Source organism: Pagrus major, chromosome 24 (assembly GCF_040436345.1).
Source record: "Pagrus major chromosome 24, Pma_NU_1.0".
Lineage (NCBI taxonomy): Eukaryota > Metazoa > Chordata > Actinopteri > Spariformes > Sparidae > Pagrus > Pagrus major.
This window is the reverse complement of record NC_133238.1, coordinates 10250998-10395176: the sequence shown is the minus strand read 5'-3', so window position 1 is coordinate 10395176 and position 144179 is coordinate 10250998. Positions and strand designations below refer to the sequence as shown.

Below are 144179 nucleotides of genomic sequence, written 5' to 3'. Positions count from 1 at the left end.
GTTTAAAGAGTTGTGATGGATTCTGAGTTTCCTGAATAAATGAAAGCCCTGGTCTTTAGCTGATTGGAATTAGCTCGAACCAGTCGCCGTGCGTTCGTATCCACAATGGATTTGACACATTAACAAATCTCCATCTCTCATCAAGGAAATATTTCCCCCATGCTGTCCTGGCTTCACGGCCTTAAGGCAGAGAAGCAGAGACGTGATGAAATAGATTCTCCGCTCAGTCATGGTGCCAGATGTCTTTGGGGGGGAGAACACCATCAAAATGTTTAATTCAATTTCCTGAAAAGATTTAAACTAGCCCCGATTAGCCTAATCGAAATAGTGCAGGACAGAGGTAAGATAGAGGGTAGTCTCAACTGAAGGTGAACGATGACCTTCAGTGCTTTCTTCCAAATCCCACCTTCACCTGAAAGGATTTACTCCAAGAACCTGAAACACAGATCAGAGATTACAGCTGCAAGTTTTTTTAGGCAGAAAGCCGAGATGACTGAATAGCAGGGGGATCCAAATAAGAAAATACCCACAACCCAAACACTTGACGGAGGGATTATTGCTCTGGATTCTGAGAAAAAAGGCTAAATGAAATCTGGGTATTCTTAAGTACAGTTTTGCAACAAGGCCAAGGGTTTGTTCGCATGTCTGTGTAAAAGTCCTTGAGCTAGAGCTCTTTGCTTTCGTCTCAGAAGGACACCAATGATTACTCAAGCGATGTGTACATATTGAGTGCTTATACAACTGAAGCTCTGATATGGACTACAATGGTTCTGTGCCAAAGAAGACAGAGTAGGAGGAGTAGTTGCTTGCAAACGTATCCACCAAGTGGCACTACAGCCACCAGAACTACCTTTGCCACACAGGTGAGCCCTGAGTCCCATTTTAAACAAGAAAACAAATCACATCACTTTATGTCATTGTTTGTTTGTTTTTTCAGTGGGCCTAATTCAGGCTCTGGCGGACCGGAAAGATGATTCATATCAGTATCCGAAATCACATTTCCCAAAGATGCACTATCCAAGAATCTGAATCTTGGTATACTCGTCAGTTTGATTGGCAGTGAACACGGCCGGCTACATAAAGAGCCGTGCTTTCATTTCAGGTTGCGAAGGCTGTGCACTGTAGCATTAAATAGGCCACCGACACAAAACGGGGACCACATAAATCCCCCTGACATGTCTGCAGACGAAAATACAAATGTTTATTTTTCAGGGGGGAAAAAAACAAGCGGCAAATGGAAATCCTTATTTTTGTAGAGGAGAGTGGGCAGGCCTTACCTTGCATGGGGAATTTCTGGAGGCTCAAGTGAGTCGAGGACGGCTACAGATGCAGCAGCTTTAAAGGTTGCATCACTGGATTTCATGGTTAAACATGTTTCCTAGTAACTTATTCAATTAATTTAATACATCTAAACGCTTCACAAGATGTCGGGGTCAGGACCCAAATCATTGTTGCTTGCAGGCATGTGTAGTAGTTCCTGCTGCCTTATTAGAGAATATCCCGAATCATATGTGTCAGTACTCTATGAAATTGAACGTTTGTCACAATACCTGCACCTTATGCCCCTGAGGCAATTTGCTATCCATTTCCTATACTTGGCTAACGAAGTGATTGTGATTCAGAGTGGGCCTTGTGCTATCTTGTTTAAATGTTATATTAAGGCAGTGAAGAGGGAGACTGGGAAGCAGAAATACACAGTTCTAACATAAGATAAAATAATAGACTTTATCTATATACCACTACATTTACAAAGTGTTTTTATTGACAGTGAAGCGCAAATAAAATACTTGGTAATCGAGGATAAAAGCCACATACAGGCGAGCTGACTTAAAATGTGTAAGTTGGTCTAGTGAGCAAGTGGAGACTTTTCACCTGCCAAGCATTCAAAGCATCACGGTGTCAGCAGATACTTCAGTATTCAGCAACCTAAAGGCAACTGTAAGATCTGTGGTGCATCTTTCCTTTGTGAAAGACGTCAATATAAAAGCCTGTAGGATATTTATTTTCTCAAACACTGAGCCGTTAAGTCAAACAGTATAAAACTGAGTCAGCAGTGAAGCAGATGAAATATAGAAGCGAGTCTGTAATGAATAGAATCTAGATGTTCTGGTCTTTTATAATACAAGGCTACATTTTCTGAAGAAAATGTATTTGTGCTCACTGCTGAAATTTAGCAGCTGAAATAGTTGAAATACTGAAACAGTTCAGGTTGTGGTTGAAGTGGTAGGAGAAATACGAATACTGGAAGAAGTTTCATTAGTGGACAAAATGGACGTGCTGAAATAAGTTTTAGAATGAAGCTGAAGTGTCCGTTTAAAGCAAGATTATGTAGAAATTGGCATCTTGTGCGATTTAGCGCCCTCCAAAGTGTGAATACTTAGTTGCAAACCAGACGTGTCAGACAGTTTGTTACACAGAACCATCTGGAAAGTCACCCTCAGAAATTGTTTTAAAAAAGGCAGGCCCTTGGCCGGTGTCCATCACGGGTTAACTTCAACCAATCAGATCGATAAACCATTTGATGCAGTAGGAGAGCGCATAAGTGCTGTTCTTTTCCCTTTTTTCAATGAAATGCACCCCTTAGTTCTGCTATAACTAGTGCTAAAAGGAGCTACACTAACCTCCTCAGGAGCTGCTATTATTGTTCAAGCAGTGGTTTTTCTTGCTGTCGCCATACCTAAACTGCAGCTGTAGCTGCCAGTAGTTTCTCAAAGGACACTGATTGTAGCCTCTAGCCTCAAGCTAGGCTAATGGCGTGAAGCCTGGCATGTTGGATTTGCCATATCACATGTTCTCACTTCTCATGATGATGCTTAGGGCTGCACAATATATCTTTTCAGCCTCGACATCGCAATGTGCCCGTGCACAATAGTCAGTCGCAGTATATAGATTGTCAAGTAAGGTAAATTAACTCAGCTCTTTCACATTTTATGTTTTTTGTATTTTGCTGGGATTCAAGCTGCACATTTACGTAGCAGTACTTGTAGATAGTAACATAAGCACTCTGAAAGCAGTTGAAGTGAGTAAATTGTGTGATCGCAGTGGAGGTTGTCGGAATCAGAGTAGCTGAAAAAGGTTTTTTTGCGTTCAAAGATGAAGATCTGAGACCTGAAAGGGTTTTAAGTCTGATTTTAAGTCTAAGCACTGAAAGAAGTTGAAGTGCAAGTTGAAGAGAGTCAGTCAGACCTGAAAGGTTTGAGGTGTCAATTTAAGTGTAAGCACTGAAAGAAGTTGAAGTGTTTGTGGTGCATTTCAACTTTTTGTAGACCTAAACTTCAGCTTGTGTGTAAGAGGTGAAAGCAGTTGCATTATTGTTTGAAAAGTGAGACAGGAAAGCTGTAAAAATATCAGTTGAGGAGTGAGAGGTGAAGGAAGTTGAGATGTCAGCTGACGTGTAAGTGGTAGAAGTAGTCGAAATTTAAGCTTGGCCTGTGAATGAACTGAACATTTTGAATTAAACCCCTCAAAAAGTGTCATTGTCAGCGAGTACAGTAAATTATAGACCATGGCACAATATTATTGTCATGTTTCTGTAATATCCTTGACGGCTCTTTTTTAATTAGGGTCATTAGAGAGTCTTGAACCTGCAAGTCTTGGCATAAGACCCGCGCCAACGGCCGGGTTAATCCTTTCAAAAGACTGTCAGGATAAGAAAAGGAAGCACTGCTCTTATATCACGCTTTGTGTGAAAGCGCTGCCTTCAGTGCCATTGTAGTGTCAGATAATGAGAAACCCTAAGTGGTCTCAACATCAGTGGATTTCTTTCAATTAAAGCTCAGTAAGTGATGTTGACTCCATACACTGTTCAGCCATATGACTTGAACACTCACGCATGTTCACAATAATACCCAAGAGAGTCAGCGCCACTTAAGGACTCAGATCGCTCCAGTGGAGAGCCTGGAGGGGTAGTGTTGCTTTCAACAGTTACCAATGCATGAGCGCTGTTGGAAAAACTGTTTTTTTAATGTAAGACACAAAACAACATAAGAGAATCAGAAAGGTTGGTTACTAGCTGCTTGTTTACCGCTAATTAGCTCACTAACCACAGCACAAACACAGTGAAGTGTAAGCTTTTCAGGCTCCCAGCTATCTATCCAATTACTGAGCTAGAAAAGCCCGTCGTTGCCACAAGTATTCCCGCTGAGTGTTGGTTGTACTACAACACTGAAGACAATCTTTTTTTCATTCTCATTTCATTGTATGCAGGTTAGTTAGCAAATGAGAAAAAAAAAACAGGGAAGTCAGTGGTTTTGACACAATTGGCTGGATGAAAACAACAGTTTCATCAGCAGTCGTCCTCACAGTTGAATAAAACTGGGATTTATAAATTGATCTCGAAGCCAGAAAATCATCAGCATGCTTTGTCATGTCCCTGCAATTACAGAATACACAACATCTTTCTAAGCCTGCTACACTCGCTGTACACAATCACATTCCACTGTGCATCTAAATATTACTGCCTAACAGATACCTTGGGATTCGAGAAACCCTTTCAATTAAACTGTGCTTCAGAGTTCACGCTGTTGTGGCTTTCACTCCCCTTGCAGGACATTCTCTACTACTGTTTTTCGCAGGCATTTGAATTGTTCAAAGAGTTTACATGTTGCCGCTGCGCATTTTAGTCCACCTCAGATGATGATCCGTGTTCAATCTCTTTATATTTAGCGCGTTGCTTTTGCAGCCAGGCAAGGAATGCGTGGAGTTAACTGCAAGTGGTTATACACACCGACAAACACATCATGTTGGGAGGGAAACAACAGCAGACGCATTTTCTTAAAAATGTTTGTGATGGTGCCAGATGTCGCTGCTTGCAGCTGCTGCCGTTGGAAGAGTAGATGTTGCCAAGATTAATTATCCTTAACATAAGCAGATGAATTTCCAGCACATGTTTATATGTAAAATACAGATATTTCATTGTTTTAAAAGCTAAATGTTGCCTGGTGCCTAACCCTAACTATCCCTTACCCATACTTTATTTGTCATAAACAGGATCTCTTCCCCATCCTTTCCCATACCATAGTGGCCATGTGTAGAAATCTAAGAAATGTTGGAAAATGGGATATATTGACAAGTACTGATTGATGTTAAAAGCTGTCAGGCTGATTACAGCAAAATTCAAGTGTGGCAAATACTTCACATCAAACAGGCCGAACCTTCGCCAACCGACTGCTACTACTGAGTATCAGTTCATGTTAAATCAATAGACCCTTTTCACAGCAGACATTTTGACCTATTAAAGTAGGAAAAGAACAGGTGGAATTTATAACATTTATGATGGCTGCATTCCATTTAGGTGAGCTAGTTCCAAGTTAAAATATCTGCCGTGAAAAGGGTCTATTGGTGCCAAATTTAGGTATCTGAGAGCGCCATGTTTCTAATGCAAAATGCAAAGCTGCCCAGGGCAACACCTGGTCAGAATTAAAATATAAAAGCTGAAGAGCGAACCGTGTTTGACAGCCTGAAAGCCAGTTTTCCTCGCAGTAGGCACAGCTGATGTAAGCACACCTGCAGCTAGTGCCGCGTTCATTAATGGAGATCTTCATGAACAGCAAACCCCTAACTAAGGCATCAACACCTTCAAGTTAATAATAAGCTAGTTGGAGAAGTCGTTGCTGGAGATAACTGGGCTTTTTTTCACTGTCTTGGTTGAAGTTATCTTAGCATTTTTGTTAGCATTAGCCAAAATTTCTTCCCACCTGCTGTTTAAGTGTGAAACCTTAGTATGAAACCAATCTTGTACTACATGTGTACAAACCATGAGATTCATATACACTCTTACTGGCAGCAAACATGGCAATAAAAGATATGAAGTTTACAAAGTTTCTTTGAATTTACCCTCCTGTCACGGCCTTTAATTATCTTTTTTTCCCTTTGTTTTCTCAGAGTAGACGAGGTGATTCAGTTGAAAGGGTTTTTGCTATTCTGTCATCCCTTACTGACATTCTTCCAATCGTTTTGGAACAAATATGCATGAACTGGCTCTGTTGTTGATACGAAATATTCGGCACGCTCTGCTACACATGCTCAGAAGGTTAATGAAAATGAAACACTTTCCCATATTTGTATTAATGTATTATAATGCGAATATATTCCTTTGACAACCTGTGTAAAACAGACAGTTATATTCCCCAAATTAATTTAATGCACCATCTGATCTAGCGATTGTCATCAGGAATGCACAAGGTCAAATCCATCGCAGTGATGATTGTCATTGCAATCACTGAACCTTAAAATGATGTGAAAAACAGTCAGCTCAGACATGCTGGTTGCGTGCCTGGTCCTAAAACGACTGTTTGCTATCTGTTTTTATGTCTGGCCCTGTTCCTCTCCTCTCCATCTGACGTTTTTTTTTTTTGAGCAAGAGAGCTTCAGTTTAATCACTGCCAGATTTGTGAATCCTGCTATGCACTGGGCATCCTGCCGTAATCAGAGATCACAGTGTGTTTGGTGAACCTCAGAGCCTTTTGTAACTACATTCTCATGCAGTGTGTGTGTGATAAGAGGTAGTCGGTTTTGATTTTTATCAAGCAGAGACGCATGTCAGAAAATTATCAGAGACTTAAGCTCTCTCTACTGTCAAGCTAGATTCAGCTTGACCTTGAAGTATTTAATCTTATGTCTAGACTAATATAATTGATTTTACAGCAAGTAAAGCGACTTCATTAATAGGCCTGTTTCCTCATTTTGAGTAGCCGCAGTAATAGCAAAATGTTCCAGCCATCAAAACTGCCAAAATCAGAGCTAATTAGAGCTGAAGTTGTTGATAACTCCCTTCTGTGTAGTCGGTCTTCACGAAATGAAAGGAGTTTGAGCAGACTGTAGTTCCAGAGGAGTGTACTGAGAAAGAGAAGTTTAATTTAGTGTTTTACCCACACAGCTTTGGCCAACACCCCATTATTTTATAGCGCCTGCTGTAGAGGCTGCAAAAATGGTGACACTTTATTGGAAAGATACTGTTTATATCCACACAATTGTTTTTAATTGTCACAAAAAAACTTCTTCTATTGAGTCCTGTGTGATATTTACTGGAATTTAAGCATGAATGAGTCCTAAAACCCAGAAATAAGTTAGCATTTTTGCACTTCCTGTTCCCTCATCTTGAAGTCAGTTGTTTTTTTTAATGGGTTTTCAGTTAGATGCCAAGAATAAGGTCTGTTAATTCCCCACTTGTGAAATTTTGTGTCTTAAAAAAAGATAGTTGCTAACAATTGGATGAATGAGACTACAGGGCTTGTTGGGGACATTAAATGCTGAACAAGGAGACTCATCCACCCACTAGTCGGTCTTTACAGGTGGACTTTAGTTGCAAACTACAGGTATTCTAGCTCTAACTTTACAACTTATAAATTGTATAGTGTAGTAAGAAGCTTAGTGGTGGTGACATAGAAGTCATGCGAGTGCAATGTAGTTCATTTAAAGCCTAATGTTAGCTTTTCAGTGATATTGATTGCATTTATGCTTCAAAAATCATACAGCTGGTATTAATCTGTGAAGATTATCTTGCTGAACAAAACATCCCATAGGCTTTTTGTGAAGGGAACCAGGCAATGCCATTTCAGGGTTAGCCTACAAAAATACGTCATCCCTGCTTCTGTCTATTGCATAACATACTGCATGTTAGCTAGAATTAGTAGTGAAGAATAACCACTGTAAAAATGCTGTAAATGGAGTGACACCATGTTTTATTTCCTTATTTGATTAATATTTAGGATAAAACACTATACCTCAAGGGTTTTAAAGTCCCATAAAAAAATCCCATCTTCTCACTGATATTCAGAATGGGTCCAAATATTAGCAGTAGCAAGGCAAGGCAGGTTTATTTATAAAGCACCATTCAGAAATTTACAGAGACATAGAAATACATTAAAATAATACATTAAGACCTAAAGAAAATTGCATTTAAAAGACAATAAAAACAGCAAGAGGTAGAAAAAACATGACCAAATAAAACTTGCATAAATCACACTCATCTTTTAACAAGGACTTTATAACAAGGATTTTCTGATTACAAACAGTTTGTTTCACTTAGCTTGTCTGGTGAGCACATCTGGGTGTCATCAACATACAGTGAAATGTGAAAATTAATTAAGTGACTCAGGGGATGCATGCGTTGAGAATGATATTGGTGAGAAATGAATCTCGCCACACTGTCACTGACTGCAAATAGGCTGTTAATTGACATCAAGGGAAACAAGTCCTAGAAGCAGTATTAAGACACCATTGAAGTTAAGCAGCACCAAACACTGGATAAGTTGGCACAATGCTCCACAGGAACTAGTTTAGTAGTAGCTACGCTAGGACACTATGAACTGATCCACCTGTTCTTTATCATTGACCAATCATGCCAGTTTTTAGGTTGGATTAGTTTTGAGGTTTATACATTTTTTTTAAACCTTACAGATACACTTGGTTAGATTGAAGTCATGGGAGCTGGCCGTTATATTTCTGAAACTGTGTCTATTACTTCAGCCCAAACTGATTTTGAGTGTCGTTTTCATGGCAAATTTCATGGCAGTCCTTCAAATAGTTGTCGAGATGTGTGACTTCAAACCACAAAAGTCAAACTCATGGTGTTGCTAGAGGAAAAGTCAGTCGGTATGAGGGGACAATGACAATTTCATCAATAGTTATTGAGATATTTCAGTAGGGGACAAAATGGTGGACGAACTAACAAAACTAAATTAAGATGTGACTAAGTGCTGAATTTCAAATATTCTGTATGTGGTTATAGCCGTTAGGTGGTCACTCCTAATATTGACATCTTATATAAGTGATCTCTCGGACTGTTGTTATTGTCACACCTCTTTTGAGGCTGTGACATGCTGCTAATTGGCAGGCGGTGTAATATGAGACACCTATATTTGCAGTTACGCTGTTGACACCAAGGTTGAATCCTGATGTTTCAGGTTGTATTTCTGTTAGGTTCCCTTCCTCCGTATTAAATCCAATTCTGCTCTCAGCACTGTTCTGATTTATTTAAAGATACAGCAGGTGTTACTCACGAGCTCCATCTCCGTGGCCTCGAGCGAACGTCGCCCAGCTACAAACGAGCTCAACCAGCCCACAACTTGATTTAACCCTGACACTCAATTTCACTATCGTCTAATCTGAGGAGTCAGGTGATGATGGGGAGCTCAATCTTGTGAAGATACACACTTAATGGTACATTTGCCTGTCAGCGCTCTTGCTAGCAGGGGTGACCTCTGGGCAAGAGAGAAAGTGGTTAGAGAGGTCATGGAGAGGTTAAAATAGACAACACAGGCCAATAAAGGGCAAAGAAATAAAAGGCTCAGGTTGACGGCTTTGGACCTTCGTGTGTGAAACTTGTCAATTATGCAAGCTGCGGCTTAAGTGCCGAAATTAAAGAGACAAATGTACACAACCCAGCTGTGCATGCGTGTCACGCACTGGTTCAACAGTACAGCACAGCAGCAGACAGTTGTGTAGTTTCTCAGTATGGAGTCCTGTGCTCTGTCTCTTCCTGGTCCCACATAAACTTCCATCGCATGCATGTCGTGTTACTGTACCGAAGGCGGCTGCGTTGCGACAGCCACCTTTTTAAATATGTGGAATGCTTTCAATTAAAGCGTGCTTTAGAGCCGCCTAAGTGGGATTTGTGCTGCTGGGCTTCATCAGTGTGTGTATGCGCTCCGAGAAGGATTAAGGCCCATAGCACAGTTTTAATCTCTGATACAGATTATGACTCGGGGTTTCTACGAAAGGCATCACTACTGTCAGATACAGTATCAGTGGTAGCCTGTAGTCAGGATTCCATGTGCGTACCTTTAATTCATGGGCAGTGCTCTTAACATGCAAGATGTAGATTCTTTATCAAATTCATCTAAAGATCGCTCCTGGTTCTTTTCTTCTATCAGACACCTAGATGTGACAGGAGAGGAGTGAAAGAAGTGAGACACCGTCAACTTCGAATGTTATTTAACCTTTATTAACACATTCTTGTTAACAAGCTCTCAGAGCAGCCTTGGGGATGAGTTTTTCACACATTCACACGCTCACAGCTCGGAGCTGTGCACCATTACCAACCACTTGCCTCTAAAAGTTTGAACTGATTTCAACATTTTATCAACATTTTACTAGAGCTGGGTACCGACACTGAGGCTCCATGTCTGATTCAGTTTCCAATTTGTTTTGATTTGATTCAGTATCGATTCGGTTTGGGATATTTCAGTTACAATACGAATTTTGCTCTGAAATTAAAGATATTCTTAGAGAACAGTCTTTTCATCATTATTGTATTCTTTTCTATTCATACAATAAATATGAATAGATATAAATATGAATTCTCCTCTTTGCTGCCGGGCAGTTCTGTCAGTGTTTTGCCTTGCTCAAAGACACGTCAACAGTACTTGCTGAAGCCGCCGAGAGTGTTATTCATTCATTCCCTCCACCTGCCCAGGTTTCCCCTGCCACTCTGGGGCTTCAGACTGGCAATTGTCCTGTCACCAGCTCACTTTCCCAACCCTCAGGCTGCCAAGTCACGGTCTATTTCCTGACTGCTTATAGAGATTTGCTGGTTGGATGGAAGTGTACTCAACAGGCTTTCAGTGCAGCCTGACCTACTGGCTTCCATAGCATGTGCAGAGAGCTTAGCTAATGGTCTGTTTGCTAAGCCAAAGCTCAGATAGCATGTCCAGCAGTTGCCTAAACTACTGTATATTTTATTAGGTGTACTTTACATTTTAGTGCACTACTGTATCATGTAGTGTTTGATATTTTCTTTTTTTGGCCCCTCTTTCTTTTTAGTCACTAGGGATGGCAATATCTGTTGGCTGGTCAGTCGTACTATGATACAAGACAGGGTTGGACACTGATATGCAAGATGTAGTCTCTATGCTACACAAGAAAAAATATTTTTTATTGTGGAGTGTTGAGGAGGAAAGAAGCTGCTCTGAAGTCTGGTGGTACGGCATCGGATACTTCTGTATCTTTTGCCAGATGGCAGCAGGGTGAACAGACTGTGACGGGGGTGGGTGTTGTCTTTTAGTATCCTTTGGGCTCTGTGCAGACATCTCACTTCAACGCTATCACTGATGCTCGGTATTGTATGTACATCAATGAACAGACATTCGTGGTCCCCAGAGGATGAATACTACAGACTTTAGTGAGCCCCAAATTTTCTGTCCTGCGCCACTATGAGGTTCACATTTGCAGCTTTTAGTGAAACTGTCAACATTTATTGGATGGATTGCTATGAAATGCTCGCTCAGAGCATTTAAACAACACTTTGGCAGCTGTTCCAGGTATATGAGTGACATGGAAGAGCAAAGGAAACGAATCATGTAAACCATAAAATATATTTCACATTTTACATTTTGCATGTTACCATCAACCCAATTTTAGTTTACTTTCATCCACCATGTTTCAGCGTCATATGACATCAACTCAGCAGCTCCTGTGCAAAAGTTTTCTCTCACTTTCCTTTCCTTTGTTTTCCGTGCTAATTAGCAAATGTTAGCATGCTAAGATGCAAAACTGAAATTGTAAAAATGGTAAATGCTGTATTAGACCTGCTAAACATCTGCATGTTAATATTGTCATTGTGAGCATGTTAGCATATATAAGTTAGCGTTTAGCACAAAGCCTGACAGAGCTGCATGACAATAGACTGTTGTCGTGTTTTTGGTTTAATCAAATAAATCAAATTTGGTAACAGGTTTGGTCACATATACAGTAAGTAGAACTGCATGCATATATACAACACATTGTAATACAAACACAGACACTTCTTCACTCACTATACATTCTTTCTACACTGTATATGGACAGTTGTTTTATTCCACCCACTTCCCTCCACACACACATACACACACACACTCACTCACTCATAGCTTGTTTATCATCACAGTCAGTTTCATTTCAATCCATCAAGTGAATTTTTGTTCTGTTCAAAAGCGTTTAACCATCAAAAATGTTGTCAAATCACTGAAAATGAATTTTACCCCTCCCAGGTAGTCTCAGGCTACCCCCCATATCTGGAGCGTAGATGCACATGGTGGCTCGCTTCAGCCTAAATCTGTGTACATGAGTGCGCACGGCTAGTAATAATCTGTCGGCTGTCATCACCGTCAGCTATGCTGCTGTCGAATCCCTCTGAAATCACAAACACCCCCCCCACACACACACACACGCTCACAATTGTGCACGTACACTGAAAGGCACGAGAGATGAGCGACACAGCTGCTTGGGAGAGACAGGGAAATCAGGGGATTACTGAGGGTTACACACTGCTATTGCAGTATGAATGTGTGTATGAGTGTGTGTGTGTATTCTTTATGAAGGCCAAATGTCCTCACAAGATGAAGTCTGTTGATTTTACCAGCCCTGATACCGCTTTCTCTTTCTCTGCATTTGTGTGTGTGTGTATGCGTGTGTGTGTTTTATGTGTAAAAGACCTTGACCTGTTAGTGTAATGTGCATTCTCACCCACCCCACTGCTAACCATCCATCAATGATATTTACTGCACGGCCCTTCAGATCAAAACCTGATGAGATGAAATATTGATTTCCCTATCACACTCTCTCTCTCTCTCTCTCTCTCTCACACTCACACTCACACTCACACACACACACACACACCTACACACAGTGCCCTTCCACCTAATAAAACTCTCACCTCCCTGCCCATGTCATAGCTTCTGTGTACTTTGGAGTCATTGAGCGTGCAGTTAAAATGATTTGTGTGTGGTGAAAGCACTAATTCATCACTGGTTGATTTCTGTTTTACATTTTTCTCATAGGCAGACAGGTATAGATTCATCAGAGGATTAACTACAAGAAGAACAACTGAGAAACAGGTGGAGGTTTTCTATCTATGTTTACCATAAAACTTAACGAAGTGAATCAAGGGCTTTCAGTTTTTTGCCGATTTGGAAAAGGCTTGTGACCGGCGTGCTGCCCACTATATCCTGTGGGAGCACAGACTGCCAGGGTGACTGCTGCAAGCCATTTGGTCCCTCTCAGAAAGAGTTGTGTCTCCAAGGCAAAAAACATGTTGCCTTCAGCTTCTCTTCTCTTCTATCTGTAACATTCAAATGGTATAAGGGTGCAGCTGAGGTCTGGAGAAAGTCCAGTTCCCTGACATTAGGGTGTTATCTGCTCTTTGCCGATGACACCGTCCTTCTGGCTCCAACGAACCGTGATCACTCGTGTGCACTGGAGCAGTCAGTTTTGGCTGAATGTGATGTGGATCAGCACCTCCTAGGTCCGAGGTCCTGGTTTGCTGTCTGCTAACTGTGGCAGTAGTTCTAGTAGCTTGGGGTCTAACCCATATGATGGAGCAGCTGCAGTGACGTGGATGTTGGACTAGATTATGGTGGAGGCAGTTGAGATTATTTTAGTGCCTAGAAACTCCTCTTAAAGCTTTTCAAGTCTGGGCAAGGTTGGGTTGGTTGGTTAACTTGCCTGCAGAGACATTCGAGTGCAAAACTTAGGCTAGAGGGGTACATAGAGCGTCATAGTTTTTTCCCCAACGTCTTAGTTCAGTGTGATAGCATGCTAACATTTGCTCTTTAGAACTACACTTAAAAGTACAGTTGAGGCTGATGGGAATGTAATTAGTTTTGTAGGAATTAGGTCAAAATCCAAAGTACTGGACTTAGCTACAGGAAAAGTCAGAGGATCCCTAAAGACATTGATACGTTGTTTGGGGACCATGAATGTCTGTACAAAATTCCATGGCAAATCATTCAAAGATGTTAAGCTATCTTAAAAGCAATATTTGACTGAAAGACGAGCATTACAATCCATGAAGCCATGCAGTTAGAATGGCCAAAACATTTTGGGTTCTACAGCCAAGAATAATATTTGATGGCCAATGTGATGCCATTATTTATCTAAACAAGACCAGTGCTGGATGTTTCAATGTTGAACTTCTCTCTGTCCCCGTCTCTCTGAACGTTTAAAGCTAGGCAGAGAGTCAGTTGGTCGGTGGTGCTGCCTTGCGGTGGAAAATAATATAATTTTGGGTTTGATGTGATCAATATATTGGTACCTAGTGTAATAAGTTGGAAGTAGCATGAAGATATCACAATTCTCATTCAGCTCTCTGGCCTGAATCAGTCCTGCTGAAAATAACTCAACAGCACAGGTCTTACTAGTGTGAAAATTACCTATTCCTCTCCATTCTAACTACTGCGATTCACACCTGTTCTCAGATTAAGCAAACAACAGGCTGCACAAACTCAGACCTGTTTACCTTAATTGTTACCCTTTTAGCTTACCAGTGCTAGTCAGAGCGCTGCAAATTGTCTCGCACCTTAGAGACCCCACTGAGGTGTTAAGAGTTCATTTTCTCTACTTCCTTTAGAGAGTGTGAGTGTGTCACATGCTGGCTGCAAAATTAATTGCTGCAAACTCGATGTTCTCGGTTTGTGTGGGAAAATAACAAGTTGAACAAAGCCGCTGTTAGAGAAAAATACTCTTGTGGATTCATGTAGAGAAATAGTACACTGATGGGCAGCAGAGTGGTCTCATTTCCACTGAGGCGGACCACACTAAGAAGAAAGAAAATTTTGTAATCCGACAAATGTTATGGCACCCTGAGGTTTTTTCATAAGTGACTTGACTTAACGTTATTGTATCACAAAGCAGGATGTTTCCCTAAACCTAACTGAGTAGTTGTTGTGCCTCAACCCAACTGAGTAGTTGTTGTGCCTAAACCTAACTGAGTAGTTTTTGTGCCTAAATCCAACTGAATAGTTTTTGTGCCTAAACCTACCTGAGTAGTTGTTGTGCCTAACCCTAACTGAGTAGTTGTTGTGCCTAAACCTAGCAGTCCAAAACTCACAATAGATAATTATATCTAAAATGTTTCTGACCGCATGTTGCAGGTAGTTTTTGTTCCTAACTCGACCGCGGAGCCCTTCACTTGCAAAACTGACGTTCGAGGGTAAGGTGAGATAATTTGAAGCGTATGGGCACTTTAACAGTGATCAAATAAGCTCTTGATCAGACCACCTGCTTAGTCACCAGCTGTAAAAGACTTCTGTTGCCTACCAAATGCTCCCTGGATAGTTAAAGTTTAAATGAATGTATACTTTGCACACTTCAAGAAAAGAATGCTGTCTGGGGTGTGAGCTCTCCAAGGTGTAGCTGTGTGACACCAATAAGGCACACTGTCGCTCTATAATGAGCTGAGAAACTGCATCCTACTATTTGGTCCTCTGGAGTGTAACAGGCCTCATGCTATTTTTGACGAGAACTGAAAATACATGTCCATTCTGCTCAGGCAGGAAGAGGGAGGACAACTGGACTGTGTGTTCTCGCGGCTGGTGTGCTGATGAACTCAAAGCTCCGGCGAGTGTTTTCTCAGGAAACATTCCCTGTGAACATTTTATCTATTTCCACGCAGATTTTACGTGCATGACAAATACACTCGTCTGCTGATTACTGCCTCATGTTTTCAATAACGCGTTATTGTTTGGAGGGTTCAGCAGCACCTAGTCAATTATCTTCAAGTGGACCTGACAGCCTGCCTTTTTATTTATAGTATCGCAATAGTTTCAATACTATTATTACCTATGAAGAGAGGGTATACAACTATTTTAACAGCTCATATCCATTAAAAGTCTTCTGTGGAGTGGACAGAGGGACTTTTTGATAAACTGGTCACGTTCAATGTGTAACCTGGCTTCTATACCAAAGTAATTGTTTCCTGAATGTCAAATGGGATTTTTTTCCCCCCACTTATTTTCATTTTGGACATTTTGCCACTTGTTATTTATGGTTTGGCTTGCTTTCAGGGCATAATATGAGTTTCAGCTCTGTCTGCACAGCACTGACTTTCGAGAGAATTGTTCCAGCAGAGGCGAGGCGCTGCATGTAAGTCATGACTGCAATCTATCTTTTCGGGTCTTGTTCGCTGGCTACAGATCAGCTGCTCGTGGCGGCTGGTGGAATCTGGTGGGCGAACGAAATGCAACAGCTGATGTTTTCATGATGCAATCCCAGCATAAAGCGAGTAAGCACATCATCAGCAGCTCAACAGTCTCTTTTATTTTAGTTGTTATTTACACAGCAGTTCAGCCTGTGGGCGAGTGTGCATGACTCCACAGCACAGACGGGGGAACGCTGTACAAATGGGATCTCCAGGCGTTGTTGGCAGCTATAACCTGTCATCTCCTGTAGAGCAATAAAGTTTATAAACAGCTGAAAATAAGTGAATTTTTCTTTTTAGAAATGCTTGCTGATATTTTCTTTGTTAACATGTTTTCAGTGGTGGCTGTCACTGATAATTTGATTCTGTCTTTTGTTTTTTTTTTCATCCAAACAAACTGAAAATGTAAAATTAAACTTCCTCTAAGCTAGAAAAGACACTCACTGCAAAAGCTTTAATAACCTGGATACAAGAGACAATATTGTTGTTTTATATCTCAAAAATTCACATCAAAATGAAAAAGGTTTTCTGTTGATTATTGTGTTTACAACAAAAAAGGATCAAATGAAGTAATATGAAAGTGTTAGCTTATAGTGATGAATATAAAATTCATAAAATTATCAAGTCTTTGATTAAGTTTAAAACTAGGTGTGTTCCTGTGTCTTTACCCCAACCTTGCAAACTGGTTGCAAGGCCAACGCACAGCTTGAGCTGGGGTTGTATTGTGTTAAGCTTTAGCATCTTTCAGCTCCTTGTTTTGGTTTCCCAGACTGCAGCTTTACCGCTTTGTTTCCGTCTCGCAGCTCTCAGCAGCAGCATAAAAATTATTTTTGGTGAAAAATCTCTGATAGACGCACTGCTCAGCAAACTGACAAAGTCAGCAACTAGCTAGTGAACATAATGGTGAATTTAGCAGCAAATAGTTGGATATTTCCCCCAGGAGTTGGTAGAGACCTAAAACCGAGCTAAAAAAGAGTGAATATTGGATTTACATTAATGAGTTGGCCAAAAACATGACTCCAAATAAATGCTAATAAATACCAAAGTATACAAATGTTGCTCTATGTCTGGTGGATGTCTAAATAAGCATAAACATGTTAGCAAAAACATCTTCATAAGGAGATTGTATGTCAATATTGTACCTACAGCTTCACAAGATTATCATCTTAAGGATGTTTTTACCTCAGAATGGATGTTTTCCAATCAGACCTCGGTGTGTTAACACCACCAAATCCAATGTGGTGTTATTCTTTTTAAATATTCTGGGTCAGTCCTGCAAAGATACAAAACAAGCTTTAGCAAAGCGAGCACACGTACACCGGAAACTATATTAATTGGCATTTACTTTTCCCCCGAGCAGCAAAGCGGCGTATGACAGAAACAGGGAGTGCACCCAGTCACAGACCGTATTCCAAAGGTTTCCAAATGGCATTTTCATTTGCATGTTTCCTCCTGCCAACAACAATGAGCAATTAAGGCATGTTGCACTCAGGAAGACAGGCAGCGCTTGCAAAAAAATCACACACTGTAGCTCAACCCTCAGAAAAGACGCAATTAACACCTGCTCTTCTACCCTTACTCACCCCTCCTGGCTCCCAATAATTATTTTCAAAGCTTTCACTACACCATTAAATCTAAAAATACAATGATATGCATGTATGTGCTTTTTTTTCCTGCCTGCCTCTCTGACTCATTTTCTGGCAAATAAACACAAGCAGAATCACACACACAGGAACTGGGTGATGCAGGAAAACCCTTTTCTGCCCATGTTCTGACACAGAACATGTTACAGCTATATGTTCTGTTCTGAGTATTTATTCTGAGTATTTATTCATATTTAAAATCCTCCAGCTCTCACAGACACACAGACAGTGGAGGAAGACCTCTCAGCTATTCCTGCTTCTTCCATTACAGAACAGCAACACGGTGCATTTGCTGATGCACTACACTTAGTGGCAGAAGGGTAAACGCTCGCTCTGTTTCGAGAAGTTTGGTGAAGACATAGAGTCAGAGTTCACAGAATAGACCCGTGTCTGAAATGATGCCTTTCCCATTCTTGTTTGTAGGAACATTTGTAATTGAGAATTGAGTAATTTAGGCTGCTGGATGTAAATCTAAGTTTTAAGCTCACAAATTTGGAGATGGCAATTTTTGGACATACATTGATTTGCTTTTTTGGCACTGAGTTAGATGAGAAGATCTATGTATCTAACTATGAAGCTACAAGTAGGAGAAAGCAGAAAGACTTGATGTGGGGGAACCAGCTAGCCTAACGTGGTCGAAGTTTTTATATCCACGAGCAGCAGGTCTAAAGCTCAGAATTTACAATGTTGTTAGTGTTAAATGGTGTTTATTTAAAGGTCCGCTTTGTAAGGAAGTTGATTTTTGAGTCTCATTCCCAACTCGTCAAATACTGACACTTGGGGATTGTAGGTTGGGTTGGTCGCCATCCAAAAGTCATCTTCAGTCAACTTAAAACTGGTTTTACAAAGGTTTGTACCGCAATTACTTCCTTAAATCTTCTTACACAAGACTGTTAAAGTCTGGTCACACCAGCATTAAAAACAATAACAGCAAAGCTCAAGCATAATCAGTTAATTCCAGTTGAATCACTAATTGGATTTGCTCGTGGGGGTGAAGTAAATCCACACAAAATAGTTGTGTCCAGTTCAGCTTTGGTGAAATAGTTTGTTGACCAATAGCAAGACATTGCGACAGTGTTGACCTTTAACGGTACGAAGAGCTGGAGAATTCAAAATGGAGGAAGCTATCATAACTAATTAGCTGCGTTGCACCTTTTCCTTTTATAGTATTTGTATTCATTGCTAGCAAGCTCATTAGTTCTAATAGCCTTTTTTCCCCCTGACTTGTCCTGGCTGGCTGCTGGGTTGGTGGTTAGCTTTCCAGCAACATAAGTTATACAGACGTGTAGACAGGTATATGTATACAGGCAAACAATATAAAACTTGCTAGTTTTAGAGGTAGCTGTTTCCCCCTACATCCAGTCTTTAAGCTAAGTTAAGCTAACCGGCTGATGGCTGTAGCTTCATATCCAAATGACGGAGTGGTCCAATCTTCTCAACTTAAAGAAAGCAAATACGCATATTTCCAAAAATGTTGCTACTCCTCTAACATTTTTCATCTTGCTAAATTCTTCTAAGTTCTGCAGACTTGCAGCATTGTCAGACTCAAACATATCAAACAGTCTTTTGTGGATAACCGTCCTGAGAGCTGGTGCTTTGCAGTTGGTTAAACAACATCCTTCAACACAGCAGACTTAAGTGTTAGCTATGAAACTTTCATGGGGAAGATTAAACCTGTCCTTCAGCTATTAAGTTTGACATCAGTTAGCTGCCCACTCTACTAGCTTTGTTCCTGTGATGTCATGGGCAGCTTGTTTGCTGGCGCTTCGTTGAAGGATTCCCTTTTTTTTTCACCTCCGCTGGGAGAGTGAGCAGTGATGGCAAGAAGAGAGAGGGAGATGGACAGATGTTGAGCTACGATGACTGATTTATGTGGATGCAGATAAATACAGCTGATACATGGATATGGATAGAGAAACAGATAGAGGAAGAGGATAGCAGAGAGGTCTTCTTTTCTCTGCACAGCCAAAGCTTTGGTAATAGCGTCAAACCTTTCAGAGGAGACATGATTTATTTAAGCCAGTTTACATGAGGGAGCAACATCACGCAGTTCGCCACTCTTCAAATTCTTCCTCCTTTTTTTTCGAAGAAGGGATTCCTTTCCCCAAAAAACTGCTCAAAATAAAGATGTACAAGCCCTGCTTTTAGCCCTGAGTCCTGCGCTGCTTCTGCTGCAGCGTCACTCTGCTCCCCAGAAAATTAGTTCTGTTTCACTTGTCATGCATGGTCGAATTAAACCGGGCTACCAGGGGGAAGACAATCAAAACAAAAAGCAGGAAAACATGGAGGATGAATAGAAAATATCACACAAACACGGCAGGTGGACAGAAAGAGATGCAAGAAGAGATGGAACAAACATATATCATATAGTTGTCTGAGCAAGTTGCAGACAGATGAAGTTGTGGGTGACTCGAAAATGTTGAATATCACCCAATGTAGTTTGGAAAAATAACATGTTCAGGAGCAGATGTCAGCCTCAGACTTGGCAAATGTGCATCCATATGCTCATGAAGTTTGCTTCTTCACAATAAAATGGAGCTCAAGTGTCCAATTTTGTAGATATTAAACAACAAATCCTCCATTATTAAAGATAAGGACAAGAGAAGAAGATAGAAAGATACATTTACAGGTCATGGATAGTGCTACTATTTGGAGTCAAAACAGCATTAAGTTAGGCTTGAATGTTTCACAAATATTGAACAGACAACATTCTATACAAAAGAGTTTGCTTAGAAAAATGAGGGTGCTTAACAGGCAGGGAAGCTCTCATGACAGATGCTATTGAGTTGCATTATGGATCCAAGCGTGGCTCATACTTTGGCAAAAATACCTTTAAATATCTCAGATTTTGACCACTCGCTTTCAAATCTGCATCTTCAGTCCGTCCCCAGAAAAACGGCCGTTTTGCTCGTCATTGTAAGCAGCTTATTACAACCAATTTTTACATTTATTGTTAAGCGATTGACAAAGACTGGATCAGAGGGCCAAACTAAACAAGGCTTTTACTAAAAGAGGACGCTGCTGGTGTCATGTGTGAACCAAAAGTTAACGTTGAGCAATTTTAGATGATGTACCGTACTTAACTTATGTAAATAACGTAACTAAAGAAACGTTGATCTTTTCCTAAACCTCATAAGTAGTTTTAGTACCTAAACCTAGCCAAATGTGACCACAAACAGGTGACCGCTTTTGGTGTCCCATGTCAAACCAAGTTAACCTCGACTAATTTTAAATTTACATAACATACTTAACCCAAACATGATCTTTTCCTAAACCTAACCCCGTAGTTTTAGTGCCTAAACCTAACCAAACTGACCATTTCATGTTAACCAAGTGAAAACCAAGGTCCAGCACAATGTCGCTGGTAGGGTCCAATGGTCACGTGTCATTTTTGGAGACATTGACCCTTTTCAGTTGTTTTGGTAGGACGACATGTTGTCTCGCAATTCCCCCAACTTTATGGAAATATAATTCTAGATCGCTGGAGTACCTAAACTATTAACTGTTGGTGATAAACCTTGTTCTCCTGGTCTTTTTTGCTCTATTGTGGTGTAGTTTATTTCCAAACACAGCTAAAAACATCTGCAGTAAAAGTGTCAGGTTCGGGTGCCAGTCCTCGGAGCAGGTAGAGGTACCAATTTCTCTACTGTCAGCTTCAATTGACCAGAATGCACTGCACTTCACTGCACAGCCTTAAGAAGTGTGGAAGTTTCCATAAAGGCCTTGACTTGCACTTTTCCATACCAGAAACTCTCTGCTCTTGATGTTATTAATGCAGTTGCAATTGTAATCCCTCTCTCCGTGCACATGTAAAATTCATATCCCAAATAAGTTGGTGAGGTGTAAAAAAGAAGCAGGTAGATGACAACGCTTTCACAGAATACTCCTAGGAGTGCAACAAATATGACATACCGCTGATATGTGGTGGGCTGCGTTGTTGAGACACACTGTCCTCCCCTCGAACATGCCTACAAACAGCAGACAGACACACACGTAAACACACACAACAGGCTTTCCCAGTAATTATCCCCTTTTTTCTGTCAGTGCCACTTAGGAGCTAAGCCTGATTGCACCTCTGCATGATAAATGCTCCTGTCTAAACTGCTCGTCTCTTAACTGCTCCTGCCGCCTGAGCTCTGTTTCTATACGAGCTAGCGTAAACAAGAGTTGGGTTGTGCTTGTGGATGACGTTGTTTATCCTCAAACACCAATAGAGTGGTTAGTTAACTAGTTTAAAAGCTGCTATAATCAGTATTCTTTTATTAAAATGAAAGGTGATGAAGCCACAGAGAATTATCATCAGACGTAGATCCCCTTAAGCATTTTATTGTCTTTCAGCTCATTGTTTTGGTTTCTGGTCTGCAGCTTTATACATAACGCTCTTGTGTCAGTTTTGCACGGGTTAGCAAATATTATTATTAGCAGTAATGAATAAAGTTTGCTTAGACTTTCAAAATAAAACTAGCTTAGAAACATTTCACATAATGTGAGTTTTGGACTGTTGATGTTGTGAAATGGTTGCAGTTTGGTTAGGTTCAGGAACCAAAACTAATTGGTTGGTTGGGTTTAGGAGAAGATTATTTTTTTGGGTTACAAGAAACATGTTAGAACACTACCTGCGCAGCACCAAACAACAAGGTTAGCAACTTGCTGGTGAACAGACACAGGAACACACCAATGGTGATGTTGCTTCATATCTGCTGCATTAGCATAGGTATACCATATCAACTAAAGGTGTATTTCCATGTATTCCCAGCCTGTTTCTGCTGGGAATTCAGTACTTTATTTTGCCACTAACATCTACAGTACTTACTAAAAGAGTTGTTTGCTGGTTCCAGTGGTGAACCAATTAGCCTTCCACCACTTAACGGCAGAAAAAACCTAAAACATTAAAACCCCACAGTAAAGGTCTACCTTTCCCTGTCCCACAGGCAGTGAGTCAAATTGAATTTAAAAAGCAATTATAAAACATCTAGTGGAAAAGCACCTCTTTTCCTTCTGAGTGATTCAGCGCCGCGGTGTTATTTATTCCCTATTGTTTTTCTCAAACTTTTCTCGCTCCTTTCCACCCCAGCCGAGCGTAAAATTTATTTATTTTCATAAATTAGCATGTTTTGGTTTTTTGTAAATTTGTGAAATTGACTGCAAGTTTTTTTTTCATACACAATTTGAAACTTATTAGGCGTGTCTTCTCACATTTCTGTTATTTCAATTTATTCACAATAAGCATGAAAACAGATAGCTTTTTGGTGTCGCAGCTCGCGCTGGGTTAAAGGGGTAATTGAGACGGCTGAAGCACATTCATCAGTCGACGTCTTTGATGAACAGCTAAACGGGGATAACATCTTCTATCTTTTTACAGACTCGATGTGAAATTGCATGCAAAGCTGGCCCTGAAAGGCTTTTATTTCTTGCTGAAAAAGCAATGTATGGTTTGGGAAAAAGAAAAACCAGTGTTGGCACATTTTTTGTACCTTTTGCTGCTATGGCTACCTTTGTAGGGTATATGAGTTTCAGGCAGGGGAGTTGCTGTGCTTAGACGTGTTTTCCCCGAGCTATCCACATCAGCAGGCTGCCCCTGTTAACTGCCAGCCCTTATCTCTCCCTTTCTCTATCTCTCTCTGTCCTTCCTTCTCCATCTCCCCCTCCCTCCTCCTCTGTCTCTCCTTCCCTTATCTCCCGCTTAGACTTTTCTCCCTCCGCCATCGCCCTCGCAAGTCTCCTCGGTCCCTCGCTACCCTCTTCCACTCTATTTCGGTTCCCTAGCTCCCTCCTGTTTCCCATCGTCTCACTTTCACCCCAATCCCTTCATTTACCCTCGCATTTAACCCCCGCCACTTCTTCAACACACACCGAAACACGCACAAGTGTTTCCTCGTCGTGTCATCTGTCACTCATTTCTCCCACAGCGGGAAATGTTTGATCCGTCTCTCCACGATTCACACCAAAACTTTCTGACATCCAACATTCAATTATAGGGTAGGGATTCTCCGATTCTTGATAAATATAATAAAAGATCCTCATTTTTCATGCAAATGACTTGTATTTGAAGTAATTAATTACTGGAACGTCACGCTGCTTCCATCAATCAAAGGCGGAAAACGGCTTTAATTGTATTTTTGGAGTTTGAAATAGACTGTCAGGCTACAGATCTGTTTCTTATCTTATGTTTGAGGCAATTCTGCACGTTACACATTGCTCTTGGTTTACATCCCATCCAACATTCAGCGTTCAACATGTCACACAAAATATCTTAAAAATGTCTATAACTAGAATTAAAATGTGTGCTGCAAAGGAGGACGGAGGCCTCAACCTGCCAAGAGTGGACTGGTACCACTATGCATTTTCTCTTAATCAATTGGCCAAAATAAATATTACAGAGGACCAAGCTCCGGGTTGGGTCTTGATTGAAAAAGAACTTACTGAACCAATCCCATTACTGGCTTTTATCTCACAAAATGGGGGAGAAATTCCAACTCGGAATCCATTATTGTTGTTTGCAAGAGAAACCTGGCAAGCATCACATCGTCTTATTAGTCTAAACCCTTCTTTTACTAGAAGGACATCTCAGTGGCACAACAAGCTACTGAAAGTGGGTAAAAAAACTCTTTATTGGAAGTCGTGGTCGGAAGCAGGGATTATTTTTATTGGAGATGTTTTTGAGGGTGATAATTTTATGGGTTTTACACAAATGGTAACTAAATATGGAATCCCTAAACGAGACTTTTGGAAATATTTGCAATTAAGAAGCTGTATAATGTCTGGACAACGGAAACTCCCCCTGTTGCCTCAAACAGAGCTACAAAAACTAGTACAGGGAGATCAGGGGGCTAGAGGTGGAGCATCTAGATATTATAGTCTTATGAGACAATCTCACCCACCAAAACCAGAGGGTCTCAAGAGAGCATGGAAAGCAGATTTGCAGGGCGAGATAATAATGGAGAAGTGGAAGGAAATAATCGGATGCTGGTATAAGACATCTAGAGAGGTACAGACCCGCTTAATTACATATAAAATCATACATAGGATGTATTGGACTCCCTGTAAGATGGCAAGACTAAAGCTCTGTGAATCCGACATGTGCTGGAGATGTGGGAGGAGTAGAGGAACTCTTTTACACATGTTGTATGAGTGTGAAATGACACACAACCTATGGGAAAAAATAATATTACTCATCAACAAAGTATTCAGGACAGACTTATCCTAGAGCCCCGCTTTATGTATTTTGGGCATAATAACAGAGGGAGTAGAGTTGTCATCCCAGCAAACTCAATGGTGTAGGTTGGCCCTTACTACGGGATGTAGGATCGTTCTCAGACACTGGAAGTCAAAAAGTATTATCCCATTTAATGAATGGATGGGAGAAATGACTAAAATAGCCGGCTATGAACAACTGATTTTTAGGCTGAACAATAGGGAGGAGATATTTATGAAAACATGGGGTCCATACATGACTTTCATACTAGATGGTTGATTGGGGAAGCTATATTGATGGATTTTCATGTAAACAATTAACAGTAAACTATGTCTGGATTGTGACAAAAGCCTGAAAAGTGGTGGGGTGGAGAATGTGTATGTATGTATGTAACATATGTATTTATTTTGGTGTGCATATTAGTTTCATTTATGCAAGTGTCTCTGTATGAGTAATATTTGTTCTTTTTTTGTTTTTGTTTTGTTTTTGTTTTTTTTCGTTGAATTGTGTTGGTCTTAACATAAAGACTGTAAATGGGGAAACAGCTAGCCTGGCTCTGACAAAATCTACCTACTAGCACCTGCAAAGCTCACTAATTGACATGTAAACTCATTTTTATATGGACAAGCTACAGCAAGTAAATGTATTGCTAATGTCTAGCTAGCTAAGCTAACTAGCTGCCTGCCGGAGCCTGAAATTTTTCAACAAACAAGAGTGGTATCGATCTTCTTGTCTAATCTTGGCAGGAAAGCAAGTGAGCGTATTTCAAAGTATTCCTTCACAGGGCAAACTTCACCTTTCACATGATTTTAAAATCATTTCTGTTTTCCTACATCCTCCCCATGTAGGAACTAATCAGCCAAGCATTGTTTTTGGTTTCATATTCATTCAGGTTCATAGATTCTAGTCTGACCCAGTTGGAAGGCAGCTCCAATCGAAGTGCCTTGCTTTAGGACCTTGCGGCAGTATATTGGCTGGAGGACAGAAGAGTGCTGCTCATTCATCTTCTCTCTCTATTTTTTAAGGGATTTCCAAGTGCAGCCTTCCAGGCACAAGCCTGCTTCTGTAACCTCTGGGCTACTAGTGCCCCATTTTACACTGGTGGTTGAGAAAGCAGTTTTTTTTTCTCCTGCCTTCGCTGAAAATGAATAAATCAAAACTTAAAACACATTTGGATAGGCAGTATTGAGCTAACAACACCAGATGAGCCTCTGACACCTCACTGATGAACACAGGTTCACAGTATTGAGTGCCAGTAACACTGCAGGGTTCATAGGATTAACACTTTCACCTCTGTCTGCTTCAGTATAGATTATATCTACAAGTTCTAACCCATGTTGGTCATACAGCCAGAACTTTTTCTCAACTGAACAAACCCACTCTTCTCTGCTTGTTGTTTGGCATTCTGGGAAATCAAAAGATAACTGTTCTGAAGACAAAACATCAGAAATTGATCAAAAGTAACTGAGTGTAGGTTTTCTGTTTAGTTACTTTGGGGACAGAAGCTCATGTTGTCTGTATTGTCTACAGTTTGAAGTCACCTGTGAGTGAGAAAGGCCGTATCCCCGCGAGGATCCCATCTAACCGTAAAGAAATATCTTTTTCTAAAAGGCATCTCTTACCCAAGCCCTATTCATTCTCAGTAGTCAATTCTAATATCGACCAAGAAAAAATGAGACGAGAGTGAAGAGGAGGAGCACCATTGATGATTAAACTGCCATTCCTGTGAGGGTAATCAGCCCTCAATCTTTACAGCTCTCTCAGAGAGGTAAAGCTGCTGAGGCCTTGATGCAAAAGATAATGGGGCTGTACCAGCTCGATGTAGTCTGAATATTATATCCACTTTCAATACCCAGGTAGTTGAACATTCATAAAGAATGATCATTAGGTCCTGTAGGTGTGTGTGAGGCTGTTGCTCTGACAGGTGACAGGTTAATTTTTCAGTGAAAATACACCACTGATACATTCACATATGTATCAGTGGTTGCATAAATGAAGAAGTGCCAATATTTGATCCTGGCAACTGGGCTGAAAAGTTTCTCAGTGGCGCATGAGGCCAGAAAACGTTTTTTTTTTTTTTCCTGGGTATAAAATTACCTGGTTCTTCTGCAATACTCCCACATTGTGCAGCCCACAGTGTGTGCGCACTAGAGGATAAAATGAAACGTGGCTTTAGATTTTCCAAATGTCATGAGACCGAATTGTTCAAAAATTCTGGTTTTGGTTGTGACAGCTCATGTAAGCTCATGCGAGGAGTCTTTTTTTGGCCTGCGTGCATCACTTAACGTATTAATTACTTGGTTTGGCCATTATGTTGAATTGGCTTCAGAGCCCAGTGCACTTCAGGGGGCTTGATGCTGCCTACGTATGTGCTGAAGAATCCATTAATCCAATTGCACTAATAATGCAGATCCTTCTAGTGCAGTTAATATGCAAGCAAATGTGTAAACTGCAACAGAGAACTCTTAATCCTCTGAGAATGACAAAAATGTGAAATGAGAAAACCATTCTCCAACAATGGTTACATGTGTAATGGATCAGTATGTCGTCCGTCAAAGATGAATCCAAAGCCAGAATCAACAAAGACGTCTTCAGACACCCTCGTTAAAGTTAGATCCATCTTTACCAGTGTAACTAGGCCACTGTGCATCCTATATCCCGCTCCATCCATTATTGAACGGATGTAAATGTCATTTATCGCCTGTTGGAGAATTTTATATGCGAGCTCTGTCAGACCCCAAACCTCCTATAACACACACATACACACACCTGACATTACAAAGCCCCACAGACTGGTCCACATACTGTAACAGCACTCAGAACAGAATTACAGATCAAATGAATTATGGATTGAAGAGTCTAATGGGAACAAGGAAGGCTGTTGTTATTTTTGTTTGTTTACCAAAGGTTCAGCCAGGTTTGGTAGAGGTGAACGACTCACAGCAGGAGTCACACGGAAAGATCGAGGGGCACTATAAAACAGGATTGCTCTTGAATTGGCTTTACATTTTTGTCTGCTGTACAATAGTGGTACGGTATAAGGTTTGCTAACATTAACCACCATAACAAAAAATAAGTGGACTGACAATACGTTCTCACTCCCAGCTCGTCAAATACGGCAGCTTGGTCAGTGGCCTTCAGCTTCAAACTATGACGCTCTACCTAACCCTATAATGTCAGTTTATGCACATGAAGGACTCCACAGTCAAGTTAGCAATGATATGTAGGATGCAATGTCCAGTTACACTTTGCAAAGTAAGGCTTGCCGACAAGCAGTTCACATATTGTGTCATATTATGACTTTTAGACTCACTTAAGTTAGGTTCAGGCCCCAAAACTACTTGGTTGGGTTTAGTTAAAGATCTTTCTTAGTGTTAAATGAACCACATTCAGTCTCATAACATAAGTTACATCATATACGTATGTTAACTCAATTACGTAACATGAATTGAAGACAAATTACTCTTGACTCTTGGTCACAGATGGGACATGAACGCTGGTCCCTGGAGGAAAGTCCACGTACGACCCACCCTACTACTGACCACACTGCTGTCTTTGACACATTGGGAGTGACAGCAGACTACTGAGCAATAGTGTGTTTCATTACTTCTCAATCCAACTTTTGATTCGTAAGACGAAAAATGTGTTATTTGTTATCTTAAAAGTGACTTATTTAAGATAATGAAGTTAAGAAAGTTGATTGCTTCTGTTATAAAGAACATCAAGTACTGAAACTAATTCAAACTTAAATCTGTTTAAACGACTGAATATTTTGCAGACAAGTTGAAAAAAGAACATGAAAAGATCAACCAGTTCCACCGAGGAACATGTTCACGATTAGACGGAGATATTTTGCCAGCAGTCCTTCATGTTCCATCCAGAGCACTGCGGCAAACAGTTTAGCTCTGATAATTGAATGAAAACAGCTCAGCTACTCCCAGCAGGAAGCTTTGACCTTTGCCACATGTCATCTGTTTCATCTCCTGTCTTGTTTGCACCATCAGAAATGCAATGAGTGTTGAAATATTCAACGTTCAAGAAAAAGCGATATGTCTCCTGCGAGAAATCATTCAATCCATTTTGAATGTCAAGCAGATAAAAAGGGGATTCCTCGTCATTGTAATGTCTGTAATTTATTTTTAACCCCCACCACTGCACATTTTCATAGATTGCTGTTTGTCAGGTACAGCGCGAATTTAAGCCGGTGCTCTGTTTTCCTGCGTGTCCTCCTCTCAATATTCCTGTCTCATTCAATTTTAATTACAGCTCCTAGGATTTATACCAGACTCCATACCTCCGATCAGCCATAACCACCTTGTTTATGACCTCATTTTTACATATTCTCTGAAGACTGGGTGGAAATTACGAGCCAATTCATCGACAGCCTCCTGTCATGTCATTTGAAAGATTAACGGCAACAAAAAAGAACCGCCTTGCGCACAGCGAGGTGCGTCCGAGATGGTTAATCGCGAGGATTACGCAACTCGCGCACATTCCCCACAGGGCTGTCCACATTAAGTGAAACTCCCAAATCCGACCAAGACTCTCGAAAAAAACCAACTAAAATCGGAGTCTCTTCAGAAACGACATGCTAGATTCCCTCCCTGTAATTTCCCAGCCTTGCAACAGCTGTATTAACATGTAATGATGGGGCCATTAGCAACTACTGATGACAATGGTCAACTCTGATTCATGGCATGCACAATGTAAAACCCGCTTTCCACCCTGTCTAACACACACACACACGCTCTTTCTTTCTTCTGCGATCAATGAAGCAGCAGATCCAGGAACAGAAGCCACTCTGCAGCCCCCCACTTCCCTCCTGATATTTGTTATTTACGAGATCACAGATCTGAGCCGAACAGCTCTTCAGACGAGAGGCATGTTCCGTATAGCGCAGGTGCACACTCGGCCGGGCTCTTGCGACCCTAAAGCTCATCTTCACGGCTGAGTCATATGATGTACATGAAAGGAAGCATTGTTTTTGGTTTGAATGTGCTCAGGAGAGATCTTTTTCCCTTCATTTTTCCCCCTGATTAAGTCAAAATCCCCATTCGTACAGTACTGCCTTTCCAAATGTTACTCCAGTGAAATGTTTTCTTTTTTATGTTTGGACTCCAAAAGATAAACCAAACTTTACTCGCTGAGAACACTTAAGTCCTTCTGATGGTTTTCTGGCCGGGCAGAGCTTTTACCAACAGCCTGAGGCACTGGGCTCAGTTGTCCTGTACATTCTCTATTAGTGTTAAGCTGTGGTGTATAGACAAGTACATCCATAACCTGTGTGTGTGTGTGTGTGTGTGTGTGTGTGTGTGTATTAATCTAAAATACATGTTTCATGCTTTCATATCTTGTTAATAACAACACTAACAGTAGTTTAGAGACACAACTTACCTGCAAATCATCCCCCAGTTGTCTACCTGGAAGCCAAACTGTGGTCGTTAGCGTGAAGACACAGTGATTCTCTCTGTAACGAACCATCTGGTGTGTCAGGTTAGTTAAGGCAGTATAACCACAGGGTTTCTTGTTTTTGTCTTTTTTGTTTCTTTTTAATATTGATCACCGTTTCCACAATTTACTGCTAATAGGTTATTGGCAACTTTTTTTACGAGCCTAAAAAGTAATAAAAAACCTGCAGGTACAGGCAACTTTCACAAAGCTCCAGACTGTAATAACTTTTTTATTTTTGGCACGCTGAAAACACTCCTAATTTTTGAGCAGGCGGCACTATTTCCTGAATCGCTCATCTATCTTTTCACATACAGCAGTTTTTTTTTCTTCTATTCTTCCCTTCAAGGGCGTAAATTTCATTTCCTGCATTCTGGTGATTTTTATGCACCAATTTGCAGCAATTTAAAGTGTAAACGTCTTTAGGAAAACACACCTCAGGTAGAAATATCATGGTATATAATGCAGTAACGCTTTGAGGCAAGCGGTTCGTCAAAATAAAAGTCCTCTCCTACTTTTGTGGTTTTATGTGGACCTGTCCCCCTCAATCCCCCTGAAATCTACGCCCATGCTTCCCTTCCATTTAACACCGTTTAGTTTTGCCAATTTATATCAAAACACCAATATACTGTATGTACATATATCCTTGGGACACAGCCACCCACTTCTTCAGATGAAAGCAAGTGAGGCACGACTGCGTCTCCAGCCAATTTTCCCGAACACGTACAAACACAAACAGATCTAAGAATATTCAAACCCTGTTGTCGTCGTCGTCGTCGTCGTGTAGTTATTTCCACTACTAAGATCCACAGCAGCTTCGGGATGCGACTTGTCATTTCTGGCAAGATTTCACTAAAGGTGCGATTCTCACATCACGAATCAGACACACACACACCTGCATGTTCCAGTCACCTAGCACTGACAAAATAAATAGCAACAAGGCAGAGCAGCTCCCCGGGAAATGACATGCAACTAACAAGATTTCAGCTCAAAGTCTGCCATCTGGAGTTACAGATCTCCAGTTGACAACTGTGATTATCGAGCGAAGGAGCTGTAGAAAGGCACATGCTTGTACGTATGTGCACACACAGCTTTTTCATCTTTCGCGCGTCGCACATTTGTGTGTTTACAGTTAACAAAGAGACGAGTTTTTGATTACATTTTCTCTTTTAGGATTACCACCTGCTGCCACGTACAGGATACACATACACACGCGAGGCCGATGTGGAATCTCAACGTTGATGTGTTGATTTAGCAGCTTTAACAGAAGCAAGGGCAGAAACAGTGGAAAGAGGAGAAGAAAAGGCTGAATACCCGTCTGATTGGGTTATAAATACTCTCAATGGGGTCTCTGCCTCATAAAGATTATCTGTAGCACACAGAGCACAGAGGCAAACAGTGTATGTTTGTGGCATTGGAGGGGTGGCGAGGATGTTTGAGTGTGTGTGTGTGTGTGTGACGGAGATATAGAGAGACAGAGAAAAGAGTAAGGCAGAGTGTGCATTCAGAAAAATTCCATCCGGAGTGTCTTCAGCTCGCAGGGATGAAGCCTGAATATTTTATTTGACTCGAGCGAGCTCAAAAGAAGACACGCAAAAAAAAAAAAAAGAATAACAAAAAGAGACTCCAGCTCTTAAATGAGTCAGTGTGTTTAAAGGTTCTCCACTTCACATGATTGCACCCTTCACACTTCTTACATATGGGTTTTGTGGCACCAGTCCAATTATGCAATCACGCGCCTTGAACGGAGGCTTTAAAAGAGCACTCCAATCAACACGGTGGGCATTTCAGCCCAGATCCCCAATGTGGGTGTTCTGTGTCTCCAAGAACATTTAGCAAATAGTTAGCTTAAACAGATACATACAGCCCAAAGTACTTTTGAGTGTATTTGACGAATCTTGTAATGGAGATTTTAGCGATTTTACAGTGAACAGAAGGTATATGGGGCGGGTGTGTTGGATCTACTTGCGTCCATAATAGCTTGGTTTACTTCCTTTGGTTATCCACATGCTGAAGTGGTGTGCACTGGGCTGTAATTGGAGAGATGCTCCATAAAGAAAGAGCTTGAGCTTTTCATTTAGTATAACAAAACCAAAAACTCAAGGGAAAGACTGGAATGAACAAATAAAATGGTGCGTTTATCTGCAAACATTAGCATTAGCTAACTAGCTTACAACTTACAGTGTTAACCTAGCATTACTGTCACATCCGAGGAGCATATCATTAGCAAACTACAGTATCTGGTAGGATTAGCCTACAGGTTATGTAAAAACATATATCTAATCACAATTATGTAAGGAGGACTGGATCAGCGTCTGAGGCGGGGCCCAAAAAAGTTTGACTTCTGGGTATAAAATTACCAGTACACTTGAGACTTCCGCTGGCCGAGCCGCTAACTTCCAGTTTAGCCCTCCGCTAACGTGAATAGGAATGAAATAGACTTAACAATATGCGGTTGCGACACTCAAAAAAAATTACAGTACAGTTTTATTGCTTCTTTCTTAATGTAAACATGTGTATTTTTATTTTTTAGCCAGTGTGGCGCTGCAGTTACATAATTTAGCCACTATGTGAGCCTAGCCGTAGCCTCAGTCCATTAGCATTTTCTTTCAGCTATCGTGTCCATACATAACATTGGCTGCAAATTGAATGTATAGCCAACTAATGCAGTTAGCATCAGCTAATTAGCTAACACTAGCTAACTACAGCTGATAAAATGTCCTAGCAACTCCTGGTTGTCATTTTAGCCATTAAAGCTAATGGCTAGCTACAAATTAGCCTGCGTTTGTCAAAAACAATAGTAAGATTTTAGGAACGGTAACTTACAGTGGAGCAAAGCCTGCAAATGACCAATATATTTTATATATTTACCCCCTGTAGCCTCAAACTAGCATTAAGCTCTGTTAGCTACCATGCTACAACAGCAAGCTAACTGCCCTTCCATGTGTCTCCGTCTGCCATTGTCCCCATATTGTGAGCAGCTTGTCCCACTGGGAGTGTGATGATAAGTTCAGAATATCTGCCTCGTTCCGCATAGACCACCATTTTCCACTGAATGAGCTTTTCCCAGTGCATGCTGGAACTCTAAGCCCCCCCGTGACCCTGAAAATGACAAACTCAGAGGTGTTTCCACGGTTCGCTAAGGCCATTTTAAATTTCACAATCTCGAGGCTCTTTCAGTCAAATCAAAACCTGTGACCACATTCTGAAGCCTGAAAATAATACTTCTCTAAATTCCTGAAAACTTGACTGCTAATAAATGAAACCAGTCAAATGCAAGATTAAATACCACGTCCACAACATTCAGAAAGCATCTTAATATCGAGTCAAAAGGTGAGAATCCAACAAAATGCCACCCTCTGGCCCAGTTACCGCTGCTCTGAACATTGTACCTCTGCGCTCCGACAGTGTTTTGTCTCGGGCTTCTCCTCTGGCATCTGGCCTCGTCCTCTCCTGAATCCGGAGAGAGCACTCTGCAAGGCAGCAGCTGCCAGAAGATTGGTGTTGATTCTGCCTCGGGTTTGTTTTTCGCAGTTTATTTCAAATGCAAATAGAAAAACCTCGGCAGGATGAGACACATCACAGCGTCGATCGGCATTTTCACCTGACTGAGGTACGCTAAATTTCTGAAGGCTTTTAAAGCGAAAAAGCACGGCAGAGACGTGGGATGGCGCGTAGCAGAGGTTGTGCGGAAAAGACTGAAAACATTTTGTTTTTTCCGCCTCACATTGCTTATCCATTAAGAAACCCCCCGGACTAGCTCGCACTGTGTTTCTTTCAAGGTCTGTTGTGTGAATCAAATAAAAGCAAAACAACATGTGCACCGAAAAATCCTTTCAGTTCAGTCCCACAGAAAAACATGGAACGAGTGAATAGATAGCAAGTCAAACCAAAGTACGACCTTGATTGGCATTTTTTGGCTTAGTTGATTTTTAATCTGCCTTTTGAAGCCAATTGGGACATCTTGTTTTTAAATCCTGAAAGCCAATAGGATTGTGTTGTGATTATTCGACAAGATGGCTGCAATCCTGCCAATTTGGGCTTAAACTTAGAGCCAAAGGCGTGATAAGTATTATCTCGAAATCAAATTTGAAAAACCATCCAAAGTGGTAAAAACAAGGCTAAATTCTGAAGGAGTCTGATTGGATGCTGAGGCGCAGACACCGGCGGCGGTATCAAAAATATCACAACCTCAGGAGTGCACGCAACCCGGTGGTGACAGCTGGTGGACGTGATGACTTTGACTCGGGTTCCCCCCTCACAGGATCCAAAAGGCTGACAGAGCTGTCACAGATGTTTGGGCGACGGCTGCTCATTTCTCTTAATCACTCCCCTGTAATGACTGTGATGGTCAGAGGATTTCCCCTGAGCCGCCCCTTTTGTGTACACGATGAAACAGGAGATCTGTCCGAGGAAACGCCAGCGTGATGTGACGTTATCTATTCAGTAACCTTACAATGTCTCTGACTGTAGCAGTTTTTGTTTTATATCTGTGTCAGACCTTCAAAACCTTTATTTTTACAGGTCTGCAGATGTCATTGTCAGTAGGTGGTAATGAGCAAGTAACATATTTGGTAAATCTTTGAAATGAGCCCCCAGTTACCACAATAATTACCCAAAAATGTATCGAAGATGACTTCCTAATAATATTCTGCCATTTTCCAATAAGCAGTTAATAAATAGCTGGACATTTCTTTAATACATTGGCAGCAAACTTCCAGCTGGTCTCTGCTTGGCTTCTGCAGATCATGACATTTTAATTTCCAACTGGTGTCTGTCTTACTTCCTCTCAGCAGGCCGATAAATTGAAATGAGTAGTTAAAGCTTAATGTTCATCTAGTTTCTGTCTAACTTCCCCTGAGCAGGCCACTAAATTAAAGTGAGTTGTTGCAGCTTCATTTCTAACTAGCCCAACCTCTGCTGGTCAGCGAACGAAAGTCATTTTTTAAAACCTTTTACATTCTGACAGTTTCTATCACTTCAGCAGCTAAACTCTGAGACCATTTTCTTAAATGTCATTTTATTACAGTTAGCCAACAGTAATTGCTACTTACCAACAAAATCAGCGTCATAATCAAGAATCAAGTTACTAATTTCCCATTTTAATTACCTCCTCTGGGCTAATAACAATGTTTTCACACCACTCAAGTTAAATGTCACTCTTTTCATATTTTGAGACAACACATAAGCAAATAAATTAGTAATAGGAAAAAGGAAGTAAATGGTTTAAAGGAGTATACTTCAAGTGACTGACCTGTAAAAGTTGAATTATTACTGTTACTATCAATAAATCTCGAGGTAAATTTTGAGGACATTTCAAATATGTTGCTTGTAACTGCCACCTGCTTACCCTGACATTCTGGACCTGTAAGATGTAGTTACCTGATGTTACTCTTAATATATTTGCACTGTTGAAGTGTGTAATAGACCCGTCAATCCACTAGAAGTCAGCGTGTGATGGTGACGTCTGTCAGTTCAAGCAGAAATTGGGGATTATACCCGAAAAATGGACCCAAGAAAAATACGTAAAAACCTTATTACCGTTCTAAATATACTTGTCATGTCCGTCGTAGGGACAGCGGTGGGTTTGCAGATGATCCTGTCAGATTTCCCGTTCTGATCGGAAGATTTCCCCTCAGACAGATGAAGATATATCTCCATAACGCCAACACATGAAAACTCTTTTGGCCAGATTTCCCCAGAGCTCCTATTTGTTACTTTAGGCACCCAGACAGAAACAGGATGCATCTTTAATGAAGCCGTCAGTAGCGGGCATTGTGATGCACACTCCCGCCTCTCTCCTCTCTTTCTCTCGCTGCTGCTGCTGCTGCTGAGCTGTAAACATTTCTGCATATGGCTGAAAGTCAGACGAGCCCTAGCCAGCGAGCAGATTTCCCTCGAGTTTTCCATTAATGAAAACCTTCAGATGAGGCCCAAATGTTTAGCGGGTTGCGAGTTGTCGGAGATATGTTTGTGCATGCGGCACATGCCTGCATTCCACTATCCAATTTGCAGCTGTAATGAAAGCGACATGCTTGTTTTTTCATTTTTAAACTCTTGGAATATCAGATTGCTTTATTTAGACGGACAACTTTTCAAAATGCTGTCTTTCACACCGACTTCCACATTTCCCCTCTATTAGAAAGTTAAATATTCTCTGCCCAGTTCGAACTCGTCTTTGATGCAACGATTTTCTGTGTCTGTTGCCCTCAGGCGGTTGCCACCCAACCATCCAGCTTTGATTGTTTTTTTTTTTTTTAAGGACTATTTTTGCAGCAGACAGCGTAAATGATTCACAATAAGTAGGCCAGGTACCTGTGCCCATACGGAGAAGTCGGCTTCATAACTGATGCTGTCATCTGACTCCTTTTAAGGATGTTAACCCTACTCAAGCATCGTGCACTTCAAGTCGTTTGAAAACACAGAGATCGACTCTGAAAAGCCATTTGACGGATGTCAGGCCTCATATTGTTATAAAATTGCTGAGAAGTGTCTATTAACGCTGGCGGTTATAAAAAAAACAAAAAAGGGGGACGACAAAAACCATTCATTCGGCAAACTACGCAGACACACAGCAATTTACAGCATCAATTATGGATATAGATGAGTATATTGAAGAGCAGATGTTTTTCAGGAACATAAAGCGCTGAAATTGTTGTTTCATTATGTGTTGGAAATGCTTTATATCATTTTGTGTTTGTGTGGTGAAGCATCCCGGCAACTTGATGCCCTGACAAGGAAGCAGCTCGAATGAATATTTAAAGCAGGAGATGGATGCACTGCCAACTTTTTGGCCAGTAGCTTGTGAACTCTACCTTTCAAAAGTTTTGATCAGACGCCAAAATAAATCTATAAAGAAACGCTCCCTTATTTCGATTTGTCTTATTTTTATTAATTTAGTGAGCTTGTTTCAAAGCCTCCTCCGTACTAACCAGGGAACAAAAATCTAGTTAGCTCGTTGGTGCGAGAAACACTGAATCATTTATTAATTGGACTGAAAGTAGAAAAATATAAACAAATATCGTCTAAATAAGAGAAATCAGCCTGTGAAATAAAATAAGTATGTGCGTTAATTTGATTAATCGCACAGTATGTGACTTCTGCCACCAGAGATTTTCTGTCGTCATTGCTGATGGAAAACTATCTGAGAAATGTTAACCCGTTAGGTAATGTATTAAAGGTGCAATATGTAAGTTTTGGCCGGCTGTTGAAGTGGTACTCAAAACAAATAGGGGTCAGCATATTATCAGAGTAACAGCTAACTGTAGCTGACGTTAGCTAATTAGCTTGATTAGCGGTGCGTGTAGTGGTCCGCACGTGAGCTTTGGACCGTGACGAGCCAGGGCTAGCTGGTTAGCATACAGACTTCAGTCGCTATTTTAATGTTTATTTAATAAAAAATGTTACATCTCGCACCTTTAAGGTTTTATTAATGTTACATTTAATTACACTCGCCCACCTACTTCCTCTTTATAGGATAAAGATTTGGGATAGACAGACTCTTACTGTTTTATGGGGGCTCACTAAAGCAAATTCCTCTCTACTATGTCAAATTGCAATAAAGTATTAAGTCTTGAATCTGTTTACCTCTGCTTCAAGTCTTCATGCTAAGCTATGCTGGCATACCTGGCTCACAGACATCAGTGGTATCAATCTTCTTCTCTAAGTCTTAGAAAGAAACAGAATGACCGTTTATCCCGAAATGTCAAACTCTTCCTATACTGATGTCAAACTTATTACGAATCAGATATAATTTTGCAGGAATACAGTTTGTTCTTTTTATGCAGGCTACAGTCAGACTGAAGTCTTTCTGTTCTGCTGAGCAGGTCTTCTTGCAGCCTTTTTTCTTGTCGCAGCTGATGAATGAATATCTTTGCTGAATTCATTTGATACTGTCACCGATCAGAAGACTCAACCGCAATTCAGCGTCGAGTATCTGTAATGATTTACTCCTCCTAGATTCTGACAACACAGATTTGTCCCTATAACTGACCGGATGAAATTAACATCCCTGTAATCAGCACCATCTTAATTAAAGGAGCATTATGTATTTTTATGGGTAGACATTTTAACCAGAAGAGAAAGATCTTCATTTTTATGCCTAAATAAACAAACTCTCTTTGTTTTCATGACTGAATAAACAAACTGACCTTAAAGGACAACACAATTTGATACTGTTTTACTTTGTTTATATGTGGCGGACCCTGCCACCTTTCTAGATTCAAACAGTGTTCTGTGGACCTTATTTTCCTCTGAGAACAGCTTGTTTATTTAGTTATGGAGTTATGAGTTTGTATTATTACCTCATTAATATTGTAAATATTAAAATTCTGAGTTTGAATTTCTTCTCCAAAACTACATACTGCCCCTTTTAACATTCATTACATTTCCCCTCAGTGTTATCCTGCTGTTCCTGCTGCTGGGAAAGTGAAATCAGATGGTTTAGAGGGAGTGAAAACAGATAATGACCCCTGCCCAATTTTTTCCATTATCATGCGGGGGGATCATATCACCCCATCATGAATTTTGGGCAGCCAGCAGAGATTCGGCAGTGACATGCAGGAGTCCTATCTCACCCAATTTTTTACTGTTATCCCAATTTTTCGACCTCCTATCCGAAAATGATAAGAAACTAATGTGTCTTTAAATCAGAAACACTGTATTAACTTTATGACTTCGCACTTTCAAAAAAGGAGACGGAAAATATGGAAATAATTTAAGCACACATATCGAGTTTCCATTTTCCAAGTTTATACAGTATAATGATGAAATCCGGTTGAACCCTCAGAAAAGTCTGTGAAAGTGAAGTAAAGAAGAAAAATGAAAGCGTAGAGTCGACATCAGGCTGCTGGGAGATGGATAAATAATAATCATAAATGTCAGAAATGAGGTTTAATTTAGTAAAATATCAAGACTTAAGCCAACATGTGGTGGTTAAGCAGCTATGTAACAAGTTGTTGAATTTATTCTCCAACTGAATACACCATCCATGCAGACGATCTGTTTATGTAATCAAAGACAAGTTGCCTACCTTCTGCCTTTGTTTACACACTCCAATATCTTGGATTGACTTAATAGCGCCTGATTGGATCCATGTATCCGCATGTGATTGGCCCAGAGGTGTAATATCTCAACCCCCGTCTCAGAGAAATTACTTGAATGGAAAACTAATTTGCAACAGTAAATATGTTTTGAAAGAGATGTGTTGTTGCCTGGAATGAGGAGATGTAATTAATTGCGAGGGCGTAGATTTAAAATCAATCTAGAAGATAAATTATGATAAAACTGATTATAGTGCAATCCATAATACTGGTATGAAATGGTATGTAAACCCCTATATTGTAATAATAGATTAACCCTACTTAAAATAAGTTTTAGTTTTTTTTAATATTACTTATTAACAGATAATGAATTTCCATAGTTTAAAGCCTTTTGTGGCTCCAGAGGAATCTGAATGTAACCAGATGAATTGCCTTCAGTGATGTCACTCAGTGGCGATGTTGTGTTGGGACCTCATCCACATAATGCAAACAGAAGAGAAGCATGTAAGGAAAACCAGAAGCTGAACCTCCGGCAAAATGACCATGACATCACTCAGGGCTTAAAGGCCGCAGAGCCCCGCTGCCCGTCGCATTTCCAAGGTAACGCGATGCTGAGAAGAACACCGTAAGGGTGTGTACATTTTCTTTCGAAGGAGACAGAACCACCGAAGTCCGGTCCTTCAACCTGATCGATCCAGATGTTTTGCTTCCACTAATGATTGATGGATTTTCATGTAAACAATTAACAGTAAACCATGTCTGGATTGTGACAAAAGCCTGAAAAGTGGTGGGGTGGAGAATGTGTATGTATGTCTGTAACATATGTATTTATTTTGGTGTGCATATTAGTTTAATTTATGCAAGTGTCTCTGTATGAGTAATATTTGTTCTTTTTTTGTTGTTTTTTTCGTTGAATTGTGTTGGTCTGTTTTTGTCATTGTTCAGGTTCATGTATGTATGTTGGTCCTTTCGTTGCATTGTTGAAAAGCAATAAAAAGTGAGTTACAAAAAAAAGAAAATGATCAAATTTCTCTCAAAAACAGCGAAGAAATTCACCATGCCTCCTTTGAGACATGTGAGTCGAATGTTTAGGAATGCAATCAGCATTTCACAGACCGTATTTTCCCAAGACGGGACGCTGCCTGAGGAAGCATTACTACACCTGAAAGCCTTCTATTATCAAAGTGACTGTAACACTTCAGCTGAAACAGGTACTGAAATGCCACAAAAGACATAAAAAATTCCCAAAAGTGCGCGTGCTTTTCAACAAGACGATTCACAGATGGTTATACCAGGCAATAAAAAGCTTCATCTTCCATCTATTTGATAGTGTGATATTGATAGAAACTGATGTACCTAGACAGTGAAGTGTTGTAGTTTTCTGACAGTTGCTCTTTAAAATATTAGACAGTGGTAAAAAGTTAAAATGCTAGAGAAAGCACCACTTACACTATTGTTATATGCACATGTAAAAATATGGTGACAAATTAAGGATTTAATATGTAAGAATTAAGCGTGTAAATGTCTAAAAACTAGAACTTTGTTATATATTTTGTTGAGTTGTGTACTTATTCATTATATTTCCAAATCTGCGTTAACCCAAGGTAACAGTGCATTTCATTTGGTCGCATGTGGCTATAACTATCAGAACAGAGTGAAGAAGGATGTCTGGAAATGAGACTAAACATAATTAATTAAACATTAATTTACTGTATATTAGCTGTAAGCTAGCAAGCAACACGCACAAGGGTCTTTAGGTCAGCTGCCATTGAACTCAGCACTCACCAGAGACTCTGGTTCTCTCTCTTCTTTCCCCCGTATCCTCTCTGTAACATTACATTTATGACGTAAAGTACATTTCCCCTCCAGCGGCAGTAAACATTATAGTACATTAACACCCGATGATGTCGATCGCTGCTACAGTCGAAGATAAATCCACTTTTTTTAGTCCCAGAAGTTAAAAAGTAAGTAAGTAAACTGCTCCGATCAGAGCAGAATCCAATCCAATACGACTAGGTGTTTATTCCTCCAGAGCAAGCTCTGCCCGGCCCTCCCCACACAACACTTGCCAAACGTCTTTTGTTTTGTTTTTAATAGCGAGACCCCTAACGGCAGTAATTACATAATGTGCATTTAAGCAAAGCTAATTTTGCTATTTACAAATACACCGTTTAGTTTTTACAACAAACATTGGCAAGTGAAATCGTTCTATCAGCTCTGTCCAACACTGTTGTGTTTACAGCCTGTAATAGTGCCTCATCTTGCACAGGCACATGCAGAGATAATGAGAAAACTCACTGGACGTAGCCTCATCTTCTCTTCCACTGTCCAGTTCTGCTTTCAACTACCCCAAGTTTGTGTTCTCTAAATGCAAGGAAACATATTCCTGTTTGTCTGCAAACATTTCTGTCTAATATTATAGCCCCACTATTATTTTAACAGACCTAGTATCGTTTTAAATCTCCTTTCAAAATTGTTATGAAAAGTATAACCATTTTTGTCAGAACTTATCTGCTAAATGATATAAATGTATATAAGTCCAGCATATATACTATATCTACTACTATATCTATACATACTCCTCATCATCACTCACACTCCCTCCTGAACCGACCCTACGTCCTTACATGTGACCCCAATGTTGCTGGAGAAGATCATGGTACTGTAAGCAAAGGAGATTCTTAGAAATCCCCCCCCCCCACACACACACAAACAAACAAACGCATACAGTAACCGTACATACCTGTACACACTGATGACACAAGCGCACACATGCACCCACCCACACAAACGGAAAGCTTCTCGCCGAGGCAAACATGCGAACGCAAACTGTGTGAATGCGTGCACACATACACACAAATGCATTGATTGCCTACACACACAAAGCTGTCACTTTACGAGCACAAGTTCATGAGTTAAATCTACACACACACACTGACAGCTCAATTTTCTACTGCATAAGTGCTTCTCTCTCCACATCCACTGCGTTAGCGTGCCATCCTGCTTTTGCCTTGCGTAGGTGGCAGGAGCTTCTTCCAGTTTTTCGGCGGTGGCGGTGGGAGCTCCGCGCTTCCAACATCCACCCTTTGACTCCCATTTATTTGTCTCCCTCTCACTTGTTCATGTTCATGCCGCTCGCTTTTAAACTAGGTCAACAAACTCGGGGTAAGGCGGTGACGTGCTCATGCATCTGTCACTGGATATTAGTCGTATCATTGTCATCAGGGAGGCAGGCTGCCTGAGGACAATTGTAACTCATTTTATTGTACGTAGAGAGATTAATTTGTCGTGTTGCCCATCGGAACATTAAATTAGACGCATTATTTTGGACTAATGAAACCAATGCATGTGTAACGGCTAAATGTTGTGCTTGAATTTCATAATCGTTTGAAGATTACATATGATACCACCTGGGGTCGTATGAGAGGAAACGACTCGGATCATCTAACAGAGCACCAGTTTGGTAAACCTGTAATGCCCCTTTCAGTAATCACTATAATAACTGATAAACAGTCTCCTGTCTGTGAGGTGATTGCATTTAGTGTTACATGAAAAAAGTCTCCATCAAACAAAGAGAAATCTGCTAAAGTTAGCATGCTAACCAGCTAGCCCCAGCTTGTCCTGTCTCATAATACCACTTTGTGCCTCAAGAGGCGATAGTGAGTACATAGTGTAGCTCAGGTTCTGACAATGCTGATGCTGATTGTGCCCGACCTCCCTCCTGCTCCTTTCTTGCTTCATGCCGACCCCATTGTCAACCTTCCATCCCTCTCCGTCGCTCGCGGGATAAAAGGCGGCGCGCTGCCTGGTTGCGGACCCAGAAGCCCTCCTACCCAGACTTGGACCTATAAACCGATAAATAGTTGAGCATTACTAAATTTTTGAGCATTTCTTTTTTTAACCATTGCCTTTGTGGTACAAGCAGGAAACTCTCTGTCCTCCCTGTTTTAAATATAGTAGCTACAGTTAGCAGCAGTTACTGTAGCTGTGACATGCTGTCCCTGATGTGTTTTCTTACATATTGCACCCTTAATGTTAAATTGAACCATGACGGGTGTAAGGCGAGAGGGTGTTGCAAGCTCTAAAGATTGTAAATCTAGCTTCAGTGAGAGATACAAGTAGCTAACTGATGTGCACATGACAGAAATACCTAAAAATACCACTGCGATTATGGCAACATTGCAACAAAGCTAAAGTAAAACAGTGGCGGTATGAACAACAGCATGGAATTTGAGCGCTTGCAGCATCATCTGCTACCATTAGCCAGCACTTATTTCTCAGATTATCGTCTTAATCGTATCGTAAACACTGTTTGAATTTAAACAGCGGCTTTGAGAGAGAGAGTTTTGTTTGGTCACTGGTGGCAGGAGTCTCTATCAAATCCTGTTCAAATTGGTAATGACTCACAGGGATCAGAGCTAAGGAGGCACTGACACTGAAGTCTGAAAGGATATTACAAAGGATATCGATGGATACACTTGTGGACAGAAGTGTAAAACCCTAAATGATGGAATTTCCAGTGTAATAATAGTTTTGTTTCTCCTCCTCACGTCCCAGATACTTTTTTTTTTAAATCTCTTGCTTCATGCTTGAACCTGTAAACAGACCTTCACTCTCCCAGAAAAAGACTTCACAGTAGCACTTGACCAAAACGTTATTTATTAATATAAGCAATGTACCACGCACTAGAAAAAAGATACCTATTTTCACTCTAGATCCTGTTTTCATAAAATATTTCTCCCAGGAGTGCTGAACCAAGATCAGAGTGGCTTTCTTAGTACAGCCCCGCCCCCTCCGGAGACATCACTGTCAATCAAAACAAAATTGGTACGCAGGGTAAAGTAGGAGTAATACATGATTCTCCGACACCCTGACGATGCACCGCTTTTCATTGAAACTTTAATGGGGGTGATGAGGTCTCCGGAAGAGGCTCTTGAGCAAGTTCATTATGCTTGCCGGCTGATCCTGGGTTAGCACTCTGATTCCAAAGAGGCTTTATAAATACAGGTCCCAGTCAGTTGAAACACACAGGTGATTTTCATTAAGACGTAGAAAATAGTGATTTTGTTTTATTGAAGTATCTCAACGGACTAAGACACTTATAAAGTGTAGTAGAAATATCAGAGGTGAGGAGAGTTTACTGCGGTGTGGGCCAAGCTCTGCTCAGTTCAGTCAGTTCATGGAGAGATGGATCTTATGTCAGAATACTCAGGAAGTTTCACTGTCTCCTATGAGCTCATGTGTTAAATCAGCCCACAGAGGAACAAGCCCTCCTGCTCTTTCCCTAGCATCACTCCAGGCGATTTGGTTTGTGATTACAAACCTCTGGACAGGACACAAAAGTGTCTGGAGGCCTTATGAATATGTAGAGCTCCTAAATATAAACTCATTTAAGCTGCTTGGACTGACTGAACTGGAACCAGATTGACTCCGGCCTCGCTACTGGCCTAACTTACATTCCATATATAACTGTATGAAAATAGAAACATTAATTAGATACATCTTACATAAAAGCTTTTCTCTGAACATACAAATACCGGGGAAAAAGTGTCTGTGTGTGTGTGTGTGTGTGTGTTGGGGGAGAAGGAAGGAGGGGTTGATTGTTCTACAAAGCCAAACAACTGCAAAAAACACCATAGAACAGTAAAGAAAACCAGAATGTTTCAAACACCGTCCAACCTCCTGTTGTTTTTTTGCCTCCATATATGGCATCAATTTTACATGTTTGAGGAGGGGATGTGGGACTCCATCAAGAGTCATCAACAGCCATCTTGGATCATCCATTTTTCAACACTGCTCTTTGTACAGTATGTGAGTGTATGGAGTATCACAATATCTAGAACCTATTTTACAGTACCTGTGATCATTACCAGCTGGGCACAAGACGATGTGCTTGAGAGTCCTGCTTCTGGCAGGACGTCAGAAAAATCAAAGCTTTCATCAAGACTGCATTTTTCCATCCTCTGCGTCTAAAACTGGAAGGAGTGACTAATGCAAAGGAAACTGGCCACATACAGTAAGTGTTTGTATGTGCTTTATGCTTCCAGAGGTTTGTGTTCAAAGCTTATAATTAATTCTGCAGCTCATTTTGTGCCAATATACGTATATTCTGAACAAATGTCATGTCTAAACAATGATTTTGTGTTTCCCCAGAATTACATCATGCGCAGGTGAAACTCACCATTGAAAGCAATGCTGATGAAATGTCTTTGGGGTCAGAAGCTCCTTGGAACAGTTCAACATTTTGAGAAAGGTGCGTACTGGCTTTCTTGCCAAGAGTCAGATGAAATAATAAAATAAGCTTTATTTATACAGCACTTTTCAAAATGAAGTTAAAGTGCTTTACATAGCAATAGAAGGACCAGGATTAAAACATTTACCACTCTCATGTCTGTACACTGAATATACAGCTCAGCCAGAAGCCAGCTAATTTAGCTTAGCACAAGGGCTGGAAACAAAGCGACAGCTAGCTTGTCCCTGTTCATAAGAAACAGCAGCGTCTCTAAATTCCAGGGTTTAAAGAGGCCATATGTAAGAATTTACTTTACATTTCGCTAACTTGGGGGTTGCAGAGCTGATTCTTGGCCAATGCCAAGCTGCAACCTCAAGAGCAGAGTAACTGCTAACTGCTGCTAACTCTAGCTGCTGTTGCTAGTTAGCTCAGTTAGTGCAGCAAGCGGTTTAAAACAGGAGCTTGGGGATCAGGGGAGTGTTAGTGTTGATTTTTGGACCAGGATGGGCTGGAGGTTTGTTGCTAAATGTAGTTAGTTTTTATAGGTTTTTCAACTAAAATTCTTACATATAGCCCCTTTTAAAGCAGAAAAACATGTATGCAGCTCGGTCCAAAATGTTCTTTGTCCGTAAAGGTAATTTCATCGCTCATGACAGCTTCATTCAGCCCCCCTCAGCTCCACAGAGACTACGTCAGTTCTATAAGACTAAACCTAGCTGAAGTTACTGCTCCGCCACAAACAACCCCCCATGAAACGATGAAACTTCAGAAGTCCTAGTAAGTGGATTTTTCTGCCTTTGGACAGAGCCTGGCAGGTTTTCCTCCTCTGTTTCTAGTCTTTGTGCTAAGCTAAGTTGACCATGCCAGTGATAGCTTCACAATCAGTGTAAAGACATGAGTCAATCTACTCAACTAACTTTCAGCAAGAAAGTGAATACTGTCACTGACCACGTCAAATAGTAGAGGCTAGATAAATAACAATGAATTAAATTACCTGTAGCTCCTGCAGCAGCTTGCTTGGTAAATTTAGTATATTATACATTTTTCCACAACACTAATTCCATCAGTACAACTGCTCTGAGTTTCTCTTTAACAGAAAATAGTTTTCATACGCCCGAAACATACACTCAGCACTTTTCTATATGTATACTAAAAACCTTCCTATAAAAGGAAGCCTACAAGACTTTAATGTGAAAATGGACTTTTTGCTGACTTCATAAAGACAAAAGGTGAACGTGGCGTTTACATTTCACATTTTATCCCAAACTGTTGAACTTTTCCTTTAAAGCCAAGGTAATCAAAGACCCTGTTAATGATAAAACCAAATTATAAATGAATAAGAATAAAGTGTTTAAAATAAAATGTGAAACTGTTTTCATATAGCTGTTGTCAGGAAGAAACCAGCAGTGCTCTAACCTAATCTGTTTATTCATGTAGTGTAACACACATAATATGCCTGGGGATGAGATTAGCATGTTTAGTATTAGATTGGTATGTATTTATGCAGTTCTTGTACATTTTGTGTGGCAGATTCAGCATAAACATCCAAATCTTCTTGGCATTTACTGTAAACTGCATCGCCTGGTCATAAAGCATCATGAACAAAAGCTCAGTGACTTCAGAAAGATATTACCAGACAACCACCGGCCCCGACACTGACTCATACTCAACAATTATCAACTGATGTGTGAACTGGTTGAACTGCTGTGAAAATACAACTTATTCTCATCATAATAATAATAATAATACTAATAATAAGAAGAAGTAAATGTTACTATATTAGAAAGCAGAACTAATACTAGGGTACAACTAAAACTAATGTGCTACAAAATGAATGGTAAATGTTAGTTTTAAATATCTCCTGTGGTGGTGTTCCAGGTCTGTTTCATCAAAGAATAAACAGCTCAGCATGCGGCGGTGTGGTGGATGAGGTAATACAGATAATGGAGGGAACTCTGAAGCTGCGTCTCTCTGTGCCGCACCCTTTCTAAAGAAGGCACTATGGGTGCTTCGCCATCTCGACGACCAAGATTCAGCAATGCAACCCCCGTCCCAGAACGTCTCTGAAGTCATAGCTGTCTGCTGTTTGGTATCTGAGTCATCAAAGGGACCAATCCATTCAAGGTAATGCTGGCGGCTTGTTGTTCTACTGCTGAGCGTTTTATTCTCCTTGGAGTGCCCCTGCTCAAAGTATCATGGCCTTTACATTGTGCACCACAGTGCACATGTAGTCATACCACTCCAGAGGCAGCACATCTTCCACAATTCCCAAAGAGCGGGTCCACCTCATTTCCTCCTCCACGCTTAGTTTTGACCTTAAATCACGAGCCGCGGTGCAAAGTGGCTGGGACCGTGGCTCACAGCCCGACTAGAGGTAGAGGTAGCTGACCCAGTAGACTATGTTGAAGAGCAAGAAGGAGGTGGGGAAGAAAACCCGGGAGTAGGAATCCAGCTCGCGGATGTTGACGTGGATGCGTCCTTTCTTCCAGCCGCCTTCTTTACACTCCTCGTAGCAGCAGAAGAAGCTTGTGCAGTCTTTCCCGTCCAGGCACTCGTACAGGCAGTTGTCTTCGTAGTCCTGCCAGAACAGGGAGTTGCCCATTGGCATCATGGGCCGAGGGGTGTGAGCCATGTTGAAAGATGAGTAGGCCTGTGTGGGTAGACAGAGAGAGAGAGTTATGGTTTGCTAACTGTAACTTTATCTGAGCAGCCCTGCCGAGCTTTGACTTTCTTTGTGTTGAAGCAGTGTGCATGGAGCGAGAGTCATCATTTAAACAGTTTGGAGGGTTACGTCTTTTTCTAACTGTCCAAAGCCTAAAAGAAACGCACAAAACTGTGTGTTTTTCTGCTCTAACATAGCAATTGTTAGCATGTCAGGCTAACTAGCTTACTACTGTATCTAAAGCAGAAACAGTTACTTCCCAGGCCAAGAAGCACATCATTAACCAACTATATTAATTTGGTTTAAGCCATCAAGTGGATTTTTAAGGCCCCTCTTTCAGGGTTTCTTGTTTGAAAATGAGTCCGTGCTAATCAATGGAGCTAACATTAGGTAATTTAGCTAGCTCCCACTGATTTAATCTGCCCATGACAGTTGTCTTTTCAGCTGGTGAAATTGAGGGTGGCTTGAAGTGTGCTTTTTGTCTTCGTACATCAAAATCAAGGACCCACTGTTTCAAAATATACCAAGGATTCAGAGCGATAAATCTGCATATGTGCACCTTACAGGTGTAGCAACCATTACTAGTGAATATTATCAGGGATGACTGCTGTGCAGAAGTTGTTCTGTTGAGGATTACTCATACAAAAGAACCGTTACTCTTTGAAACCGATGTAGCTATACGGAAGTAAAGAGTCAAAAGCAAGAAAAGTTTCTGGATGTTCAGCAGTGTGTCAGCACGCCTTTCTTAAAATGCTAAATGCCTTTTTGCTTCTTTTATTCTGGTCCAATGGAGCTGTAGTGGAGACACTGTGCCACTTCAAGTGGATTACACTCTACGTAATTGATCACTGGTGCAAAGTTGTCCTAGACACAATGTATTTATTGATGTTTTATTCTTCAAACTCCACTATTGATTTACTCTCTGCATTTGTTCAGTTATAAGTTGGAATACCAAAATACACTACCAAACAACAGAATATGCCCAGTGATGTGAAAAGCATTCATGAATCGATTTTGAACAGCATGTCTGTTTTTTTTTTTAAAAAAAGTTCTTAGATTTTTGGATTAAATGATCTTCAGTACTCGTGTTTGCACATATTTCATTCAAAGTAAAAGTAGATATAACAAAACGTACAAACATAATAACAAGAAACATTGTTATTTTCAACCTCTTTATAGCCATATAATGCAGCTACATCCTAAATTATTTTAGACTTGAATGCTGAAGAAGTACCTCCTGAGAAAATTCATTATGTGACTTCCTCCCTGATGTTTATAAAATCGTGTGGGACAACCTAATTGGGGTAAAAATCACACATTCTTCCAGTCCTCTACTCCGCTCTGAAAGGAAGAGTGGGAGGCAAGAGGGGGAGAGAAAGAGAGTTAGATGTGCCTTGTGGAGTAAGAGAATTGACTGAGTGGGTGGCACAAAGGGGCCACATGGATGGGGGGGATATGAGGCTTCCCTGCAGACAGACGAGGCCAAAATACAGCAGAGAGCAAGAAATGCAGAGGAGGGGACTGAATGTAACACAACTTAATTGTTCAGCCCAAGATGACGGTCCTTTTTCGCCCTGAGACACATTCAGCAGAACTCATCTACACTGGGAGGAAATAATGAAGAGGGAGGGGATCTGGAGAGTGGGAAATGACAGCAGCGGTGGCTGACTCAGTCTTAGTACATGTGCGCTGCCGCCATTAAAGTGTTCGCGGCAGGTGCAGCCTTGAGAACGCCCACACAGAGCATTAGGCTCTCGCACCGGAGCGATTGCTAGAAAAGAAATGTTTTCAGCTGCATATATGCCCATATAGACACACATGTCAGGCCCTTGGGAAGACATTGTGCATTGTGTATATACAGGCTGGCTCCCTATGGATTCAATCTATATGAGTTTCTGAAGGCTGATATTATTAGACTGAAGGCACCAATAACCAACGTTCAAACACTTTTTTCTGCGTTATTTCATCTTCACAGCAAACAATAAGAACATCATATGACACCAAGACTTTCAACTTAAACCATGAGGAGATTCTCAGGTACAAACAGAAAAGTGTTCATCAGGTGGCACAAGATTGGGGGTCTTAAGGTCCCCAACATTGCTATGGCACCCCTGAACCTAGTGTCCTTCAGCTAAAGAGATATTTTTTCTACAAGGTATTTTTTATTTTGCTTGACCCTATTTTACATGCCAATTTCAAATCATCATCTGTACAGCTGCATGGATGGATTATATGATAATGGTTCTCTGACATAAAAAGGGCCCACAAGCCCTCTTGCACAGGAGCAAGACATGTCGACTGAAAGACTACTTGTTGATTTGAGTCTCTCTGTGGTCGTTTTGAGTCTCTATGTGGTCGTTTTGAGTCTCTACGTGGTCGTTTTGAGTCTCTATGTGTCAAAACATCATCTGTACAGCTGCATGGATGGATTATATGATAATGGTTCTCTGACATAAAAAGGGCCCACAAGCCCTCTTGCAGAAGAGCAAGACATGTCGACTGAAAGACTACTTGTTGATTTGAGTCTCTGCGGTCATTTTTAATCTCTGTGTGGTCGATTTGAGTTTCTATGTGGCTGCTTTGAGTGTCTTTGTGGCTGCTTTGAGTTTCTATGTGGCTGCTTTGAGTGTCTTTGTGGCTGCTTTGAGTCTCTGTGTGTCTGTTTTGAGTCTCTGTGTGTCTGTTTTGAATCTCTATGTGGTCGTTTTGAGTCTATGTGCTTGTTTTGAGTCTCTTTGTGGCTGCTTTGAGTCTCTATGTGGCTGTTTTGAGTCTCTATGTGGCTGTTTTGAGTCTATGTTTTGAGTCTCGCTGTGGTTGTTTTTGTGTCTGGTGTCCTTTTGTGCTCTCTTTGTAATCGGTTGATTACATTTCTACATTCAATGTTAACATTCACTTCAAACAGAGACCCAATCAGTAATCTATTCATGTTGATGCCCTACTTAGAGTATTATATAAACAATACAGATGAAAAATGCACACTTTACAGGCTTTGGTTTGTGCAGCTGTGCTCAAAGAAAAACCTTTGTTGAAGTGGATGTTAACTTATAGAAACAGATAAATGCAGAGCTTAAACACAGCACCTGCCTATTACTCACACATTCACCACAGGCTTACCATTCTCCGCGTCTTGGGAGGAGGTCTGCGTACACTGTAGGAGTAGTAGTTGAGCATGGCATACTCAATCATGGCAGCGAAGACGAATAGAAAGCAGACGGTGACAAACAGGTCCATGGCCGTCACGTAGGACACTCTAGGTAGCGAGTTCCTGGCCACTGTGCTCAGGGTGGTCATGGTCAACACTGTGGTGATACCTGGGAAGGTAATGCAAGTGTGAGGAAGGCTACAGCAACACTTTGCAAAGAGAATTCACTGTGACAGTGTGATGAATAGCTGGTTGGCATTGGGGTGACCCATGTGGAAGTCAGTGATTATATAACATGTGGGCAGAGGTTTATTAGTCACCATTAATAATGCATATGGGGTATTCTGGGTAGATGTCCCCAATCTTGCATCAAGCCTGTCTTCTGCTGCAGTGGAGATTTGTTTTGAGTGCGGTGAAGCAGAACAGTTAATGATCATAAAATGATTAAATAATTCCGATTTTTGGTTCCCTTCATTTCTTTTCCTCTCAATCTCAAATGTGATAACATTATATGTCAGAACCCAAGGTTAGGAACCTCTATAATACAATGGAGCCACATCAGAATTATGAGGCTAATCCTGACACGTCCTCATGACTCGAACATGACATGTCTCTGAAGTGGCTCGATCAGTGCAGTTATAATTCAGCAAGCATGGGGTTGAAAGCTGGCCTTATATTCCTGTATATCTGTGATGGCCATGATTCAGTGAAATTGAACTATCTCAGCCACAGTGGAAACTTTTGACGTAGATCTAAATTAGACTTTATAAAAAATGTATAAGTGAAATCATTATTTTCTGGTAATATTGTTAGTCTTGTAATAAGTCAACAAGCATGAGGAAGAGGTGCTAGGCTGTTGTGGCTGTGTATGGTTCTTCCACACACTACCGAGGCTCCTGTTTGTTAAATTATTAAATTGTTAAATTGCCAATATGTCTTGTTTCTTCAGACTTCAATCATCCAATCCACCAAACAACACCAAACAAGAGTCATATAGCAGAATAAGCCGTTTGGCAGAGAAGATTTGGCAAATTTTTCATGGGCGCAACTTCACATACTCAGCTCTGCTGCTCATCCCACAAATACATGTTCCTTACAAGTGTGGCACCATTTAAAAGGGAAATAAACAGTCTTTCCAACAGTATAAGATTTATTGCCAAGAAGCATTGTTACAACAAAGAGATAATCTACCAAACACAAATTTCCTTACTTTTTGTGCTATGTTTATATGTGACTTCAACTAATAAATTGAAGGCAGCCATTTCTCATCCAGTAACCTTAGTCTTACTGTTTTGTTTTTTTCCAGTATAAAATCACCTTCAAGGAATGATCCCATATAATTTCTTCAAACATATAAGAAAAAAGTTGTGTGACTGTTATTATCATTATTAGGGTTGGGCGATGTCTGCCGAATTGGCATATGACGATGTCTACAGTGAAACATCGTGATGGACGATGACAGTGTTGTTTATGAATTTGAGGCATCGTGTCCCCTCAGCGTTGTCGTAAGGCAGCAGTTGCGTATTAGCTCACCACTGTAGCCGCCGCTGTTTCCCACCGTTGCTCTGACATGAATCTCCAGCTGTCTCACCCTGCAGAGGAAACTATCTCCCATTACCACCAACATACATCCCTGTGCTAGGTTTAAAAGCGTCCTCGTCTCCGCACCACATGTACGTAATTTAGCTTTGTTCAGCCTTATATGCATAAAACAACGTTGGCCGACTAGCCAAGGAAGCTTAGCTAAGAAAACTGTGTTTAAGAATGGCATGACAGAGAAACAGCAGCCTGCAAGAAAAGACATACTGCCGCCACAAATTTAACCGAGTGTCTTGGGTTCGCCAAACTGAGCTGGTTTAAGAAGCAACATGGAGATGTAATATTAGTGCACTGAGCAGCAATCTACTTCTTTCTATTTCCTCTCCTCACATATCACAAACAACAACAACTCTGAGGGGACACGCCACTTAATTGTGCTCTCTGGTTAGGGACATAGAGGGAATGCTGAAAAATCTGGTTAAACTTCACTAGCGTCAGTGTGGACAATGCTCTTTGCCACAAATGCAACAAATCTTTTTCATGAAACGACGGAGACACAATCTTTTTACATTTCGCAAAAGTTCATATCTTGTTCCCCAGTCCACCTCAGGTGTTTTATGTATGCTAGCAGCCAACATGGAGTTAACTAAATACAAATATGGGTTAATTTTTAGACGTACCCATTAGCCAGCTCATTGTTTAGTTATACAGTAAATATGGGTGCACTAGTAAATCAATCTGAAATGGTCAGAGCATCATCAGAACTCATAGAGAGGATTGTTAGCTAACATTACCGGCTATCAACAACAAGCAGCATAGCTGATAATTGTTGATTTTATTTAGTCTTTAGTGATTGATTTAATTGTTTTTCATTTTTTGTCCTTTACCTGCAGGGAAAAACCAGAGCACCCAGAGGAAATCCACGCAGACAAGAAAGGATGGACGGATAGACCTTTTTCTTCTATATGTACTGTGGGACAAACCAGAGCACCTGGAGGAAACCCACACAGACAAGGAGGGAAGGATGGATGGACGGCTACAGACAACTACGGACGGACGCAGACGGCATGACAGATGGACCTTTTTCTTCTATATGTACTGTAGGACGAACCAGAGCACCTGGAGGAAACCCACACAGACAAGGATGGAAGGACAGACGGATGGCTACGGGCGGACGGCATGACAGTTGGACTTTTTTCTTCTATATACTGTGGGACAAACCAGAGCACCTGGAGGAAACCCAAGCAGACAAGAAAGGATGGACGGATAGACCTTTTTCTTCAATATGTACTGTGGGACAAACCAAAGCACCTGGAGGAAACCCACACAGACAAGGAGGGAAGGATGAAGGCCGGATGGACGGCCAGACAGCTACAGACGACTATGGATGGACGCGGACAGCATGACAGATGGACTTTTTTCTTCTATATGTACTGTAGGACGAACCAGAGCACCTGGAGGAAACCCACACAGACACGGGTGGAAGGACGGACAGACGGCTACAGACGACTACGGACGGACGCGGACGGCATGACAGTTGGACTTTTTTCTTCTATATACTGTGGGACAAACCAGAGCACCTGGAGGAAACCCAAGCAGACAAGAAAGAATGGACGGATAGACTTTTTCTTCTATATGTACTGTGGGACAAACCAGAACACCTGGAGGAAACCCAAGCAGACAAGGAGGGAAGGATGAAGGACGGACGGACAGGCGGCTACAGACAACTACGGATGGACAGACAACTACGGGCGGATGGCATGACAGATGGACTTTTTTCTTCTATATGTACTGTAGGACAAACCAGAGCACCTGGAGGAAACCCACGCACACAAGAAAGGATGGACGGATAGACTTTTTCTTCTATATGTACTGTGGGACAAACCAGAGCACCTGGAGGAAACCCACACAGACAAGGAGGGAAGGATGAAGGATGGACAGACGGCTACAGACGACTACAGACGGACTTTTTTCTTCTATTTGTACTGTGGGACGAACCAGAGCTCCTGGAGGAAACCCATGCAGACAAGGATGGACGGACGGACGGACGGACGGACGGACGTGGACGGCATGACAGATGGACTTTATTTCTTCTATATGTACTGTGGGACAAACCAGAGCACCTGGAGGAAACCCATGCAGACAAGGAAGGAAGGAAGGACAGACGGACGGCTACAGAATGACGGCACGACAGACAGACTGATTGCATGACAGACAGACTTCTCTCTTCATTTTTGTGCTATGGGACAAAACCAGAGCAGACGGTGAACAGCTGGACAGAGAACGGACGGACAGCTGGACAGATGGAAGGATGGCTAGCTGAATCAAGTCATGAGTAAAGTGGAGTCCTTCCTCCTGAACAACCAGAATCTCCTTTTTTTTTTCTCCAACACTTCCTTTCTCATGGGCTCGAGTTCAATCAGCTCCTCTTCTTTCTTCTGTGGAGTCGTGTCGTTGGCCTCAGCGAGCTTGAGATACGGACTTTCCGTTAGCCTCTTAATGTCCTCAGACAGGTGGAGGTATGAATTTTCCTTTATATTGGCCTCAGCGAGCTTGAGATACGGACTTTCCATTAGCCTCTTGATGTCCTCAGACAGGTGGAGGTATGAATTTTCCTTTATATTGGCCTCCATCCAAGCCTTAGCTTCAGCAGTTGTGTCTTTTAACAAACTTTGAGTTGGACACAGGTCGATCTTATTTAACTTTTGCTCATCAGTTTCCATTTTGCAACGACACACGTTTAGCTCGGCCTGGAACACTTTCAGTTCGTCCTGGAACACTTTTTGCTCAGCCTCGGAGACTTTCAGCTCGTCCTGGGAGACTTTCACCCTGTCCTGGATCCTTTTTAGCTTGGCTTGGATCCCTTGTAGCTTGGTCTGGCATAATTCCAGCTCGTCCTGGGACAGTTTTAGCTTGGTCTGGGATAATTTCTGGTCGTCCTGGGACAATTTAAGCCTGTCCTGAGACACTTTCAGCTCGCCCTGGGAGACTTTCAGTTCATCCTGGGACACCTCTAGCTTAGTCTGGCATAATTTCAACTCATCATTGGACACTTTCAGTTTGGTCTGGCATAATTCCAGCTCGTCCCGACACATTTTTAGCTTGGTCTGGGATAATTTTGACTCGTCCTGGAACCCTTTTAGCTGGGCTTTGAGTTCAAAGATCTCCTTTGTCAGATCAGTACAGTCTTTCCCCTTATTGTGTTTCAAATTTGACTCGTCCTGGGACACTTGCTGCTCAGTACTGTCTCTCCTCTGCTTGCTGTTACTTCTGTCAGTAACCATCATTGTGTTCCTGGTGTTCTGGTTCCCCATGTGTCTTCTCTTTGGTTGGACAACAACAATCTGTTTTTATCTGGCCTCTCTTCTGGCTAAAAAATATCCAGTGAATTTATTGTAAATGTATTTAGGCTCTTCTAAAGAGCATTCTATAACATATTTATTTGATGTCATAGAATGTGATGCATCAAAGGAAATATTCTATGACATCATAGAATGATGTCATAGAATGCTCTTTAGAGGAGCCTATTTAAATGTTTTTTGTTTTGTTTTTTCAAAACGAAACAAACATAACATATGAAAAAAATAACAAAATGCTCCAGAGGACTGTGACTTAACAGTCAAATTCATGCACAATAGAGGCTGTAAACATGACATACTTAAGTCTACTGTCCTGTAACTCTACTGCTTCTCTAAATGATCAATAAAAAGGCCAACTCTAACAGATAACTGCACTGAGAAAGTTACAAAAGCAGCGATGAAATGAATAGACACGCATTTATTCATCAGTGACAAGTTCAGCACCAAAATAGTTTCTCTTGACAACAATATCAACTAATTTAAAGTTCCCATATTATACTGTTTTTCATCAATTTCACACAGCTGTCAGAGGTCCAACAACACTGTATTCGAAATGTACTGACCCAAACCCATCCGTGGTCCTGAATTTCAGCTGTCTAAAAGTCACTCAAGTGAGCTCTACTGAGAGCAGGCTGTTTCTGTGCCTGCACCTTTAATGCTAATGAGCTCCATCTGTCAGCGCCTGCCTTGCCTGCTACACGCCCCTCTCAGGGAGAGGATGCCGCTTACGCTAGCGGTAGCATGCGCTAATGTTTACGTGGATGTATCGCTATGGCTCGCCGAGATGCTGTCGTTCAACCATACCAGTTTGACCCAGAATCGGACCCAGAAGGAGAGGCTCAGAAAAATACAGACTTGTTGTTAAAAATGAAACGCAACCACTGTCTCTTCTGTTCATCTGTAGCTGGGACAGAATATAGGCACTGATGTTGATTTTTACAACCAACAACAGAGCAATTTGCCCGTCTAGCTCTGAGCGATGACATTGCGAAACACTGCTAGCTAACCACTGGACACACCGAACTTCACCTCGGGGATGAACGCCCCCCTCTCGGATATCTCCGGGGAGAGTGGGGAGTGTTTTCGCGCAGAGGAGGCCGGCCTATGCAAATCACTCCTGTCGTTACGTAACGAAAGGAGCTGAATCTGAACAGCCTGTAGGAGCCCCGTTTTACCAGCGGGTGGGCTGCAGAGACCATGCAGGACTCGTTTGCTTTCCTCATTCTAGGAGTTGGTATGCTCAGGGAGGACCAGTTTATATATGTAGAGACCAGAGAAAACGTGTTTTTCATAATATGGGACCTTTAAAAGAGAAAACGGGAATGTTTCTGGAAAAATAAGTGATAGACTAAGAATGTGTCCAAATTGTGACAAACTTTTTCAGATTTTATGACATAAAAAAGGAAAATAGTTGGTTGTACAATGAAATGCAATTAAATGTAATCCCTTTATGCTAGACGAGAACAAATATGAAACTTGGTAAATGGCTGCTCCATGAGCATTTGCATATATATATATATATATATATATATATATATATATATATATATATATATATATATATATATATATATATCGTGCAACTTTTCATCGTTTTTCTTTCCTAGCAGTTGCCCTCGATTTGAGTGCGTGATGGACACTTTTTGTAGACTTCTCAGGTTATGTCCTGACCCATGTCTGGTCATTAGTCAGCCTCTGCAGTGGTAAAGCCCTTATCAGTGCACTTGTCTTTAATTGACAGTGATAAATGAGGCTTTTGCACAATAGTGAAAACTCACATTTAAATGAAAATGTCTAATAGCCAGGTTGAGAGAGTACTGCCAATCACTTGTCAGCTACTTGTAAATGATTGCTGCTAATGGTGAGTTAGTCGCTTTAAGAGGTAACTGACCTTTTCTAAAATAGTTGTCAAATTGTGAAAGCACTAATGAATACCTGTCACACTGGTAAATAACTATTCTAATTGGAAATAACTTTTAAATGTGTCTCATTGTGTCATCAGTGCCATTGTTTGAGAAATTACTCCCCACGGCTTCTTAAAGAAGAATATTGTGTTCGCCTGGTGAAATGAAATCAATTCTTTCAAAGAGAGATGAACCCAGTGACATTAATGCCCACTGGGGGCATCGATATCTACTGCTGTGACACACACATCATTCTCGTAAGCTCGCCGTCTCCCCCTCTCATCCTTCCCTCTTTCTCCTCATGCCGCGTCTCACCCCTCCTCTCCATCCCTTTCTCTCCCCCTCTCTCTTCTCCGTCTCTTTCATCCTCATCTCCCACATGTCTTTCATGGCAGAGTGTGCCACTGTTTTCGCCTGTGGTTTCCATAGAGACGAGTTGCTCCCATCTATTTCAAGCTACCTCCTCTGGTCTAGTGCTCGTCTAGACTTTCTCTTTTCTCCCGCTCATTAGATTTAAGCGCTAAACTAGGTAAATGAACAACTCTCCGCTTCTAATACCTTAAACCGAAGTATCTGTTCAGATCCCAGTGCACTGTATACTGTGTGATCTGTATAAAACAGCAAGCGCAGGGACACTACTGTTTTTCTTTGTTGTTTTTTTTATCACAAGCTACCCACCGGCTGCTCACAGTTTGGGCTGCTATTTCAAATCAAGGTCACGAGTTTTCTTTGTACACTTTAATTCATTCTGAGGGAATTGTTGCTACATGATGCCATAGCAACCGGGTGATTCCTGTCTGTGCAGGCGATCTCAACAACACCAAGTCTCACATCTACAGAAAACAAGCCTTCACATAGAAGTGAGAGAAGCTCCAGTACATATGCCTGCGTAAAGCAAATATGCTTTGACATTCTCAGTGTGTGACATAATGTTGATGGTGTGATCACAGCAAGAAGAAAGAACCGACTCTTTGTTTTTTAAATGCAAGTAAACTCACAAAATATTATAGGGTCATACATGTGTAGTGGTGATGGGGTTTTTCCACAGCATGTTAACAAATATCAGATGGTGACTTTTGTTGTGTGTCCAGAGGTAAAACCAGGTGGAACAGCCCACAGCTCGTGCGCATACAGCGTCTATAAATAGTACTGAGGAGTACCAGTTAAGGATCAGTGGCCGGGTCACACGACTGCATGGGTTTTATAATGACGATAGATTTAATCCGTAAAGACCAGTGTTTTTTATATCAGCTGATAAGATAGGACACTGAATATTTGGTTAGTCAATAGTTAAGCTGCAATTTGTAACTTTAATGGATGAAGCAGTCTTTTTCCCACATAAATAGCCTGGCTACCTGGCTCAAACTGAAATTATTAATAAATTATGTTTAGGTTTAGTAAATTCATCTTCTGCAAAAATTCTCAAAGGAGAATATTTGCTGTTTTCCTCTATAACATTTTTGGATTACACCGGAGACATGCTTGCTTTTTAACCACACGTTTAAGTAGACAATGTGCATCTTGCGGACACACAGCGTTAAAGGTTGAAAGGTTTTGTTGAGCTTCACAAACATTTCTGGAGCTCCACAGAAAAAAGCTGTATGGAGACAGTTTATGCCTTTTTCTCTGTTGTTATTTTACATTTTTAGTCTACTTTAAATCTACTTCAGTTGTTTAGGAGAATGCTGAAACACTGTTTTGCTGTAAAAATGTTTTGTGGACTACAAGTTATGTAAGGTTCTGTGAAGAGTTTCAGCATGATTTGCTTAAGTCTGTTTTAAAGTTCATTTTGATTTGGCTGAAAAATTAAGTGATTTCCACAGATCCTTCAATATGTCTGTTTGACCTAAATGCAATTTAATATTTAAATCTGCTGTATTGAGTTTACAAAAAGTTTACAAAAATACTGAAGTATATCAGATTTGCTGAATAAATGACTAGGGAACTGCCACTTTTATAGAAATATCTTATTTTAATGTATTTTCAGATTGTCTTTTAAGGGCGAGATGCACACCCCGGATCCTAACATTTTGTGTGGAAAAAGAGCCAATTAACAAACCAAATGGCGCACAGAGCCTGAAGAAGAAAGCCTGAGTTAACAGAGCAAGTTGATAACCACCGTCATGATACCCGTCATCTCTAACTGAGTTAGGTAGAGCCAGCTCACGCAAAGAAAGGCTGGCTATGTCGAGCTTGCATCGTAGTACAATGTACCAAATAACATTTCTTAATAGTGTCTGTATCTACATTCTATGCAATTTTTAATTTAACCATGCAAACAGCAAACATGGATAAAATAGTGATGTTGCATAAAAGATAAATGAATTTTAGCTTTGAGACCTTCCGTCCCATTAACCCAGAGTGCCATCAGTGATCACAGCAGCTCCCAAAATAACAGTGAATATACTGTACATGTTCTGACAAAGTAGGCTAATGTGTAGTTGAAATTATGCAGCGAGAACAGTTGAAGTGGAATAAAAGTGTGTATTATTTGCAAAAGCGAAGGCGCTGTTGTTTTGAGCTGCAGATTTTCCACCACGTCAACACAAACTAAAACGCAGTGTACAAGCGAGCTGACAGTCTCCTCCGCGAAAGCTTGTTTGTTTATGGTAATTATGCTGATGTTTTCCAATTAATGTGCGAATGATTGAGGTTAAAATGCTACACATGGCAACTTCAATCTAATCTGATTAAAGGTGCTTCATGCACAATGTAGAGGCCGTGACCTAAAGCCACATCTCCCATGCATGTAATCAGTCAGAAGGCTCTACTCGAGTCTCGTATGCAACCAGCCTGCTCTCCCCTATTAAGTCAGCCATGTATTATCTGACTGTCTGCTTGATATCTATAGATCATGATGGAGCAACAAACCTCCTTGTTTTGATGCTGCAATTACACTCTATGTACTCACTGATTGCATGGACACATCCATGGCCTTGTGTGGAAGTAGTGACCACTCCCATTTGACCCTATCTGGTGTAAAAAAAAAAAAAAATACAATCTACTGTTCATATAGTGAGTGAACACAGCATCCAATTTAAATCCCTCCATCGCCTCGCAGCACAGTTTGAAGGACTGATGTCTCTCTACTATCACCTATCTTTAACTCTCCGCCTTCTTTGTAGAGTTCCCAGGAGGAACGTTGTCAGCTCTTACACCAAAGCTGACATATCACAATTGACAAGCGTTTGTGTGAATGACGGCTCTCGCAGGGAAACCTCGGGTGTTTGAATTTTGCCTCTTTTTTCCCCCACCACACCCCTACCAGGAGAAATAAGCTTCTTTTGTTGCCAGTGCTCGCTGCTAGCCAGGGCCCAATATTTGAGAGGAATAAATACTCAGCAAACAGGGTGTTGTTTGGGGATTGGAGCATTTTCTCTGGTTTAAAATAGTTCCAGTACAAACTGACTGCCCTCCCAAGAAAAACAACAAAAAGGTTTGTTTCCGCAAATGCCCCAAAAAACAATTTTATGTTCAAGCAGCCCTGTGCTGTTTTAAGTTGGCTGTAAAAATAAATTAGTGTGACGTCCAGCAGCCAAAATGTCTGCATAGGGTAAAGTGGAGGGCAATTACAAATGACTGCTTGTTTTGCTCATGATATGCCTTGTATCGTATAAACGAGCTGCGATCTGATTGGACCGAGCTGGAGATACTGTCTGACTGCAGTAACACGACTGCTTTCTTGCAGGGATAGCTGAGTCTTTCCTTCTCTACATACCTAAATTCCATTTTTTTAAGATTGCATAACGTAGAAAATGAGAGTTAAATATTTGTTCGACAACTAGCAGCTGTTTTTAGAAGGTCATCCCAAAAAACTCTGAAAAGCTTACTATGATGCATTAGGATGTCACTCATTACTGCCAAAATCTCAGATGAACAATTAATCTACAACGATGCAGTGTCAACTAATGATTTTGATGGATGATTATTTGGTGAAAGATCTGTGAGATATCACCCTCTTTTCTTCCACACATTTGTCTTCCTTGTCGCAGAGATGATGAGCTCCTCAAACCCAAACAACGCTGTCTGAGTGATGTCACAGGAGGTTATTTATCACCTCAAAAATATCAGCATTGCTAAATTTAGATGAACTGGTCCTTTAAGTGAACTTGTGTGACTCCAATATTTGACTAACTGCAGTGCAACGATCCCCTTTTACCCTCTCCAGCTCTACATTCTCGACTTGTGCCTTCGGGTGGGTTTAATTCCCATCAACAGCCCCCCGTATCTCTGTCAAGATCCATCAGTGTTACGAGATCGAGGTCTAAAGGGAACCAACCTGAGCTCAGCTCTCTCACTTCAACCTTGCTGCTTTTCCAAACATCCTGCTACTGAAAGAGTAGTGGGTGAGTGACAGCTCTTTGGAAATACCACCTGGAACATGTTAGCAGCTTGTCAAGGCTCGAGGGGTGAGGTGGGGTGGGGGGCAGTGGCATCACCTGCCTTTTTCTTGGACTTCAACCTCACGGCGATCTGACTGATCCTCCTCCCTCCTCCTGACATTTCTGCGTGCCAGAGGCCTTCACTTTGCTTTACACTCCCTCTCTTGTGCCCAGTTTTTCTTCCTCTTATCTCTCCTCACCCCTTTCAGCCCTGGGATCAAGTTTCAGGCTGCGCTGAAAACAGGGGCGATGCACTGGAGAAGAAAGGCTAAATGACTTTCTATTATTGAGCCGGATGTGGATGTTTATCAGGACAGGGACAGCTTGCTTCTCTGCGCTACCTGTTGTCTGAGGATGATCACAAGCCTTTCACTGCCTTTGGTAATGTATCACACCGCCACCCACATACTGTAAGCCTTGACTGCCTTTGGTTGCTGTCTGCGCCAGGCAGACAGACAGGTTGACGGAGTGATGGAGAGACAGATGGGCACACACACACATTGGGAGCAGTGTGATAACACATTAAATAACAGCCACAGTAGGAAGGTGAAAGCTGGGAGAGATAGCAGCGGCTATAACTGTGATGTAATGAGCGTAAATATTTCCTAGTGTTAAAAAAGAAAATCTGTTACAGCCCAGCCATATTAATACGAAGTAAACCCTCTCCAATATATCTTCATCCACTAGCTACGAGGTGTTTGGTAGATAAAAAAAATCTAACTGATCAGCTTTAGGTAGAGAGCATGAAAGCAGTAGTCTTTCAGCACAAATCTGCAGCTTCTACAAAACACGTTTCTTAACACACTCTGAAAATAAACCTTTGTGTTCTCGTCTCTCTTGATCTCATCTGCTTCACAACGCTCTGATGTTCCACCGTCGCAGCGTCAACTTTCATCAACCTAACAACAAAACGTACACCGTGCAGAATGCACACTCAACACAATGTCTTAGTATGATTAGCTTTCATTAACAGCACAAGTGGAAAGACTCTATTTGGCCCAGCACATGCTAGAGTAAGAACACTAGCTTATTGAATTCGATATAACATGAGACGGACTTTATTGTTCACTATCAGTGCAGTTTTTTCTTCGGGCTTGATAAGGAATAGGGACGGAAAGAGCTCCACTATAACTTCTTTATTACCACAGAGACGCTCCAGATGACCTTCTGTGATATTGGCTGACTGGCAGGCTGATGAAGGGCAGGAGGGACTGAGTGGAATTAAAGTACTTCACAGCTGTGAGTGCTGCCTCGATGCAAGTGACATCGGGGGTTGAAGGTGGCTGGAGGTTGGGTTCTTGGGTCAAGTGAAGAAATTTCAGCTGTGGAAGATAATTACAAACCAAACTGCCAGCGAGCAAGGCACTAAAGCACAGCTGCTCTGGTGAAGTTAAACCAGCAATAGACAGTTAACTTATCATCTTAAAGTAAATACTGATTGCACAGTATTGTGTAATGGCTGTGGAAAAATGGCACCATCCACATATATATTGGTTCCCTATAAGTCTAGCTTCTACCAAAAGGTTGGATCTTCCCCCCCAAAAAAGGACCCGCTGATGGAGGGACGGGCATTGACTCGATAGAGAACGCCTAGATCAGTACGTAACAAATCCTGCCAACTTATTAATGCAACCAGGTCTTTTACGCTGCCTTTTCATAGCACATAGTTGTACAGTGGCTGTTAGTGGCAGCCATCTTTGTGTCAGCGGAACCAACACAAGGAAACACAGAGTGGGAATAGTTGAAAAGTTGTCCATTTCCACTTCAACAGTTCAATCAGTAATCAAAGGCACCCTGGGTTAAATGGATGATTATGTGGTTTGCTCTGTTTTTGAAATCGGTGGAAAGTTTTAACTTGTATTTATGTCAATCTATTAAAGTCCAGCTGAGCTGTTGAAACAGAGCACATATTCAGCTGATTTTCGAGAGGGAAAGGAAATAGAGCGGGATGCTGCTATATACACTAAAACACAAATTAAAAAGATGACCCAAGGTATGGAAGAAAGGTTTATTGATTGAGCTTTTCTTTGGGTCACAGTCAGTGTGAGTTAAGATTCTCAGTCCAGTCACCAAGCCAGTGATTGTTCAAGACTGTGTTTCAGCATTTCTGAGATTTTAGTTTTAGTTTTTTAGGGTTTTTTTGACAACCGCGGTGTTTTAACAGTTGTAAACGCAACAATACTGGATATGTTTAAGGAAACCTCGGGACAATTTTCACACCGTTTGTGGCAACAAAAACCAGGTATCTTTGACAGCAAGTGGGGACATCTCTATCTGCGTTTGTGGTGACAAAACCAGGTGTTTTAAAGCAAAACATTACTTTTTTCTAAGCCTAACTGAAGAAATGTAAAGGAGTAAATATATATGGCCAACATTTGTTTGTTGAGGGTCCATATGGGACGGTTATTTTTTCAGGAACTAGAATGTTCTTAGCTGATGTGTTTTTGATGGTTTGGAGCTGTGTCAGAGTTTATTGCCTCCTCAGCAACCTTCTCATTTACTCCCCTAACAATCTATTTAATCATTCTATACAGTATTTCATCATGGACATGAAATCGTGAGACACTTACCTTGAATTCCACCTTAAATAGGACCATCAGCACAACATCATCATCCACAGGAAAGCAAATGAGCTAATGGTGGGCATGCAGTGGGGGAGGAAAATAATTCAAAAGAATTGTCAACTCATGCAAAGAAAAACAAGATCAACGCTGCAATAAAGGATGAAAAGGAAACAAGCAACACTGATGGGACATAAATTTCAAAGATGGCTTAATGCTCAGCTGAAGTTACGGTGAAACATGCTGACACACAGTGTGACACATGCACACGCACCGAGATAAACAAAAGCTTTTTCTTCATTTGTTGCCTTCTTTCACTCCACAACAATGTTGAGGGATGTGCAAGCATTGCTGTAATATGATTGCTTTTGCCAGTAATAACTACTGCACAAAGACTGAGTAATAATATTGCAGTTACCAATCTAAAAAGAGATTATTGCTTTTGCTATCAAGCTGTCAAAATCTCAGATTGATCGGGAATGATCAAAAAGCCTTTAAATCCTGCCACATCATCCGAATCATTTCCCTCATGTTAGACACACACAGCGGCAGGGTTTATATTATCTGGTGAAAGTATTCCCATCACCTCGATTAAAGCAAATGGACAACAATATATTGGACATCAGCATTGGACATTCTGCTGATCATTCATGAGAGAGATAGGGGTTATCTGCCAATTTGGTGGGTGTAACAGAAAAGCAGTATTAAAAAAAAAAAGTACAGAAACAATTTACTGTTCCCAAGAAGGATTAAGTTATAAAAGCCTTTTTGAAATGAAGTAATGTTCCCTGCAGAGCTATGTGTGGTGCAGGTTTGTACCTAGGGCCGTCCTTGCAGGTGTGGCATCGCTTTTGATCCAGAAGGAGACCCAGGAGAGGACCACAGTCAGGATACAGGGGATGTAGGTCTGGATGGTGAAGTAGCCCATCCGTCTGCTGAGGTCAAAGTAGACAGTCATCACCACGTAGTCACCTGTTGAGAGAGAAAATGGAGAATAGAAACTGTCACTAAAAAGGCAAAACGTATGTACATAAATTAGAATGCAATAAAGTGATATCCCTACATTAAATACTAAATTAAATGTGTAAGAATTTTAGTTTAAAACATTCAAAAATGTACTCAAATTAGCCACAGAATGTGAAGAAATAAAAGTTTTTAAGATATGTCAAAGACGTCGATGTATTGCATTGAAGAGATACCTACCTAAGTTAGCATGCTAACCAGCTAGCCCCGGGCCTAAAAACCATTTTCAAAGCTCCTGTGCTAGCGGTGTAAACACCAACACTCCCTGGGTATTCCGGCTAGCTTCACAGCTAACTGAGCTAGCAAGCTAACAGTAGCTACAGTCATGGATGTATAAAAAGAATACAGTTAGCAGCACGGTTTCTCTGGTGATATGTTGCCCTATCTGCTGGGAGTATGAATTCAAAGTGACCACCATGTACTGCACCTTTAATCAGCAAATATTAGCATACTCACACACTTAACCTAAGATACACCAGCTGATTATCACCATGTTAGCACTGTCTTTCAGAGCATCTTATCATGCTGACATGAGCATTTAGCTACAAATACAGCCTCACAAAGCTGCAGACTATTATATAAGTCGCTCTGCTTGAGATAACCTTCTTGTAGCTTAGAATAATGCTGTATTATTAAGTTGCATCATATTGCAAGGTCACCCTGCTAATTTGTAAGTTAAACTTTTCTATCCACCCATAAACAACAGACCATCATCCCCGAGGATCTGAAGCAGCACACTGGCTCATGAGTAATTAAAAAGGTCTGATATGTAGCTGGAGGCTACATCACGCTGTGCTCTTAACTTGGTCATCAAAACAAAGGCTAGAACCAAATTGTACTGCAACAGTGTTAGATTAGGCTGCACTTCAGTCTGTAGAGTTTACAAGAAGGCAGATCTGCGTACAATGTTTGGGACAGAATGTAGGTATAGCTATGGTGGCTGTAATGGACCATTTCAAGGTAGACCGTGGTATGACAACTGTTGATTATCATATCATGTGCATTTGATTATATACCGTATTGAATTCTACTGTAAAAAAAAAAACAGTTTTTATTAAGTTTTATGTCCATCAGGGCATTAATCTTTGTTAAACTACTATTACGTTTGTTAAATCAAAAATAATCCCATTAAGGGTGATTGTAACTGATCATAATAGTAATAATAATTGTGTAATTCTATATACAGTGTGAAAATCTCATGCCTTTGCAACCCTACATGTAGCACTTCAAAACAGCCAGGGGCTGGGTAATGACCCCTGGGTGAACGCCACACAAAAAATGAGCTATTTTCTGTCTGTGAAAATAGTTTGACTGAAACCATCATACATAGACTTCAGTCCAGTTTTCTAATGTGATTGTCAGAAGTGTCTAAAGCTGTGCTTACATCAGGTCTTCAGTGACTTTAATTAAGACACTTTCTGTGCTGTGAAGAGCCGATAAACTTCAGTGAAACTTGTCAAAGTTGTTATTATTGGTCCTATTGGACATCAGAAGTCTTCAGTTCCCTCCCTGATAGTTTAGAATTGGCTCTATAATTGCTTAAAGTATGATAATCCAGATCAAATGGGAAAGCTGACAGACGGAGAGGGAAAAGACAAGGGCAGAGGGAGACAGGAAAGGGAGGAGATAGCTGGAAAATAGTGAGGTGAATAAAATGTATAGAGAGCAAAAGAGAAACTGCAAGGGAAGAAAAACTTAATGGAGCCATGAAAACAGAGGAAGGAACTTTCCTCTTACTTGAGCAACTTTACAATGGCACTGTCAGTGTGAGGACAAGAAAAATGAAGAGCGTGACAGAAGTTATTCTTCTGCCTCTTTAATGGTCCAAATACAGTAGGATGCTTGTTATTGCGAGCAGTAATGAAAGCAGTAGGTAGACATTGAGCTACAACGCTCTGTGAACAAAAGCTATTGTGCTGTAACCTTGACAAAGTTCTACGCCTCAGAAGAGCATTACTTTTAAACATTACTGATGAATGCCGTTTGATAAGTGCTGCCACACTTCCATGAAAAGGATGTCAGATTGAATAAAACATCTGTTGAAAAGGACCTTCTGTCCTCCGCTCGCAGCTGAATCTCACCTCATACTCCACATAGAACTGAAATAATCATTTAAATCACCAGGTGCAGTGAATAAAGAGCATGGTGACTTGGTGACACTGGTGCAGAGGAGTGTTTATCTCAGTTGCAAATGTGTACAAGAGCAGATCATGTAACAATTATCTGCACAGGTTTTTTTTTTTTTTTTTGATTCAGGTCCATTTTTCTCTGTAGTTTGATTTTTTTTTTGCCTAATTTGTTTCAGAGAACTTCTCTGCTTTTAAAAGTCTGTTGCAGTCACGTCAACGGCAGTCATTCAACCGCTCACCCTACACTCACAACTGGGGCCAGATGTTTCAACGAAGTGTAAACACAAAAACCAAGCAAATGCCTTTTAACACACATTCACTGGTATTATAAAGGAAATATGTGAGGTGAATTCAGACCAGGTGTATACATGTTTTTCTAGAGACAACTCCGGCTGAGATGATGAGGACATGACATATAAGGAGAGACATAACCTGAGAGTAAAGCTTTGGATGATTGACTGTTTGCCAATATCACTGATTGTGTTATTACTTTGCAGTCTTCATGCTGTTCAGTTAAAATGTCAGGCAGAGATAAATTTATGAAGTTGATTTTAAATTACTGATGATAATAATAATTTTATCATTCTCTTTTACATTAGTGATATTTTCATCTAATCCTGAATTGCAAAGCACTTTGCAAAGTATGTTTCATTATGAGCTCTATAGATGAATCATTGATTTAATGATTGAGATATAACCGCCGCGATGGTTTACAGGTACATGTGTGGGTGCTAAATATATATATACATATATATGACGGCTGTTCTGATGCTGATCAAACACAGTTGGTTGATTACACTTTTTTTTCTGTTCTTCTAGGTCTAATAAGTGGTAGAGCAGGCACAAGTATCTTTTCTTCATCCATTTATGCATAATTGTGTAAATGAAGCTTGTGCAAGTGCGTCACAACGAAGGAGAGTTATAGAATCAGGCGTACGTAGAGCTTTAAAATCCGATGAAAAGGACGCTCTACAGAGTTTTATGCATCTGGCCCCTGATTCTGAGAGGAGAAAGCAGGCAGGTACTGCTTCTTTTGTGACCCCACAGTTTACTCACTTATCAAATGAATCATGTATATGGGGGAAATGCATAACCAGCTCACTTTTGTTCAACGTGAATGTTCATAACTGGAGTACCGTGAATGTATGTGCACAGGTGCCTCCTCAACCTAAGCATTCGCCAATCTGCAGGATCAACATCGCAATGTTTGCCTAGGGAACGGCAGCTGTAAAAAGAAAAGGCCCCACTGTGCCCCATTAAAACGCTGACCACAGAGCACTGTAAGCGAGTGAACTGCAGGGGCCACGAAATATACAAACAGCAGCCAGCAGCTTCACTTGAAATCCCACAGAAAGTGAGTGATGCAAGCAGAGCTGATTTAAGACATTTTGCAGGTGAAGGATAACGCTTACTTATAGAGCAGATCCACGCTGACATCCTCTCACAATTAGCAGAGACACTAAGGCACTAAGGAAGGCTTTGAGGCAGCTTATCTTGTTATCTTAATGCAGAGCTAAAAGGATACATAGTGCAATTAATCACATTTCACTCATATAAAGTCAGGTCTGTAAATCCTTTGGCTGCCAAAACAAAAATGCAATTAAAAACGAGCAAAAAGGGAATTTATAACTATGGCCCATAAATAAAGGATGTCTATGTAATCAGATCATGTACTAAAAAGAATATGTTGACTGTATTTCACAAGGACTATTGCAGATAACCTTGTTAATTTTCTCCAAAGCAGCTTTACAATAAAGTAAGACTTAATCACATCACAGTAGGCTCATAAAAGCAGAGTATTTTGCTATTTCATCAAGATTAAACTGTCTAATTTTATGAACTCGTTTATGTCTGAGATAGAAGGCTTCCACAAGCAATGCATTTGGTCAAATAAAAGAAACAAAAAACAACTCAATTTTATATACCAATAGGGGTAAATAAAGCAATTCATTGCAGTTTGAATTATTCTCTACTTCCGCCCCTCTCAGTAAAACACTGCACAGTTGTAGATGAAGCCACAGATAGACACAGTTCACATCCACTCTTCTGCTGACAGTTTAATGCACGGAAGATACGCGTCATTTTGCAAACTTATTCTTGCAAATGTTGCAGGATTATACTGTTTAGCTTGCATTAATGACTGTATTGAGGCAGCAGAAACGTACATTCCCAGATGGACTATCTACAGCTTTGTGCATACACACACAGCGTGGTGACTTCTGTGCACTGTAGCAAACATCCCCTCTGTTTACATTCTGTTAGGACAGTAAAAAGCCCTCTTGTTTACACACTCCTGCAGAATACTTATTAGCCCGAGTTGCCCGCTCTACACTCGTCTACTGACTCTGTCATGACATACCGTCAGGTCTGCTCTGTGTTTGGAAGCTGTAAGGAAAATCCTCGGAAAAGCTGTTTTATGAGTGAGCTCAAGACGACTCAGCTGAAATGTTGTTATTGTGGCTTCTTCACTAAACTGACACACAATTGCAGTGATGCACGGAGAATAACACGCATATGAGTGCCTTACTTTTCCTCTACAAAGTTTGGAAATCTTTCCACACTTTTTTATGCATCATTTTGTGAACTAATTTATCCATTTGGGAGGGTTATTTATGGGTATTAATGTCAGACGGCTCAACCTCAGTTCGTGACATATTCGAGAAATTTAATGTGGATTTAGATGATTTGTGTACAGGGGCATGAACTTTCCACACTCAGTGCAACTGTCAAAAGGAAAATTGGTTTAAATATATAGAAATCCTTAATATTAAATTTCATGACTTTTTCACAAACTGATTTTTTATTTCTTTCCCTACCCCAAACCATAGTGAATCCTACAGATTACATTTTTTGACTGCAGTGATAATGTTTCGTCATGTGACTGCAGCACATGTGTTTGTTACATTATGTTTGTTACTTTAAAGGGACAATTCACCATCGATTAAACACATTTTTCCTCTTACCTGTAGTGCTATTTATCCGTCGTTGATCGTTTTGGTGTGAGTTGCTGTGTTTTGGAGATGTAGGTCGCAGAGATGTAGGACCTCCCTCGATATAATGGAACTAGATTGTACTTGGGTTGTGGTGCTCAAAGTGCCAAAAAAAATACATTTGAAGAACTCTTTCCAGGAATCATGACCTGATTACTGAAGATGATCCACAGTCCTTGTCCAACTATTTTATTTCTACCGAACTATACCTGCCAACCGTATCAATACACGGAAGAAAGCTCGCACTTTAATCACCACAACCAAGTGCCATCTAGTTCCATTATATTTGAGAATATGGACGATATCTCCAAAACTCAAGGCAAAATCTAGATCAAAATCTAGATGGATTAATAGCACTACAGGCAAGAGTATATGTGTATGTCAGTTGAATACTACAAACCCAGTTCGGGGTTTAAAGCTCTTGCTCAAGCGCACCTAAGTAATGATAATGAGGGAGGAGGAAGTGCTTCTCTTTTACTTTCCTCACCACTGTCCTGTTCAATGGTGGAATTTAAAGTACCGTCACTTGATGCTTTTTCAGTGACTGCATGTGTGGTCCATGTCTCTTCCACATGCAATGATACTTTCATCTCATGCTTTCCAGCTGTGACTTTAATATGATCTGCGGTCGTCTGTGGGTTAGTGAGCACAGTCAAAGGACGTGTGAAGGCTCTCATAACATCAAGCAGAGAAGAAAACATCAAATGGAATATCAGTATTGTTATCCATGGTGCAATGAGAGGACAAGGCATGGCACTGTCAGCAATTTCATGACCGTTTCTTCACAAATAAAAAGGCATTTGAAACAATTCTAGGGTGGACATGTAAAAAAGGGAAGATCGTCAGCAATTCTGCGATGTAACCACAGAAAAAAAAGGCATAATAGAAGCTTTTGGGGGAATTTGTGTGGGATAGCAGAACAAAGCACTGAAGTGTTTGGGATTCCGCATTGGGGCCTTTTGAAGAGGACGCTGCTGAATTGATAACGACGGTGGATTTGCGGCGGAGGTCCCCGGTGGCGCTGTGGCCGGGGATCTGTCCACTCTGTCCTCATTAAAACAGCCCCATACCTCATGTGTTTATGAGGGATGAAGGATAAAGCGGAGAGAGGGACCCAGAGAGAAAGAGAGAGAGGAAGAGGAAGAGAAACGCAGCACTTTCGAAGTTTGTCATGATGTAAATTAATGATAGGTATTTTTAGCCGGGGATCTAATCATCATGCGTGTGGAGATGGAGCTCCGGCAAGTGAAACAGGAAAAAAGAAAACGAGGTAATAAATGGGAAAACGGCTAATTTTCTTGAACAGCATGAGGTAGATGTGTAGGTTTGCCGTTGTCTTTTGAGCATCTCAGCAGAAAATTAGTTTGGCTGTGTTTTGACGCTACAGCGGGAGTCCAGGAAAACATATAATTTATAAAGCCATCAATGTGTCTCGGGATGAGAGAGCTCATCAGTCACCTGGTTTTTTTTGTGATCAGAACAAGCACACAATGGCAGCTTCTCATCAGATATAAACAGGATGCTTGATCAGTATTCCTAACGGGTGCTACAGTTTAACAGACGATAGAATTTGTTAACATCTTCAGTTTAAAAGGAGGGATATATTTGATTTAGCTATGTGAGAACCCTCCAGACATGTTTTAAGAGGTATATAAACACTGTACTTTGACTATTAATGTCTCTCTGATATGTTTTATTCCCACATAAAAGTACTATTATCTTGCTAAAATCCTTAAAATTACATCTAGTCTTCATTGCTCATTTAAAAAAGATCCTGAATCTATGATTTTGCAAATATTGTCATTTCAGGAGTTTAACTACTTCACTATTGATGTTTCCTACTTGCCTGAAAAGCCCAATCTCAGTGTTTTTAACATTTTATTGTGGCGACTGGGCTGAGTATATGTTCGTGTGATGTGGAAACTTAAAGCCTCTAATTTTGCAAAGCACAGATGTGTTCAAATTTGTACATTTCCAACATGTCAGCAACATTTCAACAATGCCTTTCATAACACACAAACATTACATGATGGATATTTTTTATAAAATTCAGTCTCTTTCTCCTCAGCCCTATGCAGATGGAAAGTCAGGTGAAGTTTTGTAGTCAACAAAACATTTCTGGAGCTTCACAGCTTAACAGCGTTGCAACATTCTCTAAAGGAGATGGACTTACAGTACAGCTTGTCTCCATGCAAGCTGCATGTAATTAGATGAAGTACCTCTAGTTATGTCACTCAGTGACTAAGCTGCATTGTGGGTAATGTAGGCGGCAGGTTTTGAAAAGGAAGAAGAATGTGTGGTATAAAAAAGGCGATATCTCTGGTTCTGATGTATCAACTTTGATCCTTTATTATTAAACTGTCCATAATGAGTCCAGCAGTGTGATAGGACTGCAATGCTGGACCAGTGAACTGCTTTTCAAAGCCTGGCACCTACATTACCAACAATACAACTTAGCCAATGAGTGACATCACTGGAGGCTATCTATCAGATTACATGCAGCTTCCTCTGGAGCCACAAAAGACTTGATACTACTTTTTTTTTTTACATGTACATTAGTACTCCCCAAGACCGGTAAACACACTTTAATGTGTAACATTGGTGGAGTTGTCCTTTAATTTGATGCCACCCCGTGATCCCTCTCCTAATCACGCCAAGTACTCCTATTCCTCGGCTATTCATAAACGGTGGTTCAGCTCTTAGAAAGCTGAATGAGGTCATTATGCAGACCTGTGCATGTTTTTCCAAAGACAAAAGACCATATGGCACAAATATGCAGTCATAAACAAGGTTAAACAGGGCTAACAATCATTGCCTGATGCTCTCTCTTCGTCTCCCTCATTTGTGATTCTTCGCTTATTAAGCCATTAAAATCTGTCTTTATCTTCAGAGGTCACGTGAAAGCATTAAAAATGTATTAGGAGCTTGTCCACCCCGCGCAGCCAGTTGTGGGTATAATTACTGGCACCTGTTGGAGCGACAATATTTCTCCAGCTGCCTCGCAAACAACAAACTTAAATTAAATCATCAAGGAAGACAAGGCCTAATAACCACGCTGAGAGCATGGGAAGAGAGAAGGAAAAGGAGTGAATAATTAAACTTCCTTTTTAATCTTTAATCTTGGTGATTAATGTCAGTGGAAAAACCTATTTGCCCCTTACACCCGAGGGGAATACTTATGAGGTTTGAGCTTGTAGTTATATGATTACATTTATGGGCGTGGTGCTAATGTTAACCTGTGCAAAGCTCTTGGGCGCAGATATACTCAAGATTTATTTTGAACCCCGCCGAACAGCAAGAAAGACCCCCTGCCAGTTCAAGCTGCTAGTCTGCAGCCAAAAACCAACCTCTGACCTGCACTGAGGGCAGGGTGAAGTTTCTCTGTGGAGATCAATTTTATATTATCATCAGTCGTAACAGCATGAAATGCACCCTTTCGCCATGTTTTTCATGACTGAACTGCCAGAGTTGACCTTTTCCTCGACCTTCCTTCTTACCTGCTGTCGTCGTGAGCACGTCTGTGGTGTTCCTGAGCCCCATGAAATCAAACTGGTAAAGCCTCCAGTATTTCTGGTCTGAAGTCGCCACGGAGTTGTAGGCCCACTTGTACACGATCTCGTCTCGTGGGTAGCCGTCTAGAAACCGCACAGAGAGTGAGTTTAGTGTGCGAAAGGATGAGGAAGAGAGAGAAGACGGAGATAAAAGTTGAAGGCATAGAATACAGGAAGGATTAATGCAGCAATGCAGTTTTTATTGTATGCATGATTTATACCTGATTTATACAAATTTATACAGGGAGTTTTCATTGCCAATTCAGTGGACTGCAGACCAACTGAGCAATTACTGTTAACTTGTTTGCTTGGAATCTGCTGTAGTGCACCCATGTTGATGAAATACCCACTCTCCCATGTAATTCAATGTATTATTTCATTTTAAAATCTTAATTTCAGTGGAATAATTTCACCTCTAGTCAATTGGTCTCAAGCACACTCCAAGCAAATGAAACTGTAATGGTCTGTCTGCTTTATTGCAGGGTATTGTGAACTGGGGGAGCGAGGGCAAGTCTTCTTTAGAGAGTAAATGGCTTGACTTTCTCATATGAATCAGAACAGAATCAAAATTTAAATAGAGAAAGATAATGTGACAAGGGTAATTAAAATGGATGTACTTCATAGTGTCTTCCATATAGATAATGTATTGTAAGCTATTTAAAACATTTGTGTTTTACAACACTGAACATTTAGGAGTACCTCTCATGCCTTAGAGTTTCTATTCCACTTGATAAAATGGAAACTACCCAACTAGGGCATATTAGCTGACTAGTTTAAATGCGGAAAGAAGAAGCTAGTTAGCCTATCTTGCTAATGTTAGTGCTGATTCCCACTCGATGTTACTTTAACTTCATGTTATCTCAACTCCTGTTGTTGTGTTTGTGACATATTATAGAAACGAGGGGTCCCAGCGGCAACCTCTGGGGCTGAAAAATGAAGCCAACGCTGAAGTGCAAAAAAACGGCAGTTCCTTGAATGGCCACTTGAGGCTGGCGCCAAAAGCAAGTCGATCCCCACAGAGCACCATGTTAAAATCCTTAACTTAACAGCAGAAATAAACCAGATTTATACCAATTTATAAACGTATTGGCTATTCAAAGGACTGGAGACTTATAACTTGCTTGAAATCTGCTGTAGTGCACCCATGTTGATGAAATAGCCACTCTCCCATGTAATTCAATGTATTATTCAGTTTTTTAAATCCTAATTATGGTGGAATTATTTCACCTGTTTCTACAAGTGCAAGTCAATTCGCCTCAAGTACGCTCTTGAATCAAATAAAATTGTAATGGTCTGCTTTATTGCAAGGTATTGTGATCTTGGGTGAGAAAAGGCAAGTCTTCTTTAAAGAAAAGTGGCTCGACTTTGTCATCTAAAGGGATATACTTTATAGTGTAAAATTATAGGCTATGCATCCTCCATATACTTCTGTGACAAGCCTATTCTTAAACATCTGACGTGTGAAAGTACTTTCCACGGAGGAGCCAAGTGATGCTTACGAGCAGAATGATAGTGTTCTGATCCTGGACATGTTTGGCATTAAATCTGGAGGATTTCACGTCTGGATTCTGTCTGGGGTGAAGCAGTGATACACAAGCCCGAGAAAGCACCCGAGATGTTGGGTTTCTATGAAAGCTAATACATGTACATCAACAACAACGTCTCCATGTAAGAAAAAAAAGAAGAAGCTGAGCTAATTTGATGAGTTGAAGCAATCTTTTAGAAAAATGAGTGACAGAAATAATGAGCAAGTGGGGAGCCTTGTTGTGCCCTGTAGTGGGAACCAGACTAATTATGTAAATAGTCTCATTTAGAGGATAGCCATCTATAACCAAGAAGAGCAATCACCATAATGCAAGAGAGGTGTTTTTTCCTCGCACTAATATAGATGGCAAACATTATTGCCATCATATTTCTCTTGGTGTGTTTGTACAATTATCTTTACTGCAAACACTATTACCATTGTGTTACCAGTGTAACTTCATAGCTACAAAGTGTTTGTCATATTTCATGCCTTAAAAGCCCCCTGAAGCAACATGTTCTTACACAGTGTTATAAATTACACTCTTCTGCTGCCTTGGCTTTAATATCCTCCCTGTCTATCCTCCAAGAAAAGGAGACGTGGGATGTCTGCTTCTGCCGTATTACTGTAAACAAAGTCCAGAGTGATGCGAGGAATATCTGCCGGTAAAAACAGTATCATGTGAGTAGAGAAAAGAGGCATTTCAAGCCAATTTTACATGTAGATTCACCTCGCTGTTTGTGTAAGAAAGTAGGCCTATAAACTATGACAGCAGTAATGAGTCCTTACACCCTGAAATAAATTAGTATTTTTGTGCCTCTTGTTTTCTAATCCGAAGTCAATGTTTTTCTTTGAATGGGTTTTTGTTTGGTTGCCTGAAATATTACGAGATTGTCATGTTTTTGTATTACAACATAAAATACTGCAGTATAAACCCAACTTGTGAGTTTTAGAGCGAGACTACAGAGGTTTATCTGCTCAGCAGTCTGACTTTAGCTGCAAACTATTCTACCTCTAATTATCCAAGTTGTAGACTGATCAATTTATAGTAGAGTATAGCGTAGCGGAAGTTTAGCGATGGTGACAAGGCCATGTGACCGCGATGCAGTTTGTTTATAGCCCAACATTAGCTTTTTACTTTACGATTGCATTGCAAGATTCAAAAATCATTAAAGATGTGATTATTTGTGAAATTTATCTTGCTACAGTATCGTAAACTAGAGTTTGCCACAGTGAATATTTTCTGCAATAATCCAAAATCCAATTGATTTTGAAAATCCAAAAATGTAGAAACAATTTTAATCTATCTACAGTGTGCATCCATATGGGTGCAACAAGACTTGTGTTTAATGGTGCAATTCTGCTTCTTGTCTGAAATACAGTACAGTATGCTTTGTAAAGATAACCCATCATAAGGTGAGAGGATAGAAACCAGCCGACTCAAAGCGCTCTCTTTTTTCCACCGATTGCAAAGCAGCGACTCTTTTGAACAGCTCTACCTGTACAGAAGGTCAGCAACAGTTTATTTCCAGCGTCAGCTGCTGTGGGAATATGTTTAAACTAGAAGCGTTCAGCATTATTTCCCTTGTTCTGAACACTCACACCCAGAAGTTTAACACAAGTCCATTTTTAGATGAGGTTTTCAAAATCAACTTCGGATGATTGACCATTCAAGGACCCCTGTGGTGGCATTTCAAATAATGCAGCGAGCCCTGTGGCAGTCGTGATGGAGGTCCTCCGCTCTTTTGGGCAGCAGTGACTGGGAGCTGCTGATTACATCTTTAAATGTATGATAGCCTGTTTCAACAGCACTGAGATTTAGAAATTTCTGCATTCTTAAAAAAGGAAAGTAATCATTTTGCAAGGCGTGTAACTAAGCCATTTTGGGTTTAAATGAATGGCAGCAAATAATAGTATCAGGTCTGCTTAAATTATAGGCTTTTAAACACATTTGATTGGGCTTGCATATTATGCATTTTAAGATATGTAGTCACGCTGGGATTTAGGGATGGAAATGTCATTCAGCTGGTTGGCCCTCCAGACTGAAGAAGCTCTACAACTACTGATGTTGAAATTTTATACATTCATGTTCCCAAAAGGATAAATCCTACTGACTTTGGTCATCCCATGACTTTTCCTCGAGGGTCACAATGAGGTTGATATGGCTTTGAGTGACATATCCCAGCAAATATTGGATGCCCCCTCAGGATGAATTATAAAAACATTGGAGATCTCTTTGCTTTCCATCTAGTGCCCAGTGTTTTCCAACTATTTTAAATGGAAAGTAGCTAGATCCTGTAGCTGAAATGTTATGAGGACTCAGACACTGGAATGACTCCACTCTTGTAAACTGGGGATCAGCAGTTGGTTGATTGTAAGCATTTTCAGTTTAATGGCCAGGGGTTTTATCCAAAAGTTAAAATTTTAGGTTTTTGCAGACCACAAATACATTAAATTTATATGATTCTGACGTATCTGTCAACATTTCTACATAACGTGTCATATAACGTTCAGATTACATGTGGCGTGACACTTAGGCAAGATGGCTGCCGTGCAAGAGACCACTGTTCAGCTGACACAACGAGGATATTTTAGCGACTGTCAGGACATTTTGCAACCGTCTCTGTGGCAAAAAAACCAAAACATTTATAACAACACAGTGGGTCATTTTCAAGCTGTGATAGTAAGACAAACCCAAATAGGTTATTTTAAATCAAAACATGATCTTTTCCTAACCCTAACCAAGTGGTTTCTGTGCCTGAAGCTGACCTAACATTAAGCACAGCGTTGACACAACATGAAACTGTAATTAGAAACGTAAAGAAATGTAATGACGTGTCGGCTGGGTTGTGATTTTTCGTTCTATATTTGTCCAGAGAACAAAGACATGTAATTTTCTGAGTTTTGACAAAGACAAGAAACAAATGCAAATGCCAATTACCATCTGACCCTCAATCATGGTTAGCCTTTAGTGACGCAAAAGGCATTGCTCATACACAATGGTATTTGCAGTAGAAATGTAAATGCCCTACAATAAAGCAGCACAGAGTGTTCTTAAGGATGTGATTGCAGCTATGCCTGTGATTTGGATAACTGCACGAGTCCAAAGTGCCTGTAATCATAGATAAGGCTCTTTATGTCTTCTGTACTGAGCTCACCAGTTATCAGAGAGGTTTTTCGTATTATACAGTGAATAAAAAATAAAAATAAAAAAGACAGCTACAGTAGCTTAAAAGCTCCGGTGTCACAAGAGCCAGGACACAAATTCAAAACATGTTTGGTGTTATTGCATAATGTCTGTCAGTAATATGTCTGCTTTCAAGGAAAAATCAGAAGTGCATTCATCATGTTTATACGGTTCTATCCCAACGAATTACATTGATTGCAGCCATAACGGCGAAGCTTCTAATTGGATTCATGATGAAGAGACAGAACATTTTAAAAGTGTTGTTCATTAGGCTTCTACGGTACCATAATGCATTAACGGCCCAGCGCCTTGAGTGGTGAGAGAGGTTGATAGCAGGGGATGTTGCAGCACACGAGAGAGGATTTCGTTGAAGAACAGCGAGGGCAAAATGTGACTTCATTATCAGATATCCTGATGTACAATGACGGCTGGCAAAAAAGAGAGACATGACCCTGAAAGAAACACTTCCCTCAGTTATTTAACAAGATTCTTTGGTTTGCTGTGATATGAAGATTGATGGTAAAGGTTTCTTTAGAACTTCTAAATGGATGATTAGCTCAGGAGAGTCGTACAGAGATCTGAGGAGCGGCTTTACGTTTTCCCAAAAGCGTCGAGTCAGAATTGGATGTCTTCTGCCGTCTCCAAAAATAAGACATGTTCATAACAAAAAACGCTCTGGATAAAAACAGACGCAGACCAGATGTCATGAAGGTATTGTTATTTCTATCAAGAGGCCTCTGTTCTGCTCAGAGTGCTAATTAAACCTCTTTAACTTGTCCAATTTTCAACTCGCTTTCTGTAACATCTCCAAATATTGTTCCTTAATTATCGAGGGATGTTGCTCTGACCAGAAAATCCTGAATAAAGCAGTTATTCGAGTTTTAAATGGGGGATTTAGCAGATGCACTTTAAATGTATTCCACAGACAGTCTCATTTGGCAAAACGGACATTTGCTGCTTGCATTTGTATTCATTAGCAATGAATAATACCATTACTTTTGCTGAGAAGCTGAATCTAAAACAAACACCGTGAAATTATGCAGCGATTTTTATTAATATATGTCCTGACATACATGAAACTTTAAGGCTTTAATTCTGTGTTTGTGAAGACCTGAGCTGCTAATCTGTTGCAGCTACAGACAGGGAAAATGTCCATTCACATGGTCATGAACAGAGAGAAAAAAGGGTTATTACTGCAAATCCTTTCACTGAGAGCTGAGACATAATGGAAACCCATTTGCAGTCAATAGCTTTTTCACTATGTGCACTACTATGACATCCAGTCTCATCGCACTACGAACAAATTGTACATGTGCTCGAAAATAGTCAATTGATTATCTGGACTCGATGCTGCGACGAGGTTTAATAATGGCCTGTGGCACATAATGACCTTTCATACTAAATCAAATGTGATTTGGTGCCTTTTAGGTGGCCAGTAACTTCATAAAGAACTGGTTAATGGAATAATAAACACTTTGAGGACTCATGCCAGCATGAAGCCCATTGGGAGTGTTACTGCAGCCATCACATCATTTTCTTCCAATTTTTCATTGTTATTTTCAAACACATGAGGGATTCAGTCAGACCTGACAATCCTCCTGATTATCTCGATAGACTCCTGTTTTACGTTAATCTCCGGTGGCTACAAATCGCTCGTATTTCTCCCGATTTGCGACACATTTTCACACCTTTTTCTCAATTCAGTTATCACAGCCCATTTCTGGCACTCTACAGCGTGTAGTCTGCTGTATTGTTGCACCTCATCCTCCTCAGTGAGGGAGAGATGGACAGATAAATGCAGAAGAGAAACAAAAACTCAAGCATGAAGAATTTCCGTTTTGTATGGACAGTTTTAAAAGGAAAGTGTTTGAAATCTACTGTGTTGATTTTTCTGTCGATCACAAGGGTCAATCACCATTTAAAGGCTGACAAACAGAAGGGCAGTGACGAAACAGACTCTTTAATTGGCAGGGGGAACAAATGAATGTATAAAAACTAATTCATGCAATTATTTCTGCATTCTTTCCTGAGAACTGATACTAAAATATTATTACAGTATTTAATATTTAACATAACAATTCTGTTGCAGCGTACTTATTTTGTTATTTTCTTTCTAAAAAATGAGTGTTTACAGTTTGATTCTCGTAGAAAATGTTGCCGATTTCAGGCGTACTATTGATTTGAACAAGTAAGAGAAACCAAGCTGTGTTTCTGAACATACTTAAAGCCAACACTGTTGGTATCTTGTGTTATCTGCGTTTCGTCAGTGATCTAGAGTCTTAGTAGTCGCCAGTTTGTGGGAAAAAAAGGTAGAATGAGTTCTATAGTACTTGCCCAGCTTACTATTAACTATTAACTGAAGTTTAATTAACTATACATTTACCATTTATTAATGATGCTTATTATAAGGTGTTACTTCATTTTAAAACATCCTGGGCTCCTTCTCTTCCTCTGTTAAAGCCTCAGTCAGTCCGAGGCCCTGACTCTGGACCAGCGTGAGAAGTTTTGATTAAATGTAGGCGGCTGTTGTGTCTCCAGCTGAGATGGCTGATTATTATTTACACTTTTATTTGACTCTTGTCACGACTTCTTCATGTGTATTTGCATAAAGCTTCTGGACCAAATGGTCCAAAATCCTGCTGCTGAGCTTCCAGCTTTTATCCAGGTCTTCAAAGAGGTCTCCTGTGACACCACTCCCGGCACCTTCCGACATTAAAGACCCACTTCAGCCCCATCTCTGTTTTTAAAGTCTGTGGACACTTTGGCCTTTCTTTAGTTTTACTTATTATTCATTCTCATCTCTATTTTATTCATTATTTCTCTTTTATGTCTCTATTTCATGCCCTCATTGTGAAGCACTTGGTGACGTCTAATCCAGAAAGGTGCTATAAAAATACATTTTCTCACTCGCTCACCTAAAAACCATTAGAACTAAACAGCCTGTGTGGCCATGAATCATGGAAACACTCTCAGCTAAGCCTCATCATTAGAGTCAGGAGTGGCTCTACTGGTGCTGCGGTCCCCACTGTGGCCCAATGCATTAAGTTCATCCTCTCCATCTTCCCCGTTTGATTCCTCTTCTGAATCTGATGAGCCACTGGGAGGCAGAGCTATAATCTGACCGCTCTCCTCCATCTAACATAGGAGATGTTGTGAAAAAAAAAATTCTGTTAGATTCAGACGCTGATAAAAACCAACTGATCTATTATTTGTAGTTTAATGTAAGATCTGATTACATGTATCATTTAAGAGAATTATAAATTAAACAATGTTTCAGCTTCAGCTTCTATTTCAAGTCCGCTCAGTCCTTGTTTGAATGTAAATCCTTGTCCGTGCTTGAATTAGATTCAAAATCTTTTCATGCAAGCATACATATTGCTCTAAAAAGCAACAGTAACACTATAAAATCTCTTCAAGACTGTCGACTTAAAACAGCGGATACATAATATTTATTTATTAAAGCCCTAAGCTCCTGGCTAAGCAGCCAAAATGTGTTTTTCCTTATTTACTAAAGAACCACAGCAACGTTCAGCTCCAGAAAAATGGAAGACAAGTGTTACAGCTATGTGAAGAGGGAAAGGGGATGTATACATAATACCTGCTGCAGCTGATTACAGCAGACTAAAATGTGTCCTAAATTAAATGTCTGCGAAATGCAGGTGTAAATCTGCAGCACTGTTTTATCGGACACATGGAGGGTAAGGGACTATTGACTATGGAGGGGGAGAAAGAGAGCGAAACACTAATTAAACGACACGTTACAAGTTACTTTATTGGAGCACCTCAGCACAAGGAGCCAGCAGTGTGTAATTTTTAAATGATTCGGCTTTCTGTTTCCTGCAGGTCCCTCCTGCCTACTTACCCTCACTGTTAATGGCTCATAGCAGCTCAGTCCAGTGTAATATGATTAAGGAAGCAAATAATAGTTCTATGTTTGCAGAAATAATCTATTCAAAAGGTGTTTAAAAAGAAAAATCTCCCACTGATTTTTAATAACATCTTATGATATAATATGTAACATTTCTGCATTAAAATGTCTACAAACGAACGACAAAAACTGAGGACAGCAACTCCCATGATCCCACGCTAAGTAAATCTTTTGTTTTGTTTTGATTAAAAAAAACCCGTCGCAGCAGATATTACACACTGCATGTTTATAGCGCCAACATCCGCAGCCAGATGTGTACGCACAAAAAACACGCGTATGCCTTTTCCCACACATTAAATGCTGTTTATGAAGGAAGAATGTGCTGGGACAATGTGCAACGGCTCACAGGTACATGCTCGCGCATAATGTTCTGATACTGTTGGAAAACCTCAGCCCATCAGTTATTTTTCATCTTTGGCCTTCTGTTATTCTTACTGTTGGTTATAGTTGAAGTGTTTTATTGTAAAGGACGAGTTTCATTGTCAGGGAAACTCGTTTCCTTAACTGCTAAAGTTAAAGAAAGTATAGATATACAAACAATGTTTAAGGGTTTTTCTTCATATAGTTATGGATAATTGTGGAGTGGAAGTGGAAATGAAGCTTGTTTCCACAATAGTTGTGATTTACAGTATAAAACACAACCAGGCACAAACAGCTTTTATAAATCTTTACAAAGAGTACATATGGTAAAATTTATTTTTTGTGTCTATTATAGCTGCCATTACACCTGTACAGGGACTGCAGTTTTTTAAAATAAATTACCCAGTAACCAAGTTTGTGCTCCTGACAATAATTCGCAACAGTCTTAGTTTGCAGCATCTTAGCACATATCCCACTTTTATAGGCAGTTCAATCCCCTCATTCCAATTATTCCCGCAGATAGTGAAACGCCACAATCACGGGCATCCTAACAGCCTTTCAAATGTCTCCTAGGATATAAAAAACATTTTAGGACTGAGGGCTGAGCTTCAGTTGAGGTGATTTTGTGTTCATCAGGTAGCACGATTTGGTTTTGGTACTCGTTTGGCAGAACATTGTGCTTTCATTTCCACCTGCTCAGACCACCTCTTGGTGCAAAACCAAAGAACATCTTTTCTCTCTTTATCTCTGTCAAAAGTGATCATTATGTTGTTGGATTTGTTTTGTTGCATTCACCTCTGCCTGGAAAGGACTTTTAAGGCACTGCTATGCATGTAAATATCTGTCTGTCTGTGTGAATTTGCGTGCATGTGTGTATATGTGTGCCAATACTCACAGCTGGAGAAGACGAGAGGACAGGAGTGTTCGTCCATTGGGAAATTATGGAGCTGCAGCTGGCATTCTGCGTTGATGGTCATCCTGCAGAGGGAGAGACAGACACACTAAGACAAAGACGTTCAAGGCACTAAAAACGCTTCAGATCCTTCATTTCTCGCTCCATCAATCTCATAGTGTGAGTGCACAGTATTCATCACTGCTTATATCACATCATTCACTTTTTGCACCACAGTATATGAAGCGCTGGCTTCGGACCAGATGGTGCAGGATCACACTCGGTTGCTCGGTTGATGTGTGAAATCCCTCAAAATGACAGAATTGTTTAATCAGCGGTGTCGGACATGTTTTTTTGTAAAGACGGCATGAACTTATAGGTCAGGCCCCAGAGGCATGTAAGCTTCTAAAAACAGGAGCACTTAGCTCTGATCACTGGACAAGTCAATACACCAGATGTTTGGGAAGCTATGCTGATCACAAAGACACGGGGGATTAGTTCAACATGGAGAATGGAAAACTGAATCTGACTCAGTTAATATTCTCTGCGCGTTGTTTCAATATATCATCCTGAAATTAATTTTCAGCGCGTATGATAATGGCTGCAAAAATGACACCATCATGAAAATGGGCCTTTTCTTTCGCTTGTTCTGTGTTGTTGTGTCTTTGTCCTCGCCAGTTTCTCATTAATTGACTGACTTCGAGCACAAAAGAGGAGCCTCATTCAAAGCAGGAAGAGGGCTGCCTCTCTCGTCTCGCTCGTAGGTGAACAAGTGCAGATGATGTGCTCTCCCAATTTGCATACACGCTCGCAGCCGTCCTTGTCGAGAGACAGGAAATCCAAATTTGGTCAAGGGTGTCGAGCACGAGGTGAGGGGAGAGCTTGTGGAGACGTGAGCGCGAGAGATGTATCAGTCAATGCAAATACGCCCCCAAACATACGCCTCTTTAAGACTTAATATCCTTTTAATGAAACAATAATTTTCAAATTCATCACACAGACACGCATTAGCAGAAGTGAAATTAGCTATTAAACGCCAAACATTTTGTGGGAAGTTTGTGGTTGTGAAGAGGAATTTCTAGAAGCCGAGCCACTTTGCTTCCCTCTGAATATATGCACACAACACGAGGAATCATTGAAGGATTATTTCAGCGCTGGAAAGACGGTACCTGCATATAACTGGGCTGTTTATGTCATAAAAAGGCACGGATATTTTTGAAATTGGTATTATATGACCAGAGAAAGCAGAGAACTTTCTATATTGCACCTAAACAGTATGTTTGAATATATTTCTGAAAACATCTCAGGTGAAAAGCAAAGCACCTGCTTATCAGAAACACAATGAATTCTTATTCTTTCACTCTGGCATGCCCTCATTGGATCGACTGGACTCCTCATGACAGGGTCTGAACCATCTTGATGCTGCAGTGAGCTGTGCGTCAGCCCCTCCAAAGGGGTTGAAAAAAAAACACTCATGGTGGTGTTTGCTGTTTGACCAAGGTCTCGTTCGAAATCCTGGATACGCAGGTGAAATTGGATCCTCGACACAGAACGGGCTCATGTCAGAGCTTGAGGGTTCATAAACTCAGATGCCACTCAAATGTAAAAAGAACCTGTCCACTCAAATCCTGAGTGTTTTTTGTTTTTATAGACACAGACGCAGTGAGGGACACACACACACACACACACACACACACACACACACACACACACACACACACACACACACACACACACACACACACACACACACACACACAAACTCTGTTTGTCGGAGCAGAGCAAAATAAGAAAAAAAAAAAACCTTGACATGTTGAAAAAGAAGTTTCTATTCCTGTGTGTCAGAGGTTAAGATATTGAAATTTCATACTGAACAATATGCAGGAGAAAAAAATAAAATCAATTGTACTGAAGTAGAAGCTACGATAAACCAGCACAACGCACTTGAAAATGAAATGAATGTAACAGCCTCAGCTGGATCAAACAAGGGAAGCTGCATTAGCTGGTACGCATCTGAAGCACTCCACTCGGCTACACGTGCATGCATGCTGTCGCATATAAGGTTTTACACATGTTTTATGTTGGAAGAAATCCCCTGTATGATCACCATATGCCAACAAATATTTCCTTTCTTGACACTTTGTGAGTTTATTTCGTGTGGTAGTGAACGCCGCTTTTACAGCTTACATCGGACTATCAGAGTGCCATGGAGCTACCTGCCATCGATTCAGTGTGTGTGCTTCTTTGTTGGAGCTCTACACAGTATTGTGTTTCTTCTATCACACTGGTCTGTGTGTTTTCATGTGTTCTGCAGGCTTTTACCTCAGTGTGTAAAGTACTGTCCCATTGTTCCTGATCCGGAGCAGCTGATTGGGCGTCGTTATCCAGTGAGAGTCGGCATTCTTGGAATTCCTAAAGATGGTGTCGGGCAGCCAGATCAAACCGACCATATTGCTGATTGAATGAGAGACAAAGACACACAGAATGTAAGAAATGATTGCTGTTGAATTCCTTCAGATTTCTCTCAAATGCAAGAGGCAGATCCACTTCCCAATAAGAGGATAATAAAACTGCCGGGCGACACGGGGAAAACAAAGCACATCAATCAATTTGTTCCATTAATTACAGGCCTCTTCCCGAGAGAGAGGAGAATATTGTTCTCAAATGAGATATTCACAGTATGAAAACACTGAAGCACAATAGTAGCTACCCAGGAAAGAAGGAACGACTCGCAGCAGGATGTTGGAGTTACAGTTCATTAAAAAAACATGGTTAAATATAACATTCTGTAATTATCAATGTATGGGTATCAACGCTACCGCGGTCTGTATAATTGCAGTACATCCTCAGTAAATCCAGTATACCTGTTGAGGGTTAGAGTCGGCATGCTGCTGCTGCTGTTATACCGCAGACGGGTGTCCACCCAGGTCTGGGCGAAGATAATATCGATCTGGTACTCCTGGAGAGAGAAAAGTAGAGTCAATATACTGATCTGACACCCTGTTTTTTTAAAGCAGCAGAGAGACAGAAAGAGATATGCTGGATGGAGTGTGTTTGTGAGCCGAACAGCCTCTGTCTGGTCCTTCTGGAGGAGCTGATAATGTGTTTGTTTGAACACAAATGTGTCCACATCAAAGAAAACACTGAAGCAGCGCAACGCTCACTGGAAACACTAAAATACGCATTGTGCGTTTGATATGGAAATTAACATACACCATCTCCAAATGTGTGTACTTCAGCGCTTTTTTTTTTTTTATGTCACCTCAGCAATGACCCACCTTCTAATTGTGGGAAGTTTTAGCATTTCTGATAAAAGAAAGTTGAATCATAATTTCCTTCTTCAAAAGGTAAGATAAGTCTTAGTATTTCTCTAGTTAGACGATGAAATATTATCATTATTTCCTCTTTTTCATTGTACAGACATTGAATCCTTGAAAAAGTATATTTGAATATACTTTAATTCACTACAGTGTCAAAGCTGAGTACATTTTCCTCATTCACCGGCCAGGGTAGATGGTGAATAGAGCAATATCTGAAAAGAAAAACACTCAAATGCTGTGGAGAGGGAGCTTTGTTTGCCTGGAGGTTTTTCTAGTTACACGGCAGTTGAGTAGCAAGTTATTAACCACCCATCTCAGAGAAGTTGTGGCCCAAATGTTAAATCGACCACGACGACTAGAGCCTGCACGTTCCTCTGGAGAACTTCCAAATAATGGCTAAAAATAACCTGGCAAAATATAGCTGAAAAAGACTGTCACTCATTGATCTTTACTATCTTTGAGCCTTTAATTAGTAGCATTTCTCTTGAATTGCATAGGTGTGGGTTGTGCTGACAGCCAGCTACACAGCTGTCTTCAATCACCCAGATCTCAGAGAGCACTCCAAATAGCACACTGCTGTTGCTGTATCACAAAGATGAGACTTTTGTGATTAACATGTCAGTATTGTGGTTGTGGTTGAACCTAAAAGACTTGACTGTAGCCGTGCCCTAATAATGCCTACTGAAGATGTATGAAAACAGAGTTGGAACCATCTCCAAAAGCTGGAGAATACACATCCTGTAACGGGGGTGGGACCCTCTTTTTGGTCAACTTTGTTGGTTGGGTTAGTTTGGCCATAACTCAAAAGTCAAGCTGTATTATAAGTAGCTCTGGGTGTCCGTGTTTTTCTTTCTCTTAAGATACTGTAGGTATTAATGCAGTGGGGGACGTTTTAATAAAGAGATGCTGCTGGTTTTATAAGCCCCACATCCACCCCAGCATCCACCAATAGGCTCTGAGTCTATGTTCCCCTGTGAGGTGTAGTTGTCATTGTAACTTCCCACCCCCTGTCCTCACTTCCTTGAGGGGAGTGACAGAGTGAGGAGTGAAGATGATAAATGACAAATCCAAGCCTAGATTCACTACTGACTGTCACTCCCCACACTGAAGAGAGGACAGGGAGTGGAGACTGATAAGGTCATCACCTACACACCAAATATCAATGCTCTACATTATATATTATTTGAAAATAAAGATACATTATAATACTCTTGAGTCATACAGTAGAGAAACATGACAAGGTAATCACACCTTCACTTTTCTTAGAAGCTGAGGACCTCCAACGTGGCTGGCAGAAGGTCAGAGCCTCTGTTGGAAGTCCTCTTTAGAATCTAATGAATGCCCACTGATACTTCAATGATAAGGTCAGACTGTGAGATCTCTTTGGAAGATATTCACAACTCCTTTGTTGATATGAAATGTAGGAAAAGAAAAATATTCCAGGGACTTTTCTGTGAGACGGTCTCGGGGTGATCTTGATGTGGGTTTGTGCAAAGTTAGGAGAATTTTCTCCAGAGGACAGAGTTTCTTTTATAACTTTTCTCATATTTGTTTTGAGATAAAGTTTGTAAGGTGACCCAACAGAAGATACATCACAGATTTTGGCATCCTGTGCCTTTCAATCGCAGTGTATACATGTTTAAAGTAGAGTAAGTGAAGTACACATGCACAAAATCACTACTTCATACACAGTTTCACTCACTTCGTGACTTTTCTGACCTTTTCCGTAAACAGACAGACGAGACGTGACCTTCCTAATACATCTGTCACCAGAATCCCCATTGTTACCGTCGGCCTGGCTGACCTTTGGAGAATAATGATAGGGAGACACACGCAGACAGTGACGCGCCCATAATTCAGACCGCAAAGTGTTACACGTTACGCCTGCCGCAGATGAACTCTCACCACAATGCCCAAATGGGATTTTCTGCTTCCACTGGGCCCTTTTGGGGACTACACCTACAAGACAAGGCACTGAAGCAGGTCCATTATTCATGGGAATTATGCAAAACAATGAAGCCGAGTGTCGGGAGATATCTGACTGAAATTAACTACGGAGGCTCGCATTATTCCCCTGGGGATCCATTTCAAAGTCAGAAAACGAGGGTGTTAAGGAGGGAGTCCATTACTCATGGCCACTGACAAAAAACAATGAAGACCTGTAGGTGAGATAATCACGGACGACTTGTATTGTATATTCTCAGCTGGGAAAAATCCAGCACAGAAAGTCAGAGACTGGGAGTTGCAAGTTCACTATTTAGGGTATAAATATTTTATTTTAGGTCTTAAAATATTCACAATGTGATAAACTATTTCCCTCCTGTCCCTGACTAAGTTTCTCACAGCGGGGGATAAGGTACAGGAAGTGCAAGGCAACCCTCACATGATCAAAAATGTATCATGTCTTGTGTGTGTTGTGAATCTGATTCATTATCATGTTAAAAGTGGAAGTGCAGAAGGAAATTCTCCATGTTTAGAGTGAAAAACATGCAAAATAACATCATTTCACATGCAAAAAAAAAAAGTGTGTTCACTTACAATATATTTTGCCATATTAAATGTAAGATGTCATTTTTCTTCAGCACACCGGATATCAGCAAATTTACTGGTTGGTGAAAATCAACAAATGTGGCCGTGCTGTGTTTGGAAAAGCAAATACCAATCAGAATCTGATAATATGAAATCCATTATTAAAGCTGAAGGATGTTGACAGTGAAGCATGTCCGACCAAAATTAATTAGCCTGACTCGAACGGCGTCAGAACAAATAGAGTTCTCCTTATCCAGCCTCATCGTTTTTGCACGGAGGAGGACCAATTACAGACGTCGCTCAGCCACATTTTCCACATCCATGCACCAAAACATGTCTCCCAAGAGGGCAGATATAGTGTCTTTATAACTCTGTGTTAAGACAACATCTTGAAATCTTTAAACTCGCTGAGTCAGAAATGTTGCTCTTGCCTGAGTGAAGAAGTTTCCTGCAGAACTATCGATGATTAACATGAGTCACCCCTTGTTTACAGCTGAATCTGCAGTTTATTACCTGAAGAGGAGTCCAGTCGTGAACAAATAACAATGGAAGAAAAAGCAGAAAGCTATTTTAATAAGGCACGCATGTATGTCAGAGTGTGAATGTAACTATATACTCAAGTGTTGTACGAGACAGTCATGTTTGCATTCTATACATTAGAGTCGTTTTCTTCGTCCACATATATTTGACGCGTGTTTCCTGTTACTTTGCTTATTAATATTTTATAAACAAAACATAGAATTATCCATAAATACAAAGAATTCCAACAGTAACATGGCTGTATTGAGCGAAAAGGTTTTGACACAAGGCTCCCCTATAACAAAGAATAGGCAATAATGCATAAGCCATCTTGGCTTATCATTTTTTAAGTCTGGCCAAACATTTAAGTAAAAAGTAGTTCCAGTTAGGTCCTTGATTAACTATGATATTTAAAGAAATGCTTTTTTTATTTCCCTTTTAGGTCAAAGTTGGCCCGTTGTAAGTTTCGTTTTTTTGTGGTGTAAAAATGCTCTTTAAATATTTATGATCCCCAACTATTCATTATTTTACATAGTCATTAGTTCAGGGGATTTGGGATCCTAGTGGCATTTTGCTTCTGAACAATACAGTATAATTTGTGTTGGCCTATGGCCCGCCATTAAGTTTCAGTTTTGGCCTTCAAAGGGAAAAACTGTGGGCACCCCAGTCAACAACTGACATGCTAGACACAGTCAAACAAGCTCCTAGAGCCTCTTTCTGTTTTCTCTCTATGGTGCAGTTTACTCACACCCGACAATTTGTTGCACATCATTTCATTTAACAGTTTTATTGAAGACAGAAGACAATTCTCAGTACTAACTAGTTGCTATATGCGAGTAAGTTACTGTGACTGTAAGTTAGCAAACTTGTTAGCTGGAATGCTAATGGGACAATAAGTTAACACAGTTTATAAAAAAGATGTTCTCGGTACCATCAGTCTAATAATTCCTCTTAACACAGTGAACAAGCTATGATAGGTTCCTCCATTTTAAATTCTCCGGCTATCTGTTACTTCAAAAGTAAGCAATCTCTTGACAGCTGTTATTGGTCACTCCGTCGATGTTTTTGTCCCGAGTACTTTTACTTTGGATACCTTAAATACATTTTGCAGATAGTAGCACTTTTTCTTGTAGTGGGGGGTGACATGCTCTCTTCGGTTTGCTGGTTTTCTTACTCAACTAACCAAAAATGTCAGTTCAGCCTGTCTTGGATATTTCACCATTACAACTCACTCCTAATAGACTGGACTCTACTTCACTGCTGATCAAATAGAATACAGTGAGCTCAAAAATACACTTTATTATATTATATTTTGCAGTGAAGGGAATCTCAAAACTTAAGCAAGGATCACTGACTAATGCATTTCTTCAGGCAAAACTGATGCTGCATAGTTGGTATAAATATTTATAAGTGAAATATTTATATCTTCCAGACCTTGGGAAATTGGTCGCTGGACTACATTTTCAATCCCTGAAGAGGAAGGAAAAAGATAAACATGGGGAGTGTTTGATTTCTCTGAGTCATGTGTCCATTTCTGTGCTGCTTCTTGTAGTACTTAATCATCATGAACGATATTTAAATATGCAGTTATTTTCTCAGAACCGTCACATCCAAGCCGCCGCTACCCCCTGTGCCCAAATAAACACATTCACCCAGAATGCATCGCTGTCGCTCTGTCCCGGAGGCAGCCTCACAGTGATGCACTTTGTGTGTGACGGGCCGAAGTAACGGTAAACACGACCATTCAGCCAACGCTTTGGGGTGGCGATGAACTTCTGTCGCATGTGTAATAAACAAAACTGTGCGCTACCTACGGATATGACTGGCATTTTCAAAGATTGCTTTTGTGTGTGTGCGTGGAGCTAATTTCATAAACAGGCTTTTGTCTTGTTCGTCCCAAAGAATCAAATGAAAGACCTTTGAAAGAGAAAATGAAATGATTTGCATAGATGCCTGTTTACTTGAAGTCTGTTTGGGAGAAAGGAAGCAATATCAAATGAAAAACGACGCAAACTGTCAGCTGTGCTTCACTGAGCATCTGGCTCGGGGTACAATCGACACCTGTGTGTTTCTTTGTCTTACTCCAAGACAAATGATTTACTCATGTCTGCACTGATAAAGCAGTACTCAGCATAGTAGAGACAGCAGTACTGTCCATTTATCTGCCAAAAGTGCTGCAGGAGTAACGAAAGAAGGAAAAGGCCGACTAGTAGGTGTAGCATTGACATATATTTGGGTTTTGCAGCCTCAAGTTTGGCATTATGGATGTTGCCATCGTGGTTTTTTGGAGGTGGAAGTGACCGTACTTGGACAAGAGGGTGAAGCCAGGGAAGGTACTGATTGAATCTGACTGAGAACCCAAGGACACACTGTGGTAGCGACTTGTCAGTCACAAGGTAGCACCTTCCGAAAGCATACCCTGCTCCCAAGTCTATTCACTCCATAATTTACAAAATGAACATCATGCTGTAGAAGACTTGATAATAGAGATTGAGACCATAAAATAATTATGAGATTTTTTACCAAGGTAATAATCAAGTGAGAAGTAAGGTCATTTTCTCATACGCCTACATAGAATCAGACCTCTTTTTGAAACCAGGTGAATCGCCCTATTTAAATGATCAATGATTTGGGTACAAACTGTTCTGATGAAGAGCTAAAAAAAAAGCCTCAAATACCTCAATTATTGATCCCTTAACGCTCAGACTGTACTTATCATTGGCTGCACTGCTGTGAGTCTGCGAGATAATTAAATGGTGAATTTGAAGCTTTTGACATTTGACTCAAAGATTTGCCAATTTAAAAGGATTTCATCAGTTGATTTTATATTTATATTTCAGGTGTTACCCAACATGTTTTAAATGCTGAAACATTTTAAAAAACTGCAAACCAACTTTATTCTTGTTGGTGAAAATAAGACAGAGACCTAAAGTGTAAGTTCAGTGCAGTTATTCTGTAATCTGTAACTTATGCAGCCTTAATATCAATTTTCAGCCTTAATGAAATATAACATGAGCTCAGCAGAAGTGCAACTTCGACAGCTATAACTATTATTTATACATCTTTTATTGATTAATTGGTATAATAGTAATGTATATATACTGTAAGTAGCGTGGGATCATGGGAGCTGTTATCTTCATTGTTAAACAACCATCACTGCTGTGGAAAATGTATCTGATGTGACTCAGGCAGAAATGTTAATGCATTGTATTATTCGAGTTATTCTTCCTCGCTCTCTGACTCGCTCTCAGATGTTAAAGCGACAGGAGACTGAATGAAATGCACCGATACCTTGAAAAAAATTAGGATTTCTCTGGGTTTAATCATTACAACACAGATGCTGGATCATGTAAGACACTTTAATGCAGTAAAACATATTATATCTTTACATTAAACAGTGAAGTCTTAGTAGTTCGTAAATCAAAAGAAAAGAAAAGGGTTAGTGTGATATGATTTTTATGAAATGCAGTATCTAAACCGAACCTATACACCCTTGAATAATACATCTAACACGGTGATAATACTACTATCAGAAGCAGTAGCAGAGGTAGTAGAAGTCCTTTACTTTGAGGCACACCGTTTTTGGTTTATCTCAAACAAGCAGCATGCCCTTAAACATGTTTTGATACCTCAAGTTTTCTTTCAGTGTCTTTGAACAGGTGATCTTTTTTTCTCGGCTTTAGGAAAAGTCCATCAAAAGCATTCCGCTCATAATTCATTTAGATGCCGAGTTTCACTTCAAACACTAAATTTCTGTATACATTGATTCTGAGTGAAAAACAAGCGGAGGAGGAGAAGGCAAAAGAAGAGGAATTAGATCAGAGAGGAAACAGTATCTGGAATCTAATAAGGGGAAAGCGAGGAAAGTGATGAGTGGCCGTAACCGCTATCCAAAGGTTCACGAGGAAAGAAGAATGTGCTGTCGAGGGAAGCGCAAACAAAATCTTGTCGTTAGTGCCTTGTCAGCTAATCAATATCGGCTGACTCTCAAAAATCATATTCAGTCAAGTCACCAATCAGATTTAATGGAGACAGTAAGGCGGTGTCATGCTTATATAACACTGCAGCTGCTTTGTGCTTTGTTCCACCTGCCACATGCTCTATCCTGGCGTTGATGATTGATATCTACCTCCAGCACCCAGCTCCACCTGTTCCTCTTACATATTCCCATATACGGCGATGGCGTCTCTTGCCTTGTTGCATATTGTGCATCTTCATCTGTTCTGTTCTGTTCTGTTCAGCCCTGGAGGGTTTTATTGCTTTCGTGGCTCACTCCTCTTGGGTTTTATTGGGAAGGATCCTCAAGCATACACCTAGTCCAAAAGTGTATCAGCAGACAAAAACTTCCATACTCGACACTGGATGATTCTGCAAAACCTTTATTTATTTATTTTTTTTCCGGAAAACACCCTAAAACTGTTGGGTTAGGTTAGGATTGCTGGTCTGTGACAGGAAGCTATACATCGTTCCACCACCTGACTACATAAATGCTAAACTGCTCTCTATTTTTTACAACCCATATTTCAGCTTCTTGTAAGACAGCGTCCTCTGGTGGTCAAATTAATTATATGGGGAACATGGGAGGAAGTCAGGTGACGCAGTATGAAGAGCAACAAAGGCTGCATATAGGAGGTTGGGGTGGATGGATGGTTCAAACACACCCAGAATTTCACTCAGCAGGCAGTTGTGTGAAACCAAAAGTCAACGTTGAGTGATTTTTAATTACATAACATACTTACATTACATCAGGTACATAACTTAACTTAAGTTTCTGTACGAATTTAACTCAAGCTATGATCTTTGCCTAAACCTAACCAAACTGAGGCCGTTTCATGTTAATCATGTGACAACAAATGGCTAAAGAGATCCCTACTTCCAGTTAAAAATGTCAGATTTTTGTCAACACAAATAGTTGTTGATTGTTGATGTTGAAATGCAGTAATGTAAATGTGACATGAAACTTTTTATAGAAATCTTAATATAGTATGTAGCCTATGACACAAATGTGTACAAATGTGAATGTATCAGTGGTTTGCAGAAACGTTATCTGCCAACATATTATCTCGGCCCTTGAGCTGCTCCACAGGCTCTAAATTAAGCGACACATGCCAAATCTGAGTTTAACACCATCAGGTTAACATACAGGCTGCAGCAGCACAAGTTTAACATGCAGATAGATAGAGAGCACTGGGCATCTTGCTGTGCCTTCCAGTGTCAGTGTAATTAAACTTATCTCAATCATCTCTCATACATACGTATAAGAAGCTATTTTAAGTTGCTGAAGAGATTCTTCTTGAACCAGATCAGTATTTAAACACAATCCCCTTGTGGTAAAACCAGCGCGAAAGAGGCTGACAAGCCCTTAAACTAACATAATAATAATCTGACTCTTTATTAACATTTATATAATTCTCTTTATATTTTCAATTTCCCTTCCAACTGTATGGATAAAATCAACGTCCTGAGCTCTCAGCTTTAAAACAATTACGAAGTCCCAACTTATACAGATAGATGAAGACAGGAATGTGAAGTACTCCACGTCTGAAAAGGGCTCAACTTAAACATATGTGAATAATGTCTATCATGATCTGAAGAACATTTATTTGAGATTAGACTTTAGTTCATGCGTTTCCACAATCAGACACTATGATTTTACAAAAAACTATCAAACAGGATAAGGAGATATTCATTTTATATCTCAAGGGTATATTTTACAAGCACAAGATAGACGGGGGCCAACCTTCACCAGTGTTGCTCGTCTTGTTACACTGCTGAGTGCCCTCTACTTCCAACAGGTGTCACCTGTTTTAAAAAAGGTCACATATGACAGTTATGTAATGGGGAAAAAAAAAATCGTTATTAATTTTATTACCCCGTTGCCAGGACACAGGTTTCACATCCAGCTGGGAGAATGTGATTAAGCATAGTGAATACCATTTCATTTTTCTGAATTAACTCATGAGGCCGTCCTTATGCTGTCTTGCTGCAAGAGGCGACCTTCTCCACTGCAATCAGATAACCTTTTCTTATGTTTCTTTCAGCCTCTCTCTCCCAGCACCTACGTGAGTCACATCATTGAAGGTCAAGCATGGAAAAGCCACAAAAAAAACCCCACAGACTGGCTCACACACGCACTTTCACCTGCGCGCCCACGCACTAAGGCCACATTAAAAGGCACTTTAAAGCGATGTTTGACATCTGGAGAAAGCACAAAATCTTCTGCTACACAGGACTTTTCCAGGGAATCCTACAAATGGCAGGTTTACCACTGCTCACGCTGTTGTCACCTACACTGAGAAATCCAGTCAACACTGAATGGAGACAGTATGGCAGCCGTCGTCTTTTCTGGTTAACCTAGTGTACAAAACGTATATTTAAACTCGAAGATGCCAAAATCTTCTAACTCTTCTAAGAGTTACGATTGCGAGCAGATAATTGAAGGACACTCGCAGTGAGCTCCAAGTGCATCATATTATAGTTGTTGAGAGTGTGGAGTACCATCTGAGAAATACACCAACATCTTACCCACCTCGAGATGTGTTGTGTGTCCTGAATGGATTTTTCCACTCTCAGTGACGTTAAAAGGATCTTGAGGCAGATTGATCAAAAAAACTGTTTGTGCTTTGTTTAGCTTGCTCAGAGCCATCCCTTCTTGAAGTGATGTTTCTCACTCGGCATGGATCTGCTATTGAATTAGAGTGAAGTTATAAGCTTCTGAAGCCGTTTATGCATTGATCGTACATAGTCAGACCTCGGCCTCATAATGTTCAATTCAACTATTTTTGTAACAAGCTCTACTAAAATCCTTTGGCTGTGAATTTGAATACACCTACCCTACAAATGGTAATTTGATTTTTTGCTCCTTCATGCAAGGTTTTCTATTTTTTTTTTAGATATGGAGTTATGTAACAGGCCACTATATCCACACTCTTAGAGCAACATTTGTTCTTGTATGTATTCCAGGTGTCAGTGAGCTCGAAGAGACGGATGCATCTACAAAAATCTCTTTAAAGCGGATATAACAAACTTGTTAGCTAACAGTTGCTATTTTTACACATCCAGCAGACACATAGCAGCTTTAACATTAATTTGGAGTCACCTTTCTGGCCAACTTATGAATGTTAGCCCAATACTCACTCCCGTTAGCTCCATTTTTGGTCTCCTCTGCTGTTAAAGGCTCTACTATGTTCACGAGTCAGTCCCTAACTTTGTCTGCATTGGTGCTGTGCAGTTAGTTGGTATATAAGTGGTTGTTCTTTGCTGCCTGCCATGCCAAAAAGGATGCTAATGAGAGAGGTGAGCATGCAAATATCTGAATTAGTGTTCGAAAAATCGATAAATATCAATACTCATTTTTTGCAGTATTGATACTCCAATACTGGCTGTGTTTTTTCGCCCTCCTCTCCGAAAAGCAAGTCGATGCCCCGCTGCAGTGCCTCTGTAGTCCCACCTCCTCCAGATGTAAATAAACTTAGATGCTGTTGTTATTAACACACACTACACAAGCCTTGTTTATTTATCTTATATTAAAAATCTGAAATTGTATGCCCCCAAAGCTGTGCCAATTTATCCCTGTGGTATCAAAGTTATTCAAATATTTGTGTTGAAGTTAGAAATTCCAGTGTGGTTATGTCACTGCTTATATTACTACTGGAAATGTGACAGTTCCTTAAATGAAAATCATAAAAAATAACTGAAGGTCAAATCAAATAGCAGTGATATAAAAAAATATATATATCTGCACCCTGGAATCAAACTGATTCTACAGACATTGCAAAGTAATTCATAAGAGAGTTTCAGCCATTATCGACGGTCCATAAAGCAAAAATGAAGCGAAGAATATTGAATTGAAATGAAAGGACGAGCAGAGGGAGGGAAACACAATGTTCCCTTTCAAGCCTCTTTAAGAAGAGCCTCTTCTTAAAAGGGTCAGAGCCTTTGATGCATGTTCCCTGCATCATGTATGTGGGCATGTGTGTGTATTCACAATCATAGATAGACAGACAGACGGACAGATAGATGTCTCGGTGACAGTGAGTCCTTGTATTTTTGTTTGTGTACCTTTTAAGTTAAAATAGCCGCAAAAAATAGCTTCATGTGTCTTTTCAGAGTGGAAGTTCAGGGTGTCCTTCAATCTCTGTGGACTCAATTATTCAGTGAGTCCTTCCCCTGTTGCTGTTGTACCGAGGGTGCACGCTTTCATTCATTCTGTCGAGGTTTAAGTGCATGTACAAGTTCAGTCGGTTTGTTGACAGGCCAAACTATAGTGGATGAATAAAACAAGTAAACATCCCCTTGAGTCCCTGATTCGAGAGTCCAGCTCACCATGTTCTGATTTTGTTCCTTCTACCTGTTCATGTTTACACCCAAGGTGCACAGAGGAAGCCAGATCTTCGAATGTATTACCGTTTGCATGCATTGAGAGCGTATGAAATTTACTTCAAAGCAGAATTAAGGAGGCTTTTATGCAAAAGCACACCTGTTTTATCAACCTCAATAACATAAGTGGAGCTGCAGGATATAGAGGATCCCATCACTGCTGATTGAGATGCCAGGAAATCAACCTGTCCGTCAAAATTAGATTCAAGGAGCGTCTCCATTTAGAGGAAGTGAAGAGATGAAACTTAAGATAGGAACATGATGAAATAAATTAATAAACAGCTGCTTTGTTCTCGGGTCAAAAAAGAAAAGATCAAAGTGTTTTTATAATCACATTACTTTGCACTTTGATACACTTCAGCTTTAACAGGTCGACAACAGGATTCTTTTTTTTCAGGCCAGGATGTGAATTTCACCTGTCAGTCCCTTGTTCATTCAAACCACAACAAAGAAACAACCTTTGTAAGATTAAATATACACTTTTTTATTGTATTTTCAAATTAGTGCGAGCAAACAAGCTTCAATTTGCAGGACTGTAATTATTAAATTACAAACACTCTGGAATTTTGTTGGCGCCGCTGCTGCAAAGACAAGGCGTAATGTTTTTCCTTGTTCACCACTTTAGTGTAGCATGTAAGCATGTAGCATTCATCCTGAGATGGACATGGCTTTTGATTCTAAGGTCATGATTTGATTCTCGATTATTGCCATAACAACTGACATTTTCGTTTTCAATTTTCAAAATTATTTCAAAAAGATGAGGGCATTTTTCAGCAGCAGCTTGCCTTGACCCTGGTGGCTTTTTTGCTGGTTAAGGTCTGACAATTTCAAATAATATAAAAAATAATACCTTCCTTAGAAATAAAATGATAAAATCAGTTTCTTACAAAGTTTGGTTTCTAAAATGCGACCTGAGTAAACCTCTTTCCAAACAAATCAATACAAAATCTCTGGCAGTGCTTTCAGCTCACCTCAGTCCAGTTCTTCCCCCACCAGTAAACCGTCTTTTGAATCGATAAAGGATCTCTGATAAAGAGCCTACTGGTGGGTAAGATAGCTTTGTCATCTTTGAAGTGTATTGCTGATAGTGCCTATGAATTTGATTATCGAAATTGAAAGCTAATTTCGATAAAATTTTAATTTTCGAGTCAAGATCTTAAAGGGCCTCCTTAAAATCACAAAAATCTAGGTCATGGTGGCACCAAAGGAAAGGTCAGGAGATCACCAAAGTAGTTGGGGATACATCCATTCGTCCTGTAAACAAATTTCAGTAGCTGTGGACCAACAGACTGACTTTGCCATCTATGGAAATATACTGCTAGCATGGCCTAAAAAAAGACCACATCTTGTGATTACTGAGAGAAAAAAAGGCTACATTTTGCAGCATTACGAAAACGGATTAAAAACAGCCAGTTCCCGTGCTGCTGTTGATCCAATCCACCACAATAGCCACAATACAGACCCTCCAAATAATTACAGAGTTGATTGCTCCCTCTCAAGGTTTGGAAAAAACTCCAAACAACATGAATTGACAGCACTCGAGTACAGCAAATTGAAAGGACGGCCGTGCTGTATTGACATGACCTGCCTCATGTTTTGGGTCAGTGATAACATCTTTGAAATGTGTGTGCTGACTAATAGATGGAGGATCTCTGTGCCAAGGAGACCGAGGACTGCGCGAGATTGATGGCGCACCAATGAGAATAATAATCCGTCCTCTCCATCTCTGAGTCACTGTCCCTCTTTTTGTCTCTCTTTTTCTTTTAATTACAGAATAATAAATGTGTTCGTCGTCACTCTGTCTGCCAGTCAAGTGTCGGCTAATCTGGTGAGCTCGTCGTTGCAGAGGACGACCTTGATTTCTAACCGGAATCGAGTGAAAAACAATAAATGACAATGAAGTGTGCTGGATGTCTACAGCAGCCGAGCCTCAATAAACAGCACGAAAAGAAAAGCAGAACTGAAAATATATAAATAAAGGATCTCAATAAGCAGACGTGATCAAAGAGGAGGGGAAAGAAGCAGAAAGAAATGTCTGGACTCACTCACACAGAACTTGTACTTCAGCGGATTTATCAGCCCAAACAGTAAAAAGCACAAAGGAAAGCTGTTCACGTTCACACGAATGCACAGAGACAGAGTCTGCAGACTGCTTCTTTATCTCGGACTTAGTGTACGGAGAGAAACACACACACAGACGCACAAACACATACAAACGCACACACACACACTGTACATGCACACACAGACGCTTTGTAATATTGCATCTGTCAAGCGAGAGCATTATTTCTCTTGGCTGGGGTTGACATCTCTTCAAAGATTATTCATGTAAACACATTTGTCTGGACTAATGTAGATGGCTGTCTGTAGTGGATGTATCAATCCCTTTCCACTCTCCAGAGACAACTTCAGACTGACATGTGTGGCGAGAGACAAAAGAAAGACGCTTTTGACAGATCCAGAAATAAAGTATGGGTACTATCAGCGTAAACTTGTGTGGAAGATCTTGAAAGCTACAAGATTTACAAAGAAGAATACACATTTTATTGAAAATAAGGCTTGATAATTTCCTTTTGTTGACCGCTGTTTTGTTGTCTTTACCAGAAGAGGGTACATAGCTACTGTGACAAAAACACATGGAAAAGCCTTTTGAGAGGAAGGATGAGCTAAAAGTCAAGCCAGCCAGGGCAGACAGGCTAGCGTTAGCTCTGACAAGCGACTGCTCCTCGTTAACTTTGTCTTGTTGTTGTTTTCTCACATTTTAAAACAAGTCCCCAGCTACTTCAGTTGTTTAGGAGAATGTCCCTACGCTGTTTTGCTGTGAAGCTCCAGAAATGTTTTGTGGACTACGAAACTTCACCCGACTTTCCATCGATAGATTTTGATCTGAAACCTGTGATGCTTGTGTTGGTGTCAGATCACAGAACAAATTAAACATGGGCCTGTGGCACAAGATCAATACTTTTATTTACTTCTTCACCCAAAAAGATTCTGATCTATATGTGTGAGGCTGAGCATACATCATGGTTTGTAATGGCATTATACTGAATCATATCCAAGTACATGAACTGCCATGTACGTGCACAAAATGTTCCTGGTGACTTTGAGTTGTTTTGAAATTAAAATTCTCTCATTGACCTCCATTACACTCATTTACAATTCAAACACTGTATTGAAAAGAACCTATCCAGCAAACCCACTGCACAACATGACACTATATTATGCACAATTACAGTGGTTGTCCCCTTGCATTTAGATGAGCTTTTATACTTGTGTGTGTCCACGCATACTGTCTGCTACTTTCCAAAGCCGCCTCTCTATGTACTAAATGAACTGTGGCATTAATAGTCAGGCATTTCACCTCCGAGAAGAGGGTCACAGCACATCTTTACATCATTAATTAATTTGCTGCTGGAGTGAACGTCTGAACGGAGCAATCGACATGGGATCTAAATCAGATGATGACCAATCAGGCCTTGAGCGATTTCCAGTAAAATCATTTCCTTTAAAACAGATATAGTACGTTTTCACTGTGAATGTGATAATAAATCTGAGCTGTGTCACAACTGTCGCACGACCGCAAATAGCAGCCCGACAGTTCCACATAGGTGAAAATTATCTGTTTTGACACTTCAGTCAGATGTGAGCAGTGAGGAGTCTACGCTGATGTTTAAAGGGAGTATTTTCTCTCTGGCCGAAGGCAACAAGGGAAGCTAATGCTGCAGATGTGCCTATTCCAGTACAGCCCTGTCTCCTAAAATTACATTCATATCAAAATAGCAATAAAACTTGCAACAGCAAACATATTTTGTAAGACAGGTAATGTTTTTCTCAACATGACAAGGAAACTAAGGCTTTGGTGGGTTTTACAGATGTGTTTGGACATCTCTGCACTTGTTTGAAGGATAACTCTGATGTTAATATATATTATTGTTTATTGTCAACAATTTCTCTGATACAAAGAACAACAAGTGCCATTTTTACCTTTTCTTCTTAATCAGTGTGCCATATCAACCTTAACATTAAGTTTAATTATGACAAGACTTCACTAATTTTATTTTACCAATATAGGCAACATGCAGAGCAACATTTTCAAACATCATTCTCTCCCATAGGACATTGTAATTATATAGAAGAGCAGTAAACAGGCTGCCATCCTTACTAACACATCCACATCAACGTGAAGTCATTAACCCCACCAACCTTCTGTCAATCCTGTTATATAGCAGTTAAAAAAAAAATTAATATTCATTTATTTATTAATTATTATCTTAGTTAGTATTACTCCACCTGTTTAAAATACTCTCAGCTGGGCATTGTAGTTTTTAGCAAATGTGGAGGACTAAATAGGGAATGTGTTGAGGACTATTTCCATCTGTGTATTAATACACATTTGATGCTCTAGTGAGTACGAGGACGGTGGACTGAGTCATAAATAACTTACTGTTACTGTTACACACTGTTTGTGTGTTCATATAAGGAAGGAACAGTATGGCCATTGTTGTGCCTAAAACTGGGCGATATGGCCTTTAAAAAATATTGGGTAACACATTATAATAACCATCATTACTGAATGGTAAATTTATAGTTAATTATACTTCAGAAAATAGTTCTTTCACTGTTAAACAATGAAATGCTTTATAAACCATTTATTTATGATGGTTATTATAAAAATGTGGCCTAATATTGCAATATTTTTAAGCTATATCTGACCACAATGGAGCTCTGTGTCACAGAGGAATAAGATATCAGGCTCTGTTTATACACACAATACTTATCCTGTAGCCATGGCATTTGTTGACAATAAGAAGAGAATATTACCTGATTGATCCCTAAAGGTTAGAAAGAGCTCATCTGTTGCATCACAGATATAATTTGGTTGAAAAGGAAAACATCAAAACCATCGTGGCTGTGGCCACCATTAAGTGCGTCTCCATCGACCTGTTTTCACGCTCATTTGCCATCAGAACGTCAGATCTGTGTGGAGCAAAGAGGCGTCTAACACATTAACACATGAAACAAACAGAAATGCCATTTTCTTAGTGTGAAGATGGAATGGTGCTCTTTTAATTATGTCTGTTACGCCTGTTTATCTCCATGAACCCACTCATAATGTTCACATAACAATAGTACAATAACAATTTACAACCTTTACTTCTTCTACTCAGCCCCGATTAAGGTAGCCTATACTGCCATCCTCTGTTTTGTTTGCTTCGAATTCACTTGACTATTAGACAATTAGATGGAAACACAGCTTTTGTGAATATCATTGGTTTCCCTCAACTAACAGCTCGCAACACAGACACCTTGGGCAACTGTTGTGGATATTTTTCACTGTTTTCTGACATTATAGACAAAGCGAATGATTAATCAAATAAGTGATGGAGTAATTACTCAGAATAATTATTAGTCGAAGCTCTAGAAATTACACCCAGTTGTCTTTAGGGCTGATTCTAAGTTTGGGTTTCAACTTCTTAAATTTGACAGTATTTAGGGAAAAACATGTTTCCATTCACCAGCTTTATATTTGTGGCAGTCAGCAGAAAGCTTTTCCTTTTCCATCTTTTCCATATCAGTCTTGTCTAAAGTCTTGAACATCTTTCACGTGCCTCAGGTGGGTTAATATCGATGGTCACTGAGTCATGGCTTTCACTTGGTTTGACGTGATCGGTAAATTTCATGGACAGAACAGGTGGCCCTAATAATTTCTACGCCTGGTTGATCACTGGCAGGCTCAATAGTAAAGCGGCAAATTCAAGGCACCACCCACTCACTGGCTCGAGCGCAGACGACAAGAACAGAGTGTCGATGTCAGAGTGCGTCCATCTTTGTCCGTCAATTCACCGGCTGCGTTATCTGACTCTCCCAGCACCGGCTATAAAAGCCCCGCACTTTCGCTTGACTTTAATGCCGCTAATGCCGTTTAATCACTCAACCATTCATCACAGTATGTCCTAAATTACTATCAGCTTCATTTGGCGTTGCATCATCCCAGCCAGTGCCCATTACCGTCGTGGCAAATGAGGAAAGATAATGTGTTTTGTTCAAAGGCAGATGAGAAGCTTCCTGGAGTTTGGTCGCTGACTTTGTTGAGACAGTCATTGTGTGTGTGTGTGTGTGTGTGTGTGTGTGTGTGTGTGTGTGTGTGAGATCAATACGGATCATGCATCTTAAAGACCCTTGGGATTTGACCTGGTTTTTCATGTGGAAGCTACACTAACACACTTGGGGATACACACCCGTGAAGTTCAGAGGGAGCAAACAGGCTAAATGGAGGTCTCAGGCCAAATGATGGGTTGCACTCAAGCAAAAGGAAACGTGCAGTACAGTGTGAATGTGGAGCTTTCGAAAAAAAACTAAAGAAACAAGGCCAAGCTGAGCCACACTGAAGAAATCAGTTGTTTTCTCTGTGACACTGTAACACTTCCACAGGGAAATGGATAAAAGGGGAAGAAACACAGGCGGACAGAGAGAGAAATAAAAGTCTTTGCACTAATTCCAGTCCAGTCAGCCCCCGGGGCGGCCGGGGATTCGCATCCCACTGACCAGCGTCCATCGGCTCTGACAGGGTGAAACCAATAAGCGCTTACACAGGAGGAAAATCACTGGAACGTCACAGCGGGATCCTGTTCTCCACTGAAACAAAGTTTGGGCTCCCACAGCGAGCTGAAACCGGCCATGCCTCACTGACCTACTACAGGCTGCAGGAGTTTTTCATTCACAACAACTCTATTACTCCTGATTGTGTGTGTGTGTGTGCAGTTGTTGTATGCTGTAGAAGCTGCACTCTCTTCTTCTCAAATTGTACTTAATTAAACAATTTCAACGAGTCCAGGTGATTTGTAAAGATGGACACCTGCATGTACAGTTATAAGATTTTCTCACTTAAAATAAATGCAAGAATAAACATAATTCGCTAGTTCCTGTGATAAAACACATATATCCTGAAGTAGCTCTACTCTGCCAAGAGTTTAGACATAGGGATTTGCATTTTCTGAGTTATTTCCACACCTACTTTACGGTTGTTGTAGCACATGCCTCTGTTGAGCCTTGTTTTCACAAGTGCAGCAGGAATATGTCTGGCTTAGCAACAGGGAAAGATCTTCCTTGTTGCTAAGGTAGAGAAAAGGGTATTAAAACTACGGTAGAAACATTTCAAACTAAATCATTTTGTAAATTTAGCATCCTCCTCACCAACATGACTGAGTACCTCAGCTTGGTGCGCCTGCCACTTTTCTGGTTTTTCTTGATAGCAATGAAGAGAATTCAAAGCAACTATAAAAGTTAAGTCTGCCTCATCGGGTGGGTGTGGTTCGCTCTGGTTTAAATGTGTCACAATTACCCACCAACTTTAATCAGACTTTGATTCAGAGGTGCATAGAAGTATGTGATGTCACCTTTTTTCCAACTGGGCCCTGCTCAATTCAAGCCCGCGAGAGGAAAACACCCAAAAACTCAAATACGGAGGTTTCTGAAGTGAAATCACCAAAGCTGTATTGAACTTTGCAGGAAATGTTGTGCTAATGTCGCATGCAATCAGTTATAGTCAGAGGATGGTTGAGAAAATGTGATTCAGGGCTTTTAAGTTGCTGAAGGAAGAAATTCGAATTCAGCCCCAGCCCATGAGGCCCATGACTCAGTGTTCGGAAGCCTATTCTCGACGTATATGCTTTCTTTGGGTCCGATATTCGAATGTCACGTACATTGCTTCGTCACCGGTACAAAAACCGTACCTTCACATCCACCTACCTCCTCTGTCACTCATCAACTGCCTCCACTCAAACTTTGTAGAGGGCTCTCAGGTTTTAGAGTCACAATCTTAGCTGTAACAATTAAGAGCGCTGTTGGTGGAAGGATGATGCTCCGTCTGCCCCACTTCTACAGTCTGCCACCTGGGCGTTTTTGATTGCAGCCTTTCATTACAGCTGCAGTTCAATGCCCACAATATAGTGACTCTATGGCACTTGATTACAAGTATTACACAGCTTTGTTGAACTCTCAGTTCTGATTGGCCAGTAAAAGGCAATCTTAGGTCTGCTCAGACTTTACATCTAGCCATGGGCGTCTGGGCTGTTCTGTTGGTTTCTCCTCGTATCACTTCTGCCAGAAAGCTGTTGCTCGCTGGTGCAGGCAGTCCTGCTCGTCGATGTAAGCTTGCCAGTGGCTTTAGTTTGTAATAAAAGCATTTTATCGGTTTACCTGGAGGGTCGATTGATGTCTCTTTGTAAGCAGCCATATAATGAGCATGATCCTGCAGGAATTAAGCCTCAAGAGACTTCTATTTATTTGCTGAATCACCATGCAGGGGCTGACCAGTTTGCTATATAGTATCCTTTTATTGGGTAGATCACATCATTCATGGAGTGGATACATAAAAAGAAACATCTTAACAATAATAATAATAAAATAGCCATAAAACACAATTTGTCTTTGTCAAGATTATCTTTAGGAACATATTAGTGTGTACATTTGGCTTTTTCCTCTTGCTTTTAGACTTTTTGGCTATTGTATGTAATGACTAAGGTATGACAAAATTCTGTTTTCTCATTTAATACACATTCTTAAGATTGTAGACAGCTAAAACTGGAGCTACATGACTGGTCAGTGGTCCTCACAGACGCTGTCGCAGCAGTAATTATTCTCTTTTCAGAGCTCTGTGTCAGTGTTTCATTATCAAATCCATTCAACTTGCTTTTTCAGAGAATGCCCAAATCAATACACTGCTACGATGCACCCAGGCAGATTCTCAATGGCATACACACACACACACATACACAAGCTAACATTAGCTAGTCAACTAATTGAGACACCTCTTTAATTTTTTAGCGTTATGGTAAACAGGTTGAGTTGCTCTTCTCTTGCATTTAACTACGTCCACAATTCTTCAATTTATTGTTAAACGGCACATCATTTCATTCAAACAGCCCAATATCACAAATTGACTCCAAGGGGCTGTACAGCATACAGCATCCTCTATCCTTACCTGGATTTTGATAAGGACAAACTCAGACAGACATGTAATAGAGGTCACAGTTTGGTTATCTTGCTGCCCCCCCTCCGTTTCTCTCTCTCCCTCTCTCAGGTAAACAGATTAATGATAAATTAGGAAAATACAACCAATTACACCGTCTACAGTGACTATACAGTTTACAGTATTTCACAAAGGGCATGTCCTGTTGGCTCCTCAGAGTCCAGAGCACAAAAACAACTGCATACCAAATTGAATTTACCCAGCTGAACCCAACATGTCCTCTGCTAAATGAGTGCATACTGGCATAAAATTAATAGGGTTAATTTGGGACAGCTGTGTGATGCCGCACTCATTTAAAATGTATTCCTCTATGCTAAACATTTATCTGAATAATATGACGATAACAGGCTAGCATTGTTAGTTTGCAGCAGATACAAACTTGCATCATCCTAAAGAAAATGAAAGGTGCAATATGTAAGAAATTTAAGTTTAAAACTATAAAAAAAAAAAAAATCAATAACTATGATTATCAAATGAAGATGAAGAAAGAACAGTTTTGACATTATGTTACAGCGTCGCTCTTAGTCCAGACCTGTCCTGGATAGCTAAAGGCAGCTACAGTCAGCAGCCGTTGGAGGTTACTCTGATGGTATGCTGCCCTCTATTTGTTTGCTGTAGGAATTCAACAGGTGCCCAATTCTTACATATTGCACCTTTAAATCAATTTCTGGCAAATAGCAGTAATAATAACATTAAATGCCAAAGACAGCAGTGCATTGTTAATAATTTACAGTAATGACATCCGATGCAGCAAATGAATTTATTATTCTTTTAAATTAATTCTGATTGAGCCAGTTAAAGTTAAAAGCAATTAAGCCTTTTTTACTGTCAGCACTATCCTGCAAATCTGGATATATTTAATGTTGCCAGGCAACAGTCACAACTCAACATCTGGTGGTAAGTTCAGAGATAAAATGCTTTCATTATCACGTCTCACTCATTTAATATTTGCAAAGTAATACATTTCTCATGTTTTGAGAGAGGATTTTCAAGCAGAAAAATTAATATCACATTTGAGTGTATTGACGGCAGCTGAATGTTTGCATTATACATAATGAAATGCTGCATCCATTTAGGCTGCCGCACTTCAGTCAAGGCCAAACAACAGCCTGCTTATGCCTTCGGTTGTCTGAAAAGAAGCTATTTGCTCATTACAGCTCATCAAGCTTTCAGTTTCAGCATTTTATATGTTTTATGGCATCTGATCAGGCTTTCCATAATGAAATATGCATCGATCCATGTCCTGGAGTTTTTCCAGAATCATTTTTTCCTTCGAGTCAAACTTTGCTCTGGGAATTACCACGCTGGTGCAAAAGATCCAGTTGCTAAATAAAGCCAAAAAGCAGAAACACTGGAAGAAAATAACTCTTTGTTATGCCCGAGCCTGAGAGGACGTCTTCTTCCCTCCACAGAGACACTGCTGTCTAACTCGATTGCTTTCATAGCAGGATTCCATCATTCTTCTGGGTTTTTTAAACTCACTCATTTGCTTAATCCAAGCTGATCCACAGGATGTGAACAAAGCATCGGCACCTGTCGTTTCTGGCTTTTTCCTAGCACAGACACAGCGGCCGTGGCCCACATGACCTCCAAATACCAGCGTGAGTAATGGCAGCGTTCGTGTACCATGATGCTTATGACGGACAATGGACAAATGTGTGTGTTTGTGTCACTGGAGTAGAGAGAAAGAGAGCGAATGCTTTCACTCACCATATCGATGGATGACACAGGCCCGATGCTGTTGACATATATGCCCACATCGATGACAGTTGGTTTCACTGCAAGAGCCAGAAGGAAGAACAGTGAGTGATTATAGCTGCACATATTGTAGGTGGGACACGTGTGAGATTTATACATGCAATCATTCTGTTTTATTTGTCATTTGTCAGTGTTTTCATCCTGCTGTCGTGTGTGACTGAACCTGCACGTGTGTCCGTGGCCTAAAATCATATCAATAATCAAGTTTAGAACGAGGCTCATCATCATTCAGTGTCACCTTGACAACTCAAACCAGTCTATTTCCTCTTTCGATGAAGGCAGAGCCATTCATCCATCCAGAGAGGAAAGATTTACCTTTGAAATTTAGAAAAAGCTGCGCCGTGCTTCCTGGAGCAGTTACTGTGTTACCATGGCAATTAATAGCATTTCCAGTCAGTATGTAGGATCTTGGCAACAACATTCGGGTCGGTTCTAGGAAGCAGAAATTGGAGCGGCAGCTACGTGGAACAGTACCAGACATAAATGCTGCAACGAAGACAGTCTTATTTGGTTTGTTTCATTGCTGTAGAACAGAAAAAAAAAGAGTTTTCTCACTGCAGCATCTAAATCTAAGTAACACACCCACACACAGACACAGACACACACTCAAACCTGTTAGGTGGTGTTATACATGACGCGGGGCCTTCGACATTACTTGTGATCATTTTTAGCCACACGAGCAACATGGCTCCATGGGTGGTATTGTCATTATGACGGTCTGTGTGGATACACTTTGGTTCAGACCGAAAGATCTTAAAGATAATTGTAAACACTGGCCGCTGACTTTTAATGATCTTCTGATTTTTTTCACTAGCGCCACCACGAGCTCGACATTGGTAGTTTTTGTGGAACACCATCAAAGTAATACTGAAAAAAGTTGTTTTGGCTCCAGAGGAAGATTTACACAATCTGATAAATTGCCTCAAGTGATGTCACTTAAGTCAGTGTTGTGGGGTTGAAGACTACAAGTTTGAAAATGAAAGCATCCCGTGGTGTTGAGAATACCAGACCTCGGTAGCTTTCTCTTCATCTATGCGTGAGACTAGCGGCTCTTTCTGAACTAATGACTTTCCCATCAGTCTCAGCTATAATTTGTGTTTACTACAAATGAGCAAATTTTAGCATACTAGCATTGTGATTTTGAGCATATCAGAATGCAGACATTAGCATGTAGCTCAAAAGGAACACTGTGCTAATGTACAGCCTCGCAAAGGTTTATGCCTGGCTGTCAAGTCTTGGGCTCAATCCCAGTGTCCACACTCACAGACTTTGAGGCGCGTTCCCTGTAAGTCTTTGAGGGCTTAGTGCTGTCCCACTGTCAAACCATCAAATGCATGAGAGCCTTCTCACAGACATTATGAGCCCTTTATGGCCACTTTCTGCATTTCTGCAGATTTACAGAAAGTGGCCATTAATGGGACTGAAGTAAGTTGCCAGAGGAAGCCTTAAACTTTTATAAAACGATAATAATCCAGATAATGCAGTTTTGAATACCTGATTAATTTCACTATCCCATACGCAACTTTTTTAGGGTTATTCACAAAGATTTTTCTAAAATATGGAGCTTATTTCCCTGAAATTTTCAACTATTTGCGTGTATGTGTATTCCTGTTCTTTTGTTTTTATTTGTATATATTTCAAAATGGAAACATAAAGTCCCAAACCCACAAGGTAAAGTGAAATGTCACTTAGTGCTGTCCCATGCCTCTTCTTTACCATTTCAAGCCCCTGCAGCCTGTCTTATTAAACACTTACCAGGTGGCACCAACTAAGTCCATGAAGGTTCAGGGTTTAGGGATTTAGGGGGGACACTGGGATTGGGCCTTAGTCAGAGGGAAAGTAGGCCCTCAGGAGCAGAAGTGTGCTCATAATTATGCTACGCTCGGACAGAAAGATCAGTGACTGGGCGCTCATCGTCAGAAGGTCATCAAAGGGATGGTGGTGAAAACTTTGAGTTGCTATCTTGCTACAGCAGCCAAAGACAAACCTTGTGATAAAAGACACTGACAATGCTTCTCATCATCTAGGGTCCAGAAAAGGTCAGTAAAGAGAGGCTTGCAGAAATGGGTTTAAAATGGGTTTAAAATGGGTTTAAACTATTGAATGCCAAACAAGGGTTAATCCATTTCAGTGTAATCATTAGATCCCATTGAAACAAGCTTGAAAATATTTCCCATGCACCATTTCTCCCTCACACTCTTTACACCATGGGGCACAGTAGCCTAAGTGCAGCGCTACACTTCTGTGATAGCACAAAGACGAGACACACATTCTGTCTCACACACAAACACAATTTCCTCCCTTTAGAGTGCTCCTGTACACAACGACTGCAGAGCCTCTTTCAGACAATCGTGTAAATGCAGGTTGAGCTGTTTTGATTACAACATAAATTGAGGTTAAGCACAGTGCATGTGAGAGAGCTCTTGTGTGTCTACCCCTGCGAGATAGTGTTCTAGTTGGTTTGTATTATTTCTGTAGGAGTGTGACCGGCGGGTCCGACCTGTCTGGAATCTGCAGCCTGGACGTTCTGCCAAGTGGTGTGCAGTGTCTTTTTGAAAAACGCCAAAAAGAATCTAACTCAAGGGTGTTTTGTATGCACACACACAAACTACAGTATGTCAAAGATCCACTTGCTGCACTTTAGTCAAGTCAAATCATCCTTTGACTTGCTTCCTCTTTCATGTGCACTGTTATCCATATTGTTACACCGAAGCGTTGGTGCTACCTCGCCCTTGTTAGACATCAGCACAGCCTCAATTTAGGCACAAGATTACAAAACCCTGAAAAGCCCACAAAATTATGCTCAACTTATACCCTGAAGACGAGTTGCCTTACAGCGGTGTTTAACCCCTGACCCTGCCCAGTCCAGCGCTCCCTATCCAACAAGAAGAGTCTGTTGTTTTACAGAGCAGCTTCCAGGTATGAACGTCAGCACTACAATGAATATAAAGCAGCTTCATGCAGAGAAAGACCAAAGATGAAAAGATAACTCAGTCGTTAATGATTGGAATCTATTGTTGACAGCAGCACTATTAGATCACTAAACATATGTACTTTGCATGTAATCTAATCATGTTAGTTGTCACATGCTGCGGAAAGAGCTACTTAATCATCCAACGCCTCATGTTACATTCATTTCCATTGTTCCTCATGGTTCATTGACACTGAAGACTTTCTATATTGTTAAATTGTCAGCATCTTCACAGTCGTGTAATTTTGTGTGCTGTGATGATGATAAGAATCGGGTGTATTTATGTGTGCACATCTGCGTGCGATGTCCCCAGGGACCTGCTGTGCTGGGCCACTGATGCAAACAGTTTTGGTTAGTGAAGGCCTGCTGGGAGGCGTTGATTCAATTCCAGCAGCATGTTCTGCTCCACCAACTGGACAATGAGGGACAACAATGCAGATGCACATCTGAAATTAGTTCTTTGTCCACAATTCAGCTTGTTCTTCGCCTACAGATATCTCCTCTGTGATCTTAAGGTTGAAATCCTTTGAAATGTTGCCCTTTGCAATCACAGTGAAGAACATGGTGTTCACCTACAGTTTCTGTAGCTTAGAAGAGATATACTGTATTTTTTCACACATTAGTGGCATGGCCATATGGATGACAATGGTGGCCAGCTGGTATACCACTTTGGTCCAGACAGAAATATCTCATTAACTACTGAATGACTGTCGTGGAATTTGGTGAATAACTGTTGGGACTGACTGACTTTTCATTCAGCGACACCAGAAGGAGTTACCGAATGAAATATAAATATTGGCATGCATTTTGTGGATGGATTGCCAAGTGTCAATGACTGATATATTGACTCTTCCTCATGCTCCATCAAAAAGACCAAACACTCACAAAAAAAGTAACACTCCTGTTGGCTTCAGCTGTACTACTTCAGATTATCAGTTCTTCGTCACTACTGCAGCTGACAATATGGCCAAACTTGTTGTGATTTTCACTTTGTTAATACTTTTTCTGTGCCGAGGTGACGGCCATGTTGGTGCTGGTGACAAATATTGAGCAACACAATTCAAGTTCACTGAGTGGTTTTACACAGAACTGTTGACGGTAAATAACATAAAATAGAAATGGTATTTTATCATCTTTACAACAAATTGAAATTATCTTGACTTGTGTAATTATGTATGTGTAATTCAAACAATTCAAACAGGATCGCAAATTTGTCTCTTGGCAGTAAGTAATGTACAATTTTTTTTCCGAATTAAGGTCCCATGGTGCACACCAGAAGGGGCGGGACTTTGCCTCTCTATTTTAGCACACCACCCAGCAGGAAGCACTGCTGCCAGAAATCGAACCCAAGTCTATTTGGTGTAGTATTTTGACCCCACACCACCATTGTACCCTGGAGAGGAGTATTTATGTTGATTTGTGTTCTTTTTAATCATTTTCAAGCCACATCAGGGTTTCCTCTTGGCATCCTTCCGGTCATAGCGTAGCATCTCTAACCTTCTTCTGAGTACTGTCTGCCACCATTTACTGGGCATCAATCCCACGTTCAGGCTCTGAATCAAATCTTTATTGTCCATTTGGGGAAGTCTGGCATTGAAGGCGCACAGGACAATACGTAATCACAATGTACCAATTATAGAGAAATGCATAAGATGCATTCATTGTTCGTTTAGGGTGACCAGGGACTGGAAACATATTCCAACATGCACTGGGAAATCCCAGGACACACTGCCAGTCTCATAGCATCAGACAAAGACACACAGAGGTAAACAGTATTCACACATTTGGGCAATGTAGCCCAACTCATCTGCATGTTTGAGGATTAGGGGGCACAAACACCTGCAGGGAGACAGTGAGAGTCACTGTCCTTCCTGGGAGACCCATTTACAGTGAAAATGGAGAAAATTGGAGGCCCACAGAAGTGCAAGCATGGAGTGGAAAAGCTGATCTGTTACAGCTTAGCAGGTCTGCAGCATTTGGAAACTGGGACAACCTGAAGGGAATTGTCCTTAATTTACACCACAGTGCGTAATCAAGGTAGACGATGACACTCTGAATCTGCATAAAAATATGTTTAACACAGACATTAGTCAGCTCGGTTTGCTGAGTACAGTCAGATATATTTACCATTGCAATTCAGGAGGATAAAACTACAGTGCACTGTTTCCAGCCTCTCTTCAATCTTTTATTTTTCCCTCCGCTGGAAGTGAGGGTGACTCTTTGAACAAACACAACCATCACAAAAGCTGAGCCGACCTGACACATGTCCAAATAACGCATGGCAGATTCATGTGCGATGTTGCATAGGTAATGATGACGCTGCTGTAAAAGAGAATATTCAGGACATATTTTCCCCGTCTTCTGTACTGTTTATGCCTTTTTATACTTCTGTTTGAGAGCTTGTTTTGCTCCCTTTCATCTCTCAGAGACAAAAAATAAGTTAAAAAGAAACCAAGGTCTAATTGATAGGAAGAAACTAAGACACCTACCTAACTGTCTGTCTATCAACCCTATTTTCCACTGCTAATGGAGTAACCATGATCTACAGTGGCAAGATGAGTCCCTCTTCCTCCTCTTCATGTTGCTCATCCTCCTCCTCGTCTTGCTTTTCAGAAAAGCATGACAGGCCCCATCTGTATTACCACATTACCCTGTGGGCCTCGATTAAGAAGAAAGGGCTTTTATATCTGCTTGGCCTCGCTGGCATGACAAATGCATTACGCATTGTCAGCCCCGGCAAACAGGCGCACACATACAGACACACACACACACACACACACACACGTGTGCAGATGTACATATCCCAGCTGACCATTCATCTCCCATATGTTCAGTGTCCAAGGAGCACTGCGCAGGGAGTTCTGCAGGCCTCAGTGGGCTGTCAGATGGTATCCCGAGGGTTAGCCTCACATCTTCAGTCTCACTTTCAAAATAAATGTGCTGTAAAATAATTAATCACATCCTGTTTAGTAAAAGTCATCTCCAGTACTTCAAGCCTTCTAGCCATTTGCCTCAAGTGACTCCATCAGGAAAACATTGTTTGACAAAGGCGCAGGGGCACTTGAAATATTCTCCTCCGATACACAAGACTATATTTTACAAAGAGAATCAGCCAAGTACTTAAACAGCTAAAAGTACAGAGCTAGATAGAAATGACCACAGTAAAATAAAAATAGGCAACTCAACCTGACAACATAAATAAACATGTTTACAGCCTAGTACAAAAGGGCGTTTTGGTCTCAACAGCCATTTCCCCATTCATGACAACTATGGGGGGGGGGGGGGGGGGTTGTTTGATTTGTACAAACTCTCTCGTTTAAATTATATAAGGGTTTCAAATTATGCATAATTAAGGGCGTTGCTGCAGACTCAACCTCTTATATTTAATTTGGATCAGAAGGAAGTTAAGCGGAGTCTGCACCACCAAGCTGAAGCCACAACACTGAGCTTCACAAAGGCTCTTTTCCTAGCTGTCATCTGTCATTGGAAAACAGTCATTTTTATGAATCAACAGTGGAGTTTCGTCTGGTTAAACTTCCATTAAAATACATTTGAGACTGTGAATCATGAAAATAAAGTTTATTTTCTTAAAGTAACTGGGTAATTGGACAAGAAGGCTTGTCTTTGATAGTGTTTTTGACCATCTTTCCCTGAAGACTGTGCAAAAGTAGAGTGCAGTGTCTGCAATTTTTTCATTTTCATGATAATGCTTTATAAATCAGACTAAAAGGCACGAAATGGAGGCATTATTACCTTTCTATCTGTTACACAGTTTGCTGGCCAGCCCCAAAAGTTTTTTCCAGCTTCAATTTTATAGTTACTGCTGTCTAATTTGTAGGGCAGTACTCTAAGAGAAACCTATTATTTCTGTTTAAAAAAGCCTGTTTTTTAATCTTAGCTTCTTCACTATGCCACTAAAACTAATTTCTTTCTTTGTCTGGAATAAATATGTCTGCATATGTTGATGTATTCAGGGTAAGCAAATTCTCAACAAAGTGTAATTTATTTTTTAGTCCAGGAACCTTGCAAGATCACTTCGTCTCCTGGAAACAGTTCATTTGGATTATTCAACTGGAACAAATACAGTCTACACAAATACAGCCTCTGTTCAGTTATCCTTTTAACTTACAGTTATGGGTCACATAGTTCAAGTCACTTATGGACCCACAAGAGTATAGTCTGCACACACTGTAATCCATCACTCCATACTCTGATGCACTGGTACAGCCCACGTCGTCCACACATCATCTCATGCATGACCTCCCTCTTTCCTTGTTAGTATGTGTAAAAGCCCTGCAGCTCACATTGCCTTTGGGTTGGGTATGCATGGAAAGGCTGTTACTGCAGCCACTACAGTCGACCAGTGGTGTGCATACAGTCTCTGTCCCTATAGTTCTATGTAACTGAAAAGATGTAAACTCAATCTACTGCATGGATTGTGGTGAATGGTTACATTGTGACAACTGTTACTGCATTCACCTAAAATGTTTTGGACAAATTCAGTTTTCAAGACACAAAGCTCACTATTGACCTAGTAAAGGTTCATCTAGTTCTATAGTACAGATGTTACAGCGACACTATGTTCTGTCGTTCCTCCAGTTTGTGAACATGTCCAAACCCTACAACTTACTCATATTACTTGTGTCTTAGAAAAATGTATCATAGAAGGTAAAATAAATATTATTATTGCAAACAAGGTGTTTTTGCCCACTTGCATAAAAAAGAAAGCAGAAATTGAACTTTGGGAATAATACAAAGATTTTATGCTGGGGTCGTCTACAAAGCAGTTTCAAGCCAGTGTTTGTATCACTAAAATTAGGCCCTTCAACCAAAGTTTGAATTCAAAAATACGTTAGCATTTTGGGAAGTACACTTTCAAAAAATGAGGTGTAAAAATAACAAGTTGAGGTTTTACAGGGGCTATATATGACACTATTTTTCTGTTAGATGCAGTGGCTACCTGGGGACTCCATTGTTTATCTGGCAACCTCATATTCACAACAGCTCCAAGAGCCCACTTCGACTGGCACAGAGCGACACAGAGCCAGACTTTCTCTTGTTTCCAACCTTTGTGATAAACTTGGCAGACTGTCTGCTGGCAGTAGCTTCATATTTAGCGTGCAGACATGAGAGTGGTGTCAATCTTCTCATCTAACCCTCAGCAAGAGAGCAAATTACAGAATTTCCAAAAATGTTGAACTATTCCTTTAAACAATGGTGCAATTATTGGGCAATAATGCAGAAATCACTGACAGGAGATTTAAGTGTTACACCAAGTAGTAGGAGTTTCTAGTACAGCAAAATGGTTCAGCGACCCACAGTGCCTCAGCTCAGACCACCATCAGAAGAGAAAGGCACTGCTCCTACACAAGTCATCAGCTAGTGTTGTAATTTACCCTGGTTCATCATATCAGTACGCATGTTTATGTGAGCTGACAACAGGAATATTTGTGTCAGCCCTCTGGTGTCAGCCCTCTAATGGTAATCACAAGTAGGCCATGCAGCCACTTCTTTGTGGCTTCTTTGCTCCCCTTTGGCATTACAGTTTGATTGAAGCGTGTCAAAACAAGTGCAAAAAACAAAAAAAAAACAACACTGAGTCGACTGATGTTGGTTTCCTTTTCTCCTCCAAGTCTTTAAATGGTAGAAAACATTACTGGTTGATTCCTAAATACAGCACAAATGATTGAATAATGTGGGCATTCAAGTAAAACACAGCGATGCTTCCGAATAGCAACGGTATTTCAGTTTAATTCTTCTAATATGAATGTGGCATTAAAGACGAGGTAATAAGCGTGCAGTACTGAAGCGGAGGTATAATAAATGTCATAGGTCTATAAATGCGGTGAGGGGTTGCACAGTAACACCTAATCTTTATGTATGTGACTGCAGCAGCTCCACTTGTGAAGAAAAACCTCTCTCCGCTGTCTTTTTCCAGCAGTTCTCAGCCTGCATGGCACTGCACCACACATTGGCAAAACAACAAATTTCCTAGGCGCGCGCGCGCACACACACACACACACACACACACACACACACACACAGAGACAGACAGACAGACACACACACATTGTTGATGAGTGAAAAATGTCAAAACCATTGAGGAGCGCCAGAAAACAAATAGCTAAAAGGACTTGACTGGTTTACGTAAGAAGCTCTCTTGGCGAAGTTTTAAGAAAATCGACCTGATGAATTTGTTGGATAATTGATCGATTTAGTTAACATTTAAGACAAATGTCAGGGCGTACATCAGCTCACTTCAAATGTACGGCTTCTCACATTGCTTGAAAACCACTAGACAACTAAATAGAGATACCGAGGTAGAAAACACAGGTTGGTGGACACATCTATTGTTTTGTATTTGCATCTAAATTGTGCATTTGTAAGATTTGCAGATAATATAATCAAAATACCTCTCTATTTAGCCTGTCCTCATCAGAAAAATGACCATAGAGGTCGACTGTGAAAGCAGGTTATTATGACCCATATTGGTGTTTGTTGTTGAACTTGATTTTTTAGTAATATAGCCCTATTTTCTTTCACTGTAGGATTTCTAGATGGCAGTGCTGCTTTTCTTCCCACTTTCTCAAATTACAAGCCTTTTTGGCTCTAATGTTATTACATGTAAATGCGAACATATGGCTTTAAAGTACATCTACAGCTCACGTTAGCTTTTGCAAACTGCTATTCCACATATCAAGAGCTCCGTCTCTTTTTTGTTTATAAGCCTGTAATAAAGTCACATAGCTTAAACTTAGATCGACAAGAGATTGTAGGTTTAACACAGAGCTACTCTCTGTATCTGTGTGTTGTTTTTGTGTATCATATAACATGTTAACACTGTATCTTACCATGATAAACTTCTGGTAAAATTTATGGTGGAACTGTTGTGGTAGTGGTCACTGAGTGTACTTGAACAGACCTGATTGGATTGACTTTACTATTACAAAAGAAAGAGCCATAATGGATAACTGGACCATATTTTATTATTTATAATGTGTGCATACAATGGGACAAGATTATAAATAAAAGATATAGTTGGTTGGAAGTGAAAATGTATTCTGAAACACAAAATTCAGAGAAAATCTCTTTGCTGCCAATTTGAAACAACTTTTCAGATGGTCCCTAACTTCTGCTCATCCAATTTCCAGTCAAATGTCAGTCACACAAGCAAGGTGTCAGGCTTCAATATCACACCGTGAGGTAAAATGAACACACGTGGGACAGCAGCCGAGTGTTGAGGATGAATCGAGCTGTATGTCTCACTACTGGCCATTGATCCCACTGCACGGTGTGATTTCCATAGATTGTAGCAAGGTGTGTATGATGTCTATGTGTTTAGATTTCACTGACATATGACCTAGAATTTCTTCAGTCTTGTGACAGGGAAAAAACAATGTAGGTGTTTATTTATTACTGTTACAATGTAGATGCTGTTGGAATCTTTTACCATAAAGCCTGCATGTTAGGTGGAAAAACAAATACAATTATAAATGGCAATGACCGTCTCCTCCGTCATTTTTAGTCAATGACACTTTGAAAAAAGAAAAATGTAGTTCTGTAGTTCATCACACTAGGGTTTAACACAGCCAATGAAATGATTTCTGCCTCCAAGAAATGTTTAAATAACTCAAGCTGTATACTGCATGTGGAGGCCAAAAGCCATCTGGTTCTCCCAAGCAGGAAGAAGCCAAGGCTAAAAATTATTTGCAAATGGTATTTGACCCACATCTGCACATTTCAGCAGGAACTCGGTCCAAGGACAAGATGCAGCCAGCCATCTGCACCCAACTCCATCCAAACTGCCGGAAAACTGCAGTCCTTGATACGCAGGTGATGTTTTCTTCCGCCCAGAAAAGTGGTATCAATTGACAGCCTTGCCTCCGGCAGATACTACAGGTCCAGCAGTAGAGTCAGAGCAGCTGCTTATTATTCTTATGAAGTTGTCTGTATTTTTCAGAAAACATATGGGATGGGACTGCTGCCTAATTTGATTAATTTGATGCTACACAGCAAACACAAACTGGGAGACATCTTGATAGAGGAGCCTCATTGACTAAGCCTACACCTGTCCAGAAAATTATTGATTTAAGTGTCATAACATTTTATTTAGTTAAAGACATTTGAGATCAAGCGTGAACACACATCTTGACAAATCATTGCAAAATCCAATTTGAAATGAAATAATTAAAAAATGAAAGCCTTCAGTGCTTCGAGTTCCTCACTCCCACGTTCTTGGAAGGTTTCCCTACATGCTCTTTTGAGTTAGATGAGAAGATTGATACCACTCTTCTGAGAGTGTAGGCTAAATATGTAGCTAGAGCCAACAGCTGGTTATTTTAGGAAGAAACTGTTAGCCTGGCTGTGTCTGCTCACTAGTCTGTCAGACTGTTTCTTGGCTCTAAGCAGTCAGTAGGCGAGCAGCAGGGACTTCAGAAAGTTACTGATCCCAACCAATAAATAGTTATGTTGCAGCACATGACCCCCTTTCAAACTGCAATATGCATTGATACACTTTAGAACATACAGTAAAGATGAAGGTAAAGTAAGGTGTTAATTAGTGAGCTTTATTGACATTTTTTTAAGCCAATATGGAGAAAAGTTGCTTGTTTTCACATCCAGCAATTACGGAGAAACTTTATCATTCCTTTGGAGTCGTGTTTCCGGCCACTTGATGAATGTAAGTACAAAATTCACTCTATTATAGTGCAGTTGTCCAGTTGACCCGACCGACTCCGCAAGAGCTGTAACGGAGCGCGACCCGAGCTCAACAGGTGTTCTGTTCTTTTACATCCAAACCCGACTTGAGCCCGACACAGTTAATGTAAGCTGAGGCATTGACTTGTGGTGGTTACAGCTTGCCTGTTTAGCCTGATTAGCCTGATTACAGACATTTATAGTGTAGATGACTGTGAAAAGGTTGTTCTATGCGCATAAATATAAATATATATATATAAATACGCATCGCTTTTATATCTATGGTTACGCAAATACTCGTTCACTACTACATTTTTGTCCGAACCCGGCCTGACCCACCAGATCCTGACAGGTTGGGTTCGGGTTGGGTCTCCATGCCCTAGCCGGCAGACGACCAAAAAGAAGAGAACCAATAGAGTACATTTGTGGGCATGACAGCTAAACATTATGCTCAAACACAGTACTTTAAGCATTGTTAAAATATTGGTTATAGCCACTGTAAGTAGAAGCAAGGCAGTTACACTTGTCCTCTAGCTCATCTTTAAGGATACTCAATATCCAGCAAAAGTGCGGCTGTGCTGAGCTGTGTGTAGATCAACTTGAATAAACTTAAAGCATTATTGCTGAGGCATGTTTGCCCAGGAAATCTTCCTTGTATAAACAAATATTATTTAAATTAAAGCGTGCAGCTTACCAGGGTGACCCCGCAGAGTCGAGCTCATTTCACCAGACAGATAAAAGATGACGTAAGGTGTGCAGAGAATTCGGTAAAAACTCATATATTGTTTTCATGAACGCATAAAACAAGTCATGTACGTCTTAATGAAAACACATTCCCATTAGACAGATATTGACTGTCTGTGTAGGTGCGTATACAGTGTGTATTTGTGGTCTGGGCTTGTAGGTGTGTGGGGGGGACTGAAGAAGCACATACTGTACCAGATTGTATTCAGCTCCCTGAATCCAATCTAATAGATCTGAGAAGGGAAGGTATTTCTCTTCCCTCTGAGGTTTAATGAGAACCAGGTGGAGGGAAAGGTCTCACTGCTTATGAATCGCCAACAGGCAATCACGCAGCCAACGCCAAGCAATAACTCAGCAAAATAGAGGAGGGGGTAGAGGGTGCTCGCTACAACCAACACACACATTAAAGCACGCAATGAGGACGGCGTTTAATAAATAATCACTCAACTCAATTTCCGTTAATACTTCAAGAATAATGAAATAATCACAACAAGCTCTTCTACCTGCTTTCCCTGGTAAATGAGAAGCGTATCATCCATTTATTATATCAATTACTTTTTTAATTGACTGAATTGAATGTGACCCACCAGCTACTATATGGACGTTAGCATCAATTTCAAGACTTCGTTCACACGGTTGAGGATTATTGTGCAAATGGATGCAAATATGAAGCTTTTTGGCTCAGCTTGGGCTAATCCCAGGATACTGTGTTAACATCACTACTGGATATATTTATAATAATGCTAATAGGCGTTGGACGTCTGCCATGACAGAGGTTAATGCTATAATCTCTTTGATGGGGGAAGAGACAGAATATTATGTGCTTTATTCACACACACCCAACTAGGCTCCATTCTGACACAAGATTGATAGAAGAGTCGGGTCCTTGGTGACTAGCGTCGCAACTTTTTCACAATCAGCTCTGTCACTTAAACCAAGGAAATCAAAATCAGAGACACCCGTCACAGCTGGAGATTCTGGAGAATTAATTAGACTTTGTGTCCATCAGGTAAACAATGAATTATGCATTATTTTGCTCCCATGGTGCCATCACAACAACAGAAACTGCCTGTTGCCACACAAGCTAATGTGGAGGATGAGATTTTAGCAGTTTCAGACTTTCAGAAAAGATGCCACGTCTGTCTCTAGTGACGTGAGCTGTCACCGCAATGGCAAAACATGAAGGTAATTCTCCGATACAATATACAATGTTTGTTAAAAGTGAGTGAATATAATTATTTATCTTTAATAACTAGACATGCTAGAGACCTTTTTCTTTTTTGAGAAGTTTGGTCAGTTCAAAAAATAAATAACCATCACTTGTCCGATCCCTTGGGGCGAGACCATGGGTGGGGCTTGGTGTTACAGACGGCAGCCATGACAGAAAGCTTTTCACATTAAAAACGGTTTCCTGTTGGGCAGCTGGCTGCATGGATATTTGTGATTGCACAATTTTTTGGAATTTAATCAAAAATTCAATTAAATGACAACGACACAAGGTCTCAAAAGCTGTGATTGGAGAGACTGTTTCTTCATTTTGGCACTGACAATGCATCTCTGACAAGAAAATGCTCCCTTGCACTCAAGACTGTGTTTTGCAGGTAGTATTATTCAGTGATGAAACACATTTTTAATCACATATGTGTGGTTCTCACTGATTAGCCATTTAGCTGGGGCTCACTGTCACATTAATCTTCCACAGCAAACAAACACCTACATCACAGGTGTCCTGTTAAACTGTCCTTTTACTAAGAAAAATCAATTTTCCATTAATCAGAATCCAGAATTGTCAGTGGCCACAGTGTAATGAAATGTGTTTTCTGTTGTGGCATGAAAAAGTGTCATGGATTTTACTGTATTTCCTTGTTTGATTTGTTTTTGTTCAGGCATTTTTAAATCTTCCATAAAATAAAAAGTGCAATCTGAAATACATATTACTGCGCGCACGCACACACACACACACACACACACACACACACACACACACACACACACAATGTTCTAACAAAATGGTCCATCTGATTTGTTCTCCACAGAAGCTCCACTAAATGTCTATCCACCCCACCTCCTGCAATCCCTGGCTAACCAGCGGTGCTTTGGCTGGAGTGGAGTGGACATGGGAGACACAGATGGAAATCGATTAAATGGTTAGAGCTCACAGGGATGGGAAATGTGTCAGCCATGATCCGGACCCAGCTTGGTCTTATTACCACCTAATGCACTTCACTTTGGTATCAGACCCTCTTTAAAGCTCTACATGATTGCTCGGTCATTCCTTTGTGGTTTCTCATTAAATCGGGAACGCTGAAGGAATGAAGGCCTCACAACCACTCTTTGGAGATGAATTAACATTTTAAGAGAAGCTAAATTTCTGGTCAAGGCCTGCTGTTTAGGTCCTCAGACAGTGTGTGTAGGTTATTAAAAAAAAAAAAAAAGGCCTGGGAAACTGCACTCATTTGCAAATATTTCTGTCAGCATACTTTAGCTTCATATTTTAAGCATTAAGGGCGGTATAGAAGGTTTTTTTAAATCCTCATTGCTTTGCTAATTTATGCAGCAAGGTTCTCCTAAAATATAATGAGATCATCTCATCTGTAAGTACAAGCTATGATAATCACAATGCCTGTCAACACACAGGCAGACATCACCATGGCAACGCAAAGTTCCCACATGCAGTGTACCGCGCTGGCAGATGACAACACATGACATGATATCGTTATCAACGTGAAATGTTTTAAAACATGAAGCTCACTCATTGGTAATCAGGGGAATATGCTTAAGTTTCAGTGTAAACAGCCTAAAAGTTGAGAAAAACATCAAGTCTGAGACATTACATCATTAAGCACACACACACACGCACACACACACACACACACACACACACACACACACACACACACACATAAACACAGCGGAAGAGACATTTGCATCATAGAGCTCATAAAAGGTTACTACATCCGCCAGCTTGTGTGTACCCATTTATGTCTGCTGCGTCTGTGTGTGTGTGTGTGTGTGCATGTGTGTGCGAGCACCTTGTGTGCTAGAAGCTCCTGCACCTCCCTCCCGCAGGTGATTGTCAGCTTGGCTAACCTGGCTAGCTGAGATGTGAGGAGAAGCATTTGCCAGCATCTAAACTCCTCTTCATCTAATGAAATGTCACAGGACTTGAAATATTGAGGAGGCTCGTCTGAGAATCCTCCTTTCAGCTGGTGAGGTGTCACCGCTGTGCCAAATGTCAGCTCTGTGAGGATCAAGGGGAAAAGGGCCTGCCAGGGCCGAGTCAGCCTCAAACCCACCGAGATTTGAGCCAGAGGTGGAAAGAGCAACTATCTCACTCTGGAGGAATTGCTGTAATTGTGGGTGTGAACTCTTCCTTCTTAGCAGGAAGTCATCAATCAGAATTTAAAAGTGACACACAAACTGTCACTGTCGTATAGAGAGAGATGGATTCAACAACATTACACTTTTCAGCTTTTTGTGTCTTTCGGTATAAAACTGTCACAGACCAGGTAAACCAGGATCTTAAAAGTATTGCAGTTTTACAGCAGTTTTTATCTCTCGCTGTTTTTTAAAGCTGCCAAGTTGCAAATGTGTATCCTGCAGCTTTTAAGTTAAAAATAGCCAATTTCCTTATAGCTGAAAATGACTTGTATTCTCATTCCTTGTGGGAAATCATTCAACATTTTTGTCTGCAAAGAGTTCATTTTAGAGCTGCAACAACGGAAACATCAACAGGAAATATATCAGCAACTGTTTTGATAACTGATTAAGTGTTTCGTCTTTTTTTTTGTTCCATCCTCTCAACTGTGATGGATAACATGAATAAAATGTTGGGACTGCACGTTACTGCAAACCACGGTTATGTAAAATTTGTAGGTTACATATGTATCATATCAACACTTCTATAATATCTGTATTATGTTCACACTACTGTACATCTGCTGACTGTCTTATAGGGAGCCAGAGGGGATGGTAGTGACGTGACAGACCAAAACAGCATCTTTTACTAAACCTAACCAAGTAGTTTTAGTGCCTTAAGCTTACCAGAGCATAAGCACACTGTTGTCAGAACAGAAAATTGACAATTGAACCGAAAGAAATGTAAAGTTGCAACAAAATGAAAAGTTTGAAAAACAACGTTGGCCGACTAGCAGAGGAAGCTAAGCCAAGAAAACTGTGTACAAAAATGGCGTGACTGAAAGTAACAGTGGCCCACGGGAAAAAGAAACACTGCTGCCACAAATGTAACCGAGTGTCTTGGGTTCAACTAACTGAGCTGGTTTAATAAGAAAATAATGAATGGGACATGGAGACGTAATGTTAGTGCACTTAGTAGCAACATACTTCTTTTCATTTCCTCTCCTCACATATCACAAACAATAACAACTCTGAGGGGACACGCCACTTAATTGTGCTCTCTGGTGGGGAGCCTTTTAAATCAGCCGATGGTGTAGTCCCTCGCTGTGACCTGCTGTTTGTCTTTGTCACATGACAGTTAACTGAATGTCTTTGGGTATAATCATAAGAAATACTGTGTTGAATGTAACACTGAATTTGAGATTAAAATCTTTCTGCAGTCGTCCAAACTCAGTTTAGCTACCATTTCCTATATGTAGAGTACATTTAGAGGAAGTTAAAAGCTTAGCATGTTAGCATGTCGATAAACGTCTGAACACGTACCAGATACCATTTGTTTTTTTACAAAGCCAACATTTTTCACGATGTATCAGTTGCTGTTTTAAATTGCTTTAAATCCTCTCAGCTCCACACATCTTCACCATCTTAACTGGTTGTAACTCGATCATACTTAAGAACCCAGACACACCAAACCAACATCAGTCAACTGGCGCAGAAGAAGGCCGACTGTTGCTTCACCTCACATTGCCAGCCAACAAGCTGCACTTGAACACACCACAACGACTAAAGCCAACAGCTAACTAGCTTGTTTGTTGTGTACTTTTCAGACCACTCTCACTAATATACGTCTAATACACTACCACTAGACACTGGCAAAGAGGAGGCCAAAAAGCCGGAGACACGGGCGATTTAGTGCGGGACACACCAGAACAACTCTCTTTTCAAATCAATCTAAATGCTAAGTGGCTTCCCTCTAGTCAAAATACACCCAAATATATTACATTTAAATGACTAAACATTGTAGTTTATTTTAAATACCACTTCTAACTGATTATGATCCAGCTGGGTAGATATAGTGATGAAAATTATGCCCTGTTAAGAAAGTATTAATTCCAATCCATTAACTGTGTTTAATGATTTCGATGTTATGCAGTTTGAAGGCGTTTCAATCGGAAAATTAGCAACGAGGTCTACACACTGTTTTTTTCAGAATGAGTCTGTTGTGTTTATTTGAACGTGTCTTTTCTAGGTTGTTGATCATGCCGCCGTTTCAAAATTCCAAATGCGAACCAGAAAACTAAATAAAAGCTTAACGTTTAAAGGAGAAGGAGCTCGCATCCTCAAAGTCCAATCATTTTCTGATCTTCAAAGAAGCTGCATGAACCTCTGTTCATTAGAGAAGAGCAAGTCAATTAAAAAGCTCCACCTGTGTTTGTGATTTAGTTGACCACCTTTTCAGGCAGACATGCATCCTTAAATTCACAGATCAAAGAGCACCAAAGAAGCATAAACTGATGCAAGTTACTTGAGGATATGAGACTTTTATTTTCCTGTGAACATATAACTTGGTGGTGGCTTTTTTCCCTTTCCAGTCGCAGACATAATAAAAAATTCATTGTAGAGTTTGTCAAGACTTGTCGGATCATGCTGACCCACAGCTTGAAGAAACACCATTAAAAGGCTGAAAAGTCTGTGAAATGTGCTTTTTATCACAGGTTTTCAATGTTGTCTGAGCTGAGAGTGAAGAATAACTGACACTGAGTGTGCTTACAAGAAAACTTTGCACTTTATTTAACTGCAAGTTTCAGCAAATTTTAGCGAGAAAACCGAGCATCTAGATTAGCTGCAAGACTTTCAAACACATGGTGGTCGCTGACTGACACAAGAGGGGGCTTAAGCCGGTTGATACAAGCGTTGATGCCTCAGTGCTGTCTGGACATCACCACAGATTAACACTGACCTCAAGAGTACAGCCGAGAGTGATGGGCAATATCTGTAGTTTCAACCTATTGTAAAATCACGGTGATGTCACCCATCTGTGGCAACCATTTTGAAGCGTCACGTTTAGCATTACTGCCGTCATCATCTTGTTTTTTTCTTGCCAGAAGTGACCATAATTGGATAAAAGAGTGGCACTGGGGAGGATACACACTGTCACGCCGTCCCTCCTGACTGAATGTGACTGAAAATCCGAGCACATGCCGCGGGAGCACCTTGTCAATCACAAGGTAGCCACGCCCTGAAGCTGCTTTATCGTAACTTTTACTCTACATGGGACCATTACTTACAAACTGAACATCATGCTGTATTGAAGAAGACTTGAAACTATCATTTGAGACCATAAACTCATTAGAAAGCTGTTTACTGAGGTAATAAATCAAGTGAGAATTAGGGTCATTTTCTCATAAGTTTACATACAATTCGACTCCTTTTTGAAACCAGTAGCTGCTACAAAGAATGCAGGTTTAAGGCACTTCTGCAGCGGCTTCACTTTTCAGACCAGAAAGCTCCATCCATAATTTATACGGTCAATCTGGACTAAAGTGGCTGACCATTCGACTGACCAAACACACTCTTCCGGTTCGAGTTACCAACTTTTTCTTCAAGTTTGTTCTTTTTTTACTCAAGCACTTGATTGACAAAGTAGCGTTAGCACAGTCAACTTAAAAGAGTCCCTTTCATCCCAGATATAGTCCCATCATCTTCCATCCACTCCAATTCATCTCTAGTTTAAGCTTAAATCAAAGCGTTTGAGTCCAAGACAAACACTTCCTTTGTTATTTCTGGCACTGGGATCCAAAAAAAGAATCCAAACTCCGACTGAACTTTCTCAGCAAATAATGTTAAGATTCCTCAAATCTGATTTGCACTGGTTTCATGCTTTAATAAAACAAAGGATACGTCTAAATCTTTTATCAAACAAGAGGACAATGTAGGGCTGCTGACGTGTACTGTACAAGGATATGAGTAGAATAGACCAAATGCTGCCATGCCAGCATCCCATCCTCTTGCTCCCATGCTTCGCCCTGGGGTGATGGAATCTGACATGACTTCTGAAGTGGATCTATGAGGTTTTAATATAGGATGCAAAGTGGGTCAAACTTCCACTTGGATTCCAAAAAGCCTCAAATCTGGACCGCAAATACCGAACATGAATTATGTAGCAACATGCTGTAATTGATAGTAAGTAGTGGGAGGTTTGGAGGGGAAATAAAGGGAGGGTCACGAAGGGATGGAGGGGGGGGACACAGAAGAGCGAGGTGACTGAGCGAGAGAGATTGAGAGAAACAGATGGAGAGAGAGACAGGAAACAGCTGCAAACTGATGATGTCTGGAGCAGCTTTGGTTTCTATTTCTGACATACACCTGGCTTTTATCTGAATCAAAGTCCATCTCTTTAGTGACACACACACACACACACACACATTTAGATCATGCATATAATTAAAGTGTAATGAAAGCCAAACCCGTGACCACAAATATTATAAATAAACAAAAGCAAATGAATAAATATAGATAGATAAAAGTATTGTACAACTACAAACGGTAGCTGCCTGTTGATTACAGTTAGACACACTCACACTTTCTATTAAAATGCACACACACTCGTCTCCTTTCCACTCCCACCCACGGACTTTATTGTAATCGCCAGACTTATTCAGAGAGGCTGTAATGGTGGATATGATTGCAGCAACCTGGTCAATCGGCGTGGATCAATAGCGCGTTAGCTATGGACAATTACAGCCCTCCGTCACCGTCACCTGCTGCGATCAGAGCCGAGCTGCAACTGCATTAGCTTCCTGGGTAAATTGAAAAGCTGCCAGGCTGAATGTATTTACATACAGGTTGACACTGAACCCTCTACTTAATCTGAGTAGCTTGTTCAGAATTACATTTTTGAAAAAAAAAAAAAAAAAAAAAAAATCAAGGATTTTGCTGAACTTTAATCTGATATGATCCAGTTATTTTACTCTGGTATGTTCCAGTTGTTTCTAACAAGTCGAGGGATTTGAAATAAGGACTGTTACTTAAAGCAGTAACAACTTAATCAGATGTTTGGTCTCCACATTGTGGTTAAGGAGTATTATCTCTTGAGATCAGCAGTGTGACTTCTTCCTCCTCTGATTTCCTATTAATCCCCTCCGTAGGGGTGCGAATCACAGAGGAACTCATGATACAGTACGATTCATCGTATGCTGTCCACAACAACAATAGTCTCATGATACAGTGATACTACTCGGTAGATATAAAGGGCTCATTCTACAGTAACAAAAAAGCAACAATCTAATCCATTTCTACCATAGATCCCTCTAAATCCACTGCACCTTTCAGATACTATAAACTCAACAGACAGGACACACAAATTCATAGATTCAGTATGACTAACACTTTTCATGGATATTAGTATCAAATATCCATAAAAGTCCATGAGCCCGCTTAGAAATAATAGACGCCACTTGCAACTCCAGAACTTGCCTAGGAGTCAATATGTTTTTACATTTTATTCAGAAACAAAGTAATCCAGACTGCTGATGGTGCCAGTTTATTACAATATAGACAAAAGGATAGGCCAGAAAAACGTGGCTTACACTGTAGTTCACAGTTTAACTCACACAATCCACCCAGCAACAATTTACTTACTGTTATATCTTGCAGTATCAGGGCAGCAGCATGCAGGCTTTAATAGAAGTGCATGGGAGAGTGCATTTAATAGGACAGAAGTTTAATATGGCCGTGTCTTGAATAAAAAGTAATTGAGCTGGTTTGGTTTAGAAGATAGTTTCCGCTCATGCAAGAGGCTTCATCAGTTTTACTAGGAATCATAATAGTAGCCCCGTTTGTGACCTAAACACACTGTACCTTGTTCCATGACTGGGTCAAATAGCCAACGCTGTCATTATTTATATCTTGTTATCCAACAGTGGGTTGTATCTCCCAGTCTGCTGGGTGGACCTAAAGGGAAGGCTGTCGATTTTATTTTGTTATTGTCAACAAATCATGTAAAAAGTCTCTTAATCAACTGAGCTTGAGAATGTGTTTGGAGCTCTATGGCACATAAAGCTCTGGATACATACAGTATTTGTTAGTTGGATCAATATACTTGAACTCTTTTTAAATCTATCTCCTAATTTGTTGGATGACCGGTGTATTTTAGACCGTGGCTCAGACCTAACTTTAATCAAACTCCTTGAATCACCCGTGGCTCGGGAATTCAAAATGTGCGTGGCTGCAGAGCCCTCGCAGCATACAAAGCCCTCTACTCTAACCCGCTTTGTCCTCAATTCCCTGGTGAGCACACACACAACCACTGACACACTTGCCAAGGCTCTGACACACACACACACACACACACACAAACAAACACACACACGTTGTCGTACAGTACACGAGGATCACACAGATCGCACACAGTGATCACGCTCGGAATCCAAAAGGAAAGTGACACAATAGGGACACAAAAGCATCTCATCTTCATCTAAGGCGAACTGCTTCTTATCGGTTAAGGTGAGGCTCAACACTTGTTCTGCTCGGGGGAAATGTGGGTCGCAATTTCACAAGTGGACCAGTCAACCACTTTATATGAAGATTAGGCTCAGTGCTGCCTTCAGAAGACTGGAAAAGACAGGAGGAAAACAAACACGGGAACTAAGATAATAACCCTGTTCTGTTGTATTCTGCTGTTCCTACTGTTTATTTCTTGTGTTTCGCCTCACTGCTGCGAAACTTTTGACCATTTTAAAGTACAGGCCAGTCTAGAAACAGGGGCACCGCTTAGTTTGCCTGGAGCTGAAAACTGAAATAATTCTATATTCCTTGTAAAAGTTAAGAAAAACAAAAATGTACAAATTCCAGTATTTTTGAAATGGTTTCTTATGAAATGCATATTAAATACATTAATTTACTGTATATACAGTACAAATTGATTAAGTTGCCTCTCTCTTTCTCAGATTAGGTCAAGTCTTCTGTTTTGGAGCTTGTTTCTCTCACCAGATCTGGCAACCCTCCTCTCACATACAGAAACAGACAGAGGGGAGAAAGAGCTAATGACCCGAGCAGCACAACAGGTGTGTGCGACCAATATACGAGGGTGGGTCAAGGTAAACGCCGAAAAACACTGCGCATGTTGTCAGAAAACATTAGCCAGTTTACACGGACCAAAGCAGCATATACATTAATGCTATTTAAGCTAATGTTACCGAAACAAGTCCGCACGGTTTACACGTCGACACTCTTATTAAGAATAACTTATATTCAAACTCACCTCTGACGTTTTTTCAAAGAAGGACGACGTTTCTGGTTCAAAAGTTATCCAACACACCGCCCGGCACCTCACGGCACCAACTTCCGAACTTACTTAATTCGGTTTATTAATTTTAATCCTGCTTAAAACAACTAAAGTAGATAATTGCTAGCATCCTCGACCGGTGACATGTGAGTGTAGTGACGTGTGGCAGAGAGATGTTGATTGGCTATCGATTGAGGAGGGCGGGACTCCGGGCTTGGTCTAAGCCAATCGGCGGGCAGGTGCTGCTTAAATCACTCATTATGTTAAGACAGAAGTCTGAGTACGGAAGCCTCTAGCTGTCAAAGTGAACTGATACATAATTGATCACATAACATTTAAAACAAAGTAGAGAAGCATTTGGTGGTTGAAGCAAAGATAGCTGCATGTGAACTACTTACAAAATGTAAGATTTAATATTCATATATGCATTAGATGGAAAAATAAATAAAGATATATAATATATAATATGTAGTGGAGGTACAAAGTGGCAGAAAACGGAAAATATAAAGTACAAGTACTTCAAAACTGTGCTTAAGTGCAGTACTTGAGTAAATGTACTTAGTTACATTCAATCACTGCTTAAACTAATTAATCAACAACTAACTGATTTATCGTTGCAGCTCTATGTATGTGTATTCTTGATAAGAAGATCAATATCAATCTCATGTTTATACGTTTATAAGGATAAAGTTAGAGTCGGCAGACAGTTAGCTTAGCTTATACAGCTTGACAGGAAGCAGCTACAAATAGCTAGCTCGGCCCCGTTTAGAGGTGAATAAAACCACCCGACAGTACCTCAGTAGCTGTTATGGTGTGATATCTTGTTTGTCTAATCTATTCACAGCGTAAATGGCAAGTTCAGCTAATATTGGACTATTTCTTTGTTGTCACTGCCAGGTTGCCAGGAAACCTCAAAGGAGTCACTGCTTTGTGTTTTCTGTCCTTGAATATTTGCTTTCCTGGACGACTGGAGAGAAAAAAATCTGATTTTTAACACATACTTCAACAATTTCGCTCAAGATTTAAGAGGTCGAAGATACACATTTTTGTAAAAAGGAATATAAAGAGTGGTAAAACCATCCCCAGCCTCCCCTACTTTAGTTTAGCTTAAAGAGGTTGTTTTGCCAAAGAAGAGCGCTTCAGTGTGAGATACAAATACGCTTCTAAGCTCTTAAATGAAGGGGCCAATTAATGCAGGAATCTCACAAATATGCTTAAAACAATAGTGTGTGCTCTGGTTCCACAGCCGGCAGCATATAAACAAGCAGAACCACAGAAGAGAAGCTGCTCACATTTTAATAAAAGAGGCAAACGGAAAAAGCATTGAGCGTGTGTGTGTGTGTGTGTGTGTGTGTGTGTGTGTGTGCGTGCGTGCGTGCGTGAACAGGATGACTTTGATTTAGACAAAATTCAGGTGTATCTCGGAAACGAGCCACACTGTTCTGACTTCAGTAGCTAGCTGTCTGCGTGAGTGTACTTCTTTTGTGTGTGTGTGTGTGTGTGTGTGTGTGTGTGTCTGTTCATGAGATTCATTGCAGCAGTTCTCGACTGAACCCACTCTTTTTTTACGACGACTTAAATGTCCCAGATCTGTCTTTGACTCAGCATCATCTTCCAGTGTGTTACTTTGTGTGTGTGTGTGTGTGTGTGTGTGTGGTTCCACACACACATGCACGCCCGTGTGTTTCCCACCGCCTCACATTATCCTGCAAAGGCATTAACATTTCATGGACGACACTGAGGTTTGTCAACTGGATCTCATCAAAATTTCATCCTTAATTACGGCGGCAGAGCTGGAGGGAGATTCCTCCTCCGTGAGGTGAGCCGAGCCACCCAGAGAGCCGCCGGTGGAGGCGGAAAAAATCAATTCCTACCAGGTTATCGACTGTGAAGAGCCGGGTGTTTGGTCATTTTAAATAACCTAGGGACACAAATAAACACTCTTAATGATGTGGAGATAAGTGTTCCCACCAGGGTCCTTCCACAAAGTCTTTTGAAACTTCATCTCGAGCGGAACGCTTCTGAAACTCCCAGCTGAAACCATTACAAAACAAAGTCTCTCAGGCATGGCGGTGGCAACTTCAATGTACACCGTGTAGTCTGAGTCTTAACTATCTGAATGACTTCAGACTCACGAGTCCTGCAGCTGAGAGATGGAAAAGCACACCTCCTATTTAGACGAGTGTTCTAACGTTATTAGATTCTTTTAATGAAACATGTGATAAGATTATAAAATACATTGCTTTATAAAAAAGAAACTAGTGTTTGCACAGCAGCTTGTAACGACTTCAAAATAAAAGCATGGCATATGTCATATTTAAAGGATAAGTTCACCCAAAAAGGAAAATTGTGAGAAGTATGTGCTAAAAACTCACTCTCATGAAGCCCCGAGCTCCCAAACTGATTTGAAAAAGACAGTATTTACCCTCTCAAGTCTCAGCTGAGCTCGTGAACCCAATTCAAATGTAGTGCATGCTAATGCTTTTAGCTTAGCAGCTACAGTGAAGATTTCAGCTTCAAAAACCTTTAAATAACGTCTTTTCAAATCACTTGGGGTGGTCAGGGCTTTCAGAGACTAGCATTTACCCTCCATACATCTTAAAATTGTTTAATTTAAAGGGGTAGGTCACCCAAAAATTTAAAAAATCAAGTTTTTCCTCTGACCCCTAGTGCCTTTTATCCATCTGGATACGAGAAGCCAGCTAACTAAAAAAAAAAGGCTTTTTTGGAGTCATAAGTCAAAGTTAACATCATTTCTTAAAAGCCTTATGTATGTAGGTGACTTTGGCGTGCATTGACATACTCGTGTACCAGCATGTGCGAGGATTTAGGTTATAAGAGGGGAAGAAAATGTCACGGAGAGCTGCAGGAAATAAAACTACAGCAACAACAGCGTCTAAAAAGTTAAGATACACACAGCAGTTATTCCAAAATGTAGAGTAGAGCAACTCCCGAATGACTTTCCACATATCAGATCAACTATTCCTCTGATTTTTGAAGCACGTTGCTGATTGCAGATGCAAAATCACAATCAAGGGAAAAGAAGCACCAGCATGTAAAAAAAAAATATAACAAAACAGAAGTACACGACACAATTAAAGCCGTGTTTATGTCAAGGCAGGTCAACATTCAGAGCTTTTATGCATGTTATATAACTCTCATTACCATCAGCTTTTCTCCTTCAAGGACAGACTGGTTTGATTTCTGCAAACGACTCTTGAAATGCAGCAGGCACAGTAAATGGCGACTTTGGTAAGGACTACAAATACAGGGAACTTTTCCTGTCACCAGCCTACCGGTGGGTCAAACCAGTTACGGTTTGATTAGCAACCAGCCTCCCTGCTTCACTGAAGAGGAACTTTCCCCGCCAAGAACCTTGGACTTTTGATTGCACTGTAAGTGTAGTAAAAATAATGTGGGTGCAATCAGAGAAAAGTGCCGCCCTCGACCTCACATTCACACACACACAGACCGTCTTATATGCACAGTGTGTCAGCCCTACAGTCTCATGGACATGTAAACTTTGTGCTTAGTTTTGATTGAGACTTTTGGACTTTAGTCTGTTGGCCCTGCTAGTGTCTGACAAGCCATACATGAGTATCCACCGTCTATAGGCCAGGGCAGCTGTGCAGCAGTATGGTACTTCATTATAATGCTGTTTTTCTTCAAACATTTTAGGGAATGGTGCTGCCATTAAAAAAACATGGAGTCTTGGGTGTGAATCCTTGACTCTGTGAAAGCATCACCCGGCTTCAGTGGAGATCTGGAACAAGCTGACACTCATAAAAAGTTTCAGTGGTATGGACAGCTCCACTCCTTACCAGTTACAACCAATAACAAACAGGTTCACTATTCTCACAACCACGGACAGTTCTACTCACAATAATTAACCAACAGCACCAGAACCCATGGGACAGTGCCACCCCATTGATAATAAACCACTAGCTACAGCACCATTAACAACCATTAACAACCACTCACAACCATTAACAACCATTAACAACCATTAACAGACACTCATAACCATTAACAACCATTAACAACCATTAACAGACACTCATAACCATTAACAACCATTAACAGACACTCATAACCATTAACAGACACTCCCAGCTATTAACAACCACTCACAACCATTAACAACCTTTAACAACCATTAACAACCACTCCCAGCCATTAACAACCATTAACAACCACTCACAACCATTAACAAACATCATCACTTGTTCCAGCACCATGGACAGCTCCACTTCCAGCCATTAACAACCATTAACAACCACTCGCAACCATTAACAACCATTAACAAACATCATCACTTGTTCCAGCACCATGGACAGCTCCACTCCCAGCCATTAACAACCACTCACAACCATTAACAAACATCATCACTTGTTCCAGCCCCATGGACAGCTCCACTTCCAGCCATTAACAACCATAAACAACCACTAGCAACAACTCTTAACCATTGACAACCATTAGCAAACATTAACAACCATTAATGACCACTCACAACCATTAACAACCATAAACAACCACTAGCAACAACTCTTAACCATTGACAACCATTAGCAAACATTAACAACCATTAATGACCACTCACAACCATTAACAACCATTAACAAAAACCCCGTCTAGTTCCAGCACCACAGAAAGCTCCACTCCTTATCAATAACAACCAGGTTCCCTGTTCTCTGCACCATGGCTCGCTCTGCTTGCAACAATTAACAAACAGCACCAGCACCAGAAGGAACAGTGCCACCCCATCAATAACAGAACATCGCCACTACTTTCAGCACCATGGACAGCTCCACTCCCAACCAGTAACAACCAGTAACAACCAGTGACGTAGGCAGGCTCACTACTTTCAGCACCATGGACAGCTATGGACTGAAGCTCAGTCCTCAGCGGGGGCCTGAGTTCAACTCTGACCTGTGGCCCTCGGCTGCATGCCTCTCCCTCTCCCTCTCCCCCTTTTCCTGTCTCAAGCTTGTATTGTCCTCTCATATGGCTTAAAGGACCAAAAGAAAATAGTCCTACGCATATAAGACAGTATTTGACCAGCCTTAAAGCAGCTCCCATCTCTAGTTCCTGCGCCATGGACAGCTCCACTCCACTCCACAAACTCCTGACATGAATCCAGCCTTACCTCCAATATCCGGCCGCAGCGTCTTGTCATATTCCTTGAGCAAATTGTTCAGTATGAGCGTAGCATCCTCCTGGTGCGACCTGGGCACCAGCATCTGATTGACATGGCTATCGTGGTGATCTTCATAGTCGCTATATTCCAGTTGAGAACTGAGGAGGAAGAGGTGGAGGAGGAGGAGGAGGGTTAATGATGTTGATGTGCCTGGAAAACTTTGTCGCAGCATTAAAACGAGAACATGCAGTGATGTCTGTGTGTGAGTGTGTGTGTGTGTGTGTGTGGGGAAAGCCCCTCAGAAAAAACACATGCATTATCAGCCAGACTCATTCACACAAAATGCGCACTTGCTATTATCTCCCCCCCTCCATCACAACAGTCGCATGTGAACTTTTGGAAGAGAAAAGAAATAATACACCCTCCCTCAGCTGTTGATCATGCAAATCGCAGGTGCACGCCAGACTCACCGAGCACCTTGAGCGAGCAGAAGTGTGAGGAGGATGACCACAAACTTGATTGTCATTTTCCCATGCGCGGATCACCTCCGATCACAGAGAAATCTGGTGGATGGAGATGGAGAATCCCCTCCTTGCGCTGCCTCTGCTGCGATAAAGTGCCTGTACAGTAGGTGTGTGACCATCAATCCGTGCTCTGAACTTCCTCATTCATCCGCCCACACACACTTTTTTTTTTTCTCCCCTTCCCTTTCCTCCCTGCGTGGCATCTGCGACCACAGCGGCGGTCTCTTCCTTTCCCACCCACCCCTTCGGTCCTCCGAGCTCCTCGCAGGGGTTCCTCCGGGACGCACCCCGACGATCAATCAGTGTGATCAGTCCAGCGGAGGAGAAGAGTCGAATCGACTTGTTCCAGCAGCGCCCTCCTCCCTCTCTTAACGCCTGTGTGGGCAACAGAGTGGTTGGGTGACGCTGTCTGCTGCTGCTGCTGCTACTGCTGCTGATGGTGGTGGTGGTGGTGGTGGTGAACCTTAGGAGATCTTGCGTGACTCATCCACCGTGCACACATACAGCACCTGGGCACCACAATTGCAATTAAAAAAACAAATAATTTGATTTTTGCATCCGTACTCCATTAGCTTTTCCGCACATTTAAGCATTTGTGTCAGTGATTTTCCAGAATGATCCCAGCAAATGACACAATTAGGGTTAGGTGAAATAGTGCAGACGCAGGAGCTAAATTCGGCTTTGTGGAAACCTCCCGAAGTCGCTCCTCTAGTCTGATTTTCCTGCATTCTTTGCCCACGTTTTCCGATTTTACAGCCTGCCGCACCGCGCAGCTCATAAACACAATCAAATCTGAAAAAACAAAACAAAAAACAATACAGCAGGATATCAGCTCACTCCACTTTTGTTTATATTGATCTTTCCTGATCGCCACTGGGAGTCACGTCGAGGCTTTTAACACCTTCTGACGCTCACAATAAGTCACTTCTGAAGAGGCGCACCAACTCAGTAGGGCAGCCCGGCGTCAGCCCTCCAAAACTTGGTGTTCAGGCTGGAGAGGCTTCCTTCCATCCACACGTGTGAGGAGAGAGGCTTCACTGCCCCCTGGTGGTGGCTGAGCGTGCGACAGGACACCAGGCAGGGATGGTTGGGGCTGGACTGCAGTGCTGCTGCAGCAGGCTGATTAACCTCCTGGCCAGCACTGACCTCCAGGAATAACTGACATGTAAATACCTGATTATTAATGCCGCCACTGTAATCTGTTACACTGCTAGTTACATTACATAGAACAAAAAGAGTACTTATCAGCTGAATATACTTAAAGAAAGAAAAGTAAAAGTACTTATGCAGAAAAATGTCCCCTGAGGGTAGGGACCCTACAAAGCGTCACAAGATGAATCTGAGGGGTCGTGAGATGATGCATGTGGTAGGAGTTGAGGGACCAGAAAGAAATTCTCCAGGGCGCTGTCAGGTCGTCCTTGGGTGGTATGGGTCAACAAGTCTGGCGCCAACTTGTGGGGTCCATACCGATTCTTGACCGTAACTGAGCCTGTGTTGTCATTTAGGGTGAAGGGGGTGGTGTTATGTTTGGGAAGCTGTTTCTAGAAATAAAAGGCTCCATAAAATAACCCTAGAATTGTACACGCTGCAGTCCACTGCTGCCCATATACCTCGTAAAATTAACGACTTGCCTTCAAAAGTGAGTATTCCCCTCTGTTATGAACGATAAGATGCCTAATGCGCTTGTTTTTCTCTGCGCCTGATAAAATCTAAGAAGTGAAAATGCTCTCTATAAAAAGCCGGTCACTCGTCGTTCATCAAATACAGATTAAAATAATCACAGCCTCAGATGATGCCGCTCTAAATGATGTTATTGTCACATCTGTCCTCTCTGGGTAAATATAGATGGAGAGGAAGAGTTTTCACAGATGTGTGATCACTGGAAAGGGAGCACACAGACGTGATGTGCATCAAACTATTGTCACTAAGCAGTTAAACATCAATATGGACCAAGATCAATAGAACTAAGAGGTGTAGTCAGATATATATATATATATATATATATATATATATATATATATATATATATATATATATATATATATATATATATATATATAACAGTATATATAACAGTGTATGTGCAGAGACAAAGATGTGGAAGCCAACCTTTATTCATCCGTTTTATTAGATCATTTGTAGTATAATACATAAAACAAATACAGTACATAAAACAAAGAATGAATAACACAAATACTTTAAGCTCAGCTATAGCTACAATGGCTTTGCTGCATTTTTGCAAAAATTTAAGCAAAAGTCTCAGTTGGATGTTTCCTCCGAAAACAAAACAAAAATACTCAAAGTTCTTCTCATAAACAAGAGAAACTTCATGCATGTGTAATGTCTGTCTGTAGACAACTGTTGCTATCGTAGCCCTGCATTAAGTCTCTTTAAGCTGACCGCCGCCGCTGCTGCTGCATGTGTTACATTCCCCAGCTGAGAGACCCCGAGTTCAAAAACTCCAGTCTGCTTCACTGCCCGTGAGCTAGCTTCGGATAAAGTACATATAATCAATCCCAAATTTGTCCCTAACACGCACCAGCCACAGCTGTCCAGACACCACAGAGAGGAAAAAAAACAAGTAGTTGTCCTTGGCTGGGCCAGTCGGGGCTTAAATTGGACTGAAGCGCTTTGCTGTAAGGGGCCCCCCTCAACGGGCGAGAGGAACTTAAGCGGCACTAAATCCCTTTTCTAACAGATGTATGGCAGATGAGGCTGTCACAGTGGCTGAAGGAAGTAGGGGGGTGGGGGCAATATAGAAGAGAGGGATGGTTAAATGGATGGATAGATAGGGGCACTTATTTCTTGGATGGCAAGAAAGATGTTCATATGTCCACCAAGTTTTAGCATATTGGAGATCCTCTGACCTGCAGTGGGGGGCCAAGGTTTTACAGCAGGCCTGTATGTGTTCTTTGATTCTTTCGATGCATTTTTAGAATAAAATTGATTTATAAAACAAGTTAGTTTTGGCGCCACAATAAAATGTTGGCACTGCGTTTCTGCAAAACACAGATACGTTCGAAATTCTACATAAGATCACATCAACATTTCTACAAAACATTAGCCGTATCACACTCAGGCTACATGTGTATGAGCTGTCTTTTCCTGTCAGGAGGTGGTGGGACAGCTGGAGACCGCAAGCAAGAGACCACCGTTTGAGACAGTGTTTCGACATAGTAAGAGTGAAACCACTGGATAGTTTAAACATTTGAAAGTGTGAAACCATTTGATCTTTGAAGGAGATGTCTTGACATTTTCCAGCTGTGTGTGCAAGATGGTGTTTCAGTATCGTCAGCGTGAAACCGCTGATAGTTTCAACATTTGTAAGAGTGAAACCGCTGGATATTTTTAAGGAGCCGTCAAGACATTTTCCAGCTGTGTTTATGACAAACAAGGGACCACTGTTCAAGGTAGCATTTTAACATTTTTGAGTGTGAAATCACTGGATATTTTAAGGAGACGTCAGGACATTTTCCATCTGTTTGAAACAGGCATGACACCACTGTTTGAGACAGTGTTTCAACATTTGTAAGTGTTAAAATCACTGAATCTTTTAAAGAGACGTCAGGACACATTTTTCAAGCAAGACACCTTTGCAGGCGTGAAACTACTGGTGAGCTTCAACATTTGTAAGCATGAAACCACCAGATCTTTAGAGTAGATGCCAGGGCGTTTTCCAGATGTGGTTGTGAAAAAACAAGAGACCAGTGTTCAAGATGTCAACGTTTTTAGGGGCTAAACCACTGGATGATTTCATCATTTCTCAGCATGAAACCACTGGATCTGTTAAGGACACATCAGGACATTTTTCAGTCAGTGTACAAAAGGCAAGAGACCAATGTTCACGATTTCAACATGTGTAAGCATGAAACCACTGGATTATTTAAGGAAATGTCAGTACTATTTCCAGCCATGTTTGTGATGAGCCAGAGACCACTGTTTGCGACAGTGTTTCAACATCTCTAAGCATGAAACCACCAGATCATTTCAGGAGATGTCGGGACATTTTTCAGCTGTGTTTGTAGCAACAGAACCAGGCCAAGCTAAAACATGATCTTTTCTTAACCTGGTTTCTGGTTTTGGTGCCTAAACCTAAACAGACCATAAACACAGAAATAAAGAAGAAAGAAATGTAAAGTTTGCAACATATTCCTGGTTTGCAGAAACGTACATTGCCAACAAATTAATAATTATATCATTGACAATAGTTATTATGATGTGACATTTATTGGGATTTACACGAACCTTGTATTTACATTGTTATCTACAGCATATTTATGAAAAATATGTTAAGTGAAACTTCTGCTTTTGTCAGTGGGCTGGAATTAGCCCAAGGGACGCTACTGTATTTGCCAACCATTGCTCTAGCGCCATGCTAGCAGCTTTGAGAGGCTGCGCTTAGGCACAGCAGTGCTTGAGCTAAATGCTAATGTCAGCATGCTAACAATGATGACGCTAACATGCTGGTGCTACGCAGGTATGTATACCATCTTGACTTAGTTTTTGTTAGCAGGCTGTCATTCGCTAATTGGCACTAAATGAGCACAAAAGGTTAAATTAAGGCTGATGGGGATGTTTTAGTACAAAGATGATGGCACTGGAGGGAAAGCACGGAGATCACTAACACGATCAGAATTCACCAAGAGGGCGAATGTGAACGTTTGTACCAAATTTCACTGTGATGGACAAACCAACAAACCAGACTGACATTACCATCCATAGAGAAAACAACTGAAGCAAAATACAAATGATCAGGGACCAAAATGCTTATTACAGTTTCATTTCCTTTGGTTGACATAACACAAAATAAGGCTTGGCCAGCTCAAATAAAGCAGCACTGGAGCAGTTCAGCTCTGACAGAACAAATGAGCCATCAGTAACAAAAGGAACACTCGCATGTGTTTCTGTGTGTAAGCAGCAGAGTCAGAAACAAACAGGGAGAGGAGGAACTGATACAGAGGTTGGAGGTTGTTACTGGGGTAAAGGATGTCTGGTCTGTTCATCTCGACTTGCTGCCATGGCGACCCTCGATGGACAGACGTATAGATCGCCTTTCAAATGCATTACATCGGACTTCCTTTTTACACTGCTGCTTTGCTTGAACAAACACTGAAACATGGTCACCCACAGAGCTTTTTGACAGATAGCAACACCTTAGATTTACAGGAAATGCAGATTCAACATCAATCCAAACCAGCACAATAACACTAACAGGATATTATGGCACAGAAATTCAAAATAAAAGTGCTTTGGAAAGAATTCTAAGCTGAAATCCTGAATATATTTATTGTAGGTCCCAATTTCACAAAGCAAAGCAGGTACAGTAGCAGCTGATGTCATCTATTTATATTTCACCAACATCTATTCAGCGACCAAAAAGTTGTCAGGGACAATGCTCCCAACAGCAGGTGACTGCACTGTTTAAAATCCACGAGATTAAAGGGACAGCGAGGCAACTCTCCTGCTGGGAGCATGAGTCCTTTTGTTCCTGAGTATGTCTCCTCATATTCCAGCCAGCCACACGTGCCGCGCTACGGTTGGCTCCAGCCGAAATACCGT

General features: G+C 40.7%; 1 protein-coding gene across 1 annotated transcript; it reads right to left on the bottom strand.

Moving 5' to 3' along the window:
• Positions 1-46866: 46866 nt before the first annotated feature.
• Positions 46867-133101, bottom strand: LOC140992058 (gamma-aminobutyric acid receptor subunit gamma-3-like). The gene is made up of 9 exons (XM_073462292.1): positions 132936-133101; positions 110077-110144; positions 87453-87547; positions 86911-87042; positions 84592-84674; positions 74646-74783; positions 65826-65978; positions 51234-51430; positions 46867-48104 (listed from the first exon to the last, which is right to left on the bottom strand). Exons 2-9 carry the CDS (start codon positions 110077-110079, stop codon positions 47823-47825), a joined length of 1083 nt encoding a protein of 360 aa, XP_073318393.1. The 5' UTR covers positions 110080-110144; positions 132936-133101; the 3' UTR covers positions 46867-47822.
• Between the last annotated feature and the right edge of the window lie 11078 nt (positions 133102-144179).

Excerpts from the sequence above, each read along its gene's own strand:
- LOC140992058 (XM_073462292.1), bottom strand. Across the intron at positions 74,784-84,591 it reads TCCTCTCGTCTTCTCCAGCT|ACGGCTACCCACGAGACGAG; the intron begins GTGAGTATTGGC and ends TGCGGTTTCTAG. Across the intron at positions 65,979-74,645 it reads CGTGCTCACGACGACAGCAG|GTGACTACGTGGTGATGACT; the intron begins GTAAGAAGGAAG and ends CTCTCTCAACAG.